Source organism: Schistosoma haematobium, chromosome 7 (assembly GCF_000699445.3).
Source record: "Schistosoma haematobium chromosome 7, whole genome shotgun sequence".
Classification (NCBI taxonomy): domain Eukaryota; kingdom Metazoa; phylum Platyhelminthes; class Trematoda; order Strigeidida; family Schistosomatidae; genus Schistosoma; species Schistosoma haematobium.
This window is the reverse complement of record NC_067202.1, coordinates 4878031-5022209: the sequence shown is the minus strand read 5'-3', so window position 1 is coordinate 5022209 and position 144179 is coordinate 4878031. Positions and strand designations below refer to the sequence as shown.

General features: G+C 34.8%; 2 protein-coding genes across 2 annotated transcripts; both read left to right on the top strand.

The window, feature by feature from the left end:
* The first annotated feature begins 12479 nt into the window (after positions 1–12479).
* On the top strand, positions 12480–29371 carry MS3_00011167 (uncharacterized protein). The gene is made up of 8 exons (XM_035730416.2): positions 12480–12557; positions 12592–12690; positions 12728–12936; positions 14474–14545; positions 16847–16933; positions 22535–22690; positions 24319–24432; positions 28974–29371. The coding sequence occupies exons 1-8, from the start codon at positions 12509–12511 to the stop codon at positions 29136–29138; spliced, it is 951 nt and encodes a 316-aa protein (XP_035589363.1). The 5' UTR covers positions 12480–12508; the 3' UTR covers positions 29139–29371.
* Positions 29372–77332: 47961 nt separating this feature from the next.
* On the top strand, positions 77333–126356 carry MS3_00011166 (uncharacterized protein; the record flags this gene model as incomplete). The annotated part of the gene is made up of 7 exons (XM_051219576.1): positions 77333–78952; positions 88112–88347; positions 103519–104338; positions 111666–112005; positions 117657–118671; positions 122822–123576; positions 126169–126356. 7 exons carry the CDS (start codon positions 77333–77335, stop codon positions 126354–126356), a joined length of 4974 nt encoding a protein of 1657 aa, XP_051064275.1.
* Between the last annotated feature and the right edge of the window lie 17823 nt (positions 126357–144179).

The window sequence follows — 144179 nt, the reverse complement described above, 5'->3', positions numbered from 1 at the left end:
TATCAGTAAACCAACTGTTAATTTTTTCCGGTGAAATGGGTTACACCTTCAGCTACTAATAAATTCAAATGGTTCAGATGGTTGTGGACGGAATGGAAGCTTTCGCTTAACGGGCTTTTGTGTCTAGTAGCAGCGGATCAACAATACCTCCAGGCAGGAACCGTGCAATAAATCACAAGAGTAAAACCGTGAATATCTCTTCAAGACTAAATATATTCCTCATCTTTCTTTTAGTGAAGTTTCCACTCAGACTGTTCGTGAGTACCCCTTCTGGACATTTGGAATATGAATCAGTAACGACTAAACAGTAATGCAAGTTTAATAATAGGCACGGCACTATGCATGAATACGTTGCCACAGATAGCTTTTGTAAACAAGTAGGACAATTTTTTACACTTTCGCTTTTTATCAACACTAAGTGTCTTCATTTCTTTTGCTCCTTTAAGATCTAGTGACATGTCTTCTCTCCTTTAGTAAAACTCAGGGAAACTACACTCGGAATGAACATTCAAATCTCTTTTCACCGCACTTATGACAGTTCTAAGGTACTTACGAGTGTCCGTTACAAGTTTTGCTCTATTGGGAGGAAATTGTTGAATCAAATTACATTCGCATTCGTTAGGTGGTCTTCTGAAATATGAATAAAATGATAGAAAATCTGCATGTTGTGTGCCTTTGGCAGCTCGTTGCTCAGTGGTGAAACCACGAGCAGTCAACCCTAAATTTCATCTCTGCGCCGTGGCAGCGAATGACCGATGAAGTGACTTAGTTGGATGACGAATGGGACGTAATGTCTAGTGATAATTTACAATATTGTACCAATAATAGGTAAGTCGTGGCCAATGACACCAGTACTTGCAATACTTGTGGGATTTGAAGGAAAATCATTGTAAATAAACAAAAATTTCCCTTATAGGTAATTGACTCTATGTTACCAGTATTAATAATAAGTAAATGGGACTTCCTTTTGTTAGTCATCAATTTTTGCATCAAGAGTGAAGTACTGCTTCAGACTTTAGAAGGCGAAAGCGAGCCCATTCTTCTATCCAACTCAGTTGATTTTGACATATAGCTATTCAGTATTTTAGTGATAAATGACTTGGAACTTTCACAAACATCTAGTATATGTCCAACCCCAAAAAAAGACTTTTCAACTATCTGATTTGCTTGTAACATGGACCTAGTAGAGACAGTGTATTCCAACTATGGGCTTTGATTAAAGCAGTATTCATACTTACCATAAACGTAAGAGAGCCTAACATCACAAAAGGAGGGAGGGTGGCGTTACTGACCAGCAAACATGATGGTGGGGAGATAAATTCAATCCACCCATGTCTGTAGGGCAGAACATTTTGTTTAATTACGGCTCCTTATGGTTTAGTGGGATGTCACGAACTTATGGTATTGAAGCTGATTTATCACGCAAAATACCTCTTTAAATCGTGTTACGAACGTTGAATTGGTTTCACTTCCTACCCAGTAATCCTATTACAAGCAAACTAGACAATTTGCTAATATACGAAGCCTACTCAAGACCCTATGATACCTGAAAAAAAATAATACAAAAAAATGAAAAGGGCTCCAATTGCTTCGATAAAAAAAGATAGCCAATTGTATATCACAATACTGTTTCTAGCACCATATTTTATTTTATAACCACACATAATCCCATACTCTCAGCTCCTTTCCGAATCGCCTCCATTTGTCAGTTGTATGTCCACTCACACCTTGTTAACACTTATTCTCTTTAACCTATTTAATACTCTTTCTTAACAAATACCTTAATAAAAGAAAATTAGACTGAGTAATCATACCTTAAACATTCCTTCATGAATATTGGCCACTCTGCCCCTCGTGTTTTCTTTTACTTGCTCCCTCTTTCAGCCCCCTTGTGATATGGAACGAAAGATTTCATCCTGCACCATCCTCAAAGCCTAAGACATTCCAAAGGGACATAAGGTTGCGACATTTAGAAGCTCCCACCTTCAATGGACTTATCCTTGACCATCAGTTGCACATTCGCAACGCAACTTTCGTGAATCGCGCCAACTGTGATACTGATTAAAACCATCTACATTCATATCTTATAAATTATCAACCCAGCTGTGTAATTTACTACAGTGGATATTGTATCATTTGTATCAATTTGATCTTGCCTGTAAACTGGCATGCCTCATGTAACAAACTGTTATTTGAGAATAAATCATTATTGTTATTATTATTTACGGCAACGTACATAACGAAACTGACACGAACTACGAAGACGCAGCTCACCACATGAAAGATAAGGTTTCATGCACAAAAACGGTTTAAAAGTGCTTTTCGAATTATTCACCTGTCTAAATGAACCCCTGTTAGAAATCTGCGTTTTCAGTTGTTTACTTACTTACGCCTGTTACTCCTAATGGACCATAGGCCGCAGACCAGCATTCTCCAACCCACTCTGTCCTGGGCCTTCTTTTCTAATTCCACCCGATTCTTGTTCATTTTTCCTATGTCTATTTCCATTTTCCGGCGGTTTTCAGTTGTACAGAAGGTTTATTGACACTCGATGGAAAGACGTCATATGGGTTCGGTTTTGTTTGTATGTACTAATGATTTCTTGGTACATGATGACTGTGTGATCTCGAATTACAAACAAATAAATAAATACATTGTGTTATTCTGGGAATTCCAAGCTTGTATAACAATTCAAATACTACTAACCACCACATTTTTGCAACGACGTCACGTAATTATTAAAATCGTTATTAAAGAAATCTTTGGTTGCCTGAAAAGTTTAGTTAGAGTTCTGTTTGAAATTCTTCTCTAATTTAGCATTCTTAGAACTAACAGTCAGGCAGTCCAAAAGATTCATGAGCAGCTGTTCACCGAAATCGCACATGGTAGCTGATTTTTGAAGCCATAGTATAATATTTCTGATAGTCTGATTTGGAGCAAGAACTAATTCACTGAACTGTCTTCCTCTAAGTGTTTCAAATGATTTTACATGAAAATAATCGGCTAGTTTATTAAACAAAAGTAGAATACGTTTTCTAGGACATGCATGGTTTCATAACAGACTATATACTTATCTACATATAGCAGTAGTAAGATGAGCTGAGATACCAACTTCCTTGAAGTTATGTGACAAACACAAGGCGTCAAAACACTCTGAATAATCTTCCGAATCCAGTGGTGATGTGTTGATAGGCAGTTTATCCAAGTTACTTGACTACATGCGGACCGCGCTGCCAAACGTGAACCTGAGATAGTCCGGAGAAATACTAATGTAACGACCGAACTTCCAGTATTCGGTCTCAATGCAATGCTAGCGAACCAAAGTTTATTCGATCTGACCGAAACACGTCCTCCTGTATAGCGAAAAAACCCATTTTGTGTGACGTGTATTAAATCATACCGAAATACAAACACTATGCAAAGTTTACAGAGCTATTGATTTGGGGGATTTATTTACCTCCTCACTATCCAGTGTACACGACACATCAAATGGTGCAGCCTGCGTTATGTGGCCGAAGGTTCTTCCAACAAAAATAAGGCGTGCTGAATAGCTAATGGAATGGTTAACAGATAAGTCTTCGGTACCTGATAATCAATAAAATCACTTCCAACAAGATTGGGTCAAATATCTATCTTCAAGGATTCGAGTAATAGTTTCAAGAATGGAATCAAAGAGGACTGAAGAACATAAAACATACTTACAAGAAATCTGAATAAAAGTTATGATTAATGGCAGGGTGAAATAACAACACCTTGGAGGAGCTTTCAGCTTGTTCTTTTGATTGTACTTACTAGTCTCAATAAGTCAAAAACTCAAGCGTAACTTGAATTCGAAGTATGCAGTATGAAATTATTTTTCGCTGAAATAGAAGATTAAAACATAATATGCTGCCATTAACTGTGCTTTAATTGTACTAGTTGTTTACCACAGTGAGTGATAGTCAGACTGCAAATGTTATTGGTTGGTATGTTGTTACTTCACAAAAACTATACAGAGTTATTTATCCCATTGACTTGAGATGCTAAGAATGTTTTGAAGATCCTAGAACACCTCACTTATCATGCCTACTTTTTTCACCGATTTGATCGTGGTTTGTAACCCTAAAGTTACATGTAGCTAAATACCCCAGATATTTCGCTATATTCTCACATATTTGGGCTTCAAATAGAGTTTGAAACTTCGGACTAATTAGTAAATCCTTTTTTATTGTGTCATTTAGTGTTTAAGATTGGTAGTGATGCTCAAGCTTCAAGTGCACGGGCTCAACTGAAGACAGGCGAGAATTTAGTCATTGTCAGATACTCTTGATCTGGAATTGTTTCGACCTGTCAACCTGCGGTTACTAACTAGCATGAGGTATCTGAAATTTCGACTGATTGAATAGATTACATAACTGAGTTCAGTATCGACTATGTCCAAACGCATCACTTATTTACTTACTTACCCACGTGACTCACAACGGAGCATGGGTCACCGACAAGCATCCTCCAACCCATTATGTCTTGGGCCTTCCTCTCCACTTCTATCCAATTCTTGTTCATTTTTCTCATGTTTATCTCCATTTCCCGACGTAATGTGTTCTTTGGTCTTCCTCTTTTCCTTTGGCCTTGAGGATTTCATGTGAGGGCTTGTCTTGTGACTCAGTTGTGTACTTTTCTCAATGTGTGTTCTATCCACTCCCAGCGCTTCTTCCTGAATCCTTCCTCCGCTGGGATCTGATTTGTTCTCTCCCACAGTAGGTTGTTGTTGGTAATGTTTGGTCAACGGATCCGAAGTATTTTGCGTAGACAACTGTTAATAAACATTTGTATCTTCTGGATGATAGTTTTGTACTTCGCCAAGTTTCCACCCCATACAGTAGAACTGTCTTGACATCTGTACTGAAAGTTCTGACCTTGGTGTTGGTTGACAGTTGCTTCGAGTTCCGGACGTTCTTCAGTTGTTGATATGCTGCTCTTGCTTTGCCGATCCGTGCCTTCATATTTGCATTAGATCTGCCGTGTTCATCAATCATGCTCCCTAGATATGTAGAGGTTTTTACATCCTCCAAATCTTCTCCGTCAAGTGTGGTTCGATTATTGCATGTTGTGTTGTATCAGAGAATTCTGCTTTTCCGTTTGTGTATGTTGAGACCTACTGTTGCTGAGGCTGCTGCCACACTGGTCGTCTTGTAGAATTATGGTCTACTATGATATTAGTACTGCGCTAATAATAGACCTAATCCTGAAATTGTAGATTTGTCATGATATAACTGCCTAATCTATAAGATCTTACGTGGAAGTCACATCATCGTCTATGCCAACTCATCGTATCGTAACAATCACCAATACATGATGTAGAACAAGCTTAGGCTAGAGATAGAACAATATATTTAATCTGAATAAAAGATATGAGGTGACATTCAGTAGGAACCACGCCTACATGGCCGAGCCACGCCATTCGATCAACTCCAAATCATTCAATTCATTCTTCACGCCTTCTCCATCGTTAGGTATTTCTCCGAGTTAAATATTGAATATCTATTTTCCGAGCAGTCTTGTGTTCAGCTTTGAAGATTGTGTGGTTATGGTCCAATGCCACTACTGTCTTCCCCAGCATTTTTGTTGCGTGTGTGATAGAAGGTCCAGATCACCCGCGAAGTCTAGATCGTCCAGCTGCATTCTAGCTGTCCACTGTATCTCGTGCTTTTCCCCAGATGTTGACGTGTTCGTCATCCGGTCGATCGTCAGGATAAAGCGGAAGGGTGAGGGTAAGCGAGTTTGACTGACACCGGCCTTTACTTCGAACGAGTCTGTGAGGTGGAGCTGGTCGATTCGAGGGTTGTTTAAATTGCTCTACCCGCCTATTACTCTGTTCTTCCATTTTGGTGATTGCCTCCTTTGCTCTTCAATGTTCGTTCTCGTTTGCAATAATTTTCTGGAGGCTTCGTTGTTGAATCATACAAATGCGTCATCTTTCCTTCCTCTTCAGCTTATTCCGCCGTCATTACAAGATCTTCCACATATTTACGTCCGTCGGTTCTAATGCTCCTCTTCACTTGCTTGTTTACTTCTGTGTGTGAGATCCATTTTCAATGTTTTGTATGTGGAAATCCCTCCATGTATGCACTTGCAGTTTGTTACTATTGATTTTTTTAGTTGCACATTTTGTTGATCTTTTTGATTCCATTTCAGCCGGTGATATTTGTATTTTATTATAGTTTTTATTTTTCTTACGCCTTCACTAAGTTTCCATGTTTCTTCCGGAACTTCATTTTTGTTGTTTTACTTGATATTTAGTCTTGGAGGCAACCGTACTGGTTTATTCATCTTTTTGGTTGTGTTGCTTGTATTGACTGGAATTTCACCCAGTCACTTTGTTTTGGTTTTAAACGGGCAAGGGCTTGTATCTTACCCGCCTAGACAGCTATTCTACAGTCCAAACCTTAGTTTGGATCTTACACTTTGTATTCAGCTTGTGTCATGGCTTTCGCTGCTCTTATTCGGCTGATATTGATTGTTGCGTTCTTGCTCCTCCGTTCTTAGATCTTATCCGGTGTATCAACAGTGATCCATTCCTTGCGATGGTGTTTCTTGTGGAGCAGAACATCATGATATGTTGAAGTGATTGCCTCCTTGATTCCCTTCCAGCTGTTCTCCATGGTAGTTCCCTCTCCATTCAGTAGATCGTGAAAGGCCTGGAATCTATCGCTGAGGGCTATTTTAATTTCATTGAGTCTGTTAGATTTCGAAGAAAGACTGCATTAAACTTTTGTGATGTTGTCCGCCCCGTTGTCCAGTGCTTCTCAAGTTTCAGTGTCATCTTGAAATCCCGTGGTGTTTTCATATTCGGTGTTGATCATTAGAATGGTAAACTCCTTTGTAGGGCATTTTTCGACGACTGACCGCAGCTTATAGAATAATTGATCTTTAAGGTCTTCAAAGGCACCATTAATTGTAATCCATTGTGTTAAATCGTTTGCCAATTATTATTTGTAACATGACCGGCTGTGAACTGTCTAGGATATTATTACTACATTTGGTTATTGGTCTATAATGGCCCCGTTGATCTAACACCAATTCGGTAGTATGATGTGTTGGGGATGCCGAATCCCCAAAAATCACTTGTTGAATATCTCAACTCTGTAGTTTAATTATGGAATGTTGAACTCATTTCCGCACTAAAATCTCTCATCGTTACATTCAGTTTGTGCTTCCTACCTGGAAGAATCTTAAACATTATTCGTTCGATTTCTATTTTAGTGCGGTATTTTGTGACGCATTCCAGCGAAATATTTGATTTGTATATACTACTAATTAATTTAATCCCCGTTATTCAATCCTTCCTCCCAGCTGCTAGTGAAATTGTGTGTTCCACTGTTGTCTCTGATCTCTCCTACGAGTTAGCTGGCTAGACCACACAGAAGCAGCCAAGCTTTGTCCTGTTATTGCGTTGTTGACTTGCGTTCCTCTTGTCGGTACCAAGGTGATATCGTAACATCTTGAACATGGTATGATTATGTTGATGAAATCTACATGCCGGCAACCCTCGTATATAATTATTGAATTAATTCTTATTAGAGAATAACAGGATTAAACGAAAGACTCATATGTGAACGCGGAATATTTTTTGTATAACTTTTCTTCAGGTTCTACAACTATATATCCAAATTAATAATGGGAATAGTTGTGAGGTTTGGGAAAAAGTGAATGGTTTAACGTTATAGCATTTGAATTTAGGATTGTTAAATAAAATAAGATTGTTAATGCTATATGATTGTTGATATATAACTATATGAGCTGAAGAGGATTTATTGAAAAGGATATTCTCTGTCTAGTTGTGATTTCCCGCCTACAAGGTTCATTAGAATCATTATATTGTTTCCAGCATGACATAGATGGTACTTGTTTTGTAGACGGCGATTATAAGAAATGTCATGTCCCTTGTACAAATGTAAAGTGTGAACACTTTTTAAGGTCTTATCACGGTTGGGTTGTTATGGTCATCGAAAATAGTACAGTGTAAATCGTTTTATCGTTTACTAACTCACAAACGTAAGTCTAGATACGCTGTAACTACGGTGAAAGTAAAATTATGCTTTCTCATTCACGGCATTTCTTCTACACCTCACATTATTTATGTTGTTAGCGACTTTTTACGGTTTAATTATTGTTCTCATCATCAAAAGTTAGCAACAGTATTTACTACAAAAACAACAGACACACGCTACTTAAATATCTCTGTGTGTCTTTTCTGGACTGTAAACCACAGGGAGTGAGAACTAAACTGTGGACGCTACTTTTCACTATATACGAAGAGTTATTTTGCATTGTAGGGCCAGTGAAACATCACTGAGCTCTGGACACATCTCTCATCATGCTGAGCAGCTTTTACGTTAGATGCTGGACTTCTGATTGTCAGGCAGTCTATCGAACCTCGTTAAGTTCAAGGATGACTAACGCGGAAAAATCTATTGTATGCCATGGACTAGCCTGTGCGACAGTGTGTGTAATATCATTCTCGTCTAACTCAGGTGGACCGCAACCATCGACATAGATCGCCTACGTTGATGGTATAGACTATCACGATAGAATTGTTTTTGACGAACAAGCATGGAGAAGGAAAGAAAAGTTGGTGATAGAGCCGAAGAATAAACTTTGCAAAGATGAACTCTGACACTTAGTCAAGCTGGGCTGTAGGATCCTAAGGAGTGATCTGATAATTGTAAATGACATACTAAGTACGCCAAATTACCCCAGTACAAACATCGTAACAGAACCTCATCGCGCTCCCCGAAGGCAGCTTCTGAAACGTTGCATATAAAAGGTTGGAAACTCAGGTGAGCTCTAATATTTTCCAATTAGGAGTTTCTCTCACTCGGAATGCTCTCCCAGCCTAAGTGAGCACAGCCTTCTCGATGGATAACTTCAAGAGGAGACTTGACAGAAATAGATTAACATTTTCTTCTGCGACTAGCTTTACCAGATGCATGTCATGTAACTTACCTTCCACTTCATTATTACATACAACTAACTCATTTCTTATGTTCGTTGCTTATCCGTTATTCTTACACTCGTTTTCATAAGTGACTAATTTGTTATTTACTTGTTTCTCCAGACAATCATTTTGTTTTAGCGCTTATGCATTCGAATTATTTTTCACACTTCACAATTTGGAACCTATCAAACTCATGCCTGTCACTATAGCAACTGCTAGTTCCATAAACCCTACTGGTCTGTGATAAACTCACTCAGGTTACTTGGTACACAGTTCCACATATAACTACCAAATTAACTGGAATTATTGCATTTGAGGAACTATACGAATCCAAAATTTCTAAGAACCTGAGACTGTATGGAAATAAGAAGTGAGGGAACACAAATCAGCCAGTTTATATGAGCTCGTCAAAAAGATGTTCAATAAGGGAATGAGACAAATAGAAGGCGCCTATTGCCAACAGGACAGGGCCTACCACCTCGGCAAACCTCACATAGGTGGGCTACCTGTCCATTCACATAAGGTTCATACAGAAAAACAGGACGAAGCTCACGCGTTCCAAATTGAAAGCATAAACTGCTTATATATGAACGCCGCGAGTCTACCAAACAAACTGGATGAACTACGTGAACTAAGCAACGCTAATAAGGCCCATCTGATAGGAATATCTGAAACATGGATATCTTCTCAGTTCTCGGACCAAGAGTTAGCATTGCCTGGGATGACTTTGTTCCGCAACGACAGAAAAACAGGAATTGGGGGCGGAGTAGCCATATACATAAGTTCTTGCTTGGAGGTGCACCAGGTTCACAACCTCGAGTTTAACAATCTTGAGGAATCCATATGGTGCTCTGTAAGATTGTCTAGTACTTCCAGGTGTCTAGTCGGAGTCATTTACAGGAAGCCAACTGCCGACACCGAGTACGATAGTCGTATGCTGGAAGGACTATCCTGCTCTATCCGTCTCGGTTTCACACACATCCTGATTCTAGGGGACTTTAATCTCCCTAGAGTCAACTTCGCGGAACACACGTACACTGGAGGCGACAACTCAATTGAAGCTCGGTTCTTCAACCTCATCGATGACTTGGGCTTATATGAAAATGTGAGGTCGGCAACTCGTTGGAGAAACAGTCAGACACCATCGCGCTTAGACTGTGTATTCACTAACGAAGAATTCCTAGTCGACAACCTCTCAATCCTGGCTCCTCTAGGAAAAAGCGATCATGCCGTCATAGCCTTCAGTTTTGTCATCAAAACTAAGCTAAGGTATCCCAACAATAATTTGCGTTGGAATTTTAAACGGCTGAATGTGCCAGCTCTACATGACTATCTACAACAGGTGGTTTGGGATGTTCACCCTCAAATCGATGTGGATGGTCATTGGGACTTCTTACTGCACACGCTCTTATGTGCTACAGACCATTCAGTTCCTCAAACGGTTCCCAAAAGCTTCAAGCCACCTACAGTAATCAAGAACCGTACCCTTCGCCTCCTAAGCCGCAAACGGCACTGTTGGGCGGAATACAAACGAACTAATAACGATGGAGCGTATAGGCAATACAAACATATCAGGAACACATGCACGAAGGCTATAAGAGAAGACAGGCTTCAGTACCAAACAAAGCTTATGGACAAATTCGCCTCTAACCCTAGAAGCCTATTCCGTTATGCAGCCTCTCTTCGTCAAGCCAAAACAGGAGTTTCTCAACTGCTAGGTCTTAACGGCCCGACCAACAACGATGGCGACGCTGCTAACCTTCTGGCGGCCCATTACTCTCAAACATTTCAACCGGCTGACATCAACTTTATTGACGACAGTCTCATCTCCAACTCCACAGGACTTTCTGAAGTGGACCTAAGCGCTGACTTGGTGTTCCGGAAATTGCAGCACTTAAGACTTGACACTTCTCCTGGCCCGGATATGGTTCATCCTGCCATACTGAGGGAGGCAGCCTCAATCCTGGCAACGCCGCTTAGCGTGATGTTTTCACACTCGCTTAGCCGAGGCAAATTACCGGAAAACTGGAAGTTGGCTCACATCACACCAATTTTCAAAGGTGGTCGACGCAATGAACCTTCAAGTTATCGGCCGGTGGCTCTTCTGTCATTACCTTCAAAACTCATGGAGTCCCTGATATGCGACGGTTTAAATGACTATCTACTGTCCTTAAATTTCTTCTCACCCCAACAGCATGGTTTCAGGAAGGGTTACTCTTGTATAACCAACCTGCTGACTGCGGTGGACAGATGGACAAGCATCCTCGATTGCAAGGGAAAGGTTGATGTCATTTACCTTGATTTCTCAAAAGCTTTTGATAAGGTTAACCACTTGTGTCTTATCAACAAGCTCAAACGACTAGGTATCAAACCACCTCTAATCGATTGGCTTACTTCATACCTAAAAAATCGACACTTTAAGGTTAGGGTTAATTTCACTTTATCTCTGGCTATGGAATGTCCTAGTGGGGTCCCCCAGGGCTCAGTACTAGGGCCTCTTCTCTTCTTGATCTACATAAATGATCTTCCTCAACAGGTAACGTCAGACTTACTACTTTTTGCCGACGACGTGAAACTTTGGAGAGAGATACGCAACCAAGACGATATGCAGGCACTTCAGGAGGATCTGACGCGACTTCAAAGTTGGGCAGACGATAACGGACTTACCTTTAACACTTCAAAGTGTAAAGTAGTCCATCTGCGACATGTCGCAAACTACAGTTACAACTTAGGAAACTCCTCTCTAGTAGTATCCCAAGTCGAAAAAGATTTAGGAGTCCTGGTGCCCCATGACTTAAAGTCTTACGCTAACTGTGACAAAAATGCCTTCCGAGCAAACCTTGCACTGGTAACGTTGAAGCGCATTTTTGGACAGTTTGACGGACGAACTTTCCATACAATCTTCAATAGTTTCATCCGTCCCCATTTAGAGTACGGAAACATAGTACTCCCCCCCTCACTCCATAAGGACAAGGTCACTTCGGAGCGTATCCAACGGCGAGCCACGAAATCAGTTCGAGGACTCAAATCTAAGCCTTACGAAGAACGCCTCCGTTCACTAGACCTTTACCCACTAGAATATAGGCGTCTTAGAGGTGATTTACTAATGGCTTATAGTATTCTTAACACTTCTGGACATCCTCTTAAACACCTACTTAAGCTTAGTTCGAATAATAATCTAAGGGGTAACACCCAGAAACTGGAAACACAACATAGCAAGACGGAATGTAGACACAACTTCTACTCCTTAAGAGTTGTCAAAAGCTGGAATTCGCTGCCGGCCGAGCTAGTCCAAGCGACTTCTCAGGAGTCCTTCAAGAGGCAACTTGACCTATTCTTAAGGACCAAGGACAGCATCACATTATGATTTACCAATTTCTTTTCCTTTTTTATTGTTAACATACCTAGGTTCCTGCCTGGAGGATTTGGTGATCCCCTGCTACTAGACACGGAAGCCTGTTAAGCGAAAGCTTCTTCTATTCCGTCCACAACCATTTGAACCATTTGAACCGTGACCTTGGTTTGAATATCATGAGCTTATTCGAGCTTCATAAACCTTCTCTCCTCGAGGTCTCATCTGGTAGTATCTTAATATCTAAGCATATGTTTCTCAGCACTTGAAAGTCATCTAAAGAATTGTTTTGAAACTGTCAAGTGCTCGATTGTTGATTGTCCTGATTTGACAAGTTCACCATATGGCCTTACCTTAAGAGGTGTTCAAGTTTTTGCATTATTCTTATAATTCTCTAGGGTTGAGTGGTAAAGCAATAATCTGTGATGTTGGCAGCTTTGATTACCTTTTGCCTGTCCCTAAAAAGGATAGGGTATGCATCGTTTTGTCCGATTTATTGGCAAAGCATTATGACCTTTTAGATGTATTTCGAAGTGCCGGGGTAGCTGCTGGTGCTGTAATCGGGGCTGGTGCTGGACCATTTTTTCTTACTGGATCGAACTCTGAGGTAATGCTAATCTTAGTATATTCCCTATTATAATGTCATGTGATACGGTATATGTTTTCATTAATCTAATTGAAATTTTTAGCTTGAGCAACCAATAAATGTCCATATATGTAACCACATGATTTTATTCCTCGTGGAAACCGACGAAATAGTGGAATTTTTAGGTTAAACAGCTCCAGGTACTAGTCGGCTTCAATATTGGTGACATTATATTTCTGGAACTATTCACTCAGAATCGTAACTCGTTCTAAGTGCACTATATTATTGAATACCTAAAATGTTGAATATAAATATGGTGCTAAAAAGCGTCTGATTCATAGAAACACAATGTTTGGCCGACGTATTCATCCTACGTTCACAACTAGTTAAACCGGTATGACCTGCTTTTTATGATGAAATTTCCCCTACTTAAGGTGGGTTAAAATAGTATATATTAAGGATTGTACTTCCTCCCTATTGACGTTATGTATTGAAGTTTTTCAGTTATTAACATTTGTTTAACCTGACCATATTAGTTTGATAATTACTTCTTAGTTTTTAGCAATATTTGTTCTATGGCTAGAAGTAGAACCCAGGATACAGATTCCGCTCAGGCTTTTGGTTGAACTTATTTGAAAATATACCGTTGGAGACAGGTTGTCTGTAATCTTTAATATCAACAGCGGTGTGATGCTTACCCTTATATTTACCTAAACATAAAGATTGGTACGGAGGGACACTAATATATTTATGTGCTATACAATAAATCATTAGATTTGCGTGTGAAACGGGACTCTGCCTGGGCGCCCAAGTTGAGGCAGGTGGTTTCTCTAGGGGCCACCCCCCTATAGTCTACAAGACAATGGAGCAACGTTAGATGTGGTCCCATGGTTTTTGGTGATCAACAATTGGTTCGTACGCCACTTATTCCCCCAGGACCTTGCAGTATGTGTCAACCACTGGTTTGGAATCAGGGTTTTTCAAATCCTCTAAGTGGATCCTTCGTGTCTATTAACCCAATTTGTGTACCGGGCATTCTTTTTTCGTCTTCTTGATTCTGTAAATTACACACGTAGTTGGAGAAAACAGCAAGTGGGACTTCTCTGGCAGTGGCTATGTACTCGTGGCCATATGAGAGCATTTCGAGAGGCAGGACGGGCCCTTCACTATCGGTTGTACAAGGACATTTGGGGGCTAACCCTTACGGTTAAACACTCTATATGTTGTTAATGTTAGTGGCCATCTGGACTCAGCAGTTTTGTACATAACGCATCGGGGTTCGAATTATCAGGTACCGGGCTAGAGTCTCAATGTGAGCATCAATGCTGGTATGCCACATCCAACTGACTAGTCCCAGACACTAAGAAACTCGTGACCTAGAATCTTGTGTTTTGTTTGTTCATAGAGTTGATGCATTTGAATACTTGTCCTTGTTTCCGTTAATTGCTAATAATTTTAGTCTTTATTTTTATTTTAAAAGTTGTTTAAGGTGACTCACTGTGGTTTAATACTTATTCGTCCCCTTTCTCTTTTGATAATTACCCTACTTATCTTTTAGATGGTTATAAATATTTCTTCTGAAAGTGGTGTTGTAAAAAATGGTTCGTTATTTGGATTATACGATAAAGAGGTAAGCGTGTTTTGTGTATTCTTACCATCTTTTTCAGTTAAAATGTCTATAATTATGTACAAGACTAAATCTAGATTGGTATTTATGTACATAAAAGGGTTAGTTTGCTATTAATAGCATATGACTACCGTTCAAGATAGACCCAAAACGGGATTGTAGGTTTGAGTTTCGTGCTTGCTAATATTGATTAATTGTTTACTGATTGGCTAAAGACGCTGGTACTTACCAACATAATTCAAATAGGTAGCTGTTAACTTCTTGGATTAAATCAGCGTCTTAATTCTTTTAACCTGTTCAAATACCACCCAGCATTACACGTCTAGGCATGTGGTAGTTAGACATAGGTAATCAATGTCACATTTTTAACTAGTTAACGCTATAATAAAGTTTAGTTAAGTTTTCAAGATTTTGGGTCAATATATACACATTTAAATATTATCATTCTTCTCAGACATAGTACTACATCCATAGTATTTCTAAGCAAAATTGTAGCTCATAGTTGTGTATATTAGACTGTCGAATAGCGAAAAAATATTTATCTGGACATAAATATTGGTTCAAATGAAGACCAGAATAAATATGTGCCATACACGTGAGTGAAATTATGAAGGTATAGACATCAAAGAGCAAATGTAATCCAAAAAAATAATTAAATGATTGAAGATAAGTGAACGATAATAGTATACAATGGGAGAACAGTTAAGAAAAATTAAATTAGGAAGAATCCCTTCAGTTAAATAAGTTCTCATTTTTATAAGAAGAATATACGAAAGTTGCGGGAGGACCTCCACTTCTTTTCTGAGCAATGCCTGATAATATTTCAAGCCACTGATTTGCACTATTCCTAGGACCTTATTATGTCTTGAAAACCGCTGATAAATATCACATGCCCAGCAAATGATCGAGATTCTGATTCCAACGCGGTCTGTTAAGCGTTTACTATTTCATTGAGAGCTTTGTCTCCAGACTAGTAAATTACACGCCCAACTAGCACTACTGACAGCTGGGTTTCTGTCAGTCCGCTGTTCGCTAGCTCCTCTCTGTTTCCAGCCTAGAGCCGAAAATTCGGCAACCAGCCTATACTATATCTATCTTTCAGACAGACGTAGTTCAGATGCAGACATACTGGACCGCATCACACCATAAAGTGGAAAATAACCGTTATACATAAACAAGCCAAAAGTGGCTGTAAATAGTGGAGACTGTAAGCAACAAACTAAAAGTAAATTAGGAATTGTAAATCGTATAACAGTAGTGAATGGGTATACCGAAAGCTTATATTAAGAGAAATACATATACATGGTAATCGAGTTACTCAGTTATTATACAACAAAATTATAATGAATGGTAATTCGAAAAACCAGTCCTAACTTTTACAATATTCGTTCCGTTATGACAGACCAACAGATGCCAGTTTTGTACTACTTTCCTTCGTACCTCGGGACTACATCATAAGCTGACCACCTATCCTCCTATTTAGCCATCGTCAACGTCGGTAAATAGTGAACAATGTGGAATTTTTCTGGATGGTATTCGTAGTACTTATCCAAATCACCGAAGCCTGTATTTTAGGGTGGGATTACCAATTAAATTGTTGTGATTATACCCCTTAAATGTTTTTAAAAACGCATCATTTATTATTGTCAATTAACTTTCCAATTGTTAGTGAATAAAGACGGAAAGTAAATCGAATTACAAGATATTGTGTTTAGTTAAGTGATTCGACCAACTTACTTTTTTAAAAGTTACCTAGTTCGTAGTAGTAGATTTGGGGAAATATTTTTTTGGGATTCATAAGAAAAATGTTCTGACTATATGTAGATTTTTTAATTTCTCAACATAAATTTATTCTTAAGGATGGTAGTTTTCATTATCTTGTTATTGATATTAAAGAGTACAGTTTGATGAATTCCTGTTGGGAGTGCTAATCATTGAAAAGGAATATTGAGGCAATTTCTTCAAGATTTACATATGCCTAATAGAGACTGATTAGTTGTAGTCCTTAACAGACTATTAAAAATAAAATTCACATTTATTGCACTATCCTAATGGCTATCTGGACTTGATAGTTGAGTGGATAATGCATCCAGTATTTGAAGCAAAAAAGATATTAGGTTCAAGTTTCATTATTGACATAAACACTGAGATGTAGGTGCATTCAACTGACGAGTTCCAGGTAGTAGAATGAAGTACGCTTTTTAAATCTCATTGTTAGCAATTATTTAACTTCAATAAAATTTTAATATATTTCAATATTTGATTATCTTTATATACCTTGACAATCTTTTATTGTTATTCTAGAATAATAAACCTTTGCTAACAAAAGCTGATAATACCAAATTTGCTTTGTTAGGTCAAATGTTCATGTGTGAAGGTAAACCTGGACCGGTAAGTGAAATGATGAATATAACGATAATTCACATTGAAATTTTAATTTCTCCCCCTTTTTGTTTTAAGTTTCTATGCATTCTACGGAAACTTAAATGAAAGAAAGAGATCAGTAGTGACTGGTTAAAGTTTACATTTCATCATTAAAATCAATAACATTTCAAATTACTTATTAATTAGTCGTCTTTCATCACGCAGTACCGTATGGATTTGAATAGGGTCACTGAAAGTAAGTGAAATAACAGTTATTTTTGGATTGGTCTATCACGAATGGAATTAATAGCAGAAAACTGTAAAGACTGCTTGATTTTGCCGCTGATATGTATGCTTCTTGTACGGGTGCCGAATCCAGCTGCTTGAATGAGAAAATCAAGACTCAGTAGGAAGCTTTTATTGGTTAACCGCATTGAGAATTTATGCACAACTCTTTCGTTGATTCAGATACATATACTTCAGAAAATAAAGTTGTATTTTCAACCGGTAGCGTGTTTATTTCCTTAGAAAATTGAGCTAAGTCCCTTCAGAATTTCTCACTCACCATTTGACCCATGTCTAATTTACTAAATGTATCAGAAAGTTTCTGTAATATAACACGGTGAAGTGAAAGATGTTTATTGGTGTGCATTATTAGAACAAAACTTGCGGGTAAATTAGTCAATTTTTACCCGTTGAGTTGCAAATTTCAATCCCAGACCATCTTTGATTTTAGTAGCCCAGTAGTAGTTACAAGTCTTCACCCATGAAAGTACGACTCCAAGCAGCTAAGCTTTGTCCTGTTATTGCGTTGTTGACTTGCGTTCCTCTTGTCGGTACCAAGGTGATATCGTAACATCTTGAACATGGTATGATTATGTTGATGAAATCTACATGCCGGCAACCCTCGTATATAATTATTGAATTAATTCTTATTAGAGAATAACAGGATTAAACGAAAGACTCATATGTGAACGCGGAATATTTTTTGTATAACTTTTCTTCAGGTTCTACAACTATATATCCAAATTAATAATGGGAATAGTTGTGAGGTTTGGGAAAAAGTGAATGGTTTAACGTTATAGCATTTGAATTTAGGATTGTTAAATAAAATAAGATTGTTAATGCTATATGATTGTTGATATATAACTATATGAGCTGAAGAGGATTTATTGAAAAGGATACTCTCTGTTCATACATTAGTCTTTTAAGATGGTGGGGACTTTTAAGGAAAATTAAGTAGGTCAAGTTGTTGGGAATGAATTTCAGATATGTGTAGTTCATACAGTCGTTGCCTCAGACAGACAATAAGGGAAACGGAGCAGACCGGAGAAGTAAAATATGTTCAATGAATACAAGCGTTAGTATAACTGAAGATGGATATTGGGTAGTATAGCAGAGACAGACATTGGACAAAAGAATATGTGATAAACATATGCACAAAAGTGCGCACAAGACGCATAAGCATCGAAATAGAAGGACATGTCAATAAGACGTGTATGTGTGCTGATGGTCACAAGTTCGTATGAGAAGAATAAAGCTATTATGAAGGTAAAAATGACTTAATAGTTACGAGTTATTGAAGTCTACTGGAAAGCTAGAATGAATTATGTGAGTGTGAGTCAGTGCTAGACAGTACAATTCTTCCGTCTTCCATGGTCCTACCACGGAAACCTTATGTATTAATCATTGTCTTATTCAATTTCTTTTTTCCTCCTTTGTAAAGTAGGCAGTTATTCTTTGTATTTACTGTGTAAATTGGTATTTTGAAATGGTGGAGAAGATTAGTAGTTCAGAACAAAACTCCACCAAAATTAAAATGAATAGTTCTGTATGTCTTCGTTACCACAGCCAGGGAAGTCCTACTCACTTCCTTCCCTCGAAGGGAGTGTTGTTTACGAAACTGAGAGGACGAAGAAAGAATGTTCGGTGCTCCAACGGATCGGTGGGTCCGGAGTACCGGACTAGGGAAGTTGGAAAACCCTGATTCCAAACCAATGGTGCACATGGGCTCCAGGAACCTCAGGGAACAAATGGCCTATCAACATATTGTTGGTCAATGGCTACCATGGGACTATATCTCCTGACGTTACTCTACTGTCTTGTAGATTAGACTCTTAGGTTAAAGGCTCGTGGAGTTGCCCCCTAAGAAAACCACCTGCTTCGGTTTGGGCTCCCGGACAGTATTTCAGCCCTCACACAAATCGAATGATTTATGTGGCGCATATCTGTTTGGTACCCTTTTGTACCATTGTTTGTGTTTAAATAAATAAATACTTCGACATTGATGCTGACCTCATTAGTTTTACTGGACACACACTTCTAACTGTAGGCACTCGATCACGCATCCGCATATGACGAGTGAGCTCATTAACGAGGCAACTATGTATAGAAGATACATGGATGATATACTAGTTATATGTGATAAAGATTTTGAGGTTTCTCGGTTATTAGTTAAACTAAATGGAGTTCAAAACGATATCGTGATGACTTATGAAGCAGAAAATGGTGGCCAATTGCCCTTTTTAGACATACCTTTGAGTCGAAGGGAGGATGGTACTATAAAACGGTCAGTTTATAGGAAACCAGCTTGCATGGAGTAATAAGTAAATTTCCAGAGTTTCTGTCCATCGCGATACAAGCTAGGCTTGATTAAGTGTCTCTTTAATAGGATTCAAAGAATTCGCACTACTGACATGGTTGAAAAAGAGGACAAATTGCTGACTGACACATTATTATCAAATGGTTATCCACTAATGTTTAATAATAGGTGCAAAAGTCAGTCAACGCCAAGACCTCTCGTTTATTCGGTCCCGAAGAAAAAAGTTTATATCCATCTACCACATAGAGGTGAATCCAATAGTATAGTTTTAAGACAGAGATTGAAAGCAACCATCGAGAAAACCTATTATGCTGCTCAATTGGTTGTGATTGAAAAGTCTAAGTTCATGATTCCAAATAGACCTAGACAATGCACAAGTGATTGTGTCACATCTCATTGTATTTACTGTTGTAACTTGTGCCCTGTGTCCTATTAATGTATAACGGGATGATACTGCCAATTAGAGAACAATGACTTATCGACCGGACCAATGACGCTGGAAACCTGTACGAGCAGTCTAGAGTCCTTACCGATCCTGCTTCTCGCCTAGCCCTGCCTGTTATTTCCAGAACACCAATCTTGGCCTCTGAGATATGAATCATTTATTTCAAACATACTGGGTTTATACACAAACCAAACAGACCACATCACACTATAAAATAGAAAATGACATTTGTACAAGATTTGGCCAAATGTAGTTGTGAATAAGGGAGATAGTAATTGATACAGGTCATAATGTAGTGAACAAGAACACCGGTAGGGACAATCGAATGCATTTGACACAAAATTATAGGACTTGCTAATAAAATCAAATAGTAAATACGTAATTTGCAAAATGTCCATCACTTGTCTCATAATGACTGAGACTTCATTGTTCTTGCATCTTCATACAAATTGCATTCTGTTTTCATTCTTTACTGTTTGATCCTCTTGTCTCTTTGCTGCCAGACATTCTGTTCACGACTAACATCATCTACTACTTATGTCATTATAAGTAGCACACACTACAATAACTCAAGAATGGTAAGTCGTATTATAATAGTCTATAGGTCAAAATAGACCTCGTGACAAGAGGAACACGCATATGAATAGTTTAGTTACTTAACAATTATACAATAAAAATATGCGTGCAGTATTAGTCCAGAAATAGATTCCAACAGTTACCATTCATTATTCTCGTCGGGATATAACATTTACCAATTTACATGTTTGTGTGGACACATACATAGGGAGGAGTAATCGAACAGTGCACTCAAGGGTCATTGAGCATGTGTTTAGATGGCTTCAAAACCAATTAGTGTCAAATTATCCGATCAACGTGAGAGGTAGAAAACCATGTTCACCGATAGAGAAACATATAATTGATACGGGGCACAAAATTGATATCAATGTAGCTTTTATGACATTGTATTGAAATTGTCAAAAACGAATTCTTAGGCTTATTGAAACATTGGTTGATCGTAAATTTGATTCCATCTTATGTGTGCAAAATCAATTTGTCGTAACTTTGGCGTATTTTAATAGAAAAAGAAATTGTGGATCAAGACAGATTGAGCACCTACTCCGTTAACACTTGAACCCACCACCATTGATTTCATATATATGGTTATACCCTCAAAATTTGTTGTTACGTCTACTGTATGACATAACTACAGTCAAGTATTTGTCTTATTAATATGGAACCTTTTAAGAGTATTCGGTAATAGAAAATTGTTGAAGCATTTTAAAACTATTCATTTGTAAGATCAAACTGTAAAGCCTGATATTTTTGTGTTAAATACCATTTTGAGGTAGGATGTTTTTAAAAGTTTTGCGGAAAAATATTTTTCAATGTTCAGTAAAAAATCAATCGATATTTGATACTTTTGATCATTTTTTCATTCATTCAGTACTACATATGAGAGTGTAATTCCCGTTGAGGATTTCGTTTTAGTTATCTAAAGCTGTTTACAAATATCTTCTGTGAACATGCTACTGTAGAACATTCCAACTTGCTGGATGATTAAAAAAACGGACAAAGCGAAGATTATAGCTTGAAATGAAGTCTTCAGTGAAAAATATGCTCTTATATACAGCATTCACTCACTAAATGAACGGAACTATACCATAAGTATTACACACATATTGAACACTGAGAAGTAGGTGTACTACAAATTCATGGATATGTATCTTATCCCTATTATGAGTTATTGATTTGATTATATCAAAACCTGTCTTTCGACATATATACACATGTATGTATGATAAGTCGGGATAAGAAGAGAGGAGTTCATGGGTTTTCTGTAACTGAGTATAACACATTCTCAGTGTAATATTTTAGTTAGTACAATATCGGGGTTTATATTCTCTAGCTTTACATTATTTCACATCAATATGTTTTGCACAAATTAAGAGTAAACTTTGTTCAGTATAACTGATGTGAACTATTTACTATGCAGTGTGGTTGATAATTATACTATTTTTATTATTCTGTATGATATTCATTTGTGTTTTACAGTGACCCTATGTATCATTTCATTTGTATAATGTTTATAAAAAACTAAACATTGATTGTGTGTAAAATCTGTATATAAATGAGTGTATTTGGGTTAACGATGACACCTTCTTGGATAACATGTTGTGTTGTTATATATTCGTACGTACTAGTCTTTGTTTTCACCTTAGGCTTAGGAATTACAATGGTTCCCAATTGTCAAGTATAAGTAAATAAGACCGTGTACACATAGATATTGATACAAAGAAGCACCAAATACATATGCGCCACACAGATCTCATTTGATATGTGTTAGGGCTGTGATACTGCCCGGGTGCCCAGACCGAAGCAGGGGGTACAACAACAGAAACCAGTCACGTACAAAATAGGGCACACACACATATATACATGTATCTATCCAAATTATTCAATGCCAATTTACAACTATATATGCTGATTAATCATTATTATTCTGATTTAAAGTTGTTTATGTTTCGTAAGTTATTAGTTGTTTAGTGTAAAGATTTATGATTTTCTTTCTTTTTAAATAAAGGTTATCGAATTAAATGTATCTGGGCGTATTCAAGATGGAAAATTCGATGCTATGATTCGTGAAGCATTACATGTAAAATATGGTCATTTAAATAATGCTGTTGGTTTGGGTGGAGTTATAGTTCAAGAAAAAGGCAAATCATTGTATCACGTTCTTGTAAGCGTTTCTTTTTTTTGTATTTTACAAAATTTCCAATTGTCATATTATTTTTCCCATGAGGATTTTGAAAAGATTGTTGAATTTAGAAGTTTTGCATCATGGTTTGACTTGGGTTGGACAACCATTAAAAGTCGTGAAACACAGTTAGGCAGCTGTTTCATTTCTAGTATATGAAGCTCAGCAGTGGCAGTGCAGTGCACATCTATGACCACATTAAAGATCTGATCTAGAACATTCAGGGCTCATGTTGAGCGCCTAAAATTCATTCAGTCGCTTACTGTAAACTAGCCGTCATTCAAATAATGTGGATTAAAGTCTGCAGTACATAAACTTAGACTTGGTAAATATATTTTACGAAATCAGTAAATATGAATCCACGTAAGTAGTTTGTGCACCACTAGTTTCGTGTGTCTATGTGTTGGAAACTTCCAAGGGTTCTTCGATAAAGTCTCTACAGGCCAGGAAAAGACTGGGAATATCTGGTTTAATCAAACCAAGAACATTTTCAAAATAAAAGGTTATGTCACACTTTAAATGGGTAGTTATATATTCTGCCACTAAATTTAGTGAGTTTTCAGAAGCGTTTAGAACGTTAAGGCCATTTGTAAATCTATAAATAACCTTGTTCTCTGTACATTAATTAACCTCAAAGTAAAGCTTTTATTCGAGGCTCAAGTGTAGGAGTATTTGAACGTTCGAACAGTAGACATCTAATGGCATAGATAAGATTCGAACTAACACAGTGAAACCCCAATGAAGACTTGTTTGGTGCATTCACTTCTACTAGTCGGCCTATCAAACTGAAGTGAGACGAAATACAGTTTTAATCAACTACCTAGTAGGTGGTTTGTATCAACTTACGGGTTTTATCATTTCTGTTCATAAGTTCTACAAGGTAACTAGGAGAAAAGGAAGAGACTATGGGAGTATTCTTCTACTGGATTAGTCTTGTCTTTCAGTGTAATTACGGCAAATAACTATATACTTTTAGTACATATATTGCTCACTTTACTAAAGATTATCTTGAAAAAGGAAATCAACAGTCAAGTCCTTAGTCTTCAAGATGCTCACGAATACCCTAGTACAACCAAGGGTGGAAGAGTCCACTCTCGTTCTGGGAATGCTCTCATATGATCCCACATATTTAGCCAGGGAAATCACGAAAAGAGAATGTTCGGCGCTTTAACAGGTCGGTGCATACTGAGGATCCACCTAGGGAAGTTGAAAAACACTGATTCCAAACCATTGGTGCACATGGGCTCCAGGATCCTGAGGGAACAAGTGGTGGTTACCATAGAACCACATCTGCACACGCTGCTTTACTGCCTTGTGGATTAGATCTCTAGATCAAAGGCTCGTAGAGTGGCCTTCTTGGGAAACCATCTACTTCGGTTTGCTTACCCGGGCAGTACCCTGTTCCACACAAATTTGATGGGAACTACATTTTGGGGTGCATATGTATTTGGGTGCCCTTTCATACCAATCTTTATGTGTTTAAATAGTAATTAATAATAAGTCTTTAGGATGAAGTTGTAGTTTACGAAGTTCCTTTCTTCATTGTTTGACTTTTGGTCTTTATTCAAACCGGCCTCCATTGACCCCGCCCGAACTTTGTTTATTTACAGCCTGAATTCTCACAAGAACCAATTGATTCAGGTGAGAAACTTCGTAATTGGATTAAAATGTTTGAAATGGAATCTCCTGTGATTTCAGTTGGAATCGCTGTATCACATGATCCTGTAAGTTGTTTGTGTTGTTCCTTTATTACATATGATGATATCCCTTTATATTTAATTAAATAAATTGTCAATTGATTTAACCTGTTAGAGATGATATTCAGTGTGGAATTTTTTCCCGATATGTTATTATCAATCAGTCAACCGTAAGAAGTATAATACTTAAAACAATTCAATAAGTCAATTCAAGTTCCTATATCCGAATTATTCTCACAGTGCAAGAACAAAACTAGAAGCAAATTTTCACAGATTCCAAATTTTATACGTTCACCGATTTATTAAATCCATTAATGAATTAGTCCTCTTTTTGTTCTGTTAGGCCCTAGTAGCCTTTACTCATCCACCAAGTTTACTGACGCGACTTGGTTCTGTCTTTAAACTGCCCATTTAAGACATGAGATCTTACAAATTAATGGTGTATATATTTTCTGACTTAAAAAAATTCATATGACCATTATATATATACATCAAATATTAATGCACAATATGCCCTCAAATGCCCTGGTACGGCCGAGAGTGGGGAGAGCCCGCTCTCCCTCTCGAAGTGCTCTCACATGGCCACACGTATATAGCCTCTGTCAGGGAAGTCCTACTCACTGCCTTGTCGTGGCGAGGGTGTTGGTTACGAAATTGAGAGAACGAAAAACGAATGTCCCGCGCTTTAACCGGATCCCAAACCAATGATGCACATGGGCTCCAGTATCCTGAAGGAACAAATGGCGTATGAACCAATCATTGGTCACCGGCTACCATGGGACTGCATCTCCTTACGATGCTCCACTGTCTTGTGGGTCAGACCTTCAGGTCGAAGGCTCGGGGAGTGGCCCCCTAAGAAAACCACCTGCCTCGGTTTGGGTACCCAGTCAGTATCACAGCCCTCACACATATCGAATGAGATCTGTGTGGTGCATATATATTTGGTGCCTCTTTGTACCAATATCTATATGTTAAAATAAATAAATAATAAAATAATGCGCAATATATCATAAATGGGAAATCACATTCTATACGTCTCTAGGTTATTTGTAGCTTAAAATTGAGCAACAAGCACGTGATTAATTAGCTGTAATTTTTCAACAGTTAATGAGTTCAATGACAAGCTTACTATTAACGTGATACAATTTATCCCATTCAAATAAATCTTTGATAAATACGCAATATGAGTAGTTTATGTAATAATCCATTATAGAACAATCTTCAATGTTCTATCTTTCTCAATTATTTTACCCTTATGCTAACACAATTGATTGAGAATAATAACACTACCATATGGTAATGATAATCTAATCAGTAACAGCGTAGTATACTGACGAACTTAAAACAGTCGGGACAAATTTCCAGCTAGTTTCTAGTCAATCAGAGAAGAGCTTTGATTAAATAGATAATTTATGGAAACGTAAACAATGATAATAATATCTTCTACAGATTACTCTGTCTGTTAATCGAGAAAATAAGATATAAACCCGTCGTAATGGACATCTTATTGAACCCTTGAAAGGATCTAAAGAGATTTTTGAGAATCACCATATTGTTTTTGGTTAGACTTAGGTATTTATGGTGTGAGGAGGCTAGCGTTTTCATCGCAAATTGACATCAGCTATAATATAAAAATGTCTAATGTCTACATGAAATAATATTACATTTTAACCCGGTCTCCTCTAGACTTCTTACTACCTCAGTTAGTCAATTACAACATAGGACCAGGCACATGTATACATCAGTCGAAGTTGCCATACCTCAATAGCAAAACAAGATGGACACCGAATTCATAGAATTAGTTTATTCCATGGTGGTAATATATAAAAGAAAGATTCCATATAAGGATATAGTACAAGAAGAAAAAATATTTGGTAGAAAGAAAGATATAAAGCAATTCTCATTACCTACTCTTATGTTAATCACCAGCATGGAGCACGCCATTATAGATGATGGGTAGATATAATGCGTAACATGTGTTTCAATCATCACAGTCGATAGATGTTCACATGTTCATCAATTTATTGATCATATCTATCTAATTTTCAACAGTTTTCAAAGTGTTAACCCCTTTCTAGTGAAACCTAAACATATATTATCAGAACTAAGTCTTTGAACTTACATTATTATTATTATCATCATCATTAGTGTTGCCATTATTATTCTTACTACTATCAATATTATTATCACTAATTACTATTATTATTGTCACTATCCGTTAAGTTCGCTACTTGATTAACACAGCATACGTTTTACGACTACGACACTCGAACGTTGGAACTTCACCGTCGCAAATCAGGAGACAGAAAAAAATAGTAGTAGTAATGATACTAATAGTAATAATAATAGTGGTCATAATAACAGTAATAGTAATAGTAATGGTGATAGTGTTCATTTCACTACTTGATTAACACAGAATACGGTTTACGACTACGACATTCGAACGTTGGAACTTCGTCGTCGCAAATCAGGAGACAGTAGAAAAGCTGCAGAAGTGTTTATTTGGTAAAAATCGAAATGTACAGAAAATCACGGGTATTTATAGATATTAGAATTTGTTAAATCAACATTATAATTCGGCCAATCCGCAGAGAGACATATGCTACTGTCCAATAATAGCATGCCACGTTAATATTCTAGGGAGCTCCACGTGTTCTGATTGGATGGAAACTCTTAGGCTCCTTTAGGGCCTCTGGAGGCTCCGTTGTAGTTCTCGGGATCCGACTCAACACCTCGGAATAAGATTTCTTCCTAGAATCAACTTGTAGCTTGACAACTGGTTTGTGGCGGCGTTCCATTATTTTTACTGTCTTCCTTGTTCAAAACTTATTTTCAGTGTTCTTGGGCGTATATAGTGTTGATGTGTCTGAGATTGACTCTAACGGAAGATTCAGCCGATTATTTTGAATACGCATCGTTCTTTTATCTTTATGGATTTGATTTGTATGTCAGATACATGTTCCAAAGGTTCTTCGGACTATGTACAAAACATTTCCCAATCTGCGTACGACTTTTCCCGGTTCCCATCGGTTCTATCCGGGGTGGGATTTAATGAACACTTTGTCACCAACCTTAAGGCTTCGGATATTAAGATTGTGACTGTGTCCATCCGCTATTTTGGGTGGCAACATGGCGTTGAAAATGGTCCGAATACGCCTTCCAAACATGGCCTGAGCGAGAGACTTACCATCTGGGACAGTTGGGTTCGGAATGGTTCTGTAGGCCGTTAAAAATTTTTGTGATGGCCTGTCCAGTTGTCCCCTCGCTTCCCCCTTTCAGTAATGCTCGTTTAAAAGTGTCCACAAAACGTTCTGCTTGTCCATTTGATTGCGGATGATAGTGCGGAGAACAAAGATGAGTTATTCCATTTGTGCTACAGAAATTATTAAACGATTCTGCAATGAATTGCGAGCCATTTTCAGTTACTAAGATCTCCGAAACTCCAAAGCAGCTAAATAAAGTAGATAATTTGTGGGCTTTCGTACATTCTCCCAATCCTTCTTTAAACATGTTGTGGCGTCTTTGTAGCACACCCCGTCGTCAGAGATCTTGTGAATACTTTCGATTGTAGAGAGAAAGTAAACTATTTGAGCTATCAGTAGGCTTTTCATTCACTTATAATTTATATCTGTGTTTAGAAGGATGACTGATTTATTGGTTAGTTTGACTGGAATAGAAATGAAAGTTATTCTCCAACAGTTAATAATCTATCTCATTTTTAGTTCTATTTGTCTCAGTTTTATCTCATTTAAAGTATCATCGAAAATCAGGGAACGTTTTTAATGCCTATTGTCTAACTTCCTAAATGATCGGACGATATTGATGCTAATGAAATATTTATGTTCTAATTGGCTTTATATGTGTTCTGCAGACTTGACACGTTTAAAGGGACGTTATATCAAATGTCAAATATGAAGATACTTTTAAATACGTATTTTTCAGACATCCACTAATGCAGACAGACGATCAGAGATGTAGATTTGTGAAGGTAAACAGGCCTACTCGATTTTATCAAAATATGACAACACTTATAGACATGAGAGATACAATGTATCATTGAGAGATGTTTTATCACACACATACTCAGGGTCACGCATACCAGTGACAGAATGTCTGAAAGATTAGGATAATGCCTCTGTCCATATCGCATAGGCGGATAACATTACTAATTGCTGCATACTGAGTGTCCGTTTTGTCCTAGCATTGTACTCCTCACTAATGTGCGTCTTTGGCCCAACTAGGAATCGAACTCAGGACCTTCAGGTCTCGTGGCTAATACTGAATAGTTCGGACCACTGATACTGTCTTCTAGTGGTATTATTTAAACTTCAATCAGTTCATGATGTAGCGTGAATGTCATCCTATGTTATTGGCGCAGAAACTGTTTTACTCTTGACATGTCACGATGAGACAACTGTCTAGTGTTCCCCGCTTTTCAATGCTATCTCAACTAGAATCTCTCTCTTTGATGGATACAACTTATCAATTGAAAATCAATTTCTACCAAACCTCTTAAACCAAACTAATTTTATGTTGTTGTTTTTGTTGTTTTGTCTCCTTTTTTCCAGCATCATCTTGGTCTACGCTTAGAACATTTTCATTGTTTTAATCAAAATCAAACAAATTGTGGACATTGTCATTTTGATACATATGGTCCAACTGTATCCTATCGTTGTTATTTTTCAATAGCTAATCATTTGTTACGTATTGATCAACCAAGTAAATCATTATGAGAAACGATTAGTTTTCTTTTTCTCCATCCCCCTCTTTCTCTTTGTTGATTTTGTTCTTGTTTGTATTATTTTTCTCAGGAAAAAAAAGTTGGTTAGTTCAATCTTTCTACTTTTATCATGTTGACTTTTCTCAATTTATTAGTAGTATTTAGTAGTATGTATTACATTAGTAATATATATATGATCTATTATTTATTTGGTGGGCAATAAAGAATAGTTATTTTTTTCCATTATCCTTTGCTTTTATTTCTCATAGATTTGAAGTTGATGTTAAGGGTGGTCTAGTTGGGTTGATTGATAAGTATAATAGTTGACAAGAAGTCTTAATTGACTTACATTTCTTACTGTAGTATCTGGGGTAATAATGTTTTTCATTAATAATCGATAACCATTGTAATTTCTATGGTATAAAGTGAGAATTACAAAAGGTTGATACAATGAAGGTTTATTAAATCTCTGAAATCATATCGTTGCTAACCCAAATACACTCATTTATATACAGATTTTACACACAATCAATGTTTAGTTTTTTATAAACATTATACAAATGAAATGATACATAGGGTCACTGTAAAACACAAATGAATATCATACAGAATAATAAAAATAGTATAATTATCAACCACACTGCATAGTAAATAGTTCACATCAGTTATACTGAACAAAGTTTACTCTTAATTTGTGCAAAACATATTGATGTGAAATAATGTAAAGCTAGAGAATATAAACCCCGATATTGTACTAACTAAAATATTACACTGAGAATGTGTTATACTCAGTTACAGAAAACCCATGAACTCCTCTCTTCTTATCCCGACTTATCATACATACATGTGTATATATGTCGAAAGACAGGTTTTGATATAATCAAATCAATAACTCATAATAGGGATAAGATACATATCCATGAATTTGTAGTACACCTACTTCTCAGTGTTCAATATGTGTGTAATACTTATGGTATAGTTCCGTTCATTTAGTGAGTGAATGCTGTATATAAGAGCATATTTTTCACTGAAGACTTCATTTCAAGCTATAATCTTCGCTTTATCCGTTTTTTTAATCATCCAGCAAGTTGGAATGTTCTGCAGTTGCGCGTTCACAGAGGATCATCATACTGAATATAAATTAATAACGTATCTAATATAATCAATTTAAGATAAATTTGATGCCACATGGGTAATAAAACTTATCTTAAATTGTTATACTAAGTTAGAGGAAATTCTTCAATTCACCTTTTTATCAAATACCAATGGGGACTCATCAATCTTAGGTACTTATTATTTCTTAAGAGCAACTGATTTACTCTCCCGTGATCACATGATTAAAAAATAGGCCTGCTTCGATGGACGATGCTTGCCGTTGTAAGTTTTCATTAGGAAGACGCTAAAAGTTTCCAATCCGCAACATTTCATCAGTTTGTGAAGTCATTGACAATTGCTCTAAGCCATGTTTGGTAGATACTGACTCTCTGGTTTTTGTCTGCTAAATAACTATGTTCACTGGTTGGAGATAGAGATACATTCACTCGATAATGTCTTCCCTTCGTTCTTGAATTTCAGTATCCACTCAATAATCACCTTTTCGCTCTATCTCTTTGAACCATATTTTGTTTCGGTATGAGGACTGCTTACTAGTGGATACTCACAAGAGATCGAATACATAATTTAATGGTTGTCTAATACTCGCTAATTTTTAATAGTTTACCAACGAAACAAATAAAAATAATCCCTTATTAGTAGCACGTGAGAACCACAGAGGCATCACTCTTCTCTCAATACTAGGAAAGGTCTTCAATAGGATGTTGTTAAGCAGAATGAAGGGCTCTGTAGACTCCCATCTTCGAGTTAAACAGACTAGATTCCGTAAGGATCGATCGTGTACAGACCGAATCGGTACACTATGGATCATTGTGGAACAATCAATTGAATGGAATTCATCGCTCTACATGAACTTCATTGACTACGAGAAGGTGTTTGATAGCGTGGATAGGACAACATTATGGAAGGTTCTTAGACACTACGGCGTGCCTGATCTGCAGGCCAGACACTATCAGCAACAACCTACTGTGGGAGAGGACAAACCAGATCCAAGCGCAATAAGAAGCTCTGGAAATGGATAGGACACCTTGAGGAAAGCATCCGACTACGTCACAAGGCAAGCCTTCACTAGGAATCCCCAAAGTCAAAAAAGAATTTGAATACCAAAGAACACATTACACCGAGTAATGGAAACAGACATGAGAAGAATGAGCAACAATTGGATAGAAGTAGAAATGAAGGCCCAGGACAGAGTGGGTTGGAGATTGCTTGTCGGCGGCCTATGGTACTTTGGGAGTAATATCCCTAGTTTTTGAAGAAATTTATTCTTTTCCCAGGATAAATAAAAAAATTTGAGTGTCTCGCGTTACTCCTTTATATATGGCTTTTCAAATATTCTTCATTATTGTTTATTAATGAATCCGCTTACCATCACCTCAAATAAATCGTCATAATGCCCTAAAAAAACTTTATACAATTTTAACTACTAATTAGTAGTTTAAAATGTATGACAGAAAATCATCTTACTAATAAAGTAGAATAACAAAAATAGATTTTCACATTTCAACTCACTAGTCGATCTAAACTAGACCACCATTAAAAACGTGGGAAGCAATTAACTACCTGTAATTTCTCCTATAAAAAAACTACTACAATCTACACATACTCATACTGAACGTTTACAAATAAAATTTTTTATAAGGGTAAAATCTCTACAGATGCTTTCTAAAAAAAAATTTGCTTTTATGTTTCGGCAAGAACTTTTTTCATGTTAAGTTATACATTTCTTTAGTTACTATGCATATATATGTATATAGATATGCCGGTAGGTAAAGATCAATGATGAATAGAACTGTAAAACAAAGAAAGGATTCATTTAGATCTTGATAAATATACTTGTAATTCATTTATTTGTCTAGTTAGATAAGATCAACTAAATAAAAAAATGTTGCTTTTGGAGGAGATACATTTATAAAAATCATTATTAAATAATGAATTTTATTAGTAAAGTGGGCGGGATTATAATTTATGAATGAACCAATCAGGTATAAGATAACAGGACTCCGGTTTTTGGCGTGAAATTCATTCATCCATTTGGTTAAAAATAGAGTTTTGACATTATAGATGATCTCAGTTCGTGATGAAAACTCTAAATCTAATGCCTAACATTGACAATCAACTTTAAATTAGAATTCGAATCCCTCACTCTGCTTTATAACCTTCATTTGGTCCTAGTTATTAGGTAGATACTCTCAAGGTCAGTCTAGCGTCACTCAAATGTCGTCCATATGTAAATGAACAAGAAGATTATAATGTGTGACTCCGTTCTTTATGTTTGTATTAAATATTTATGCATAGTTTTCTCTTGGATGACATTCTGTAAGAGGGACGAATTTGAATTGTGTAGTTTGCATGATAGTCATTAGATATTGAATTTATATTTGAAACGTGTTGATGTTGAGAATATTTTACTTACTTGCATGTGTTACTCCTCGTGGAGGAGCATAGGCCTCCCACCGGCACTCTCCATCGAACTTTGTCCTGGGAAATACTTTCCAGCTCTTTCCAGTTGTTATTCATCCTTTTCATATCTGCTTCTATTTCCCGACGTAATGTGTTCTTTGGCCTTCCAGTTTTCCGCTTCCCTTCACGATTCCAAATTAGGGCTTGCCTCATGATGCAGTTTGATGATATGTTAGGTACAAATAAATACTACTCTCTACGTTGAAACATGATGTTTGCTAGAGTAAGTACGCTAAAAACAACCAGTTATCATTGATTACTCACCAATCAATGATAAATGAATGAAAGTATCACTGCCTTATACAAGATCTGTCATGATCCGAATAACTTAGTGATAACTATAAAACTGACAATGACTCAAAGTTCAAATTTCACATGGATCAGTATTAGTTATTCTAAGAATTAGATACAGGTACACCTTGCTAATCAGGATTAACAAGTATGCAATCTTGTTCTACGATTTTCTATTGACTAATTCAAATCGATTAACAATAATTAATAGTTGAATTCATGGGTCAATTAAAGCTAGACGACCATCTCATCATGGTATGTAACTCCTCAGCAATGCTCATCCATGATCCCACCTGAGGGATTCGAACCCACAACTTACATTTAATTGATCTTAGCTTTTTTCCCTATCTCTCCCTTTCTCTCTTGCTCTCTCTCTCTCTCAAAAAGTAGAAGAGTTCATCTAAATACTAAAATCTTTTTAATTAAAACGATATTATCATATGACAAATTATTCCAATTAAAATTTATCATTAGAACTAAAAGTATTATTGATGAAGTATAGAAAGAGTAAGAGTAAGAGTGAGAATGAAAGAGAGAAAGGGAGAGTAAGAGAGACATTCAACCTTACTATGACCAATTCAAATTGATGATTATTTCAGCGTGAACATTTTATTTATTCATATGATAATTAATGCCAACAATTATGATTATCTTATTGAGGTGGAAAGTAATTTTTTTCCTTAAATACCAAAAAAGGGAACGTCCTATTACTTCATTAATATTAATTAGGTTGTTTATTTTACTATAATCTATATAGGTATACATATTATTGTGGTTGCTACTGATATCGACAGATATAAGTAGTATGTGGGGCCCTTGAATTTTGTCATCATTTAGATCGGATGATGTTGTCGAAAGGGCTCTTCACTTTAGTGGCTTGGGTTCTGATTCCAAGGAGATTGTAATGACGATTGTTGTTGAAATATATATGTTGCCTATCCTCGTATTATAATCATCGACTTAAATCGCGTTAGTCAATAACGGAATTTAATAAGTCAAATAACAAGAATGGACTTTTGAATACATATATTTTGTATATAGAGCGAATGGAATAAAACAAAGCAAAACGACGCGCAGTGGATATGGCGGGTAACCAAGCGGTAATCAATATTTATGGTTACACAAAAGTAAGTTACAGACATGTGATGAGTAATGGGATAAGAAATGTAAACACACCTACGCGCTCATATAAAAACAGTCAAGATTGATAAGCGAATAAATAATAAGGTTGGAATGCGACTCAACTAGAATGAATAGAATGGGCTATCCGAAAGCTAGAATGGGCTTAACATAATAACCGACACTGCAAGTATACAACACCAATCGAAAATGGAGAACCTGGAGGCAGAAGGTTGACAAAATCGAAGAAAAGCGAACAAGAATAGAGAGTGATTGATATAGAAATGAAGGAACGGTAAAAATCTGAGACGATTGATCGACATCTTGCAAACGAACTAATTGCTATGTGGTTCTCAAAGATTCTGTAATTTTGTACTCTGATGCATTCGGTTGTTCCTATTGGTGTTTTTGTTCACTACAATATTAATGAATGAAACAATCAATTCCTGATGTATATGAAGTAATAGGTTACTAGGATCAAATCTCTGTGTTAAATACTAACGATCCGATACTATTTTATCCGGTGACAATGTTTGGAATAGAAGGAGGCGATCATTTTACATTCTATTGTTAGCTTCAAATGAAAAATATAATAAATTCATGTGTGTTCAATGAATTTATATACTAACAATGATGTTTCATTTAAGTCATATTCATAGTTTTAGACTGTCTTGTTGAGGTTCTTTTATTTATTATGTTCAGTGGTTGAAGACATTGAATGTGGTTCATAATTGACTACAATAGTTGTATTCACTCTTAAACCTCCCGTTGGGTTTTGACTTTTCACTTTGAACTTCCCGAATTCACTCGTTAATATCGAATCGTATTGTCTATACCTTTTTCTTATGCCCATAATAATGGAATTCTAATTTATTAACAGAAAAATTATTTTTGATCGACATCATGAAACGATTGATGTTAGACCACCATGGAAAACCTGGAAGGCTGTTTCGACCTATTGTGGGACTCCTCAGCAGTGTGCATCCCCGTTCCCGCTCTCGGAATTTGAACTCAGGGTCCTCGGTCTCGTGCGCAAACGCTTAATCACTGAGCTGGCATCCAACGGTGTGAATATCTAACTTCAACTAATCCACGAAACTGCGCGACCGTCTTCCATTGTCTGAGGTAGATACCTGTCTCTACCTGACATGAATTAGCTCCACTGGTCACGGCTTCCTACCAGAACTCGGAGAATTCCCTCATGAATCCAGTCACCAATGAGCACATGATTTTTGAATTAAAATAAGATTTTCTTACTAGTTTTTGATTTTAGTGAGTTTTCACTAATTTTATCCTTGTTTTCTCAAATTCTCTCTTCGTTATTATGTTCATACTGTCCATATAAATTCGTTTTATTTCTAATAGTAAACTTTCAATAAATTCGAAAAGATGCTTCTATAATTTTTCTAGTGTTGAGTTAATTGTAACACAATTAAAGGCTTTCTTTCTAAGATCCCGAAATTCTATGGTTATAGACAATAAGATCAATTAAGTAGATACTGATGTATACGGTTTGACAATTTATTCACACGAACAACTGACCTGGTTTCAACTTCCACTAAAGAACCACCTATATGTAAGACAATGTTATTTGATATCTGACAATGATACAAGAATGATGAATTGATCTGCTTGAATGCTATTACGAGTTCACCGTACTCGGTAACGGAACGAAGGTGAAAGATACAGTGACACGATAGGCTATTTTAATCTGTTGTCCCCGGCCCTGCTAACTAGATCAAGAAGGCTTAATGAAGCGTAGAGAATGTATTCTATGAGCACCCAGAAAATACGAGGTCACTAAGTGCAAAAATCAAGCTTATTTATACACTGATAGAAACACTCTTAAGAGAGCCACAAAATAGCGTACTAAAAAAATCGGTCAACCAATGACAATCAAGGAGTTCCGAGTGGGAAATGTAATCTTTAGGTCAACTAAGCGTCTCTTGGCGCGAAAACATAAAATTCAAATTTTCAGAATAAAATGACAAAATTAGGACGTTTTCCAAGTGAGTTCTGGAGATCTAACGTACTCAACATGAATATTACTACGAAGTGTGTATTAACCAAACAGCATAAGGACACTTTAACAAAGTTATTATTATTATTATCATTATTCAGTTTTTGGTACAGTATAGAATGGTCAGCACTATTTTAACAAGCTTCCTTTTCTTATTGGTTGATTGATCCTGATGATAAATATTGAGTGATTGCCAGTTAGATGTTAACAGTTCAGTAATCGACATCTGAATAATGTGCATTCTTTCTAATGCATATTACAGTCACCACGATATCTCTGATTGGGCTTTTTTATACCTTGTAAAGTGATAGATTGTAAACTTTTCATAAACGCACCTGAATAAGTTATGCGATTAAGAGGCATAATGATGTAAATGGCATGGAACAGATAATCCAGATATTCAATCAGGCCATCAAAATAGCTTATAAGGGTTAAAAGTATACCTAGATATTTTAAAAGAAAACAAATTGATGGAAGTTGATTTTTATTCCACTAACCTGTTTTATCACATATTAACAATGGTACAAATAAATTAACTGATTCATATGCTACTTGAGATATGAGTGAGATTCTAGTTGTGAGCGAGCTATTGATACCAACCGTTTGCTGAAAGTGAAGTAAATGGATCGTTCGTTGAAACCTGTAAGTTAAAGGTTGAAAGGTGAATGGAATCCCTTAAGCATTGGACAACTACTCCACATTGCGAATAATTTCGATTGTAAAGAGAAAGTAAACTATTTGAGCCATCAGTAGGGGCGGCCAAACCAAAACATGGCATCAGTGCTTGAAGCCACTAACTTCTAGTCTGAGCCATGTTGGTAGATGCAGACTACTTGGTTGGCGTTCGCATGACTGTTCTAATGAATGGTTGGCGACTCTGTGTGATATGTCTCAAAATTGATCACAATAGTGTAGGTGTATACACTCTCTGTCTTCCCTTAAACCGTGAGATTTAAATTGCTTCATATCTTTCTTTCTACGAACTAATTCTTTCCTCGCGTACTATATCCTTATATGCAATCTTTCTTTCATATATTACCACCATTGAATTAACTAGTTTTATGAATCCGGTGTCCATCTTGTTGTGTTAATGAGGTATGACAACTTGGACCGATGCACATGTGTGCTTGGTCCTACGTTGTAGCTGACTGACTGACTCATTTACTTATAATTTATACCTGTCTTTAGAAAGATGACTGATTTATTGATTAGTTTGACTGGAATAAAAATGAAAATTATTCTCCAACAGTTAATGATCTATTCACTTTTTTTTTGTGTGTGTTCTCATGTTCATTTTTATTTATCTCAGTTTTATTTCATTTAATATACCATTAAGCCTAGATATTCAAGCAGGCCCCCCCCCCGTCCTCCATCATCACCAGGTAAGTAATACAATAATCATTAATCAATTTTTGGTATAAATTTCAGCATATCAACTGGTCAAATTGTACATCACAAAAGATGAAAAGAATATTCACGTAGTTTTTGTTTTTTGTATTTTGAAATTTTGGCAAAATCACCAATGTGACCTTGTGAAGTCGTTAAACAATAATAATCATAATAACATTGATAGAATGAAGTGGACATTACTTTTCTGCTTTTTATTATAAAGAAGAAAGTTTAAGGGAAAAACCATCCAAGATGTAAAATAGAAAGGAAAGAAAGAAAAAAAAGAGAGAAAGATGATATACTTTCGTTTGTGCGGTTCATTGCGTTCATTCAAAGGATAAAAAAACAGACATGATGTTTATGGAATATGTCGTTATAAGAACCTATGTGAATCGTTATTTCTTCTTTTTTCTTCTTTCTTTCATATTGTATTGAACGAGAATATACAAATGGGGACAATCGAATATGGAGAAGATTTATAGCTCAGGTGGATGATTTTGATGGAATTTTATTCTCTGAGCTGGATGATTTGGTTGTGGAGCTTTCATCGTTCTTCTGAACGACGTCCTCAGCACAAACTTCAGATAGTAGTGAAGCATTCGAATTTTCTATATGTGGTTCACAGCTTGTCCTGTAGACCTCGATGTTGATTGATTATTGTTGACCTTAAATTTGTCCTTGTTTACTTCTCAGAGAACGAGACTCCATCAAGATCACACACCTGAGCTACAAATCTTCTCCACCATCTCAAAATCATAGGAGTTTTGTTCTCTGAGTTGGATGGTTTGGTCGTGGAGCTTTCATCGTTCTTAACTGGAAAAATACCAGGGAATTTTTAGAAGCTTGGCACTCAGGTCAATCAGCACTCAACAAGCACATTGAAATCGATCCAATTTATCAATCAGTCGGGAAAATTATGCACAAACATAGAAACAAAAATCAAACCAGTGGGAGATACAAACCAAAACGAAGAATTAAACAATGACAAATTTAAGGTCAACAAGAATCAATCAACATCGAGGTCTACAGGACAAGCTGTGAACCACATATAGAAAATTCGAATGCTTCACTTCTATCTGAAGTTTGTGCTGATGATGTCGTTCAGAAGAACCATGAAAGCTCCATGACTAGACCATCCAGCTCAGAGAACAAAACTCCATCACAATCGAATGTGTTTGGATAGAAAGTTACAAAATCATTTGCAAAATGTCAATCAATTGTCTCAAACTTTATTGTTCCTGTATTTCCATATAAATTGCTTTCTATTTTCGTTATTTCCTCGATCGTCTTAAGCCTCTGCTGCCAGATATTCTATTCTTGACTATCGTTATATACTACTCATGTCGATATAAGTAACACACACCACAATATAAGTAATAACTGAGTTAGTATGTATGCATTTTTATATTACATATTGGTACATCTCTTAAATTTTCTAATTAACTTACTGATTAACATTGATTTGATGAGATAATGGTAAATAGTTGGTCTGTTTGTCGACTTCTATATGAATATCAGCTAGCTGTTTAACACCACTATACATTTTTGCTCATATCAACTCATACAGACAACAATAAACATGAGTTTATCTGAGAAAATGTTGAAATATTATTGGACAGAGGAAACATAACTCCGCCTATAGCTCTTCTAGAGTTATTGCCGGTCCCAAGCCTGAGTAAAGAAGGAGGGTTTAGCATGGGGTTGGCAACCCCATCCCACAGGAAAAAAATCTTACTAAGAAACGCTAACCAGATTAAACAATTTAAGCCATTTAAACTCTGTCCTAGTAGTTGTGAGAAGAATTATGATGCCTCATGAGAAAGCCAAGATTCTTCGAAAGTCACGGGATGGATTCCTCTTCTAACTACCAGAACAATTTTTATAGGTACAAGGAACGTTAGGACAATGTGAGAGACCAGGAGGACCAGTCAAATAGAAACGGAAATGAGGAGATACAACTTGGCAGTATTCGGAATCAGAGAAACCCATTGAACCCAAGATGGACAGCAAAAGCTAGATACTGGAGAGATGGTGCTATACTCCGGTCACGAAGAAGAAAATAATCCACACACTCAGGGAGTTGTTCTAATGTTGTCTAAACATACAAATAGAAGGCACACAGTTACGTATACCAATCAACCAAATTCCAGGTTAATAAAACAAACTATTAATGAATTGTAGAGTAATTATATTCACTCAATTCGTTTTGAATGCTTGATATTTATTTTTAAAAGTTGACATTCTGTTAGAATTTTTTTTATTTTTATTTTTGAAGGAAAGTTTGGTTGTTAACCCAATTACAAAATTTGGATCACTCTAGTGATGTTGGCAGGTAATAGGCGTTACTTTCAACGAGCTATGAAATTAGAAGATTGAATCAGCTAATCAATAATTCAAGTTCAGTTAGTTATATTACATACTAATCTATAACGTATCGAATAATTATAATCTTTGAATTTGCCAAAGTGACTTGAATAAAGTGGTGTAAGGAAAGTTGTCGTGATAGTTGACAGTTTGTTAGTCAACGAATTCCACTGTTGGTATATATCCCTATATGCCCTAATACGGCCAAGGGTGGAAAGAGTCAGCTCTCCCTCTCCAAATACTCCCACATGGCTACGCGTATTCAGCCATTGACACGGAAGTCCTACTTACTGCCTTTTCGTAGCGTGGGTGTCGCTTACGAAATTGAGGGGATGAAAAGCGAACGTCTAGCGCCTTAACCGGGTTGTTAGATACGGAGGGTCCACCTAGGACAGTTGGAAAACCCTGATTCCAAACCAATGGTGCACATGGGTCCCAACATTCTGAACGAACAATTGAACCTATTGTTGGTCACTGGCTACCATGGGACTGCATCTCCTGACATTGCTCTACTGCTTTGTGGATCAGACCTTTAAGTCAAAGGTTCCGGGTGTGTCCCCCTTAGAAAACTACCGGCTTTAGTCCATGCACTCGGGTAGTATGATAGCGCACATACACAAATCAAGTGACTTGTGTGACGCATATGTATTCGGTGCTCCATGTACTAATATTTATGTATTCAAATAAATAAATAATTGTTGGTACATTGTCTATTTAAACATACATCTAAGACAAAGTTTATATTGATGTATTTCACAACGATTTTACAATTATTGACAACACGAACTGACCTTGGTCAAACAACCATTAAATTCCAGGAAACGGTAGAAAAATGTTTAGTCCTAGCATGGGATTCCTCACTGGTGAAAATCTATGACCCTACCGAATTATCGAGCTCAGAACCTTTAGGTCTCGTGGCAGGCGCTTAACCACCAGACCACTGAGCTGGTATTCAGCGATTTACGTATCTAATTTCACTAATCACAATCGTGAACAGTAAAATTTAACCAGTCAATTAGCTACTGATGTCGACAGATATAAATAGTATGCATCGCCAATCGGAAGTAGAGTACCTGGATTCAGAAGGTTGAGAAAATCGAAGAAAAGAGAACTTAGACAAAGAATAATTGGTATGGAAACGAAGGAACAATGAAGTCTGAGATGATTGATGGATATTTTGCAAACGAAGAATTTACTATATGGTTCTCAGATTTTGCTAAGAGATTATGTAATTTCATATTCAAAAACACTTGGTTGCCCCTGCCTGTGTTCTGGTTCACTAAACTGCCCCTAATACCACAGGCTTCATATATCATTCTCTCTCTCTATGTGAGGAATTCCATTCTGAGAATAAATAGATGTTCAGGGCTTCTTGATTTCCATTGGTTGTCCGATTAGTATCAAACGACAGCGAAAATCACACCACAGTATAGGTGGTGCTTACTCATACGCAGTATATGATACATACACTGAGTGTCAGTCAATTTAAGATTGCAAATATGTATTATTGAATCAAATCACTTATCAAGTAAGGGTTCAGTTAGATTGTCTGCAGTCGTTTAACGTCAAGGAAACTAAACCATAATATTCAGTTAATTAGACGAGCGAAAATATCATAACCTAATCGACTAACTACGACTAACCCTACAGGCAAAGAAGTAAAGAAATTCAATCATGTTAAGATTTAGCACTGGTTTCATTAAGTAATTGTCCTTTAATGTCACGATTCGAATGTTTTTGATAATATTAACCGTTAGATTCTAAATCAGTTGCCCTATTGATGTTCTCGTTCAATACACTGTCCATAATCTTACAGGCTTCATATAGTAAAAAAAACACTGAAACATTTATAATTTCACATTTATCAGTATAGGGATTGTGGAGATTGTTCCAGGTTCTCAATGGTGGTCTAACATCAATCGGTTCATGATCTCAATCAAAACTTGACAATCTCCAGAACCCTTATACTGATAATTACCATGTGCTCACTAGTGACTAGCTTCGTGAGAATATTCTTGGAGTTCTGATGAGAAGCGGTAACCAGTGGAGCTAATCCATGATGGGTAGAAACAGATGTCTACCGCAGTACAATGGGAGATGGTTGCGCGACTTCGTGGATTAGTTGATGTTAAACAGTAACACCATTGGATGCCGGCTCAGTGGTTCAGTACGGTTGAACGTTCGCGCGCGAGACTGAAGGCACTGCTAAGGAGTCCCATAATAGGACGAAACGGCTGTCCAGTGCTTCCAAGTTTTCAATGCCGGTCTAACATCAATCGGTTCATGATCTCAATCAAAATTTCACATTTCACTTACAGTAAAAAAAAGTAAATCCGGATCAAACCAACTAGAAATAATCAAAGGTGAAATTTTACACTGAATCATAAAATTCGTTTTTCTTTTTTCTCTTTTTTCTCTTAAATTTTTCCTTTTCTTTCTTTTTTACTTTTAGTTTTACTTTAGTTTTTTATTCTGTTAAAGAAAAGAAAAAAGCAAATGAAGTTAACAACATAGATGGTTTGCTTATTGAAGTGTGTAATGATGATGATGATGATGATGATGATGATGATTGCGTAATGAGTTATAGTTTAATGAAGGCCCAATATTCAAACAAACAAACAAACGCAAATATGCACAAACATTTCTGTTTTGTTTTAGTTGAATGGAGTTTAAATTAAAATGAATAAATAACTAGAGGTTTGCTTTTTGTTTTACGGTTTTTCGTCTTGGTTTTTCTGTATACTATTGAACATTGAATAAATGAATGAATGAATAATACACTATTGAACATATGACCTCATTAAGTGATATTTAGTATGGGTGATTTATTTTTAATTCGTATGAAATATTATTATTATAGCTGAATTCATGAGCCAATTGAAGTTAGATCACCATGGAGAACCTGAAAGCACTGAATGGCCGTTTCGTCCTATTGTCGGACTCCTTAGCAGTGCACATCTACGATCTCGCTCGCAGGATCCGAACCCAGGGTCTTCAGTCTCGCGTGTGAACGCTCAACCGCACTGAATCACTGAGCTGGGATCCAATGGTGTTACTGTTTAATATCAACCAATCCACGAAGTCGCGCAACCATCTTTCATTGTACTGAGGTAGACACCTGTTTCTACCCAACATGGATTAGCTCCACTGGTCACGGCTTCTCACCATAACTCCGAGAATTCCCTCACGAAGCTAGTCACTAGTGAGCACATGTTCATTATTAATGCTGTTAATTATCCAATGCTTCCAGGTTTCCAATGGTTGTCTAATATCAATCGGTTCATGATCTCAATAAAAAAGAAATCATTTTACTTATGTTGTACATTCATTGTGGGACTCCTCAATAGTAAGCATTCATGATCCCATATCATGAGATTCGAACCCTGAACCTATAAGTCTTATTATTATCATTATTATTGAGAAATGTTGAACTGAATGATTTTGATATTGAAATGAAAGAAATAAAACACGCAGAAAACTATGGAAGATGTTTAATTTCATGATTGATATCAAGAACTGATTTTAATTTTTCTTCGTAAAAGAGAAAACTTAATTGAAACTGGCAAGCAATAGACAGTTGTTCCGTTCTATTATGGAACTTGTTAGTGAAAGTGTATATTCATCACCTAACTAAAGAGTGTGCATTAATCTAGTGGTTTAAAAAAATAAACCCTTTGAATATCTTGATCTTGATCCTTAGAACGATATCAGATATTCACTCTCTCTCTGTTAGGGATTCCATACTGAGAAGAAACAAATGTTCAGGGCTTCCTAATTTCTAATGGTTGTCCGATCAATACTATGAAATTCAGTGACCATTACAACAATCTGATATAAAGATGGTAAAGTAGATCTATTTACTTAGTCAACTTCAGTCCTCTAAATGTTGAATTCATCTCTGAATAATGTTTTATAACATTTCATTTGAATAAGAGTAATGTGTAGATTGGTGACCAAATTCATGAAAAGTATTCTTAATGTTTTTATATCAAAAGTCATAACTGATAGTGGAGAATGTGATTTGGTTTGAGACTGACATCACTAATGATACTAGTAGGTGATTGAGCTTATTTGAGGATTGGTTTGATCATATAGATCATTACGTTTTAACTCAGTGATCTTAAACTATAAACCATCAACCCTTCAAAAAAAATATTTCACTTACTTCACTTGCTAAGTACTGTTTATCATGGATTTATATTAATAAAGGAATATTTCAAGTGATGTTTAATTTTATTATGACTGTGTCCGTTATGATCGGTACCATCAACTAATCATCATGACGCATAATCAATTGAATGATGTTAAAACTATGACCCATGATATTTCGATTGAATGGTACCTTTCAGTGCTTCCAGGTTTTCCATAGTGATCTAGCTTTCATTGACTCATGATCATAACTATTGATATCGACTGTTGTAATTTATTGTCAATGCTTTCAAATATACCCTATAATTGTACTGAAATCACCTTGATCTACACTAATCTTCTTCAAAGTTAGAAACTTTGAATGATTTCTCTGAAAAGGAGAAAGAAATCTCATTCCTAGAAAATATTCAAGAAAGTACATCATACTAAAGTCACGAAATACTTTCGAACAATACATTCAACTTTTGATGGAGTTTTGTTCTCTGAGCTGGATGGTTTGGTCGTGGAGCATTCATCCACCTGAGCTACAAATCTTCTCCACCATCTCAAAATACATTCAACTACTTATAAGTAGACTAACAGCCCATCTATTTATTTTTCTATCGCATTTCTATCACAAAATGTACACCGTTTTTATCATTATAAGTTTGGGTTTGAATTATCTTGTTATTGATATTCAGGATTGAAATCTGGTCAGCATTTGTTGACATATGTGCCTACTTTATAGACTGCCTAAATATAAACCTTTTGTCATTAGTTTTATAGAATAGAAAGGCTATGGATAACATTTAATTGGATTTATTACTAATCAATTGGATGTACCTGCAACATTCCTGTGTTGGTATCCATATTAAATCTTGAATAGAATACATTTAATTTCATGTATGTCAGGTTCTTGTTAGTGCAGATCGAATCTTATTGACTAAGTCGCAATGTGGTCACTAGTCTAGGTGAACTCAATATTTGAGTACACTTTGTTGAGATAAGATGGTTGTTGGAGGCAGACAACAGGAAATTCTGAATCTAGTTTTCGTTCTATCTGGTATCCGTCAGTAAGGTATACCTGTAATCTTGAAGGAAATTATACTCCCAGACAGATTCGATTCCATATCACCCAGTTTCACAATCAGAAATGCTAACATATTACGACTGACCTCCTGTCAGACTGAAATCTATTTACAATTGATTAATCACTGGGTGATAGTAATCCATGTCATATGTACCAGTTACTTCTTAGTATATATCGAATCCTATCGATCAAGTTGTAATATACATATATAGTACATTTGATTGTTTCATGATAACCAATCTATTCTATCATTATTCATTCATATTTAATAGTATCAATGACGAAAGAAGGTAAACTTTGACTTAAAAGAAGAAAATTTAACTGATAAACATTCTTTTTCTTTTGAATAGAAATAGATCTAATAGAAGTTTCTTTGTTAGTTTATATCATGTTGCTTTATATTTCATGCTGTTATTATTATTATTATTATTATGAATATGAATAGTATTATTGAACTTATCCAACCGTGTAACTTACTACCTTTTAAGAGATTTCTTGTTGCCGCCATTGATTAGTTAACCAGTTAAATGTTAAAAGACTAGGAGTTGTGTATGTGTGTGTGTGTTTGTGTGTATTTTCTTTTATTAGTTATTTCTCTTGACTATCAAATATGTAAAGATGTGAATACCGGGTGGAATAAGTTAATTACATTCTATTTTATAATGAAAAAGTATACAGTTGTGTAATAATAGTAACAATATATATATATATATATATATATATATATATATATATATGTCTCATTTATCTGGAACAGATTGAATAACCTTCTAAGGACATACACATATATACGTAATACTATTAATATGGGCTTAAATGAAAGGTCATATCTTATTACTATTATTATTATTGAATGATTGAGAACAGAAACTTGAAATCTGTTTTACCATTGTATGTGAGTGAGCAACAGAGAGAGAGAGAGAGAGAGGGAGACGGAGAAAGGGGGAGAGTTTTAAACCGTTGACTATATTGTTCCCGTTGTTGTTTCTGGCTAATTTTCGGATTGTTTTTCTTTTCTTTTTTTTCTTTTTTTTTTGCTTAAGACGATGTGACTTATTTATTTAAGAATGATGTTGTTGCTTTTTTGTTTGTTTGTTTGTTTGTAATGATTACTGGCCTTAATATGTAACTTTCATTTACATGTTCAACGAAAGTGAATAAGGGTATTTGGTAATTTTACATTCATTTAACTGAATGATTTAAATTATGTAGCTTTTTATCATGATTCTAGGCATTCAGAATTGAAGTTTCTAATTATTACACAATAGGACGAAACGGCCATCCAGTGCTTCCAGGTTTTCCATGATGGTCTAACTTCAATTGACTCATGATCTCAACTATTGAAATTATTCCAAATGTATTTAGTTAGTTGTTACTGATGGGAATATTTCTGTTTGGCCTCTTTTAAATTCTATATGTTGTTTTGTTATAGTTATAGTTTTAGTTTCACTGAGGTGTACACGTACACTTTACTGACATGGGCAAACTAGAATGAACGTTTTATTCAAAATTTCTTACCAACTATGTCTTTAAGACTAGAAACCACAAGACAATTTGATCAGCACTGAAGGACCAAACAAGTATGATATAGATTATTATTCAGTGATTAATCGATTGTAAAAATATCTCAGTTCTACAATGGGTCAATCGGGTCTCGAATAATGACCAAATCTCAAACTGTGATACTCAGTGATTCGGGTTCGAATCCTACGTGAAAAATTAGTTTTCTGAAGATTGTGTGCATTCTTGGCGAGACTAATTTATGGACAACCTTTGAGCGAATCTTGAGCGACCTAGAGAAAGATTAGCCAATCAACAAACAGTCAGTATGGAGTAAAAATATGTTATGCAAAACCAAGGATACACTTATTATACGTGGTTCAGAAACTTGTCAAGATTAGAAAGAGGTTCAGATGTTCTAAAATCGGAATGCATACAGTAGAGGAAATCATCCATACGGCTACAGAATAGTCGGCCTCTGGATCCATGATAAAGTCTCAAAAACTATTTCAACCTCGACCACATAGCTTCAATATTGTTTATGTGCACTCCGGTTGATGAGTGCACAAAATGCTACTTGTGGATAACGACACGATGCACATAACCAAGCTTATGTAGGAATCAATGCGCTCTCCAGTCATCCGTGTATACTGTAGTACCTGGCTGAAGCCAGTGTTATTGGTGCTTTTATTATCCAGTTCGCAATAATTGTCGTAATTTGCCTTAGTTAGGAGTTATATATGGGGTTTTCATCACGAACTGACATAAGCTATAATGCCAGAAATCTATTTAGCCAAATGGATGAAAGGCTTTCACGTTAAAATCCGAGATCTATTATCTTATGCCTGATTGATTCGTCCACAAATTATAGTCCCGCCGTTTTATTTGTTATAGCCGTTTTGTACAAAATTCCTTGTGAACCGATCGTACGTTAGCATTAAGCACTGAAGTTGTTGCCGTAACCTTGAAATTTCTAAGACGCCTCTGATTGGCTCGTCCATAAATTAAAGTCTCGCTGCATTCTTTCCTAACGACCTTCAACTAACATGATCAACAAGTTGAAAAGATTTTTCTACTGCCTAGCTCCAATCACCTAATGTCGCCTTGACAACAAAGAAAATTTCATAGTTAAACCAACTATCTAGGAGAATGTAGCAATGCCAAGAGTTTACACATAAATTTTTGTTAAAAATATAGTTGAATGATTCAACAAATTTCTTTTACATAATCTAAAACCACAACTAATCAAAATCAATAGAGTTGCAATACTTTATCAACAATTGATTAGATTCTTTATCAGTATAAGCTTGTGAAGATTGTTGAGTTTTGATTGAGATCATGAATGGAATAATATTAAATCACCATTCAAACCTTGGAAGTACTAGAAAGCCATTTTATCCTGGCTGAGGAGTCCTATACTAGGACGAAACGGTAGTTCAGTGGTTCCAGATTTTCATTGATGGTCTAACATTGTCTTTATTTATGGGTATAAATGAGATTTAACAACAAATACCAATTCAGGGACATACTCTGTGGTGATCATACTTTTATTGTCTTCGTTTTAAAGAATATAATGAACAACAGTATATTGTATTATTATGAAGTTATTATTTTATAAAATCATAGACTGATCTTTGTAAGCCTAGAAACACTGAACAACTGTTTTGTCCAAGTATGAGACTTCATAATGGCAGTGCGCCTTCATGAATCCATTGGAAACAGAATCCAGAACTTTAGGTTTCTGCATTAGGCGCTTTATCACTAGGTCACTAAGTCGAAGTTAAATGCTTCACATATCTAACTTCCGATAATCCCTGATTTCCAATAGTTGTCTAGCTAGGATTAAACTGTGTTGGAAACTGTAACTATTATTGTTACATAGAAGTTTAATTTTTTCTAACATTAAGAGTTTATTAGAGCTTACAGATGAATAGATACACTAATAAAACTCAAGTTACATCATATCTCTTCAGATTATGTAATCTGAAATGTGAGAGGGGTTTTGTGGTTATTATAGTATTTTTTAAAAGTTGAGTTCATGAGTTAGTCGAATCTATACCACCATGGGAGACCTAGAAGCACCTACTATGGAACTCCTTAGCAGTGAACATCAACGATCCAATCTCGCAAGATTTGAACCCTGCACCTATCAGTCTTCCGTGAGAACGCTTAACCTCTACACCAGTGAGTCAGCTGATATCCAACGGTGTTAATAACTAACTTGAATCAATCCACGAAATTGAGCCACCGTCCACCATTGTCATCAGTGAGTTACTATCTCACAACAGACCCGGTTCGGATCTAGCGGGGTGAGATCTTGGATGTACACTGCTGAGGGGTCCCATATTGGAACGAAATGGCCGTCTAGTGCTTCCAGATTTCCCATGGTGACCTAGCTTCGAATGACTCATGAATTCAACTATTAAATTAATCTGTAATGGCATAAATAAGTTATCCACTATCCTTATGTCCAGATTGGAGTCAATTTATCCTCCTGTATATTGATTCATCGTTCATTAGTATATATAGAGAGTCATTACCTATTTTGGAAATGTTGTACGGGTTATTTTATTCATTTTTCTAATAAAGCTTACTTAGCTTTGTCTAGTTTACATTAGTTTAAATCACAAACTGATTTTAGCCAGACCACTAGCGAAAACCAGGGAATACTGGACAGTTTTTTTCATTCTAGTATGAAGCTCCTCAGCGACAGTGCACATAAATGATTCCACGACTGGGGGTCGGACCTATGGCCTCCAGACCACTGAGGCAACATTCACTCATTTACATGAATAAATTCCATCAATTTGCGATATTCTGATCATTAAGTATAAGTGAATTGCGGCCGTCAACTATTTTCTGGCTTTCAGTGGTAGTCTAGCTAAGATCGGTTTGTGATTTTAACTGTAAATACTCTACGATCTCTTTAAACCCCTCCCTACAATTGATTCTCTGATTATATTCTGTTATTGATACTTATGTTTGTTTAATACGTGCGAATAGTTGCTTATGATATAAACTTAATTTTAAGTAATATATATGCAAAGGTTTGGTTTGCCTCATTGTTGATAGTAGAAACTGTTTGACCGATCTTTTCAATGAAAAGCGCAAATCTTTATCTTATTGGTTCGATAGTATCTTTTAGTAACAAGATATTTGTTAAAGTTGAATTGTAACTATTGATAGATTTAATGACTCACGTTTTGACCCGTTCAGAACTCGTCAGCTGGATGTATCTGCATTCTATAGTTGTTGTGCGCACTGAGATGAAAGTACATTCATATTACGAGTCTTAGATGGGACGAAATGTACTTTCTGGATTTTATCGTGGGTAAAGTTTTAATATGTATATATGTTCAGTCACTCATGTATAACCGACATACAATCTACCATAGATATGCATCGTGTTGAAGTTGGGAATATAGAAAATAAACGAATTCACTCAATTGGGACCTATTTTATGCCATATTCCTTTAGTTCTCCATTGACGATGACTATCGTTAGGACTTAAAAATATATTCTATACCTGGCAACGCATTTCACACCAGTGGTAACAAAACTGATATTACTTCTTTGAATCTACTCCAAAGCAATGCAACATTCAGTATTGATGTAGACAATGATCGGGGATATATGTCACATCTCGTTGGCAACTCAGTTGATGAAGATTTAAAAGTCCGTTCACTCATTCGGTATCTACCAAGAATTTTAAATCTAACCTCATAATTATCTACAGTACTCGAAAAATTCATCGATAACATTTATGTCCAAATATAAGTGATATAAGGAATTTCTGTCATTATAAATTTCATATTTAGATCATTATCAAGAATTCTCCATTCATCATCTCACTTAGGTTAATAATACTTATGAGTAACTTCGATTAAACAAGATGATACTCAATTTCTTGTGTTGATATGTCAAATGTTCTCACTTTGTTAAATGAAAAGTAGATTTGGTTAAACTATAATTTATGGATCAACCAATCAGATTTAAGATACCAGGTCTTGGATTTTGGCACGAGATTCACTCACCCATTCGTCCAAATAAAGTCTTGACATTTTAACTAATGTCAGTTCGTGATGAAAACCATAAATTTAAATCCTAATTCTTACCATCAACTGTAAATCATTGTCTGTTTTATAACCTTTCTTTTAGCCTTATTAAGTAGGTAGACACTCTCAAAGGTCGTCCATAAATTATAGTCTAACTGTAGATTTTGATGGAGTTTCATCATCTCCATCTCATAGAATAAAATGATTTATTCAAACTACAAATCTGTTCCACAATCTCACAGGGCAGATTATACGCTGTGATGTATCAGAAATCGTTTTATGAACAGTAATACTATCCAAATGATCATTTTGTACAAAGAAAATGACTGTGCTGAAAACAATGATTGTAAGCTTTAAGGTTATATCCCTGAATATCGTCATAGCAACATACATCGTATTTCGTTTTGATAAAAATCAATAAATTGGTTTTGCCTTTGTAAGGACGGTCCATGACTGAACTCTAGGAAGCCTTAAGAGACTCAGAAAGAGCCGAAGATATTCTATCCAATCATCTTTTGGAAGAATATTCCAGAATACTTATATGTACGTTCCCTATTAAACAAATGTTAATAATCCCCTGTATGTAGATTGAAGGATTATAATGATGATTTCTTTTTCAATAAAATCTATAAATACCTGGTAGTTCTTTACCATATTTGACATTATTTGTAATAGCATTCCTTTCACTTGTCTTATGTCATATTTGAAACTTGGAGGGTTCTAGTGTTACGTAATAAACTATTTGAAGAGATGATCAATTGATCATTAATCATTTAGGTTCATTCCCCCAAATGCCTTGGCACGACCAAGAGTGAGGAGAGTTCGCTCTCCCTCTCCAAATGCTCTCACATGGCCTCTGCCAGAAAAGTCCTACTCACTGCCTTCTCACACCACGGGTGTTGTTTACGAAATTGAGGGGACGAAAAGCGAATGTCTAGCGCCTTAACCGGGTTGGTGGACATGGAGAGCCCACCTAGGGGAGTTGGAAAACCCTGATTCCAAACCAATGGTGCGCATGGGCTCCAGTATCCTGAAGGAACAAATGGCGTGTGAACCAGTCGTTGGTCACCAGCCACCATGGGACCGCATCTCCTTCAGGTCGAAGGCTCCGAGTGTGTCCCCCTAAGAAAACCACCTGCCTCGGTTTGGGTACCCAGTCAGTATCACAGCCCTCACACATATCAAATGAGATCTGTATGACGTATATGTATTTGGTGCCTCCTTGTACCAATATCTCTGTGTTCAAATAAACAAATAGATAAATTTCCTGATTGAAGAGTCCTATACTAGGACCAAACACTTATCTGATTCTTCTAAATTCTTAATGGTTGTCTAACTTGTATCGATCCGTGGTTTCAATGATACCAGTGTATATTCCTATACATTTCCTATTGATCATATTGATTCATGTATAGATTTGTTTATTCACTGTTTACATGCAGTTAAATAAATCAGTAAAGATCTGTGTTCTACTTCATGTACTTATATTCTTCATGTAATTTGAATTAATACTGTTTTTTTATCTCTTTACATAAGCTTATCGATATTAATCTGATTATGGCTTTAATTATGTAAATTAACTATGTAATCACTTATTTGTTTCATTATGATTATGCAATTCATTATTATTATTATTATCACTATTATTATTATTATTATTATTATTAGTAGTAGTAGTAGTAGTAGTAATAGTAGTAGTAGTAGTAGTAGTAGTAGCAGTAGTAGTAGTAGTAGTAGTAGTAGTAGTAGTAGTAGTAGTAGTAGTAGTAGTAGTAGTGGTATTGTGGTGTGTGCTACTTATATTGACATAAGTAGTAGAACAGAAGGTCTGGCAGCAGAGAAACAAGAGGAACAAACAGTAAAGAACGGGAACAGAATGCAATTTGTATGAAAATGCAAGAACAATGAAGTCTGAGTCATTATGAGCCAACTGATGAATATTTTGCTAATTAAGCACTTACTTTATGGTTGTTAGATTTTATTAACAAGTTTTGTAACTTTGTGTTAAACACGTTCGATTGTCTTCACCCGTGTTCTGTTCAGTACAGTAGTAGTAGTAGTAGTAGTAGTAGTAGTAGTAGTACTAACTATGACCTCATCTTCTGCACTTCTGAATGATTTCGTGCATAAACATTATCAATACATATCAGCCATAACGTGATTGATTCATACATTTTGTATTCTATTCCTTTTTATTATGAAATTCAGTTATGTTTTTTTAGAAATATCCATCTCCAATTCATTAGCTTTACTCTATAATCACATTAATCCTTGTGATATTTAGCTGTTTGTAGATAATCAAATGTATTGAAACTGAATGGATTGTATTGTTTAAACTTAACAAGGGAACTAAATATATGAATTACTATTAATGAATACGAATTTTATGGTTGAATTCATGAGTCATTTGAAAGTAAACCACCATAGAAAACCTAGAAGCATTGAATGGTCGTTTAGTCCTAGTATGAAACTCCTCAGCAGTGCGCATCCATAATCCCGCTCAGCTGGATTCGAACCAGGTCTGTTATGACATAGTAATTGACTGATGACAATCATGAACGTTAGTGAAATTCCGTGGATTGGTTGAAGTTAGACATTAACACTGTTGGATGCCGGCCGACTCAGTGGTCTCGAGGTTAGGCGTTCTCACACAACCACATTTTAATCTTTCCATTCAAGTAAATCTGAGGGAGGGGGTGTAAGGGTTAATATAATATTTGATCAGTTTCATACGGATTTTCATTCATTTACAAGTACTTGTATAGTCCACTTTACTTAAAAGGATGAATTGTTGAGTTTTGCTAAGGTGAAAAAAGAAAAGAAAAGGAAAAGAAAAAACTATAAGAGATTGATATTCATTTAGTTAAACGGGTTCGTTTCTTTTTTTCTTCTTTTTCTTCTTCTTTAGATAAAAAGAAAAGAAAAACACACACACACACACACCCGTTTTTTTCTTTTTTTCCCTCCCAAATTAATGAAAGACAATTTCATGAAAATACATAATTATCATTCAATATTTGTAATTGAAAAGTAAAAGACAAGTTAAGATATACAGGAAATGTCTGATTATCTAGTTAAGAAAATGTGTAAATGAATGGATTAAATAGATAGATGAGTGGATGGATAGATAGATAGATAGATAGATAGATAGATAGATAGATAGGTAATTGGATAGGTAGATGGGTAGATGGATAGATAGATAGGTAGATGGGTAGATGGATAGGTAGATGGGTACATGGATAGATAGATAGGTAGATGGATAGATAGATAGGTAGATGGGTAGATGGATAGGTAGATGGGTACATGGATAGATAGATAGGTAGATGGGTAGATGGATAGGTAGATGGGTACATGGATGGATAGATAGGTACATGGATAGTTTGAATGTGAATTTTCAAAACAAACACAAAAAAATGAAAAATCTAATTTGTTAAAAGTTTGAATGAGAAATCACTATTCAAGAGTTTACAATTCAGAGTTGATATTTTCAGAGACTAAATAGAATATTCAGTACAGAAGAGTTACAGTTGAGACCCGGGTAGTATCACAGCCCTCACACATATCAAATGAGATCTGTGTGACGCATATGTATTTGGTGCCTCCTTGTATCAATATCTATGTGTTAAAATAAATAAATAAATAACAGTTGAGACTATAATTTATAGATGACCTTTAAGTGACGTTAAACTGACCATGAGAGTGCTCACTTAATAACTGGGAACAAATGAAAGTTATAAACCAGTGTAAGGAATAAGAATTATGATTTACAGTTGATGGTTAAAGTTAGGCATTACATTGAGAGTTTTCATCACGAGCTGACATCAGCTATAATGTCAAAACTCTATTTATCTAAATGGATGAATGAATTTCGCGCCAAAATCCGACAGCTGTTTTCTTATACCTGATTGGTTCATTCACAAATTATAGCCTCTCCGAGTTACAAATAATGTTTGTCATCCATTTGATGTTGACACTGAGATTAAAAGATGAATTACATAACCTACCTACATAATTTTATATTTAATAATTTGATTGTTCCTCTAGAGAGCAAGTTACATCGGTTGATACTTCAGACATTTAAATTCTTATGGTTATAAGTACACTTTAGTGTGATTAAGAAAAAATAGTTACATACAAGACAGTTAGTAGCTCAATACTTCTCTGTTTAGTTCAAGCTAGTCATGAAGCAAGCCTTTTCAATAGACTGTCAGGTCAATAATAGTTTGGTGCCCCATTGGTCAGACTACGATTTTAAAAAAACAAAAACAAATGAGTATGCGATGAATGTAAATCTTCCACTTTGTATTTCACATCTAGCCTAGTCCCGTTTGTACGACGGCGGAACTAACAAGCCAAATACGGATTAAGTTGGATAAATTTATTTCAGATAGACATTGAGAATGAGAAGAGGGCAAGAAAAGTGGAGAAACAAACCAGAGGAGGAAAGTGTACCAACTGCATTTGATAGAGCTTAATCCACTATTTATAGCCAGATAAAAGTTAGCTATCAATATATGGTGAATAGAATAAACGATAGACACACATACGTTTATATAAAAACATTCAATGCTAAGAAGGGAAGACTTGACAAGGTCATCACTTTTGGCCTCACATGCATACGCTTCATCTCTAGACCACTGAGTCAGGATTTAATGGCGTTAGTGTCTAATAGTACTTCCCTAACATTTTCACATTCAAAATATTGACATACGGATGAAGAATATTCGTTTCGATACATTCTCGACTAGGTCTACAGTTATTTATCCATATGTAATCTCATGTGAATAATTGATTAGTATAGTCGGTTGGTGAACTTAACAACATTCAGCCATCTCTAAGACCACTATACTGATAGTCATCATGTGCTTACTAGTGATGACTTAGCAGTTAGGGCCTTTAGGTTACGGGTTCAAAACCTACTCCATCTAATTCAGCTTGGGCAACAGCATAGTATCATTAGCTTTCAGGCATTAAGCTCACCCCAATGCACGTGATGGATGATTTAATGATGTTACCATCATTATTAGTGAAAAGCTCCAGGAGGAAATTATTAGAGTTTTATTGAGAAACTATGACTAGTAGAATTCAGCTGTGTCACATATGAGAAAGCTATTAACCGAAGATAATAGATGGCAGAGTAATATCACTAACTGATCAATGTAGGACATGTACATCATTAGAAATCAAGAGCTTAGGAGCGAAACTCTTTGAAGTGAGGTCGTAGAACTGCACTAATGAAGAGTCCTATACTACAATGAGATGATTGTCCTGTGCTAACAGGTTTTCAATGATTCACTAACCTAGTGAAATTCATGATTTCAACAAAAATATATTGTCACAAGGGTTTTTGTGTATATTACAGTAACTTCAATGGTTGAGATCATGAGTCAATTGAAAGCAGACCACTATGAAAAACCTGGAAAACTGGACGGTCGTCTCTTCCTATTGTGGAACTCCTCAGCAGTGCATATCAACGATCTCATCTCGCGAGTTTGAAACCCAGGACCTATCAGTCTTGTGCTCGAGCGCTTAACCACTAGACCACTGAGTTAGCCAATATCCAGTAGTGTTAATGTCTAACTTCAATCAATCCACAAAATTGAGCGACCGTCCAATGCTTCTGGGGTTTTCCATGGTCGTATACCTTCAATTGACTCATCATCTCAACCATAGAAATATATATGAATTCAATATTATTGTTTCAGTATTCTGTTTTTAGTTTTGTGTATCAACATTTCGCTTCTTTTTCATAATTTCACATGTTTAAACTTCGTTTATTTTCATTGACCGGAAAATATAAAATTCTCTTTAAATTATTTAATTGGAACTAATGACAATGATTATTGGTCATATTCTCTATGATTCATTTCTGCTTCTTCTAATAGAAAAACACTCATTTATACATCAATGAATGCTATGAATGTGTTGAAGTATTTCAATTATAAAGTTTAAAACTCTTCTTTTAAATATTTTAGATAATTATCAGTTAGTCAATTAGTTGGTCAGTCAGGTACAATGTAGGACCAGGTACATATGACCATCGGTTCAAGTTGTCATACCTCATTAGCACAGACAAGATGAACACCCAATTCATAGAAGTAGTTACTTCAGTGATAGTAATACATAAAAAGGAAGATTGCATGTAGGGATATAGTACAGGAAGAAAGAATTAGTTCGTGGAAAGAAAGATATGCAGCGATTTGAATCTCACGGGTTAAGGGAAGACATAGAGTATTGTATACACCTACGCCACTATGATCGATTCTCAGCCATGTCACCCAGAGTCTGCATCTGCCAACATGGCTCAAACTAGAAGTTAGTGACTTCAAGCACTGATACCATGTTTTGGTATGGCTACCCCTAACTTTCTTTCAGCTGTTTCCAACACCAGTCAGCATTGCGTAACGTGGTAGTCGGTGTTCAGGCATACGTAACACGTGGCCCAACCATCTTAGTCGGTGGAGATTCACAACCTCATCCATTGATTTACCATCATTCTCTAATACCCTACGTCTAACCTCACTATTACGTACCCGGTGATCCCAGCAGATACGAGCAATATTTCTAACATATCTGTGATCGAATACTACTAATTTACGAGTATCGTTAACTCTTAATGGCCACGTTTTGCAGTCGTAAAGTAGAACAGAACGAACTGCCGCGCAGTATACTTGTCCCTTAATTGATAGATGGATATCTCGCTTTCGCTATATGTGACATTTGAACTGATCTTTATTATTTTTCGGATTACATTCAAATGATCCGATCAGTGTGTGAGGTAGAAAACCAGATTCATCGATAGCGAAACATATAATTGAGACGGGGCACAAAATTGACATTAATAGAGCATTTAGAACGTTGTATAGAAATTGTCAAGGACTAATTCTTAAGTTTATTGAAGCCTTGGCTATTCGTAAATTTACCCCCCACTTATTTGTACAAAAACAATTTGTCGTAACCTTGAATTTACCTTGGTAGTCCTTAAGTCATTCTATGGCCTAGGATAACGCGACAATTTCTTTCTCTCCCTTTTATTACTTTTCTACTTCAACTTTCATTTAATTGACCTCTATTAATTTTCGTATAAAATGCCATGACAAGTATACATGTGTGACTAGATTGTTCGAAATGTATAACGCAAATACACCACCGATTTTCAGATTAACTCCGTCTTATTGTTCTAGAGAAATTTATAAAAGGGACTAATTGCTTTAAATTATTGGAAACTTCTAAGTGCTGAATGCCTGTTTCATCCTATAATGAAACACCTCAACAGTATGCATCCACAAATTCGCAATCGCTAATCGAACCCAAAGCCTTTAGTCCTGTGTGCAAACGCTTGAGTTTAGATTAATGATTTTATTCTAAAACGATTCGATAATTTAATAGTTGAATTTATGAGTCAGTTGAAGCTAGACCAACATGGAAAACCTACAAGTACTGGAAGACCGTTTCATCCTAGTATGGGACTCTTTAGTAGCATGTATCAACGACTCCACCTCACGAAATCCGAACCCATCACTTATCAGTCTCGCGTGAGAACGCTTAACCTCTAGACCACTGAGCCGACCGGTATCCAACGGTGTTGATATCTAACTTCAACTAATCCACGAAGTTGAGCCACCGTCCGTCATTTTCATCAGTGAGTTACTATCTTACAACAGACCCGGTTGTACTCCACTACTCATTGGCTTCTCACAAGAATTCTAGGAAATACCTCTTGAACCCAGTCACGATAATTGTTCTATTCATATGTAAAATCAATGAATGGATAAAAGTTTCTAGTTGAAACATATTGTCTTATATTAGGGGAATATTTAGAGTGAAAAAACAATGATATGTAATCAATTTTTTTCGATTTACAACATAATAACAAGATATTTATTAAGGTAACTATGCCATTTAAACAATGAAAACTATTTAAACATACAAAAATATTCACTCTTGACTAATTTTCCCTACAGATATGATTGATTATGTTTGATTTACAATAAATTGTGTTGAATTAAATGTATAAAGGTAGAATGAAAGAGAGTTGGTTGATTGGGGGGGGCAATATGCATTTTGAATATTGTTAAGAAATACATTTTATTCAGAAATTTGTTGTGGTTACACAAATACTTTCGGATCCTTCTGGTCAGACAATATCAGCAACAACTTACTATGGGAGAGAACAAACCAGATTCGAGAGGAGGAAGAAATCAGGAAGAAGTGTTGGAAATGGATAGGAAACATATTGAAGAAATTACCCAACTGCATCACAAGGCAAGCTCTCATATGGAATCCTCAAGACCCAAGGAAAAGAGAAAGACCAAAGAACACGTTATGCCGAGAAATGGAGATAGACGAATGAACAAAAATTGGATAGAACTAGAAAGGAAGGCCCAGGACAGAGTTGGTTGTAGGATGCTGGTCGACGGCCCATGCTCCATTAGGAGTAACAGGCGTAAGTAAGTAAGTACACGAATATGTGTGCTGATGAATACATGCGCTTGATGTTTCCTATATACATGTATGTATATATACTAAACAACAATACGATAATATGATTGGTTGATTATATATTTAGTCGAAATTATGTAACTGACCAATCAGAATTGTCTCAACCAGAAAGTATATTTCCTTCTTAAAATTGTTTTTTTTTCTTTTTTTTTTATTATTAGTTAACATGACAACTAATTGGTGGTATTTCCTATGTGATAAACTGAATAAACTACTACTATTTTTTCCCCTCTTCTCAGAATAAATAATTGTTGAATTGTAATTTGGATTATATTATATGGAACTTTGACTATTACATTGTAATATACTTTATTTATAAAACATTATACACTTGAAAAGAAATAACTATTCCTGAGTTATAATTCAGTAAGTTTATATCATTAAATGTGTATTAAACCTAATTCATTGATATTACTGAATTAAGTAGTGAGTTGAATACATTCCATATATATGCGGTATCAAGTATTTCTGAACACATAATAATTTCAAATGGGGGTTTTGTGGATATTACAGTAATTTTAATAGATGTGATCATGGGTCAGTTGAAACTAGACCACCATGGAAAACCTGGAAGCAATGAGCCGTTGTTTCGTCCTATTGTGGGACTTTTCAGCAGTGCACATCCACGATCCTGGGTTCAAATCTTGCGAGGTGGGATCGTGGATGTGTACTGTTGAGGAGTCTTATATTAGGATGAAACGACTATCTAGTGCTTTCAGGTTTTCCATGTTGGTCTAGCTCCAAATGACTCATGATCATAGATGGGCTACAGTGTCACGTTCATAAAAGATATATGAAACCTCCAGTAATAATCACAGTGTTATATACATCAGTAAATAAACGGAAAAATGCTTAAAAGTACCACATACCACATACCTATTGAATGTCGAATGATGGATGTATAATGCTACTTGATGATATTTATGTAGTATTATGAACACCGCCCATAGATTCTTTTAGCTTATTGATTTGATACTCAGTAACAGATCGATGTTTATTTCAATTCAAGATGAGTTCTGTTAGTTTGTTCTCATTTCTTTTTTTTTTTTGAATTCGTTTTAAATCAGTACTTGGTTTAAAACCAAAACATTCCATATTATATTTGTAGAGTATAATTTAATGGATAGAATCTGAATAACCCTAAGGATTAGACAAACATGTTAGTGTTTATTGCTCAGTTATTAATCATTTGGCAATACCTCTGTCCTACAGTTGGTCATTTAATGTCTCATTAGGTAACTGATAATCTATCTGAATACATAAACGAATGTTTAAGGTTAGAATCGCATATAGACAATATGAATTACTAAGACAATTATGAATGAATATGATACTGAGGTTGAATGCTATTTAACCATTGTTTTTAACAGAAATATTTTGTAGATTACATTATCAACAGATCATAGTTAGATAACTAGTGGAACTAGAAAACACTGAATGACTATTTCACTTTAGAATAGGACTGTTCATCAAGAGATCGAATCCAGGGTTTTCATGTTAGAAATAAGATGTTATTCTTAATATTTTCGATTTACGTTTGGGTTCAATATCTTATGATATCAATGACTATAAGTATCTACTGATTTTTGTACACGTGTGGAGTAAATGTTATAACTTGTGACCTGTGTACCCTGTTAATGTATACGTAATCATACCGCCAATTAGAGAACAACGACTTATCGACCGGACCAATGACACTGAAAACCTGTATGAGCAGTCTAGAGTCCTTTTTGGTCCTGCTTCCCACCTAGTCCAGCCAGTTATGTCCAGAACACCAATATCAGCCTCTGTGATATAAATCATATATTTGAAACATACTGGGTTTATATACCAACCAGACAGATCATATCGTATCATAAAATGGAAAACAACATTTGTACAAGAATTAGCCAAATGTGGTTGTGAATGTGGGAGGTAGTAATTGATAGATTGGACATAACTTAAGAATGGTAAATTGTATCATAATAATCCATAGGTCAAAATATACCTTGTGACAAGAGGGACACGAATATGAATAGTTTAGTTACTTAATAGTTATACGATAAAAATATAAGCATAGTATTGGTCCATCGATGGATCCCAAAAGTTACGATTCATTATGCTTATTGAGCCATAAGAGTAAGACACATTTATTGTACTCAATATTTATTTTCTAAGTTCATTCTTAAGTACGTTCATTATTCCATGGAAGTTATAATTATAATGTTTATTTAAATCGTATAAGATACAGAATTGATTGGTTTGATTCCTTGATTTTCGGTGAATGTAACTACTAGTACCAAAAAAAACTCCATTGACCTAAATATCAATAGGAAGATTCATATAAACAATACAAGATGAATTTAATCTTCACCTCATACCACAAGCTAATGGTTATTACGACTAAGTAGCTAAGTAGATAATGTAATGGCATTTGAATTGAACGGTAATGGGTTCGAATCAAGAAGTGAGCATCAACTATGGAATACAGATATATTCAGTTGACGAGTCCCAAATAGAACGAAACACACTTCTTAGATTCTACTTCTAGCCTACTATCCATCTTTGTTTATGATAACAGTTAATGAGAACAAACAATGGGATAAATATGTTATTTTAATTAAAGAAATAAATAATCATTTTCTTTTTGAGAGCTTGAATATTCATCATGAAGATAGGTAGATAGATAAATTATAATTAAGAAAGGATGGCTCAAAATGACGAATTTAAATGTTGAAATTAAAATGAATTGTGATCAAGTGGTTCATAGAAACGGAAACAAATAAGTTGGGAAGGTGGAGGGGAGTGAAACGACTATGAACAGAAGAAGATAAAAAGGAAACAAATAGCCGTGAAAAAGAACAAAACAGGAAAGAATGAAGAAGAAGAAGAAAGAAAACGAATTACGAAAGATGAATAGCATGATAGAAGAAGAGATTGTACCAGATTGATTTATTCTTAGTTTTACTGGTTAACTTTAAAAAAATTGATCAAATACCTTCCTGGAATGTTTTATTATCTTGGTGATAAATACATTAACATTCTCTTAAAGGATAAACTTAACTCACAAATGGTTATCTGAACTCAGTAACTCAGCAGATAGAACATTAAGCATCCAAATTGAACTATGCTAAGTTACAGTTTAGGAGAATAATACATCAATACTTGAATAAGGGAGGTATATTTAACCGACATGTCTAAAATGAGATGAAATATGAATCTTAGATTTTACTGCCAGTTACAATCCATCTATTCAATTGAATATTAATTTTTGTATGTTTCCATAATATTCAGTAAATAATAGTATGACATTATCTTTATAGATGATTGAAAGTAACTATCTGGAAGCTTTAAAATTAGATTTACCCCCCCCCTCCTACCTAGCTGGAACGTTTTAGTAATATATTAGGTAATTTATAAGTTAAACTATAGTTGAATTATGTCCACGGTGAACAATTGGATATATACTTTTATTCTAAATATCGATGAGGATACAAAGAGCTAAGTTCATGAAACTATTCATATGTTCCATGTGTATGATGTTTATTCTTAAGAGTTTTGTATGAATGATAATGATGAAGTATTTAAGATAAGTATAGTATAGTTAATAAAGCGTATGTTGAAGGCTCCAATGTGTAATTTAGAGCGAGATTTCAAATCTTTCTTTCTACCAACTAATTCTTTCTTCCTGTACTATATCCTTATATGCAATCTTTCTTTTATATATTGCCACCTTTGATTTAACTACTCTTATAAATCCGGTGTTCATCTTGCTGTGCTAATGAGTATGGCAACTTGGATCGATGAATATATGTGCCTGGTCCTACGCTGTAATTGACTGACTGACTGAATTAATTGGTAGTAGTAGTATTTATTTAATTACTATTCCCCCAAATTGTCATGATGATTAGCATAAGATTGAGAATTGGTTGTTTGTTTATTACTCATTTTGATGAAAATAAGTTCTACTTAAAACGAAAATTTTTGTTTTAGTGGAACACCAGTTATGCAGTACTACAAGAAACTCCTGTCTTACTTTCAAGTATTCTGGCTAGTATATTTTTTTTATGGCATAGTTGTTTTCTATGGGGTAAGGTTGCTAACCCCATACCTAACCCTCCCCATTTACCCGGGCCTGAAACCGGCAGCAACCCTATATATATATATATATATATATATATATACTTACTAATCATTATATACTACTGATATCTAAAGTCACAACAGTACTTTCGTTTCATTCAGTCAATATAAGTTACATGAATTCCAATGAATTCAATACTCCTATCTCTTCAAAAAGATAAACAAGGTTTAAAAAAAGTGTACCAGTAACTATGTTGTTTGCATTTGAGTTTTATAGTGTATAACATCATCGGAATAGTTTGTAGTTAATTTTGTAATAACAAATGAATGTATATTGTTAGCACTGAGTTGTTATACAGTTCAGGAAAAAAAACATCGAAAACGGCCAAGGGTAAGTCAAATATTTTGAGCATACAACTGTCTGATTATACTGATGCAAAGCCTGGTACACTTGAAATCATATCAAAGCTTTTTGAGTTAGATCTGGAAAGGTTTATGTTAACTTGTGAAAATGATCACATTTATATTAATCCAGAGCGGATTATCTCTATATTTTGATTTAGCTACAAGTTATTATTCTCTTAACATTTAGATAGGGACTAGTTGTGTAGTCCAATATGTGTATATTATCTTGTGTAGGACTCATCAACTCAATCTGCCCATACCAAAATTTTTGTTTTAAACATACTGAAATTCAAACCCAGTACCTTTCACTTCAAGTGTCATTAAATTCTGCTTACTAGTATGAGGATTTGTAGAGATTGTAGTATTTTAACAGTTAAATTCATAAGTCAATCTAAACTAGACCATCATTGAAAACCTGGAAGAATTCGACGATCGTTTCGTCCTAGTATGGGATTGCTCAACGATCCTACACATGGGACTCAAACACAGGACCTTCGATCGCACGCATTAACGCTTAACCTCTACATCACTGAGCTGGCATCTAACGATATTAATATCTAACTTCAAACAACACATTATCTTGTGCAAGCCATCATCTATTGTCTGAGGTGGACAACTGTCTAACACTCCACACGGATTAGACTCCACTGGTCATAACTTCTCACTAGAACGTGAAGGAATTCAGTCACTAGTGAGCACATGATTACTATCAGAATAGGTATTTGTGAAGATTGTAGTTTTTTCACATGTTTCGAATGGTTATCTAGCTTGGATCAGCTTATGAATCTAACATTTTACCTATCAACTCCTACTTTCTATTCTTTTCTTACGGTAAATATGTTGATTAATTTGACCCTAAACCAAATGTATATGAGTATAGTTTTTGTATATAGAAATGATTAAATAATAATTATGTGCCTAGTTTTAAATAGAAAAGGAATAGAGGTCATCTGATCAGTTTTAACGTTGATTACAACTAGTATGTTTCGTTGCTATGACTGTATTTGTCCATTTTTTTTGCATTTCTGAAAACTGAATTGATTAATAAGGATTGAAGGGTTTTATTTTGTCTTAGTAATAATGTTATTATTTCAATAGGTGAGATCATGAGTCAATTGAAGCTAGATCACTATGGATAACCTACAAGCACTGTACGATCGTTTCGTCCTATCGTGGAACTCCTCAGTAGTGCACCTCCGCGACCCCGCCTCGCGGAGTTCGAACTCAGGACCTATTAGTCTCGAGCGCGAGTGCTTAATCACTGGACCAATGAGCCGGCCGGTACCCAATGATATTAATGTCTAACTTCAACTAATCCACGAAATTGAGCGATACATGCACCAGTGTCTTCAGTGAGTTACTATCTCACAACAGATTTTCCACCATATTCTCACCAGGTTTTCTATGGTGGTCTAGCTTCAAATGACTCATGATCTCAATTACCTAAATTACTACAACCTCCATAAAACCCCTTCTGATACCAATGTTATTATTATTATTATTAAATGAGGGAAAATGATGAAGACCGTAGAGCATTACCATGAACTGATTGAATTAACATGTTATTACCATTGATTGGTAACTCAGTTTTCTAAATGTTAAAATTGATTCATGGAACTTCCTGAGTTCGATCTCTGATGGCTTGTTTATGAATACGCGCCGTTGAAGAACTCCATACTACAACCAGATAGTTGTATGGTTTTCCTTGATTTTCAATGACAATCTAGTGAAGATCAGTTTGTGATTTAAAACTTACACAAATTTAATAATCTAAGCAAAAGCCTTGTACTAATTATGTATATTACATATAGCCATTAAATATTTAGGTCAACGGAAGTGACAGGTTAGTACTTAACAATACAAAGTGGATAGTAAAACTGTTACTTATTTCAAGATAAACTATAAAACACTTAAAATTGTTTTCCCAAACCATTACAATTAAAGGATTTACAGTAGGAGAATATAAACAAACAATACTGTGTTTAATTAGATCCTCATTAGGCTTTACTCTAATTTAGTAACATTTATATGGTTATATGAATATAGTAAACTAATCAAGGCAATTTATAAGTCAATGACTACAATGAAAAAAGATTACATAACTAGATATATATTCAGTATGAAGTAAAGATTGATCGTGTGATGTCGGGTATAATAGTTGTGATAAGAACAAGATGATTTATTTCTATCTACTACATGAACTTTGTTGACCAAGTGTAAAAGAGTAGAGCCAATTATTGTTTTATTGGTACCCTTATACGGGCTACCAAATGCTCTGGTACGGTCGAGGGTGGGGAGAGTTAGCTTTCCCTCTCGAAATACTCTCACATAGCCACATGTATACAGACACTTACAGGGAAGTCTTACTCACTGCTTTCTCGAGGCGTGGGTGTTGCTTACGAAATTGAGGGGACAAAAAGCGAATGTCTAGCGCCTTAACCGGGTTGGTAGATACGGAGGGTCCACCTAGGACAGTTGAAAAATCCTGATTCCAAACAAATGGTGCACATAAACTCCAATATCCTGAAGGAATAAATGGCGTATGAACCCATTGTTGATCACCAGCTACCATGGGACTGCCTTGTGGATTAGACCTTTAGGTCAAGGGCTCCGGGTGTGGCTCTCTAAGAAAACCACCTACGTCGGTTTGGACACCGGGGTAGTATCACAGCCCACATAAAAATCAACTGACTTGTGTGGCGTAAATGTATTCGGTGCCCCTTTGTACCAATATTTATATGTTCAAATAAATAAATAATAAATACTTTCGGCAGTGAAGATAGATGTTGACTAACTCGTTGATTAGGTCGTCTATTTCTACCACAGAACTATTAAAACAATGATCTACATTAAGATTAATACATTAATAACACTTAATTATAGCTCTATCAAATTGTAATAAGATTCAATTAACTCTAAAGACAACACAATTTGCTTACTTACGCCTGTTACCCCAATGGAGCATATGCCGCCGATCAGTATTCTCCTAGACAGCACGACAAAAAAAGGCATTATAAACAACTATACGAAGAACGTCACACAGTCAGAACACAGATAACCATGCCTAATTTTTATAACCGTTTAGGTTAAAAGTTAAATGAAGTGAAACATAGTGATTAATCATATAATAAAGGATATAATAAAAGAATACTGAGAGTAATATTAAGATACTTGTAATGAATAAAGGACAATAATGATTGTCAGTAAAGAAGAAAAAAATGGAATGATAATGAGATACAAAATCACTAAGAGAATAAGCGGTAGAGAATAGTTAACATTCATATTAGTATGAAATTTCAAAATAAAAAAACTTGAATTTATCAAGTTGAAAAATATACTAATTGACAGTTGATAATTTTTAGCCAGTTAAGTAGTTTCTATGGGTGTTTTTCATGAGCTAATCAATTGGAGAGATGTATTTAATTAGTTAGCAACAATAGTTGTAAATACTGACACAAATCACTCTCTCTCTATATATATACTTACTTACTTACGCCTGTTACTCCCAATGGAGCATGGGCCGCCGACCAGCATTCTTCAACCCACTCTGTCCTGGGCCTTCTTTTCTAGTTCCATCCAATTCTTGTTCATTTTTCTCATGTCTATTTCCATTTCTCGGCGTAATGTGTTCTTTGGTCTTCCTCTTCTCCTTTGCCTTGAGGATTCCATGTGAGGGCTTGTCTTGTGATGCAGTTGGGTGATTTCCTCAATGTATGTCCTATCCACTTCCAGCGCTTCTTCCTGATTTCTTCCTCCACTGGGATCTGGTTTGTTCTCTCCCATAGTAGGTTGTTGCTAATTGTGTCCGACCAACGGATCTGAAGTATTTTGCGTAGACAACTGTTAGTAAACACCTGTATTTTCTGGATGATGGCTTTCGTAGTTCTCCAGGTTTCTGCCCTATACAGTAGAACTGTCTTAACATTTGTATTGAAAGTCCTGAATTTGGCATTGGTTGACAGTTGCTTTGAGTTCCAGATGTTCCTCAGTTGTAAATATGCTGCTCTTGTTTTGCCGATCCGCGCCTTCACATCTGCATCAGATCCACCCTGTTCATCAATGATGCTGCCCAAATACGTAAAGGTTTTTACATCTTCCAAATCTTCTCCGTCAATTGTGATTGGATTGTGTATATTGAGACCTACTGCTGCTGAAGCTTCTGCTACACTGTTCGTCTTCTCCTGCATTTGTTGTTGCGTTCGGGATAGAAGGGCCAGATCATCATATATATATATATATATATATATATATATATATATATATATATATATATATATATATGGTTCGAATTATTCTTTCCTAGTTAGCGTTTTTTCTGATGAGTTAGTTTTCTACGGGACGGGGTCGCTAACCCCATACCCAACCCTGCTCCTTTGTCTGGGTTTGGGATCGGCAGTGGCCCCAGAGACGCTCTAGGAAGAGTTATATATATGTGTGTGCCTGGGTGCTGAAAACTTCGAATCCAACGGCACGTACTGTAAGCATCAAGGCTAATGATATAGATTTGACCACCGAAAATAAATTGATCTGATGTGCGAATACATCACTTTTTAAATGATTTATTTACAGTCATAATTGTATAGTTTAGATTGAATACATTCACAATATTATACAATTGAACATATATAACCAACAGATATGACTAATTGGCTAAATTAAAATAACCCATTATGTCATTGAATGAAAATCGAGAGAATTCTTTTCAATGAAATCATTTTATCAGTATAGGGGTTGTAAAGATTATTAAGTTTTTGATTGAGAACATGAACCGATCGATGTTAGACCACTGTTGGAAATCTGGAAGCACTGGACGGCCGTTTTGTCCTGTTGTGGGATTCCTCAGCTGTGCTCATCCACGATCCCGCTCTCGGGATTCGAACTCAGGGCTCAACCAACTGGACCACTGAGCCGACATCCGATGCTGTTACTGTCTAACATCAACCGATCCACGAAATTGCGCGATCATTTTTCATTGTACTGAGATAGATACCTGTTTCTACCAGACATGGAATAACTCCACTGGTCACGGCTTCTCACTAGAACTCCGAGAATTCCCTCACGAAGATAATCACAAGTAAGCACATGTTCATTATTAATGCTGTTAATTATCCAATGCTTCTAGCTTTCCAACGGTGGTCTAACATCAATCAGTTCATGATCTCAATCAAAATGAAATCATTTTACTTAAGTTGTACATTCATATTTATAGTTGGTTGGTGAGTATATAAGTTTACAGAAGAATAGAACAAATTGCCTCACAAAGTGATTCGAGATATTAAATATCTAAAAGAGATTACGTAATCATCAGTAGGGTACGAGAAGAATAGGTAGATGAAAATAATTTACGGGTCAGAGTGATGAAGGATAATTGTCCGCTTGATATATATAAACCAGAATATAAAACATAAAGGTCATTGCAACATGATCGATAGCATTCGATCTGCACTAATAGGGACTAGACAAGCATGAGATTGATCACCACCCAGTGATCAATCAATTGTGACATAAAGGTCATAATTATAACTGAATAATAATTATAAAAAAAAATTATTAAAGGATAATAATAATAATAATAACTGATCACGAAATAATAATAAAAACAAACCAAGGTCAGCATATATTGTAGAAGGGAATTAGGGTCAAGGAAGGATGAATGATTAGACGTATCATTTTGCACTCAGAGTACGGGTTTAAGTTTTTAACTCGACTTATTTTCCCTTGATTGTGTAGATCATTTTAAAGAAAAACTTTTTCAGAATGGCATGTCCAGAGTTGATTAGATGTTCCTATATTGAATGGATAACTGTTTTGTATTCTCCTTTTAAAATTCATATCGTCAGCTGAATGTACCTGCATCCCAGAGTTGATGTTTACTCCGGGACTCCGGGATATAAGTAGAATAACATTTAGTGAATTCGAACTTCACTCCATTGGATAAACAGGTACGATGCATTAGACAGATGTTTCGTCCTAATATGAGACTTCTCAGTAGCGTGTATTCACCATTCCATTCGTAATTGAACCCAAGACATTCATACAACTGAGTTGGTTTCAAGTGTTTTTCACTTCTAGCTTCAATCAGTTTGAGATATTACACAACCATCGTTGATCTACTCTGTTAATGACTTACATACTATGATGAAATAAGTATCCAGTGCTTCCTCGTTTTTCGGGATTAAATAACTAAAATAAGTCTATGATGTATATCGTAAAAACTCAAAAATCTCCACAACACGCTACATTAATACTATTATTTCATTTATTGGTTAATTATTACATTCACCTGTAGCTTTTCTAGGGTTACTACAGGTCCAAAGCCAACACAAAAGAAAGTGGGTTAGACATAGGATCAACAACCCCATCCCATAAAAAACAACCTTGCTAAAAAAACGCTGATCAGTATTTCCTTAAATACTTTATTATTGTTATCTAACACATCCTCTCATGACTGATATTAATATCAAAAAATTATTACGGGACACGTGTATTGATTTCATCGAATATATGGATTACGCCTAGTAATGGAATCAAAAACAAGCGTTTCAGTCTACTTGAATTCGATAATTCGAATGAACCTGTGTTAATGTTCACTTTGAAACTCAATCCTAATGTACATTGTTTTAAATGCTAAATCCTTTATCCACTAAACTATCATGACCAGATAACTGATAAATTACTCAGTGAGTATGGTTTTCATACTATGAACAACTGTAGTGAACAACTGTAGTGAACAACCGTGGTGAACAACCGTAGTAAAGTGAATGTATCAGAATATTACAGAATCTCTTACTAAAATCTAAGATCTATACAGTAAGTCGTTAATTTGCAAAAATTTCAATCATTTGTCTCAAACTTGACTATTCCTTTTACAAATCTCAGCCAATCGTCTCAGATTTTACTGTTCATGCGTTTTCATACAAATTGCTTTCCATTCCCATTCTTTCTTTTTCGATCTTCTCCTGAAATACATTTTATTCTTGACTATTGTTGTATACTACTTATGTGGATATAAGTAATTCACACAACATTCCTATTATAGGTTTGAAAATATCAGCTACAAGTTATCAAAATTTAGTCTTCAATATTAACAATAGAGTAATTCAAATCTTATCAATATGTCTATAAGTGTACAATCAGTGATGTGTAACTAATAGGAAAAAACGAAATTTCTCTACTGAATTCATTCAATATTGAATATGATTAGTCAATATTGATTATTTTCAGTTAGTTGTTGTGGAAATTGTTGAATTTCATTGAAATCATTAAGATTAAATGTTTTGGTTTCGATTCCAGCGTGCAACATGGTAGATTCACATTGCTGAGGAGTCCTACATTGTTATGAAACGACCAATCATTACTCCCAGCTTTTCAATGGTTGTCTAACATTGAACAGTCCATCACACGGTGGCTAGTGTCGAGATACATAATCTGATGTTATAAGTTCTTACTATGAATTTTAGAAAGTATAATCACTTGAAAATGAAACTTCGTTCAAATGTTATACTTGAAACAAATAATCAGTAATATGTTTGAACATTATTCTACAAAACTAAATATTTCAATAATTGAGATCATGGATCAATTGAAGCTACACCAGCTTGGAAAACCTGCAAACACTAGACGGTCGTTTCGTCCTATTGTGGAACTGTTCAGCAGTGCACATCTACTAGTGACTGGCTTCATAATGTATATACTGGAGTTCTAGTGAGAAGAAGTGATCAGTGGAGTTCAACCGGGTCTTTTGTGAGATAGTAACTCATTGAAAACAATAGTGGACGTATCGCTCAATTTCGTGAATTAGTTGAAGTTAGACATTAACACCATTGGATATCGGTCGGTTCAGTGGTCTAGTAGTTAAGCGCTCGTGCGCAAGACCAATGGGTCCTGGTTTCGAATCTCGCGAGACTGGATCGTTCATGCGCACTGTTGAGGAATCCCACAAAAAATTCTTCTTATAAAAATGAATATATTATTATTACAACTGGTGCTTTTCTTTGAAAATATCATTCATATTCCTTATTACATAATTTGATGGATTAGTTATATATTGTTAATGGGAATCTGTATAGTCATAAAACAAGCATTTAGCCTTGTCTTAAACCAAATTTATGTATACATAACTGATATTGATTGTTTCTACAAATTATTTCATTATTGAAATTAATTGTGACACATTGAACATTGAATTAGATTTCTACATGTCTTCTTATGTTATATCATATATACATATGAAGAAAATTTGGGGAGACTTTAACTTATGAATGACCTTTGAACGACCTTGTGAAATATTAACCAATCAGAAAAGAGTTAGTAAAAAACTAAAGAATTAAAATGGATACACGTCTTTTACATGGTTCAAAAACTTATCAACGTTTTTAATAGGTTCAGAGGTTCTAAAATCGTAATGCATGTGGTAGAGGGAATCATTCATTTGTCTCCATGATAGTCGGCTTATGGAGTTGTGATATGGTTACAAAAAATCTCTTTCAGACTCGAACACATAGCTTCAATGCTGTTTGTATGCACTTTCAATGTTGGGTTCACTTGTGAACAACAACGCGATGCACATAACCAAGTCTACGTAGGAATCTGTACGCTCTCCAATGATCCGTATATATTGTAGTATCCGGCTGCAGTCAGCGTTACGGATGTTTTTATTATCCGTTTCTTCGAAAATTTTTATAATTTGCCTTAGTTTCAATCTGGATTGAGCAAAAAAAATCCTATTTTATCAGACTTCCTACTCTAACAGATATTGCATTAAAAGACAATATCGTCATGGTAGTCTGCACAAAGTCCACAAGTAGTAGTCAATTATTACGTTTTCTCTAAAATCCGCTATGAACCGATCGTACATGCGCATCAGACACTGAAATTAGCACCGCGATCGCTTAAACGCTTCGGATTGACTCATCCATAAATTATAGTCTTGCCGAAAATGTTTACAATAAAGTTGGTTTCAATTATTATGTAAATTATACCGGAGATGTTTACCTATATTGACTACTTACTAAATATGGATCATATGTATTTTCACAGATTGAAATCATGAGTCATTTGAAGCTAGACCACCATAGGAAACCTGGAAGCACTGGACGGCCGTTTCGTTCTAGTATGGGACTCCTCAGCAGTGCGCATCCGCGATCTCGCACCCCACGGGATCTGAACCCAGGACCTACTGGCTTCGCGCGCGAGCACTTAACCATTAGACCACTGAGCCGGCATCCAATGGTGTTAATGTCTAACTTCAACCAATCCACGAAGTTGCGCCATCATATACCATTGTCTTCAGTGAGCTGATATCTCACAACGGACCTGGTTGAACTCCACTGGTAACGGCTTCTTGAAGTCAGTCAATAGTGAGCAGATGATTATTATCAGAAGGGGTTTGTGGAGATTTTAGAAATTTTCACAGATTGAAATCATGAAACGGCCGTCCAGTGCTTCCAGGTTTTCAATGGTGATCTAGCTTCAACTGACTCATGATTTCAATCTGTGAAGATTTCTAAAATCTCCACAAACCCCTTCTGATCATATGTATTTGTTTTGATGAGACAAGTGCTCATTGAGGCAAAAAGAATATTAATAAAAATTAATGAGTAACTTGTAAAAGTATAACAGAAGTGAATTCGAATTGTTATTAACCATGACAAATTGAATTTATACGGTTTTTTGTTCAAACTACAAGACCTTTAATTCATTTTTGTATTGGTTGGTTGAATCGTCTCATTGATAGTTAAGGTAACGACTGATCTGTCTCTTATTGTCACATGTACATCATGTATGAATTGCCTCTATATTGCCTTAAATCACAAGCATTATAAGCAGAGATAAATGGTGGCTATTTGTGGAATTGAGGATGTGCGTTTCATTCTATTTGGGAATGATCAAATGGATGTACATATAAGCGTCATCACAGTTAAAGCGAAGAGTACTGAGTTCGAATCACAGAGTGAACACCAACTGTGTGATATGAGTATATTCAGGTGACAAATCTCAAATAGGAAGAAATGAGTGTTTTTTATTCCGCTGCTAGTCACCATCCATCTCTGAGTACATGACCTTTCATTCAATCAAATATTTCATAGATGTTCCATACACTGCTATTATACAAACTGACTCAAAGTATATTTGAATATGTTTCCCCTTAGTTTTATTGGTTCAGGAGGTTTAGGCTTATGCTTTTATAGGTTGGTCATTTGACTGCGAAACATGATTGATGATTGACATGAGATACAGAACTTATTAATATATCAAATTTTTGAGGTAAATCAAAGCACAAAATTACAGAGTTACTTGGTAAAATAGAAAAACCATACTATAATACTGCTGAGTGGCGGCCTGCTTGAGCATCTGGGCTACCTGTTCATGCCATCTAGACATTTCATCAAGTTATCTATTTTTGTTTGTTTTAATATATCATTATGTCTATTAATCGCATAAGCTATCCTGGTGCATTTCTGAAAAGTGTACAACCTTTCGTTGTCAAAGATACAAAAAGCTCAATAAGAGATAATGTAGTTGCTGGCTATATACAACGAAAAGAATGTACATCATTCAGATGTTCATTTACTGGACTGCTAACATCTAACTGGCGATCACTCAATATTTATCGCCAGGACCGACCAAGAAGAAAGAAACGGAAACTTGTTGAAATACTTTGCGCTGAGCATTCTATATTGTATCAAAAATATAATACTGAATAAAGCTAATAATAATAATAATAATAATTTGCAAAATGTTCAGTTGTCTCGAACTTCATTGTTCTTGCATTTCCACACTAATTGCTTTCTACTCCCGCTCTTCCTTTCTTGATCTTCCCCATCTTCTGTTGCCAGACATTACATTCCTGACTCGTGTCATATACTACTTATATCAACATAAGTAGCACACACCACAGTAGTAGTGATCAGAATAATAAAAGATGTCTAGTCAACAGTTCAGTATAGGAAGTAGATCAGTTAGGACTCAATAGGCATAACAATGATAATGATAAGTTTAATGGTTAAATTCATGAGTCAATGTAGGCTGAACAGCCATTGAAGAACGCGACAGTCGTTTCGTCCTGTTGTGGGACTACTCAGTAGTGCACGCGGGATTCGAACTCAGGGTCTCCAGTCTGGCTCATGGACACTTGATATCTAGACTACTGATCTGGCATTCAACGGTGTTAATGTTTGACTTCAATCGATTCATGATCTTGCACAACCACTCATCCATTGTCTGAGTTAGATACATGTCTCAACCCGACACTGATTGGTATCCATTAGTTCCGCGTGCGGAGTCGTAGACAAAACGGCTGTCGAGTGCTTTCAGGTTTTTAGTGGTGGTCTAACTTATATTGAATCATGAATTCAACTATTTAAATTGCTACAAACTCCACAAACCCCATTCTGATCATAATAACAATAATCACAAAACCTCATTAAATTATGTAACAAGGAATGTGCAATTTTGTGAAGAATGTAAACGAGAAGAGGTGAAAATGATAAATAAATACAGGATATCATATTCAGTCAAGGAAGGTATAGGTATGTCACGAGTTCCTTCTAAACACATTAACAAAAGGCTATAGATCAGGTCCCCTATGACTTATGCTATATGCAGGAGACAAAATCGATCACTCTATATGATTTAGTTTTATTTATCATATGATCACTGCCAACCAGGTGTGCCAAGATAGTGCTGTGTCTATCCATTTCCAAACCAAGCCGGGAAATGCTCGTTCATTCGTTGTTTAAGTTACCTGGTAGTATGCCTAATATAGCTTTCTCTACAACAGCAACTGAATTTGTAGATGCACATCGGAGAGACAAACTCAGACCTACTAGAAAATGTCAATGCAATATCCTCGCTAATCTGTTCTATAGAAGATTGTTGGCCATGTGCGTGTTAGCTTGTAGTGTAGTGAACAAGAACTTGAGTGAAGACAGTTGAATGTATTTGAGCACAAAATTACAGAGCATCTCAATTAAATCTGAGAACCATATAGTAAATAGTTAATTTGCAAAATATCAATCCATCGTCTCAAATTTGACTGTTCCTTTGCAAATATTAGTTCATTGTCTCAGATTTTATCGTTCATACCTTTTCATACTAATTGCGTTCCGTTCCCAATGTTTAATTACCGATCTTCCACTGAAATACGCTATATGCCTGACCTCCGTTCTATACTAATTATGTGGATATAAGTAACCCACACCACAGTAGTTTTATGAATAAATTTGATCGGTAAGAATTATCATAAAAATAGATATATTTTTATGTGTTATATCTGAATGAGTAGAAAATTTGTATTTGTGACATTTTGTGACTTAATGTAAGCCTTTTCTTCAAAGTAAACAAATGGTCATCAATTTATTTAGTCTAAAGAAGTGGCTTACATGAAGTTACGAAACGTCAGAAATACAATGTCCTACTCAGTAGAATATACAAAAATGTATTTATTACTAACTTTCTACCTAATGCTCTACTTATTTGAAACGATCAATTTCAACCTTGGTATGGATACTTATAAATTGTATGTGTCGTCAGAATGAATGCATATGGAAAAAGTCATATAATGGTATAACTTGTAGTCTGTTTACCCTGTTGATGTGTAGCGTAATGATACCGCCAATTGGAGAACAGTGAACTGTCGATTAGAGCAATGACGCATAAAACCTGTACGAGCAGTCTAGAGTCCTTATTGGTCCTGCTTCCCGCCTAGCCCAGCCAGTTATGTCCAGAACATCAATATCAGCCTTTGTGATAATAGTCATATATTTCAAGCATACAGGGTTCATATACCAACCAAACAGACTACACCGTACCATAAAATAGGGAACGAAATTTGTACAAGAATTAGTTAAATCTGACTGTGAATATGGGAGGTAGTAATTAATAGACTGGGGCATAAGTCAAAAATGGTAAATCGTGTAATAATAGTTCATAGGTCAAAATAGAGCTTATGATAAGAGGAACACGAGTATGAATAGTTTAGTTACTTAGCAATCATACAATGGAAATATACTCATAGTATTGGTCCATCGATGGATCCCAAAAGTTATCATTCATTATACTTATCGAGATATAAGATATAACTATTACAATAATATGTAGAGCTTATTCATGACAGATACCTATCTCACTACAATGAATGATGGTCGCGCCATTTCGTGGATTGGTTGAACTTAAACATTAACACCATTGGATATGAGTTTAATGGTATAGATATTAAACGCTGTGCTTGAATCCCTCAAGCGGGATTGTGTACATACACAATGTTGAGTAGTCTCATAATAGAATGAAACAGTCATTCAATCCTTTCAGATTTTCAATAATGATCTAACAACATTCATAAACTCCATCATCTCATGCATGAATCATGTCCATAAATAGTTTTTTTTAAAATTATTATTTCTAATCATAATTATCATAATATAGAAACAATGTGAATTGTGTATTGCTTCTTTTTTTCTATTCTACCGTACAATATACTTTCCATACTACTGATTTCCATTGAAGACAATAGTGAAATTTATACTTTATCAAAACAAAAAAGACAAAGAGAAGTACAAGAAAAAAGAAAAAAGGAAGAAAAGAAAAAAGAGATAAAGAGGAAAGAAAAAAGAAGTAGAAGTAGAAGAAGAAGAAGAAGAAACGAAAACATGACAAAACATAATAAGATCATACAATTCTTTCTATTGTAATTATTTAATATCTAGATGAGATCATGTAAATTTGTACAATTTATTATGTTATTGTTATATATAAGATTAGATATATTTAATTCAACAATTTATTCATCATTATCATTGAATTGTATTTCATCTACATTATTATTATTATGCTCATCATCATCATCATCATCATCCTCATCATCCTCATCATCTTCATCATCTTCGAATGTATTCGATCCAACCAAGTATAAAGCTTTACCATCTATATCATCGAATACTTCCAAAGACTTGTCATATCAATCATCAATCAACAAAATCAATAATAATAATAGTAATAATGATAACAAGAAGAAGAAGACGAACAATAAAACGAATCATCAAGATGGATCATTGAAATCATTCAATAAACAAATCACTTATAGACTTATTGAAGAATCTAATATACCACAATTTATTGGTAATTTAATTAATGATTTTCAATTAACGAATTATTTATTAAATTATATATTCAATAATAATTCATCATCATGGAATAATAATCATAATAATAATCTAAAAATGAATACAATCAATCAAAGTAAACCATTATTAAGTATTGATTTAATCGCTAATCAATATCAAATAATCAATAATCATCATAATAATACTGATCATCATCATCATCATAATGAATTACCACGTTTATATTTATTTCCATCCAATCAATGGAGTTCAAAATATTTTCATATAAATTATTATAATTTATTTAAACAAGAATTAATACAAATTAAAAAATTAGATCGGGATCAATTATGTCATTGGGATCATAATCATCATCGTCATCATAATAATAATAATCAATTTTTTAAAGAAATCAATACATGTTTATGTTCGATCAATACATGTTCAATCATTAATAATCAATCAAATCTAATCAATGATTCATTTGATTTACCTTATTGTCAATTTACAATTACAATTGCTATGAATTTATTATCGATTGGTATAGAATTAATGACTATTCATATACAATTAATTGATCTAAATGATAATTATCCAATATTTCAATTATTTAATAAATATGAATTACATTTTATGGAAGATGCATTAATCGGTACAAAATATCAATTACCAATAGCCATTGATCATGATATGTGTTTATATTCAAATATCACTTATCAATTACAATCGATTCCTTATCATGGAATCAATTCAATAATCAATAATAATAATAATCAATTGAATCAATCAATCAATTATTTTAGTTTAATATTCAATCAATTAGATGATCATAATAGATTAGAAATACAATTAGATCATAATTTAGATCGTGAACAAATGGATAAATATGAATTGAATTTATTAGCTATAGATAATCATTATCAATTGAATGAAATCAAACATACAACTACGCTACCATTGATTATCTATATACATGATGTGAATGATTGTAAACCTGAATTTACTATAATGAAATCAATAATCAATAATAATAATAATCATAGTAATAATAGTAATAGTAATGAAGTATTATATCAATCCAATGAACCTTTATTAATAGAAGTATGTGAAGATGTACCAATTGGTTATATTGTAACAAAATTTCATGCAATTGATAAAGATATTGGAAAAAATGCTGAAATACAATATAGAATAAGTCAGTATACACATTCTTTAACAAAATCGGTAAGTCTCTTTTTTTATCAGAATGGGTTTTGTGGTTAAGTGCTCACGCGCCAAACCAGTAGGTCCTGGGTTCGAATCCCGTGGGGTGTGGGATTGTGGATGAGCACTGCCACTGAGGAGTCCAATACTAGGACGAAATGGCCGTTCAGTGCTTCCAGGTTTTCTTTCTATGGTGGTCTAGCTTCAATTGACTCATGATTTCAACCTGTGAAAGTCTTTTTTTGTTTAAATTTTCCCGAAATCCCTGTCGTCAGTTGAATGCTACTTGTTATATATATCTATATATCGTCATCGTTGCTTGTTATGTCAGGAATGTTTGTAGTGGACCAAATAATATATGAACTCAAAAATGATAACAGAGTTATTCAGTACAAATAGTAATGTTAATATATATGTCAGTTAAATGTTATAAACACAACAAAAATTAGAGACGTTACTTAATTCAGCAAAGTTTGTGCGTGTTCCGATTGAGTCTGGTACAAGAATTCATAATTATAGATGATTAAAGATTCCAGTAAGATTGATATCCTCCCAGTGGTTTTACCAAACGTAGAATATGATATATATATTATTTATTTATTTCAACACATAAATATTGGTACAAGAGGGCACCAAATATATATGCGCCACACCATATTTGTGTGTGTGTGGGCTGTGATACTGCCCGGGTGCCCAGATCGAAAAAGGTGGTTCTCTTAGGAGACCACACCCCGAGCCTTTGACCTAAAGGTCTGACCCACAAGGCAGTGGAGCATCGTGAGGAGATGCATTCCCATGATGGCTGGTGATCAAAGATTGGTTCATACGCCATTTGTTCCTTCAGGATACTGGAGCCCATGTGCAGCATTGTTTTAGTATCCGATTAAAGCGTCAGACATTCGCTTTTCGTAAACAACACCCCTGCCACGAGAAGGCAGAGGCTGTATACGCGTGGCCGTGTGAGAGCATTTCGAGAGGGAGGGCGGGCCCGCCCCACTCTCGGCCATACCAAGGAATTTGGGGGCATAAATGTAGACGGTATTTAATCTAGAGTTCAGTCAACAGAATCACGAGCGAATTAAGAACAAGAGGTATGTATGTAACAGTGTATTTATTAGTAAGTGACAGCGTGTGTCATGCTATGAGAGTAACACGACGGAAGAAAGGGTGTTCAAGGTCATACACTTAAACAACTCGTAAAATCCTTTAATGATAAATGTACATGCAGTGAAAAATTGACAGAATAAATACAAATAACATCAAAAACTATTTACAAAATAAACTTATCAGGCCTATCTCCACACGCTTATCACTTATACTTGAAACGAAGGACCTCTGTAATTCTTACGATATGAAAGTAAAAACATAATGTTTGGTATAAGTGAAGATTTATTGATCCCGAAACACGACGACGACGAAGACGATCCTAGTTGAAAGTACACTCATTTATATATTGATTCATACATCCATTTGTGATTAATAATTAGGATGAGATCACATATATTGAGCATAGTTCATATCAATGGAATATAAGAGTATCGTATATCATAAAAGAAAACAAATACTATATAGAGTAATCATTATATTGAATTAGAACGGAAGTAATATTGAACAAAACTCATAATTGGTAAATCAATCGAAAATGGACTTTTCTTTCCATTATCTCAGATAGCGAATAAGAGAGAGTGACCTAAGACACGTAATAGAATGTGATTGTATTTTATTATAAAAAGATTAAAGTTTGGATACAATTAGAGGTTGACTCAATGGTCTAAAGGTTAAGGGTTAGTTCATTAAACCAATGATATTGTTGTTTTTAAACTGCAGTTCATCAGATACTTGTTGGTATATGTGCATCTTATGCGGATTGTCTCGGTATAGCTTTAAATCATAAGATTTTTAAACAAAGTGAATTTAAACTTCACTCCATTGCACAAGCTAATGGCTATCAGGACTGAGTAGCTAAGTGGATAACACGATGGCGTTTGAAGTAAACGGTACTGGATTCGATTCACAGAGTGAATATCAATTCTGAGATGCAGGTACATTGGACTGACGACTTCTAAATAGGTCAAAACGCGCGTCCTCGATTCCACTGCTAACCACTATCCATCTATGCTTAACAAAGATATTGTGTTTAATTTTGTGTAGAGGAATGTTGGATGAGAACTTTTTGAGGGATTTTTCACTAGGATTAAACAGATATTCAATACTTCTTTTTTTCAGTAGTATTTTAATTATAATTAGTTCATCATTAAAATTATGAATGTCGGCACTTTAGTTTGTTAAATATTATTTAATCTTGTTGTATACAATTGAAATTTGGATTGTACTCAATCTTAGCTGGAATATGTGCATCCTGTGTGTATTGCCTTGAAGTAATCATGGTACTTGACTAATAATGGGATTTAGGATGCTCAAAGTTTTGTTCTATTTTGGACGCGTGCATCTCAGAGTTGATGTTCATTGAACTCATAACCTTAAAACGTTATTACTTTATTCACTTAGCTACCGAATTTACATACCCATTTACTTGTGCAATGGGTATAAGGTTTGCTTTAAATTGGAATGGATTAAGTTATCCTGTTATTGATATTTCTACTGAAATTCAATCGGCTTTAGTTGGTAAATATGCGTCTTGTTCGGACTGTTTTGACTGACCTTCTAGACTCAGTAGCTAAATGGGAAACGAGTTGATGTTGTGGGTTCAAAGTACTGGATTTGAATCTCAGCATCAACATCAACTCCGGGATACAGGTGTATCCAGATGACAAGTCCCTAATAGGACGAAATGTTACATGTCCTGCATTCGATTGTTATCCACATTACACCTATTCTACGTAAATATATCATTCATGTTTTCCCTAATATTACCAATCGAAATATAGTAAAATAATTGAAAAATATAGTTTTCGAAACAGACTACTTTTGAATAGATTAATATTAAGACTCCACAGTTTTCCGCATCTATGAACCCGAAACAAACGGAGTCCAACACAGAAACCTCAGTCTCATGAGTGAACGCTTAATCTCTACACCACTGAGTCGTTATTCAACAGTGTTAATGTCTAACTTCAATCGATTCATGATCTTACACAATCATTCATTCATTGTTTGAGTTGCTTGACTGTCTCACACTCAACACGAACTGGACTCCACTTGACACGATTTCTCGCTAGAACTCGATGAAATCCATCTTGAATCTAGTCATTATTGGGAAGATGATAATTATTATTAGAATGGGGACTTATTATTCATTTTCATTATTTCTTACAAGTACTGGTACAACCGAGTATCAAAATAAATATGCGCCACATAATTAAGAAAGTGAAATTGTGAAGAGATATGCCAAATAGAAAAGACACATTTAACAGATAATTTAACAAGTAAAAATAAGTGACTTAATTACTTACGCCTGTTTCTTCTCGTGGAGGAACATAGGCCGCCGACAAGCACTCTCAATTCAATCCTGTCCTGAACAGTCCTTTCCAGTTCTTTCCAGTTGCGACTCATCCTTTTCATATCTCCTTCCAACTCATGACTTAGTGTGTTCTTGTTATATTTGGTCGTCGCTGATTGCTGTGCTGAGGAAACGTTGATCACTTATACTCGTAACGAGGGACCTCGGCAATTCCCACGATGCGAAAGTAAGAACACAAGACTGGTATAAGTGAAGATTTGTTAGCCCCAAAACACCACGACGAACGATGATCAAGTAGTCTAAAATACACTGATTTATATATTGATTGCACACCCATTTTGATTAATAATTAGGATGAAATCACATATTCAGTTATAACAAATCACTTACTGAGCATAGTTCATGTCAATGGGATACAAGAATATCTCGTATATTCTACAGAAGAAAATATCATACTGGGAAAACAAATCAAATACTACACTGAATGATCCTCATGTTGAATGAAAACGGATGTTGAATGTTGAATAAAACTCATAATGAGTAAATCAATCGAAAATTGATTTTTCTTCCCATCATATCACAATTATGCAATAAAAATATACGTTTAGTATTGGTCCATAAAAGGATCCCAAAGTTACCATTCATTATGTTTATCGGGTCCTAACACACCTCCCCTTTTTTTGAAGATCCAGAGTTGATATCCGGATTCCACATTTTCCGGGTTCATCATCCCTACCCCTCTCCTCACAACAGACCCGGTTGAACTCCACTGGTCACGGTTTCTCACTAGAACTTCAGGATATACCCCTTGAAGCCAGTCACTAGTTAGCATATGTTGATTAATATGAGAAGAGGTTTTTTGTGGATATCATAGTAATTTCATTAGTTGAGATCATGAATGTGTTGCTCAATTAGTTGAAGTTAGACATTAACATTGTTGGATACCGTCAGGCTCAGTGGTCTAGAGATTAGGCGTTTGCCCGCAACACCAATAATTTCTGGGTACGAATCTCGCGAAATGGGATCGTGGATTCGCACATTCATCTATGTATATATATATATATATATATTAATAGTATCATTACAGCCTTTCTCAATAATCTTACACATTTTAAATATCATGGAATAGTGTTGGAACAAACAACAGCCATAGATATAATATTAAGTCTAACCTTAAAAGTTCTTTAATCCTAATTAATTCTAACACGGTTTAACCTTGTTAAATACAGGAAGAAAACCATTCATCAATCTTACTTAAGTTCATAATTATCAATGTAAGTTGATATTAAACTATCCCTATACATGAAAATATGTTTCCATTCACCTCTAATTATTATTTCCTGTCTCAAGAACATACATTAGTGCTAAAAAGAAAGATTGATTAATTGAGGCACCTGTAGAAAACATTCAAAGATCTTTCATATAATGTTCATTGATTTAAATAACATTTATGTGAGTTGTTAACGGTAATTTTGATATAACATTTATTAATATCAATAATCAAAATAGTTACTTTCTTACTTACGTCTGTTAGTCCTCGTGAAGGAACATAGGCCGCTCACCGGCACTTGCCATCCAACCCTATCCTGGGCAATGCTTTTCAGCTCTTTCCACTTGTTATCCATCCATTTCATATCTGATTCTATTTGCTGACGTAATGTGTTCTTTGGCCTTCCACTTTTTCGCATCCCTTCACCATTCCGAGTTAAGGCTTGCCTCGTGATGCAGTTTGATGATTTGCCTAATGTATGTCCTATTCATTTCTATCATCTTTTCCTAATTTCCTCATCAGCTAGAAGCTAGTTTGTCCACTTCCACAGTAGGCTGTTACCGATGATATCCGGCCAATGGATGTTGAGTATCTTACGTACACAACTATTTATAAATACTTGTACCTTCTTAATGATGGTTGTAGTAGTTCTGGAAGATTCAGCTGCATACTGTAGAATTGTCTTGACTTTCGTATTGAAGATTCTGACTTTGATATTGATTGAAATAAAAATAGTAGTCGTTATTATTATTATTAGAATGGGGGTTTGTGGATTTATCTAATAAAATGACTATAATCTCTACAAATCCCCATTCTAATAATAATTATCATGTGCTCACTACTCACTAGATTCAAGATGGATTTTTTCCAGTTCTAGTGAGACGTAGTGACAAATGGAGTCCAGTTCGTGTTGAGTGTGAGACAGTCAAGCAACTCAAACAATGAATGAATGATTGTGTAAGATCATGAATCGATTGAAGTTAGACATTAACACTGTTGAATGACGGCTCAGTGGTGTAGAGATTAAGCGTTCACTCATGAGACTGAGGTTTCTGTGTTGGACTCCGTTTGTTTCGAGATCGTGGATGCGCACTACGGGGGAGTCTCGCACTACGATGAAACAGTGATGCATTCCTTCCAGGTTTTCCTTGGATGTCTAGTTTACATGGACTCATGAATTCAACTGTTACTATTGCCTTTGTCATCAACATTACCATTATCATCTCATGACTGATTGAAAACCAAATGTTATTGAGTATGGAATTTTAAAGAAAATCCTTTATGGTGATTGTACTGAAACAGACGAATGAATATACAAACAAATTGAGTAAATCTATTTAGTTAATCAAAATAATGTTTAGATTGATATAATGAATGGATCAATGTTAGACCACCATTGAAAACGTTGAATTACTCGATGACCGTTTCGTCCTAGTATGGGACTGCTCAGTAGTGCGCATCCGCGATTACACAATAAATGGAGTCTAACACAGAAACCCAATCCTCATCAGCGAACGCCTAACCTTTATACCAGTGAGCCAGTATCCAACGATGTTATTGCCTAACTTTAACCAATCTACGATATTGCTCGACCGTCCACTATAATATAAATGAATACATTCACTTATCCTTTCATTTTGTACAGTTGTGGTGTAATTCATAACATAAACACTTATAGATAAACTATTGGATATACATGAATAAACGAATATGATGAAAATCTGTATTGAATAAATGATTAGTAGAGTCAGTCCCTAGTAAACCTAGAATCTGTGTTTCATGTTATTTGAGAGTCATCAACAAAATGTATCTGAAATCTTGTAAAAATTAACATTCCCTATGAGATTTGATTCTTTTTCATCGTTTATTCTGGATTGAACACTCTTTGTTTTAAGTTTGTCGATGTGTACTATTGAGAAGTCTTATATTAGGATTAAATGATCACTAAATACTTCTAGGTTTTCAATCGTTGTCTAGTTTACATCAACTGATGAATCCATTTATTATTATTATCAGAATGGGTTTTGTAGAGATTTTCAACCAGGTCTGTTGTGAGATAGGAACTTGCTGAAGACAATGGTGTACGGTGGCGCAACTTCATGGATTGATTGAAGTTAGACATTAACACCGTTGGATACCAGCCGGCTGAGTGGTCTAGTTGGTTAAGCGCCTGGCGCGAGACTGATAAGTCCTGGGTTCGAATCTCGCGGAGGGGCGGGACCATGGACGCACACTGCTAAGGAATCCCACAGTAAGACGAGACGACCGTCCAGTGCTTTCAGGTTTTCCATAGTGGTCTAGCTTCAATTGACTCATGATCACAACCAGTCAACCAGTGAAGTTTCAATTGTTGTTATTATTATTATTACTAAAAATGATTTATATTCACTTCTAAATTATATATCCATATAGTCTGCCAGATGATAAATAGTTGTCGGGGAAACCCTTATATATATATATATATAATTTATTAAATTGTATCATTCTTTTCCTTTCAACATTCCAATATCCCTTAGTAACAAATGGCTTATATTTTAAAAGTTTACAATAATTTGTTAAATTAAAAAAACAACAAACAAACAAACATAGAAGTTGAGTTTTACGACTAATAAATACTTTTTTTTCATAATTTTCTTTTTGTTCTCTTTTTTTGTTTTTCTTTCTGTTTTCATTGTTTTCTATCAATTATATTCAATTGTATTGTATGTTATGATTATTTTTCATAATCAATTGTTTATGTGTATTTTTCTCTTTTCTCCTTTTTTGATTTGATAAGTAGTATTTATCAGTAGTGTAATAGTAATATTACTAGTAGTAGTAGTAGTAGTAGTAGTAGTAGTAGTAGTAGTAGAAATAGTAGTAAAAAACAAAATAACCTGAATATTTCGTTACATTGTCACTATTTTGTTTGTTTATTTTCAATGTTTAATATCGAAATGGTGATTTGTTTTGATGTTTGAATATTTCCAACTGTTGTCACTTCTCATTTTTCTCCTTTTTCTTCATTTAAAAGTGTACAAGTAGTAAGATTTTTCTTTTGATTGTTTATTTTTGTTTTTTCAAAGTTGGAACTGCGTTAGTATGGTGTAGAATGTTTGTAGTTCAGGTGGATGATTTTGTTAGAGTTTTGTTCTCTGAGCTGGATAGTTTGATCGTGGAGCTTTTATCATTCTTTTCAATGATATTATCAGCATAAACTTCAAGTAGAAGTGAGGTGTTCATATTTTTCCATATATGACTTGCAGCTTATTTCTTCAGTCCTTAACGTATATTGAATTCCATAGATCAAGTGTTGTAATCGGATCACATATATATGTAACTGAATATTATATGCTCTATGTTTTGATATTAGAAGGTTCAGGGAATCTATCAGGGTTTCTTAAAACATACTTCCTACATACTAACAGTTGGGTCAAAATACATATATTGATAGGCCATAACATAATGTTACAGTATGTAAAATGTGAACTGTGGATTATATATTTCATTATTATCCATGTATAACAGGGAATTAAAAGATGTTGAGATAGTGAAGAAGATTTGTAGCTCAGATAGATGATTTTGGTGGAGTTTTGTTCTCTGAGCTCGATGATTTGATCATAGAGATTTCGTCGTTATTCTGGACGACATCAATTGGATAGACTTCAAGTAGAAGTGAAGTGTTCGACAGGAAAAGCTGTGAACCGTGTATGGAGGAATTCGAATACTTCACTTCTCTTTGAAGTTTGTGCTGATGATATCATTCAGAAGAGTAATTAATGCTCCACAATCGAACCATCCAGGTCAAAAAACAGAACTCTACCAAAAGTGTGTTAGTATATTCAAAAAATACACAGTAGTAATAATTTTATATTTAATAAAGAAAAATAAACTGATGTTCAAAAGGTATCCGATTATTTTAGAATACTTTCTTTCTTTGAGCTAGGCGTAACCACTTACCTGTTACTAGCACTCTCAATCCAACTCTGTCCTGGGCAGATGTTTCCTGTTGTTTCAAGTTGCTATTCATCTTTTTTTCTTCCATCTTTTCGTTTCCTTACAGCATTTGAAGTTAGGGATTATCCCATGATACATTTTGATGATTTCCGTAATGTATGTTCTATCCACTTCCAACGTCGTCTCCTAATTGCTTTTCCGCCTGCAGCTCTCTTCGGGTTACTGCCAGTGCCAAAGCCGGGTAAAAAAAGGGTTGGGTATGGGATCGACAACCCCATCCTGTAGAAAAAAACCTAGCTAAAATATACCAAATAGATTAAACAAATTAAACCATTATCTACAGTGAAATAACTATAATAACAGTTAGAAATAATCAAATTCATGAAATGATTCCTGGAGTTTTATTGGTGATTTGAAGAGTTTATCTCATGTCCTAAAGTTTTTCCAACTTTAATCCCTGTAAGAGTTAAGAATATCAACTGTCTAGAAAATCAATACTAGAACGAAATAAATATCCAATTCTTCTAAATTCCCAATAGTTGCTTAATGAAAGTTAGTCTATATTGTTATCTTTCAAATTCAATCAATCTCCATAACACATGACAATTCTACTACTACTACTACTACTACTACTACTACTACTACTACTACTACTACTACTACTACTACTACTACTACTACTACTACTACTACTACTACTACTACTACTACTACTACTACTACTACTACTACTGCTACTACTACTACTACTACTACTGCTACTACTACTACTACTACTACTTATTATAAGTAATACTACGTTTCCACCAAACATTTAACAATACAATATTGCTTAACATAAACTGTTCTTGATAATTGATCTTGTCAATTTTGAAACGTTATAATAAGAATAAAATACATAAAACAAAGAAAAAAGGAAATAAAAACAACAAAGATAAATGAAAATAGCCATAAGCTATCAAAAAAAGTTTTCTTTTTTTTTAAAGAAAGAATTCTATGTAACCGCATAATTGTTTTTCTTAATTATTTGTTAATTAATTAACTCCCTTCAAGTCCATTCTTTCTGTTTTTACTCTTTTCTTTTTTTCTTTATTTTCTTTCTCTTTTTTTCTTCTATTTTGACTTCCATTATCAACGCAATTAATGAGTGATTGAATTTTCATTAAACTATATTAATTATTCATAATGTACATAGATACATAATGAAATCTCTTGAGAACAATTCATAACGATACAAAATATGGATATCACCATGAACCCCCCCCCGAAAAAGGAAAACAGAAAAAAACGAGAAAAGAAAAAAAAACTAAAAAAACGAATGATGTGAGTTTCTATTGAAGAAGGCTAGAATGATCTATGTTTCTTCATTTCTAAAATCCTTATACAAATGGTTAGAATGAAAGAAACCATTCTTGTTTTCTTTCTTTTATGGAATAAACAACATGATCATTGTGTATAATGGTTATCATTTCACGCTTAGTCTAATATCATATTGTATAGTAAGATTAATATTAAAGGTTAATAGAAATTATTGACTTTAATTAAATAACTAATGAAAACCTGGAAACAATCGACAGATATTTTGCTTTCATATAGAACTCATCAAAGGTACACCATTATGAATTGATTCAAGTTAGAAATACAAATTAAAGTAAAACAACACCAAGTGAATTTAAACTTCATTCTATTACACAAGCTAGTGGCTATCAGGACTCAGTAGCTAAGTAGATAATAATATGGTGGTTGAGGCGAACGGTATTGGGTTCGAGTCCCGGAATGAATATCAAATGTGAAATGTAGGTACATCCAACTGACGAGCCCGTAATAAGATGAAACGCGCGTCCAGGATATAATTCTCAGCACTAGCTTCTTAGTCGATACTGACGATAAATATTGAGTGGTCGCCAGTTAGAAGTTAGCAGTCCAGAGATCGACATCTAAATAATGTACATTGTTTTTGTTATAACGTGTTCCTTGTGTCCTAATAATGTATAACGTTATGATACCGCCAATTAGAGAACAATGACTAATCGACCGGACCAGTGACGCTTGAAACTTGTACGAGCAGTCTAGAGACCTTATCGATCCTGCTTCCTGTCTAGCCCAGCCAGTTAAGTCCAGAACACCGATCTCAGACTCTGTTATGTGATTTGTTTATTTCAAACAGACTGGGTTCATATACCAATCAAACAGACCACATCGTACCATAAAATGGGAATTAACATTTGTACAAGAATTAGTCAAATGTGGCTGTGAATGTGAGAGATAGTAATTGATGGACTGGGCATAACTGAGGAATGGTAAATCGTATAATAATAGTTCATTGGTCAAAATAAAGCTCATAATAAAAGGGACACGAGTATGAATAGTTTAGTCATTTAACAATTATACAATAAAAATATTCGTATAGTATTATTCCAGAAATACATTCCAACAGTTACCACTCATTATTCTCATCGGGATATAACAATTTTCAATGCATATTACCAGCAATCCCGATGTCTCTGATTGAGCATTTTTGTAACTTGTACAGTGAAATGTCGTAAACTTTGCATAAATGCACCTGAATAAATTATGCGACTAATCGATATAATGATGTGTTAAAACAAACAAATAAACAAACAAACAAAAACGGGTAACCTGATGAAATAACTAGATGACACGAACAGGTAGCCTTGATATTCAAGAAGGTCGCCATTGGAGTTAGAGCACTTACGAATAACTGAATACTACTACTACTACTACGACCACTATTACTACTACTACTACTACAACCACTACCACTACTACTACTGATATTACTATTAATACTACTACTACTACTACTACAACCACTACCACTACTACTACTGATATTACTATTAATACTACTACTACTACTACTACTACAACCACTACCACTACTACTACTGATATTACTATTAATACTACTACTACTACTACAACCACTACCACTACTACTACTGATATTACTATTAATACTACTACTACTACTACAACCACTACCACTACTACTACTAATATTACTATTAATACTACTACTATTACTACAACCACTACCACTACTACTACTAATATTACTATTAATACTACTACTACTACTACTACTACTACTACTGCAACCACTGCCACTACTACTACTACTACTAATAATAATAATAATAATGTTTCAGAAGGGGTTTTGTGGAGATTTCAAAAATTCCGCTGATTGAAATCATGAGTTAATTGAAGGCAGACCACCATGGAAAACCTGGAAGCATTGGACGGCCGTTTCGTCCTAGTATGGGACTCTTCAGCAGTGCGCATCCACGATCCCGCACCCTGCAACCCGTCCAGTGCTTCCAGGTTTTCCATGGTGGTCTAGCTTCAATTAACTCATGATTTCAATCAGTGAAATAATGTTTCAGTCCAAAAAATTCATTCATCAGTAGTCTAGAGAAAAAATCACACTACTACTACTACTGACCATTCTCTTTTATTAAAGTGTCTGACATTCAATAAATTTCGGAACAATGTCATATTCCCTTCGTATTATGTAATCATATTGATATATTTTTTTATATTTTTTATGTTTTTGTAAAGGAAAGAATAGTTAAATGTCATTAGTAGTCTATTTGAACAAGTGAAAAAAAATCATAACTGAATTGTCGACATTTAGTAAATCACCTATGATGCTGAATTAAAATAAATAAATAAGTTTCATCTATTTTTTTCGCTAATTTGTTGCTTAGATACAAAAATACAAAAAAATTGTTCAATGTTTCAATGGATTATGAATTGGAGCGGGAGTTTGATTTTGTTTTTTTTGTTTTTTTTTGGTACAGACTGTGTAATTTAAAGATAGTTGACATTATGATTATGATCAGCATAGTGACAATTTAGATGAATATTGAACTGTTGTGTAATATACATTTGAGATTTGGCTCTTGATTGGAATGTTTTAATCTTTATGTAATACGGATCTTCTTGTTGTCACGAGCGGCATTGCCAGCCAATTCAAGAACTTTAGCCGCCAGGTACTCGAGGACTGCATACCAGCACGGGCTGATCGCGTTTTGGCCTTAGCACGAGACTTTCCACCTTAACTGCGTCCACTCATTATCTGTCAGAGCCGAGGATATAAAGATATATATCTTTAATTATCTAATAATCTTTGGTGGTGTTTTTATTCTATGAGCTGGATCATTTGATCGTGGAGCTTCTTTTGTAGGACATTATCAGCATAAAATTTAAGTAGGAGTAAAGTGTTCATATTTTTCCACATATAGCTCTCAGCTTGTCCTGTAGACCTTGATCTTGATTGATTATTATTGACCTTTAACCTGTCATTGATTACTTCTTTATTTTGATTGTATCTTCCATTGATTTGATTCTTGGTATTATAATTGTCCATAATTTCTTTGATTGGTTGGTAGATTGAATCAATTTCAATATGTTTATTGATTGCTGACTGACCTGAGTGCCAAGCTTCTAAAAATTCTCTAGTGTTGTAAAAACTCCCTCTATCCAAGATCACAACATTTTTCCAGTTGAGTGTATGTTCACAGTTGCCCATATGCATTGATATAAGCGAAGATTTGTCATGGCGTTTGACCACTAATTGATGTTAGTTCAGACGAAGATAAAGTGGACGTCCACTTTTCGCAGTTGGAACAATTTATTTTATAGATGATATTAGATTTTTCATTGAGTGATACAATCAAAATAAAAAAAGTAAACAATGACAAGTTTAAGGTTAACAATAACTAACCAAGATCGAGCTTCAAAGGAGGAGCTGTAAACCATATGTGATGAAATTCGAACACTTCACTTCTAGTTGAAGTCTATCCAATTGATGTCGTCCAGAATAACGACGAAAGCTCTATGATCAAATCATCGAGCTCAGAGAACAAAACTCCACCAAAATCATCTATCTGAGCTACAAATCTTCTTCACTATCTCAACATCTTTTAATTCCCTGTTATACATGGATAATAATGAAATATATAATCCACAGTTCACATTTTACATACTGTAACATTATGTTATGGCCTATCAATATATGTATTTTGACCCAACTGTTAGTATGTAGGAAGTATGTTTTAAGAAACCCTGATAGATTCCCTGAACCTTCTAATATCAAAACATAGAGCATATAATATTCAGTTACATATATATGTGATCCGATTACAACACTTGATCTATGGAATTCAATATACGTTAAGGACTGAAGAAATAAGCTGCAAGTCATATATGGAAAAATATGAACACCTCACTTCTACTTGAAGTTTATGCTGATAATATCATTGAAAAGAATGATAAAAGCTCCACGATCAAACTATCCAGCTCAGAGAACAAAACTCTAACAAAATCATCCACCTGAACTACAAACTTTAACGGATAAAACGTGTATATTAGTATCGTTAGTGACAATTATACTGATAACCATATACGAGAATATGTAATTTAACCATATCTATCGTTGTAATTCACTCAAAATGTACCTATATCATCACAATAGTAACTAATCCATTCCAACTTGTTGCTATCGACTTTACTCAACAACGTATTAATAATAATGATTGATTGATTAAAGATTCGATTATGTAATCAGTGATCTAGAAAAACGAATATAGAATCATAATTCTGGGAAATGTTTTTATTTACTTCATTTAAACATATTAAATATTTTGTCTGCTGTTAGTTAATCATCCCATATCTATCCCCTCACCACACACATACACACACATAGACATACTTTGGTTAATTTGATGTTTGTTTCGTACTATATATGTAAACTATCTTCGTCAGTCGATCTAAAGTGGAACAAATTATTGAGGATAAATATTTTTGGTTGTATACAGAAGAATTTTCTTTTTAATTCAATCAAATTTACCTAATATGAACATGGAATAACTCTGTTTGTAGCTCTTCTAAAGCTACTGCCGGTTCTAAGCCTATACAAAAAAGGGAAGGGCTGGATATAGAGTCGGTAACTCTATATTGTCGAAAACAAACCTGATACAAATTACACTGACCAGATTAAACAAAAAATAAACCACTTAAACTCTGCCCAGGATGTTGAAGGAAGAATTATGATGCTTCATGATGAAAGCTGACGTTATTCGGAAGTCAAGAGACCGATGCCCCTTCTAATAACCGGAGCCGCAATTTTTATAGGTACATGGAACGTCCGGACGATGTGGGAGACCAGGAAGATTAGTCAAATAGTAGCGGAAATGAGGAGATACAACTTGACAGTTCTCCAAATCAGCGAAACTCATTGAATTGAAGCTGGACAACGAAGGTTAAGTGCAGGCGAGATGCCGCTGTACTCCGATCACAAAGAGAAAAGTGCTCCACACACGCAGAGATTTGCTCTGATGCTGTCTGAAGAAGCACAAAATGAACTTACAGAATGGGAATCCCATGAGTACCGATAGCCACCTGTTTGTGCAATGGCGTGGAGTTCAAATTCAGGACTTAGTAATTAGTTAGATAATACGATGACGTTTATTGTAACGAGTCCAAAATAAGACGAAGGGCACGTCCTGGATTACACTGCTAGTCGATATCCATATTAGCTTATAATTCTTATAATCCGTTTAACTTTACCAAAACAAAGAACGAAATACAACTATTCGAACACACAAATTGAGTTACATTGGTTAAATAGGTCTATATCGTAGACAGATTCATAAAATTATAATTCCATTGTTTACCATATCATCTCGAGATAATTCTAATAAGTAATCTTCATGATGCCTTCTGTTAAACAGCAGGTTTGAAGGAACATCAAACAGAAAGTTTCTCTTTTTCATATAACTGAACACGTTTTAGAATGTATCTCATGGAACTAAACATAAACACCTTTATTCTATAATTGAATTCATGAGTCAAGTGAAGCTAGACCATCATGGAAAACCCAGAAGCACTGAATAGCCGTTTAATTCTAGTATGAGACTCCTCAGCAGCGCTCATTCACGATCTTGCCCAAAAGGATTCTAACCTTGAACCCATCACTCACGCATGCTTACGCTTAACCACTAGACCATTGAGGCCGCCGGTATCCAACGGTGTTAATATCTAACTTTGACCAATCCACGAAACTGCGCTACTTTTCCACTATTGTCGTCAGTGAGTTACTATCTTACAACAGATTCGGTTGAACTCCACTAGTCACTGCTTCTCACTAGAACTCAAGGAAATACCTTGTGGAGACCGTCACTACTGACCAAACGATGATTATTATCGGAAGGAGTAGGCTCGTGGGGCGGTATAGTGGATATTCGCTGCTGAGGAGTCTCGTACTAGGACGAAACGACCATCTAGTGCTTCCAGGTTTTCTGTGAAGATCTAGCTTCAATTGACTCATGAATTCAACTATAAAATTACTTAAATCTGCACCAAACCTTTTGTGCTAATGACCTTTTTTGACCTGTTAAATTGATTTTCAAGTATAAAATACCAATGTATTCACTTATTTTCCTGAGTTTATCTGGAAAAAAACCTCAAATGGTTTTTATATAAATAAAGAAGCATAATATCTGATCATCATTTAAATAATTGTATGTTATACTACGAAATATGTATGTATTTTGATCCGAATCATGAATCGATCAATGTTAGACCACCATTGAAAACTTGGAAGCAGTCGACGACCGTTTTGTCCTGGTCTAGGACTTTTGTAGTGCGCATCCAAGATCCTACATCGGAGGGACTCACACTCAGGACATTCGATCCTACACACGGACTTTGAAACTCTACACCATTGAGCTGTCATCCGACGGTCTTAATGTGTAATTTCAATAGATTCATGATCTCGAGACACGATCTTCCACGATCATCGTTTGGTAACTGTCTCACATCTGACACGATTTGGTCTACAATGGTCACAACTTGTTACTAAAATTTCCAGAATTATCTCCCCAAGCCAGTCACTAGTGAGCACATGATAATGATCAGAATGGGTTGTAGAGATTGTTGAGTTTATATGTATTTATACATAGACGTGGTTAATTATCGTTCAATGTTATCTCAGATGATATTGAAGAAAATATAAAAAAATAGGATATGTAGATTATGGGTAGCAAATATGGAAGCAAAGATGTGAAGTTCGTTGAATTTGGATCTTGTCAATTAGATGTACCAGTATTTTAGGGTCAATGTTCACAATAAAATTCGAGTGAAATATCTTTCACTTTCACGTCAGAAAACGTACCATTTGTAATACTAATTAATTTCCATCACTGACTGTAATATGACAACTTGATTAAAGAAATCGATATTGTTGGCGTTTTTCTTTGGGGTGATTTCTTGGAAGTAGATTCACCGTATATTGATCGATTTCTCTTGATAATTTCATTTCCCTATGCTACTAAGGTACTGCAACTAAAACCGATAAATATGTAAAGCATATGGTATGTTACAGTTAACGAACTGAGGATAATTTTATAATTCATTCATATCTACTATAGTTATTATAATAACTCCTTTAAATACGATGTAAAATATATACATTGGATTGTATATCCTTACTTCTCTACTACTACTACTACTACTACTACTACTACTACTACTACTACTACTACTACTATCACTACTACTACTGCTACTACTACTATCACTACTACTACTACTAATACTACTACGACTACTATTTCTAGATTGCTTCTAACCCTCAAATGCTCTAGTATATGCGAGAGTGGGGAGATTCTGTTCTCCCCCACCAAATGCTCTGACATGGACACGCATGTTCAGCCACTGACAGGGATATCCTATTCACTGCCTTATCGTGGCAGGGGTGTTGTTTACGAAATTGAGAGAATGAAATGAAAATATCTGGCGCTTTAACCAAGCTGATGGATACGGAGGAATCACCTTAGAGAGTTAGAAAATCCTGATTCCAAACCAATGATCACATGTACTCCAGGATCCTGAGGAAATAAATTGCGTATAAACCAATTGTTGGTCATTGACTACCATGGAACTATATCTTCTGATCTTGCTCCACTGCCTTGTAGGTCAAGTGTTTATGTCGTAGGCTCAGAGTATAGTCCTCTAAGAAAACCACCTGTTTTAGTTTGAGCAAATGGACAGTATCATAACGCACATACAAATCAAATGACTTATGTGTTGTATATCTTTTCGGTGCCTCTTTGTATGAATATTTATGTGTAACTATAAAATAGAAATGAAATTTCTACTATTCTGTTACTTTTTTTAGTTCATTCAAGAAAATTTAAGGAAAATCTCTTTCTTTCTTTCTTTCTGTTTTTCTCTCTTTTTTTTGGTCAATATAAATATTTATATCTTTAGGTCAATCATATCATAATAACAATAACGACATTATCCTCTTTAGTTAAACCTTAATATCATCATATTACCCATATCTCTATGCATTAATTTACAATTGTCTATTGTTATGACTCCTGATATTCGACAAAACAGAACAACAAGAAGAAAAAGAAAATAAAATAAAAGAGAAAACAAACATAATCGTAATAAAATTTGAACTATTCAATATAAAATAATCAACGAGTCAAGGTCATATTTGTGATATTCACCTTGAGATTGTTTTTTTTATTGTGCAGAGTTTATTTATTACTTTACGTTACAAAATTTGTTTTCTGGTCTTTCTTTTTTTTCTTTTTCTTCTTCTTCGACGACGACGAATCTAATTTCAAATAATGTTGATGATTGTGATGAATAAATAAATAAGAAAAGGGTAAAAAAGAACAACAGAAAATCATTGTTTTATGGTTTATTTCACTGAAATACAAAATTATCTTTAATATACTTGTAAGTTCAGGTGGGTTTGGTGGATATTATAGTCATTTCAATGGTCAAGATCATGAGTCAGTTGAAGCTAGACTATCATGGAAAACCTGAAAGCACTAGATGGCCGTTTCGTCCTATTGTGGGACTCCTCAGAAGTCGTGACCGGTTGAGTTTAAACAGGTCTGTTGTGAGATATTAACTCAGTGAAGACAATGGTGGATGTGTCACTCAATTTTGTGGATTAATTGAAGTTAGACATTAACACCGTTGAATGCCGGCTCAGTGGTCTAGTGGTTAAGTGCTCGTGCGCGAACCAGTAGGTCCTGAGTTCGAATCTCGCAAGGGGGGGTCGTGGATAACTGTAATTATTACGAAATACGATCCCATAATAGCAGGTGACTAACAACAAGTTCATACACTATTTATTAACTTAAGATATTGGAGTCTATGTTGATTATTGGTTTGAAACCAGGGTTTATCAACTTTCTTAGGTGAATCCTCCGTATCCACCAGTCTGGTCAAATGATCGGATATTCGTTTTTTATCCTTTCAATTTCGTAAATAACACGCTCACCGAGTGAAGGCTGTGAATAGGGTTTTCCTATCAGTGGTTGTATGTACGTAGCCATGTGAGAGTATTTGAAGAGAGTGAGAGGAACCTCGTCACTCTCGATTGTACCAGGGCATTTAGAGGTTAATTGAAACGACGGACATATAAATGATTTCAATGGTCAAGATCATGATTCAGTTGAAGCTAGACCACAATGGGGAACCTGGAAACACTGGACGGCCGTTTCGTTCTATTGTGGGATTCCTCACTAGTGCGCATGCACGATCCAGTCTCGCGAGATTTGAAACCAGGACCCATTGGTCTTGCGCACGAGCGCTTAACTACTAGACCACTGAACTGACCGGTATCCAATGGTGTTAATGTCTAACTTCAACTAATCCACGAAATTGAGCAATACGTCCACTATTGTCTTCAGTTAGTTACCATCTCACAACATACCCGGTTGAAATCCACTGATCACTGCTTCTCACTAGCACTCCAAGATTTACATCATGAAGCCAGTCACTAGTAGATGTGCACTGCTGAACAGTTCCACAATAGAACGAAACTACCGTCTAGTGTTTGCAAGTTTTCCAAGCTGGTGTAGCTTCAATTGATCCATGATCTCAATTATTGAAATATTTAGTTTTGTAGAATAATGTTCAAACATATTACTGATTATTTGTTTCAAGTATAACATTTGAACGAAGTTTCATTTTCAAGTGATTATACTTTCTAAAATTCATAGTAAGAACTTATAACATCAGATTATGTATCTAGACACTAGCCACCGTGTGATGGACTGTTCAATGTTAGACAACCATTGAAAAGCTGGGGGTAATGATTGGTCGTTTCATAACAATGTAGGACTCCTCAGCAATGTGAATCTACCATGTTGCACGCTGGAATCGAAACCAAAACATTTAATCTTAATGATTTCAATGAAATTCAACAATTCCCACAACAACTAACTGAAAATAATCAATATTGACTAATCATATTCAATATTGAATGAATTCAGTAGAGAAATTCTTGTTTTTCTCCAATTAGTTACACATCACTGATCGTGGATACACACCGCTAAGGAGTCCCACAATAGAACGAAACGGCCGTCAAGTACTTCCAGATTCCTTATGGTGGTCTAGCTTCAACTGACTCATGATCTCAACCATTGAAATTACTATAATATCCACAAAACCCATCTGATCTAAATGGTTTGTTGTACGCTATATATGACTAACTTACTAAATCAATAGGTCAACAGCTGGTGAAGTGATCAACGTTTTAACATAACAATAAACAGTACAGTAAAATATATACTCACTCTTATATATCGTTGTTTTACCCTGTTCAAGATCATTGGTGAATATAACAATGGTTGATTACTGATCAAATCATTTATTAAGAATGAGATGTTATTCATGAACCTGCTTATTAAATAACAGTGATTTGTTGATTTATGAATTAACAACATGTTCACCACTTAACACTAAGTAATTACATCGTCAAATTATTTTCAGTTTTCTTCATTTTCCTCCCCTGTCTGTAAGAACCTGCAGTGTCGGTTGCTATGTCAAGCTCACATAGATTTTCCTAGCTTCTGGACAGGTTAATTTAGTCAACCTTCTTGAGTCACATTTATGCCTTGTCATAGATTCGTTTATAAAATTTGACTTTTTATGTAAGCATATGTGTGTATATATATCTTATCTTACTCAGTATATGTCTAACTTATTTTTGTCTGACCATAAGGAAGAATTCGCGTTTGGTTAAATCGAGTAGGCTCAGTTACCTTCTCCAGTCCGCTTCTCTTTGCTCTCTTCACTTCATTTAATTTCTCTGATCGTCTGTTCTCATCAAAGAGACGTGTTCAAAATCCATTCTCGTTATTTGACTTATTTCATTCCGTTATTCACTAAAGTGATTTAAGTCAATGATTAGATACGGGGATTGATGATATGTAATATTATGATAACAAGCGACAAACGATCTAACTGGAGTATGATCAACGGATCACTAATAAGTCACTAACATTTATAAAACATTGTCACCATTTTATTATTAAATTGTTATCAGTTTGACTTGTTGACGTGATTAATTTCTCTCGGTTGTCAACGAATGTTTATACTATGATTTATAACAATCTATTCATTGAAGTGGCGCCATGAATGAAATTTCATAGTTGGAGACTAAATGATATTTTTTTTTAAAAAAAAAGAACAAACTAGATAAGATTGATAAAACAAACAACAATTTCAATTACTGATGTTAATCAAGATAGTGAATGTGTTGTATATTAGACTTAACAGTTGAATGTACTTGTCCGCACGATGTTCATTCTGAGACTTTAAATCGATAGATGTCATCTTCAAATGATGAACTATTATGCTTGTTGGATAAGTCGGTGCTAATTTTGATAACATTTTACTTGTTTTTTTTTGAGCTGGATGGTTTGGTCGTGAAATCTTTATCGTTCTTCTGAACGATATCATCAGCACAAACTCCAGCTCAGAGAAGAAAACTTCATCAAAATCATTCACTTGAGCTACAAATATTATCCGCCATCTCTAGTTGGTGTTAATCTAAACTTGATAGTTTAATGAATAACGTGTTATACAAAATTTTACGAGGGTATTTACAGAACAACTGAATTAGACGGTTTTCAAAAAACTTGTCTGAAAATCTATTACGCTTGAATTGTTATTTAATATGACAGCTTGTGTACATTTCGAAAGTAATTTCACCTATAAACTGTAATGAATTAGTAACCAAAGGATAAACTAAACTAGAGATTAAGCGTTCTCCCGCTAGACTTAAGGCCCTGGGTTCGAATCCCGCGAGTGAGATCATGGATGAGCACTACGAAGGAGTGCCACAATAGGATGAAATGGCCATCCAGTGCTTTCAGGTTTTCCATAATCGTCTAGCTTCAATTGACTCATGAGTTAAACTTTTAAATAAACATTTTATTTGTCTACATTATGAATTAATATCATTTAGACAACCATTGGAAATCAAGAGAGATTGAACAGTTGTTTTGTTTTAGTATTGAAACTCTTCAATAGTGCATTTCTATGAGTGTCAGTAAGACCAAAACTCAGAATATTTAGATCACTCAATGAGTGTATATATTTTCAGATCATTCAATCGGGATCCACTAGAATACATTTCTAACTTCAATCATTCCAATATATTCCAATGCTAATGATTGTTTACTAAACGAACATGTTTCGGAGGTTCAGGGTTCAATTCACGGTTGGATAATGATTGCATAATCCTCATAAGTCTTGTACTAAGACAAAAATCAATCCAGTACTTTCTAGTTTAAGATGTTTGTCTAACTAAGGCCAGTCCGTAATGTAGACTTGATCTTACTTATTGTTTGTTGTTCTGAAATGATGGAACTGAAAAAAAAAATCTAAGGCAACCGTGGTTTTATTTACACGGAAGGAAGATAATCAGAAAATAAATGATCATTAGTCTACCAAATAGTAGGAAAGATTTAAAAAAAAGCAAAACAGCTTAAATTGATTACCTTTTTCTTAGTTTGCATGTTAACGAATAATAAGAAAAACCATATGAGAACGATTTAGTTTTACAGTACTTTCACTGGTTTATTAAATAAAGACAATCTGTGATACGAACTATGAAATCAATAATCTTTATAACTGGGAATAGCTAAGTACTCACTAATGAAGTACTTCGAAGGTTTTTAACATCATGATTGATCTATGGGGATTAGAAAGTATCCTATATACCTTGGTATTGTTTGGCTTGTATCTTCCCATTGAGGTTTAACATTGCAATTGATCAGTCTGTTATTGGTATATGTGCATACTGTGCGTATGCCTTGATATTACTTTAATTCACAAGCTATTTGTAAGCAATGATGGATAGTGGCTAGCAGTGGAATCCAGTTTGACGTGCGTTTCGTCCTATTTGGGACTCGTCAGCTGGATGTACCTGCATGTCAGAAAATTGATGTGATACGAACTATGAAATCAATAATCTTTATAGATGGGAATAGTTAAGTACTCACTGATGAAGTACTTCGAAGGTCTTTAACATCATGATTGATCTATGGGGATTAGAAAGTATCCTATATACCATTGGTATTAGTTGTTTAAAAGTTAAGAGCTCATTGTGAAGTCTAGATGATTTGTGAATGAGTGTTACTTAAACGTTTCATATACGAACGAAATAGTCGTACATTACTTCATGATATATATTAATGATTGTACAATTATAGTTAACTTATGATATGAACAATAAAAACCTTTCATTAATCGATATCAGTTATTTAACTAATGAGGAGTCCCATACCAGGAGAAACGGCCGTCCAGTGCTTCCGGGTATTCCATAGTGGTCTAGCTTCAATTGACTCATGATTTCAACTTGTGTAATGATAATAGTGTTAGGACCCGAGTTGTACCCAGTAGATTAATTATTGCTTGATATGATGGAAAGAAAAGTCAATTTTCGATTGATTTACTCATTATGAGTTTTATTCAACATTCAACATCCGTTTTCATTCAATATGAGGATCATTCAGTGTAGTATTTGATTTGTTTTCCCAGTATGATATTTTCTTCTGTAGAATATACGAGATATTCTTGTATCCCATTGACATGAACTATGCTCAGTAAGTGATTTGTTATAACTGAGTATGTGATTTCATCCTAATTATTAATCAAAATGGGTGTACAATCAATATATAAACCAGCCTATTTTAGACTATTTTGATTCATCGTCGTCATAGTGTTTTGGGGTTAATAAATCATCAATTAAAGCAGTCTTTTTGTTCTTACTTTCGCATCGTGGGAATTGCCGAGGTCCTTCATTCCGAGTATAAGTGATCAGTGTTTTTTCCGGCACAACAATTGCGACGACCGAACACAACAAATAGTTGATTTATTCTGACAAAGACTATCGACATCTTTAATCATGTACAAGTTTATTTGTCTTGAATAAGGTCAAATAGTTTTGTTAAGCCTCATTATATAAAATACATAATAATTTCATGTAATAATTCTCTCTTATTACAACCCGTCTATTCCTATTGCTAGGTATACTCGGACACCAGTGTACTCGATAAGTCCCCAAATCAGAACACGGTTGAACAGGAAAACGCTACATTTCAAATAACAAGGTGATATGGAAGTATGAAACACAATAGGAAAAAAACATTAACATATTTTTAGTTTTGACATAAGAAGTTTCGAAAGTGTTTTCCAAGTATCGACTAACGTGAATGGGATAAGAATTAGCCAATCAGCGTACACCAGTGCAATTCAATCTATATCCTGCTAACATTTCATGATGTAATCTTTTAAGATTTCATTATTATCACATTCATATTGTTCATTTTGTATTCTGTATTACATCATTGAAAAATAGAACAGTTACCATGTGTACTAGAAGATATTTGATTTTATGAGCTTGTGAACACTTTTAATATGGTTGACTTGAGAATATAGTTATGAATGTCCTATATATATTAGTTAAACTAACTCATTACAATAAGTCATGCTTTAAAACGTTCTCCAATTTCATAGACTTAATAATTCAATAGTCATAGGATTATGAACACTTCATACACTTCATACAACCAACCAACCACCCCTCTTTTCTTTTGTTTCTTAGTTTTTTAGACTTAATTCTACAACTGGTGAATTAATAATAAAAGAATCATTAGATCGTGAAAAATCACCTTTATCAAATGGTTTACATCAATTAATGATTACAGCATATGATCAAGGTATACCACAACGTAGTTCTAATTTATTTATTAGAATAAAAATATTAGATATTAATGATAATTATCCAATGATACATTTAATTGATGAAACAAAAACATTTCAACAATCTAAATTCAAACAATCACCATGGTATCCGATTAACCAATCCAATAATCATAATCATAATAATCATATGATTAAAATCAATAATCAATTAATCAATAAAATTTGGCAATTTATCGATGATGATAATCAATCAATCAATATGAGTTCTATTATTAATCAATTAAATAATTATTCTATTCATACTAAAATGATTGGTAATCAACCTATAAATACAATTATTAATATTTTAATAATAAATGATCCAGATTTAAATGAAAATGGTACAGTTCAGTGTTTAATTAAAAATCAATTATTGATTTATTCAAAAATATATCAGCATAGCAACAATTATATTGATCGTAATTATTATAGAAATGATAAACAATCATTTATTTTATTGGAGCCATTTCATTTCATGAATCCATTTAATGATGATCAACAAGAATATAAAGAAAATAAGAAAAAAATTCAATTTAATTCATTATTGAATGAAAAAATTATAAAAAAATCAATAGAAGAAAGTAAAACAGGAAGGAAACAAGATGGAATACCGGTTACTACGACTACTAATAATAGTAATATAGATTCATTTTCAAATCACAATAATTATCAATTAAGAACTAATATGGTAAGTTTAAATGGTTGGTAACTAGGTAGTGATTTTTCATGTTGTTTTTGATTAAAAAAAAACATAAAAATTGAAACGGTTGCTTAAGTTCTACTCATAACACCCAAGCTAACTTTACATGACAACTTGAATATGAGGGTAAAGATGTGAAATATGGCAAGAATGCTTTACTCTAAATGAAAGTTATGTACAGAATATTGAGGGTATTTGTTGCATTTCAAATGATCTTAGGTTTCTAGATGTTTCTTGAACGCTTTCAGACATAATGTATTGTTACAATTGAAGAACATATGGAACTCAAAACAACTGTCTGTCAACCAATATCAAAGTGAGAATCTTTAATACGAACGTCAATACAGTCTTACTGTACGGAGCTGAAACTTGGAGAACTACAACAATCATCATCAAGAAGGTACAAGTATTTATAAATAGTTGTCTACACAAGATACCCAACATCTATTGACCGGATACTATCAGCAACAGCCTTCTGTGGGAGAGAATAAACCAGCTTGGATCTAAGAAGGAAATTAAGAAAAGACATACATTGCGGAAATCATCAAACTGCATCACGAAGCAAGCGCTAACTTGGAATCCTGAAAGGAAACGGAAAACAGGAAGGTCAAACAACATATTACATCGGGAAATAGAATCAGATATGAAAAGGGTGAATAACAACTGGAAAGAGCTGGAAAGGATTGCTCAAGACAGGGTTGGATGGTGAGTTGTGGTGGGTGGCCTATGCTCCTCTACGAGAAGTAACAGGCGTATGTAAGTAAGTTTTAAACGTAGTAGTAGGGTAGGTAATCATTCGTTCAAAAATGTGACACGTGATTCTTGACTTTCTAGATGTATTTGAGATAGTTATCAGTATAGGGGTTGTGGAGATCATCAAGTTTTTGATTGAGATCATGAACCGATTGATGTTAGACGACCATTCAATAACTTGAAGCACGAGACGGCATTTTCGTCCTATTGTGGGACTCAGTGGTTTAGAGCTTAAGTGTTCGCGCGCTAGATCGAATGCTCTGGGTTCGAATCCCGCGAGCGAGATCATGGATGCGCAATGCCAAGCAGTCCCACAATGGGACAAAACGGCCGTCCAGTGCTTCCAGGTTCTCAATGGAAGTAACTTAGATACTTCTATTCAATGCTGATTAGACAAAAATATTTCACAGCGTTTTGAGATTACTTTTGGGCATTTTTCGAACAATTTTCTTGGTCTCCTAAATATAATATGATGATAAGATATAGCCGAGTGATATTTATAGACGAGATTGAATTGTTGTTGTTAGATCTAATCTACCCAGTTGCAATGAAGTTAGAAGCTTAGACAGCTGATCAATAGAATAGGTCTTTTTCCTAGTAAAAATGATAAAATATAATAAAATAGTTCAATAGTTCAATATCCGTCTTTACCGGAATTTCAATAGTTTTACCCAATCAATTACGAGAAAGAGTTGGTCAAAGCACTAGTTTTACACAACAGAAAGAATATGTACCACAGTCAAACTGGAAGAAGAATTGATAAACGTCGAAAAATGTCTAAGAGACAATTGCTACTCATAGAAATTGATTGACAAATATCGAAAATCTAAAGAAAAAAAAAAGACTGGCGTGATTGCAGACCATGGAAACCAGTAACTGTGAATCTAAATTTCAATAGTTGATAACGTCAAAAGCACAATCAGTTGGGGAGGGGGCTTAACACCACATTAGTCAGAACGTATCTGGTGACCAAAATATGAATACTGAGTAAAATAGCATCTATTTGTGTCAATTCAATACATTTACATACAACTTAAATTCTGTGTGTTATATTGATCACTCAATTAATTATAAACCATAATAATACATAAAGAACAGATTATTCTCACAAAAGACTGAATAGTTAACGATAATTGATTAGTAATCTTGAACCTTGTTTTGTTGCTATGCTGATGCTCCCTGAAAGAATTAAATACATGTATCACATTATCTGACAACAATTCACCTTGCCATAAAACTACTCACACTGAGATCATAGTCTTTGAGCAATGAAAGATTTGTACTTGATAAACATCAACGAGTAATCAATGTTGTATTATCGTTCATCATTTTTGAAACCAACTAAATAGAATAACAGTGTAGCCAACATATTCATAGCCTGTCAAACACTTGCTTGTAAGATTGTATTTAATCACAATCGCTTGCATTACAAAACGCAACATACGAAACAATGAGTCTTGAATATGTCGACTAGAACTGTTTTATTTCATGTAATTGACTGGTAAATTCAAATATATGTATTGTTATCAATGATAGCATTACACAGTGATACAATAAGTTAACATTAGTAGTTTACATATTATATAACCAAGTTATTGCACAAGCTAGTGGCTACTTGAACTCAGTAACTTACTGGATGATATAGTGGCATTTAAAACAAATGGCATTGGGTTCGAGTCCCCGAGTGAATATTAACTATGGGATGTAGGTATATCCAATTGACAAGTCCCAAATAGGGCAAAGTGGAGTGTATCCTAGATTGCACTATTAGCCACCATCCATTTTTCGTCATATTTTTTACACTTTACTTAGTTGAAAAGTGAATACAATTAACTGTATGTATGAGCTGTATTACAAAGATACAAGTTTCTTTGTTGAAGTTCTCCGCTTTAACTAAATCAATGTTCGAAAGATCTCTACTATATAGAACAACATTAGTAATAGTCAGATTAATATATTTCTTTTAGTAACTCATTCATCTAGTATGTTGCTAGTTATGTGAAATATATACCTTTACATGAATATTTGTCTGTTTCATTTGAGTTTATCTGTGACATTTTTCGAGACTTTTTTTTAACATAAGTAATGGATTTAAAATATAGTTTTAACTGAGCTTCATTAAACCGAACGAAGGTACAAAACCTGTAGTGAATAAGAACACGAGTGTGGACAATCGAATGTATTTGAGCACAAAATTACAGAGTATCTCAATAAAATCTGAGAACCATATAGTAAATCATTAATTTGTGAATTATCAATCCATCGTCTCAAACTTCACTGTTCCTTTGTAAATATCGATACATTGTCTCAGATTTGACCGTTCATGCCTTTTCATACAAATTACGTCCCGTTTCCGTTGTTTCTTTATCGATCTTCTACTGAAATACATTTTATGCCTGACCACCGTTGTGCACTACCTATATGGATATAAGTAACCCATACCACACTCGTCTCCCCTTTAAAGCATGCGTTCTTGCGGTGGTTCTGTTTGCCCTGCCAATATCTTCTTCTCTGCAGTCTGTGTCACTCTCTCCGTCAAAACGTCGAGTCTGTGGCGCGATGACGTCCATAGCTCCGTCGACCTGCCGGGGCATCAGCATCCGACATCCTCCCGGCACCTGGGGCGTTCAACGCCCATGCTCCAGCGACTTCACGAGCCATCCGCATCCGACATCCGCCCAGCATCCTCACGTCCCACCGCTTCTCTCCGTCGACAGCACCCGCTACAGCGGACGCCGCCCAACCAGAAAACGTCGCCCGTCACCAGACTGTCCCAACCGGCACCTCAGCCCTAGCCCCTCAACGGCGTTCACAGAACAGCAGTCTCCACATTCCTGGTTGGCAGCGATGTCAAATGTAGTATACGACAATACGAGTGCGGACAATCGACTGTATTTGAGCACAAAATTATAGAGCATCTCAATAAAATCTGAGAACCATATGGTAAATAGTTAATTTGCAAAATATCAATCCATTGTCTCAAACTTCACTGTTCCTTTTGAGAATGTCAGTCCATTGTCTCAGATTTTACCGTTCATACCTTTTCATACAAATTGCGTTCCGTTTCCGCTGTTTCCTCATCGATCTTCTATTGAAATACGTTATATGCCTGACCTCCGTTATGTACTACTTATACGGATATAAGTAACTCACACCACAAAACTACTTACAAACTAGAGTTTAGTTATTTTTATCAACTAGTTGATCTTAAATACACCATTTTAATCTTGAACAGTATTGTGTTAGTATTGAAACATTCACCGTCATTCATATTTTGATCTTCTCTATTGTTTTTTTCTTCTTTTTACAAGACTACTCGACCAATCAATTGATAGATGACAGCTTGTTAAAACTGATTCCCAATGCATATAAAAAATAGAATCGTAAACTTTTGATTGCTTTAGGAAATGGAATAAATATATCTTTCTAACTATACTTTTACTTACTTACTTTACTTACGCCTGTTACTCCTTGTGAAGGAGCATAGGCGGCTCACCAGCATTCTCCATCCAACCCTGTCCTGGGCAATCCTTTCCAGCTCCTTCCAGTTCCTATTCATCCTTTTCATATCTGATTCTATTTCCCGACGTAATATGTTCTTTGACCTTCCTGTTTTCCGCTTCTCTTCAGGATTCCAAGTTAGGGCTTGCCTCGTGATGCAGTTTGGTGATTTCCTTAATGTATGTCCTAACCATTTCTATCGTCTTTTCCTAATTTCCTTATCAGCTGGAAACTGGTCTGTTCTCTCCCACAGTAGGCTGTTACTGATGATATCCGGCGAATGGATGTTGAGTATCTTGCGTAGACAGCTATTTATAAATACTTGTACATTCTTGGTGATGGTTGTAGTAGTTCTGGAAGATTCAGCTGAATACAGTAGAACTGTTTTGACGTTCGTATTGAAGATTGTAAGCTTGATATTGGTTGAAAGTCGTTTTGAGTTCCATATGTTCTTCAATTGTAGGAATGCAACCCTTGCTTTGCCAATCCTCGCCTTTACGTCTACATCTGAACCTCCTTGTTCATCGATGATGCTTCCCAGATTTGTGAAGGATTCTACATCTTCCAGAGTTTCACTATCAAGAGTGATTGGATTGCTGTTCTCCATGTTGTATTTGAGGACCTTGGTTTTCCCTTGTGTATGATGAGGCCTAATTCATATAATTAGTGTTCCTTTTATACAAACTAATAACTATGTTTAACAAAAAAACTACATCACTGTAAACCAACTATATTTCCTGTTTTGATATTGTTATTATGTAACAAGTCGGACAGCTTGAATATTTGGGTTACCTATTCATGGTTAATGACTGTCATTGATCCATTTCTATTTAAATATACGGTTACTGTGTGAGTGGATTACTTTGACATCACTATTTATTCTAAGTATATATCTGTTACATAAAGCACTGATGACTTTGACTTGGTAAATCAGTCGTTATGTGTGTTGAGTATTTGTCAAGATAGGTGTCATGTTTACGTTTATGTATAAATATCAAAACTGGTTGCAGATATATCTGGTGGATTAGTGCTATTTAGGATAGAATACATATCTTTGATTTCACCGATAGTAAATGTCTAACTTTGAAAAATTATAATCTATTGATTGTTTGTTAGTTTCTAAGTGTTTCCTAAGCTGTTTGTTTATATTTTACAACATGAGTGCATGTGTGGAGATTTGAAGAAGATGAGTTAGTCAGAACGGTACATACGGATAAACGACACTTATCAGTGGTTCGATGAAACATAATAAACACGTACTCTTACTTAATGTCTAACTAACATGGTATATATCTGTAAGATTAAATCATTCTTGATTTTAATGTTATTTAACGCGGTTACTGAGATTTAATTCAACTATTTTCATAGTAAATACTGTATATTACATTATAAGCAAAGGTGGATGGTGGATAGCAGTGGAATACAGGACGTACGTTTCATCCTATACGGGACTCGTCAGTTGAATGTACATGCACCTCGAAGTTGGTATTCACTCCGAGGCTCGAACCCAATACCATTTGCTTCAAATCCCATCACGTTATAGACTTAGATACCGAGTCCTGATAACCACCTGCTTGTGCAATTCATATACTACAATTATTGGTAACTTGTGATTTGTTAGAGTATATCAACTTTTCTAATCGTTTTATAAATCGATTGATTTCCTTACATTAAATGCCTGATTTTAGCAATCTGAGATCATATATGAAATCGAAAATACTTAGAAACTTTATACCTAAGCATTTATTTCTCATTAATCTGTATTAATAATAAATAGAGGTTGGAGAAATTAAATGGTTACAGAATAATATCAGTGGTATTTTAGTGTTAATGCCATTTACTTTATAGATGAACACTACTGAAGAGTTCCATTATAGAGCTCAATGACCATCCAGTGATTCCAGATTTTCAATAGTGTTCTAATATCAATCGATTCATGACCTCAATCAAAAAGACGAAAAAAAAGACCAAGTTTCAATCATCTCTATAAAGATTTCAGCTTATCCAACTTTTCAATAGTTGAGATCATGAGTCAATTAAAGCTAGACCACCATGGAAAATCTGGAAGCACTGGACGGCCGTTTCGTCCTATTGTGGGACTCTTCAGCAGTGCGCATCTGCGAACCTGCCTCACGGGATCCGAACCCAGGACCTATCAGTCTCGAGTCAGGTGCTTAACCAACTAGATCACTTAGCCGGCATCCAGCGCTTCCAGGTTTTCCATGGTGGTCTAGCTTTAATTGACTCATGATCTCAACTATTGAAATTACTACAATCTCCACAAAACCCCTTCTGATACTATCCAAATTTTGTTAAGAAATAACATAATTCCATGATGATCTTTGATGTTATTTGATAGTGTGTGTTTATATTTATGTGTTCTAGGGTACTTGTCGACTGTTATAGTACACTTAGTTACTTGATTACCATTTTCTTATTTCTTATCAAGTGTTTCTCGATCTCCTAATTACTGTCATCCATCGTTAGTTACAGTGTTCTGTATATCAGTTGTTGAATCAATCAGTCACTCAATCTTTAATCTATTCTCCGATTGGTTGTAACACACAGACAATCAATAATTTATCCACAACCCATTAACACTCATAAATATATATGGATTCTAACATTCTCTCTCTCTCACACACACTCTCTCTCACTTGGTTTCCCTGTGTGTTTGCTTCCTGTACGCTTGCGGATTTTACTAATCTTTATTAATAAACTATCTCTATAACTGGTGTTCAGGCTCTTAAATAATCTCAAATAAATTCTTAATCCTACTAAGAGATTTAGCCTGCATTAAATACTCAATTAACATTCGTTAAAATTAGATATAAAGGAAATTAACCTCTCCACCCTCACTAACTGCACTCAAAACCAGGATCAATCAGTCTCATACACTACTGAGTTAACATTTATCGATTGAGCATTCGTGTACGAGATCGACAGATCCTCTGTTCGAATCTCATACTAAAACGAAACGGTTGTCCAAGTAATTCCATTTGGTTATTCCTTTAACAAAACAATAAATCTCTCTTTTTTTTGTTTTTAATTTACATCATAGATATTTGATCCTGATAAAATCACTGATTTATATTTACTTATTGAATGTTCCGATTATGGTTTACCATCATTAACAACAATACAAACTATACATTTTGAAATTATTCATACATTCAATGATCTACATTCCTTATTGAATATTTCTCATATACAAATAATAAATCAATTCATTATCCATGATATAAATTGTAATTATTTTAATGATATACAAAAAAATTCTAATAAAAAATCAATATTTAGTTACTATGATCATTTATCACTATCGAAACTAATTTATCCAATTATATTGAATCCTGTATATATGGAAGCTAAATCAAGTATTTGTTTAATTTTAATGAAAGGTATACAAATTCATCAACAATTATTTAGTATTATAGTAAAAACAAATTATGAAACAAATGAAAATTATCAAATTATATATGAATTAATTAAAGAGATACCTAATGGTGAGTTGTAGTTTACTGTGTACATCTATTATTTACTCACTTACTTACGCCTGTTATTCCCAATGGAGCATAGGCCGCTAACCAACATTCTCCAACTCACTCTGCCCTATGCCTTCCTTTCCGGGTCTATCTGATTCTTGTTCATTCTTCTAATATCTGTATCCATTTCTCAGTGTAATGTGTTCTTACGTCTTCCTCTTCTCGTTTGACCTTGAGCATTCCAAATAAGGGCTTGGTTTGTGACACACTTGGATGCTTTCATCACTGTGTGTTCTATCCACTTCCATCGCTTCTTTCTGATTTCTCCCTCCACTGGAATTTGATTTGTTCTCTCCTACATTAGGTTGTTGCTGATAATGTCTGACCAATGGATCCGAAGTATTCTTCATAGACAACTGTTAGCAAACACTTGTATGTTCTGGATAGTGGCTTTCGTAGTTCTCCAAGTTTCCATCCCATACAATAGGACTGTTTTGATATTTGTATTGGAAATTCTGAATTTGGTGTTGGTTGACAAACCGTTGTGTTTAGTTCCAGATGTTCTTCATTTATAGATATACAGTTCTCGGTTTGCTGGTCTGCGCCTTCACATCTACATCGGATCCACCGTGTTCATAAATCATGCCCCCTAGTTATGTAAGGGTTTTCACACCTTTCAAGTCCTCTTCGTCAAGTGTAATTCGATTGTTGCATGCTGTGTTGTATGGGAGAATCTTGCTTTTCTCTTTGTGTATGTTGAGACCTACTGTTGCTGAGGCTGTTGCTATACTGGTCGTCTTCTCCCCACATTTGTTGTTTCGTTTGCGATAGAAGGGCCAGGTCATCTGAGAGATCTAGGTCGTCCAGCTGCATCATAGCTGTCCAATGTATCTCATGCTTCCCCTCGGATGTTGACGTCTTGATGATCCAGTCGATCACCGGGAGAAAGAGAAAGGGTCAAAGTAAGCAACCTTGCCTAACACCGGTCTTTACCTTGAACGAGTCTGTCAATTGTTCTCCATGTGAGATTTTGCAGTTTAATCCATCATAGGAATTCCGTATGATATATATATATATATATATATATATATATATATATATATATATATATATATATATACTTTCTTTCGTACTAAATATATTTAGTATAAGATATGAGATGATGACGACTAATAGTGGAATCTAGGAAGTGCGTTTCGTGTTATTTGAGGCTCATCAGTTGGATGTACTCACATCACAGAGTTGATGCCCACTTCAGGATTTAAAAACAGTACCGTTCGTTTCAAATTCCATTTCACTATTTACAAAGCTATTGAGTCTGAGTAACCACCGGTTTATGCAATAGGGTGAAATTTATTTCATTTTTGTATTGGTTGATGCTTAGGATTTCAACTGATCAGTTGTAGAAACATAATCATTGAATTCTAGAATCTAGTCTCAAAGTGGACTATTTATTTAGATCAGTATATAAGAAATATAAAGGAATTTCTTTTCAATCTACATAGCAGTTAAGAAGGAAAACTATTAAAACCAGATATTGTTTGCTTTAATCTTTCCATTGTTGTTTAGCACTACCATTGATTGGTCTCTTGTTAGAATATTTGCATCCTGTGCGGATTACCTTGATATTGCCTTAAGTCACATACATTATGACGGGTGGTGTTTGAAACGAAAGGTACTGGATTCGAGTCCTAGAGTGATCATCAACTCTGGAATGTACGTGCATCCAGCTGACGAGTCTCAAATAGGACATAACGCGCGTTCAACTGGATTCCACTGCTAACCACTATCCATATTTGCTTATAATCCCTGCGACTTAAGTTAGTACTGAAGCGACCCAGATTGGATGCACATATAGTAATAAGAGACTAATCGATTGCAGCCTTAAACATCAATTGGAGGAATCAATCCACTAATACAAAAATGAAATATATTTAGTATAATATGAAGAACTCTCATTTACATTAAAGTAATTTCTATGTTCACGTTTTGGCGAGACTATAATTTATGGACGACCTTTGAACGAATTCCAAGTGATCTTTGGAAATATTAACCAATCAGAAAACAGTTAGTAAAAATATATTATACCAAACCAAAGAATTACAGTGGATACGTTTCGTTTACATGGTTCAAGAATTTGTCAAGTTTAGAAATAGGTTCAGAGGTTCTAAAATTGTAATGCATACGGCAGAGGAAATCATCCATATGGCTCCATAATAGTAGGTCTTTGGGGCCATGATAAGTTCGCGAAAACCCTTTCAGCCTCGATCCCATAGCTTCAATATTGTTTGTGTACACTCCGGTTATGTAAGGTTGTTATTTTACTGCGCATATTGTCTCTGCAATGATCGGTATGGGGTTAACAGGCGAGGTTCCAGTAACATCTGCGAATGTTTCTTTTATTATACAGTTCGCAACAATGATTATACTTTCATTTATTCTCAATCTAGATCTAGACAAAAATGTCACTATTTTAAAAAAGATATTCCTCCAAGTTACGTGATTACTACAATTACAAATAAAGGAACTTCTAAGTAGACTTATTTGTTGCAGCCGTTCAATTATCACATTTTCTCTAAAATCCGCTATGAACTGATCGTACGTGAGTATCGAGTACTGAAATTGGCACTGTGACCTTGAGATCACTGAAACACTTCTGATTGGCTCGTTCATAAATTATAGCCTCGCTGAGCATCAGTTGACTTTCATTGTCAGATAATCAATAAGTGACATGTTTTGAATATAATTACTGTCCTGTATTGACTAAAGTTTGTTCATTATCTTCAAGATTTCAGAAAGAAAAGGTGTTACTTAAATATTTTTCATCAAAATTGTATCTTATAGATCTGGCAGTGAGTGATGGGGATTGGTCATGTACAAGAATGTACAAATCCTATGATAATGCAATAAACAAAGATTTGTTTCTATGGCAAGTAAAATCAAACACATGAAACTTTACAGATATCAGGTGTAGTAAGGACCGTGAGATAAATATCACTATAGATTATCATTGAAAGCTAATATACATTGGATATCTGTTTCGTTCTTTTTTGATAGAGATTTAGCTAAGATCACTTGATGATTTGAATAACTAAGGAAAATTGTACAACCTTCAAAAATCCCATTAGATTAATTTTCATAGAATCGATAGTATCAGTGTAGTTGTAAGGGTTTTGGCATCTGTTAAAACCTATTATCATATGTTAAGCTCAAATGAAGAGTTTGAAATTTAGAAGGATTAAGTGACATATTATTCACTATGGATCATTGTGCAATGTATACTATTCGTTTCATAGAGATTGAAGAAATAGAAAACCTAGCGGTTTATCATTACATAATCATAATTTCATACAATATTAAACAATGACGTTTTAAGCCTAAAGTAATCAGTGATACGCTTTAATCACTTAGTATATATTACACAGCTAAAATGTACTATACCAATCAATTTGTCATATCACAGAGTTACAACTTACAATTACTCAACTTATAAGGCTAGATATAAGTATGTAAAACTGGAGAGCCTGGGTTCGATCCCTGACTGAGGTCATGAGGAAATGCAATTCTCACTAGTGAATGCCATAATAGAAAGAAGAGGCTATCTAGTACATCCAGGTTTGAATGATTGTCTAAACTATACTGGTTCAGGTTTTAAATGACATTCAAACATCACTATAACCCGCTACTTATAAAGTATGACTAAATGTGAATATGAATAGATGAATGTTCGCTGATATAATTTATAGCATTTAACATATTAGATTCGTCAGAAATGGGTTTTGTAGAGATTGTAGTATTTTAATAATTGGATTCATGAGTCAATTAAATCTAGACCATCATGAAAAAATTAAAAGAACTGAACAACTATTTCATCATAATATGGAACTTTTCACCAATGTACATTGAAGGTCCTGTTCACAGGCTTCAAACCTAAGATCATCGAATACTGGCTCAAGTATCTACAAGCTAAGCATTCATGAATTAGATCGAAAGCCTTGGGTTTGAATCCGGTGAACAGGATTTTGGATGTATACTGCTAAAGAGTTCAATATTAGAATGAAATGGTCGTTTAAAACTTTTAATTAAATTAATAATTAAATTTCAACAGTTGAGATCATGAGTCAATTGAACCTAGACAACCATGGGAAATCTGGAATCACCAGACAGACGTTTCGTCCTATTGTGGGACTCCTTAGCAGTGCGCATTCATAACCCCGCCTTGCGAGATTCAAACCTAGGACCTATCAGTCTCACGCCAGGCGCTTAACCAACTAGACCACATATCCGGTCGGCATCCAACGATGTTAATTTATAACTTCAACTAATTCGCGAAATTAAACAACACATCCACCATTGTTTTGACGTAACCTTTTCCTAACCACGAAGGGAGGTGTTCACTAACTCGTTGGTTCAGTTGCCTGGTAGTGCACCAATATAGCTTTCCCCACAGGAGCAGCTGAATTCGTAGATACACATAGAAGTGGCATAACCAGGTAACTTATCCTTCAATTGCGGAATCACCATCAATCGGGTCGAATACGAACTATTTAATAACAAACATCCTGCTATTAAATTTACATGTGAGGAGGAAATAGATAACAAACTAAATTTTCTGGACGTTTTGTTAAATAGAAAAGAAAATGGTTCTATCAGCCGGGGTGTGTATAGAAAAAGTTCTTCGCCAAGCCAATACACACATTTTTTTAAGCTTTGTGCCTCTTCATTATAAGAGAAACTTAGTCAAATGTCTTGCAAATAGAGCTCTTAATATATGCTCAGTCGACACTATTGATAGAGAATTACAACACATTCATAATATTTTGATTGAATTGGGATATCCACTGGGTTTCCTGAAGAAACACTTGCGCGTAAAAAACAGGAAAATAGTGACCCTGACGTCTAATAAGAAACCGCTTTTCTTGAAACTGCAATTCAATGGTGATTTGGCTAGCGATGTATTACGGGATAGATTGACTAGAGCAGTAAAGAGAACGTTTAATGCTGTCAACCTCTGCCTATCGTATTCGACCCGATCGATGGTGATTCCGCAATTGAAGGATAAGTTACCTGGTTATGCCACTTCTATGTGTATCTACGAATTCAGCTGCTCCTGTGGAGAAAGCTGTATTGGGCGCACTACCAGACAACTGAACCAACGAGTTAGTGAACACCTCCCTTCGTGGTTAGGAAAAGGTTACGTCAAAACAATACGCAGCTCGGTTCTATCACACATCCATCATTGTCATCACTGTCCTGTGTTCGAATCTCGTGAGGCGGGTTCGTGGATGCCCACTACTGAGGAGTCCCACAGTGGGATGAAACGATCGTCCAGTGCTTTCAGGTTTCCCATGATAATCTAGCTTCAATCGACTCATGATCTCAACTATTGTGTAATTAGTACAATCTCCACAAAATCCCTTCTAATACTAATAATTGATTATCATTTTTTTCCTTAAAAATTGATTTTCTAGAAAATTATTTTACTATTAATTCAACATCCGGTATAGTCAGTTTAATGAAAGAATTGAATCCATCTAGAAAATTAATTACAAAACAATTATTGATAGAAGCATCAAAAATTGGTACATTATATGATTATTCAAAAGATCTTAATTATAAAATACAAATATTGATTAATTTGACATTGAATTTCAATAAGGATTATTCTATGGAAATGTTATTATCGAATGATCTAATAAAAGATCCTGATCCTGATTCTGATCTTGTTCATGATGATCATGATCAAATAATAATCTATTTACAAATGAATCAATCGAATTCATACATCAAGACATATACTAATGATACATATCAATTTTATATAACAGATTCCATTTATTCAAATGATTCAATATTATCAAAGATGATTGTTTATTGTATTCAATATTCTTCATCACATAGTCATAATGATCATTTTAATCATCATTGTGAATTAACATTAAAAGTATATGATTCATTGATAACAATGAATGAACAAGATCCAAAAGACTTTATTTTAAAACCGATCCAATTTTTATGTAATCCTAATCGATCAAATTCAATATGTCATGGTTATCAAATCAATATTAATCATTTTATTCAACATTCATTAAAAAATCAATATCTTCTAATGATCACACCAACTTTAATATCATCAAAACATTCTTTTAAATCCATTAAAATTATTCTATATAATATTAAAAATCAATATCCAAATAATCAATGGATTGATAAATCATTTAAATTAATTCAATCAATCAATGAACCATTCAATACAATATTGAATCAAATTGGTTTAAAATCCCCCTATTGTATAACCAATATATCTATATCTTATAAAGTGATCAAAGATTATAAAATTATTCCATTAAATCAACAAAATGAGAATATGATACCACATAGAAACAAATTGATTTATATATTACGTCATATTTGGTTACTACCCAAATTATATTGGATGGATAATAATAGTAATAATAATAATATTGAAAAAGAAATGAAAGATAATTTAAAACTATGGAATGGTAAACCATTTCTTTCATTAAATCCATATACTGGTATATTAAGTGTCAGTAGACAATTAGTGTTGATGGATGTAGGAGAGTAAGTTATCATTGGTATATTGTATATCTGTAACCATATAAATATGAGTTTCTTATATGAATGTTAGTAATATTGTGATGTTACTTATATTAATATAAGTAGTATATAATGCGAGTCAGGAATGTAATGTCTAGCAGTAGAAGATTGGGAAGATCAAGAAAGGAAGAACGGGAATAGAAAACAATTAGTATAGAAATGCAAGAACAATGAAGTCTGAGACAATTATTGAATATTTTGCAAATTGGGTATTATAGAATGGTTTTTCTATTTTAACAAGTAACTCTGTAAGCGTGTACTAAGTATAGTTCGGTTATCCTCACTTGTGTTCTCCTTCACTACAATACTATTTAACTATAGAGAAGCCAGGTTTAAATCACTCGAATCATGATGAATAAATGATGTGTTGATTTAATACTCCGTTCGTACTGTTAGTGGTAGACAACAGGAAATTCTGAACCTAGGTGTCGTGCTACCTGGCACTTGTCAGCAAAGTGTATTTGTAATCTTAAGGAAATTGAGGCTCCCTGACGGATTCCACTCTTTGTTACTCAGCTTCACAGTTAGAGACAGTATCATTGGACTATCCGAATACTACAACAGGTCAATCACGGCTCGGATCCGTCATGGAACATTAGTTCCAAAAAAGAATACAGATGCACCTTAATGACGAGTGCCAAGTAGCACGAAATCTGGATCCAGGGTTTCCTATTGTCTACCTGTCAACATGTAGCACGCAATTTCGAGTCACCTAGACTAGTAGCCACATTGCAACTTGGTCGATAAGATTCGATCTGTACTAAGAAGGATCTGACACACACATAACATTGATCACCACACAGTGATCAATCAATTATAAATTACAATTTTTTAGCAACAAATATGATATTTTAATTTAACAATAAGTTCTTGTTAAATTATAATGGTTGTTGGTCGACTTTTATTGACCAAGTTGCAACAATGCTCCAGTTGAGGAATGACAAATAACGGCCGTTCGGTACTTCCAGATTTTCAGTGATGGTCTAACTTAGATCGATTCATGAATTCAACTGTTAAATTCAATACAATCTCCACAAATCTTCATTATGAAAATAATATAAAACCTAGTGCAATGACCGAAATGTCAATATTCAGTTTGAACGCAGAACTAACGATCTGACCAGAATACGTTCGTTTGTATAGTGTACGAAGCATTTTTGTATCAAAACCATATGTTCAATTTAAATGGCTCTAATCTGAGAAAGAGATTAAATTAGATCAAAAGTACAAAACACTTTAAAAGGTTCAGCTTATGTTATACAGTTAAGAGTTTTGCTAACACAAATTAACGTGCTAAACTACAAAAGGAATAGCGAATAAGTAATAGTTCGATACTTAAGAATCAATAAAAATATTCCCAACAAGATGGGATTAGATGTTTATATGCAAAGATTCCGGCGGCCTTTCCAAGTAGATTCTCAGAGGTTAACAGTCGTACACTGAACCATGGTGTGACCTTAAGTTTATTCAAACTCGACCTTATTGTCAAAAGTTAGGCGACATGGAACAATAAAATTAAATAACAAAAAGTAAGTCTTCAACCAAGGTCATATAATAAAAGCTCAAACGAAGAAGACTGAAGAGACATGAATAAAGGTTCAAATAAAAGAAAGGGAGAAAGAACAAATAAATGATGATACAGTCCAACGAAATGGTGTGAAGGGATTTTCAGTGTTTTTTTCCCGTTACACCTAGGGGTGAGACTATAATTTATAGACGATTCTTGATCGACGCTAAAGTGACCTCAAGAATGTCCATCTACTGACTACAGGCTAAATGAGGGTTTTAAACCCGTGTGAAGGATAAGAATTATGATTTACAGTTGTTGGTTAAGAATATGGATTAAATTTAAGGTTTTATCACAAAATGATATCAGTTAAAATGTCAAGACACTATCTAGCCAAATATATGAATGAATTTCGCACCCAAAATCTCGAGATCTTTTATCGTAAATCTGATTGGTTCGTCCATAGTCAAACCCACTTAGGTTCTAAATTTCTAGCTATTGATAACCAATCAGCTAATATTCCAATATAGTATCAGTCAGTCAGCTACAACGTAAGACCAGGCACATATATGCGCATCAGTCCAAGTTGCCATACCTCATTAACACAACAAGATGAACACTGGATTCATAAAAGTAGTTAATTCACTGATGGTAACATATAAAAGAACGATTGCATATAAGGATATAATAATACAGGAAGAAAGAATTAGTTCGTAGAAAGAATGATATGAAGCGATTTTAATCTCATAGTTTAAGGAAAGACCGAGAGTGTATACACCGACGCGATTGTGGTAGATTCTGAGCCATGTCACCAAGAGTCTCCAACCACTGGTTACGATAGTCACGTGGACCCCAACCAAGTCGTCTGCATCTACCAACATGGCGCAGACGAGAAGTTAGTGTCTTCAAGCACTGATGTCACGTTTTGGTTTGGCCGTCTTCAATATGGTATATCTAATATCTAATCACTTAGACTAGTTTCCCAACTGTAATTATTAATCATAGAATCTAATCAACATAACAAAGGATTGAATAAACATGATATTCATTATTGATTATGGTATTGTAAATGTAAATCTGATAAATAACTTCAAAATTATGTTTTCTTCTTTCATTGAACTGATTAATTCCTTGTTAAATTAGATTACTTCATGATTGAAATACAAGTTATTAACTAGATTCATAACATTTAGACATGAGTATTTCATTGATATCTGATAGTCGTTTATCAATATTATGAACAGTGAAATGGGTATATCAACAAATACTTGATTGTTGTTTGATATTACAGTGATAAGAATATAAATTTTTAGTTATCATAATAGACATTTCCGTCTTTGAACAAACTGTTTTGTGATGTGTAATGACATTCAAAATACCAAGTTCCTGTTTTGTTTTTGGTTATTTTTTTGGAATGACAACTAATTTGACATAGATTTTAGAAAAAAAAAGTATAAACTGATAAGAATTCATGTTATTCAATTGAAGCTAGACCACCATGAAAAACCTTCAAGCACTAAACCGCCGTTTCGTCCACGGCGAGATTCGAACCCAGGACTTATCAGTCTCGCGCGCGAGCGCTTAACCATCAGACCACTGAGCTAGTATCCAACCAATCCACAAAATCTCATCATCGTACACCATTGTCTTCAGTGAGTTGATATCTTACAACAGACCTGGTTGAACTTCACTGGTAACGGCTTCTCATTAGAACTCTAGGAAATGCCTCTTGAAGTGGTGCCCCCTGGTGCTTCTGCCTGCTCCAAGCCCGGATAAATAGGGAAGGTTGGGCATGTGGTTAGCGACTCCATCCCATAGAAAACTAACTGGCTAAAAAAGCGATAAACAGATAAATAAATAATTCAAACCATTTAAACTCTGGGTGTTAGAAGAGATATGACGCCTCATGATGAAATCCAAGTTCCTTCGGAAATCACGAGGCTGATGCTCCTTCTGACAACCAGAGCAACCATTAATTGAGGTAGATTGAATGCTCGTACAATGTAGGAGACTGGGAGAGTCTTCCAAATCGCTACATTGCTTGGACTGTAAAAAATCATTAATATATGAATGGATTCTTTGAGTGGAAATACAATTTATTTTTGAAAAAGTACTAAGATACGTTAGTCTATTTGAATAGTTTCCTTTCTTGTTTTTGATTGAGATCATTAACCGATTGCTGTTATACCACCATTGAATACCTGGAAGCACTGGATGGCTGTTTCGTCGTTATGTGGAACGCCTTAAGAACGCGCGTTCACGATCCTGCACACGGGATCTAAACCCACGACCTTCAGTTTCGCTCACGGACGCTTGAACTCTAGATCACTGGACCGTCATTCAATGATGTTTATGTCTAACCTCAATCAATCCATGAAATCACGTGACCATCTTCCATTGTACTGACGTAGATACTTTTCTTTACCCGACAAGGATTAACTCCACTGTCTACGGCTTTTTACTAGAATTCCGAGGATTCTCTCACAAAGCTAATCGCTAGTAAGTATTGGATTGTAGATATTCTGAAGTTTTTTTGATTAAGATCATAAATCGCTTATTGTTACTCAAATGATCATAAAGATTCTCTTTTTTTCCTTTTTTTTTTAGATACATTTTATACATAGATATACAAGATTATAGTCAACCTGAATTATTTAATACAACATGTATCATATTTCTTAATATATTACCAACAGAACTTCATCAAAGACCAATTAATGATTTACCTGATTCTATATCATATAATCCTATATCTAGGTCTTCTCCTTATTCAACAACATCATCATCATCATCATTATCATCAAGTTCATCTGTACATTCTCCTCTGAATCCATCCATATCTATTGACCCTCATAATGGTAATAATAATAATAATGTATATAATTTACCGGAACAAAATATCAACTTTCCCATTGGAAACAATCAATTCATGAAAACAAATAAACATTTATTATTATCTATTATACTTATTACTATAGTAATTATATTCATTATAATAATAATTATGATTATTATAATTATTATTTATCGTAATAAATGTAAATCAAAATTAATTAATCAATATAAATCAAATGTAAATATCATTATTGATGAACAAAATCAATTATTATGTTTAACATCAAATCATAATGAAGAGATACTACTTAAATCAATTAATAGTAGTAGTAGTAATAATAATAATAGTAATCATAGTAGTAGTAGTATCAATATGAATATAAATAGTATATATAGTCATAATGAAATCAATCATCATTATCATTCAACTGATATCATTCAATTCAATAATGATCTACCTATCACAACAAATTTATATTATACAAATGGATCATATCATGAAAATATGGGAAATTCAGCAAGTTCACGTAAGTTCTTTTTTAATATTTGTATTATAATTGTATGAGACTAGTAATAATTATTGATAGATTATTGATCCGTTTTCCTTTTCTGATCGATGAGATCATGAAGATATTAACATTTTGGTGGGGTGGGGAAACATAGGATACAATAGACAACTAGAATACAGCTAAACGACCCAGACATCGTAAATGATTTGGTTATTCTATGAAACATACGCAAAAACAAATGTAGAAGAAGACGACCAGTGTAGCAACAGCCTCAGCAGCAGTAGGTCTCAATATACAGAAAAGTAAAAGCAAGATTCTCCGATACAACACGGTATGCAACAATCGAATTATACTTGTCGCAGAAGATTTGGAAGATGTGAAAATCCTTACATATCTAGGGAGCATCATTGATAAACACGGTGGATCAGATGTAGATGTGAAGGCGCAAATTGGCAAACCGAGAGCTATGCATCCATAAATGACGAACATCTGGAACTCAAAACAACTGTCTGTCAACCAACATCAAATTCACAATTTTCAATACAAATGTTAAAACAGTTCTACTGTATGGAGTGGAAACTTGGTGAACTACGAAAGTCATTATCCAGAACATACAAGTGTTTACTAACAATTGTCTATGCAAAATACTTTGGGTCTGTTGGCCAGACATTATCAGTAACAACCTACTGTTGGAGAGAACAAATCAAATTCCAGTGGAGGAAGAAATTAAGAAGAAGCGATGGAAGTGGATAGCACACATTGAGGAAAGAATCCAACTGTGTTACAAAGCAAGCCCTCACATGGAAAGCTCAATGCCAAATGAGAAGAGGAAGACGTAAGAACACATTACACCGAGAAATGGATACAGATATGAGAAGGATGAACAAGAATTGGATAGAACTAGAAAGGAAGGCGTAGGACAGGGTGAATTGTTCACCTTTGATGTTGCAGGTCGCAGACGAGACCCTGAAAACACCCGAGCCATATAATTGATGCCCATTTCTGCCAATGTCTCTGACTTCCGATCATTTCGAGGATTAGTCAGTTACTGTTCAGCTTTCGTCCCGTCGAACAACGACATACATGCCCTACCAAAATATCTTCTGACTAAGAATACTAGTTGGAACTGGACAAAAGAGTGTGAATCTACGTTTTGCAAGCTGAAAATAATCATAAGCTCTGAGTTATTATTAAAGAACTACGAACCATCTATGACAATCATTGTAGCTGCAGACACTTCAACAGAGAATGGTGTCATGCATACGTTTCGTACATTAACTCCATCAGAAAGGAAGTACAGCTAAATAGAGAAAGAGGCTCTCGCCCTTGTGTTTGTAATACGCCGTTTCCACAAATTCCTGTACGGTCGAAGATTTACTCTTCTCACTGATCACAAGCCTCTTCTTACAATTTTCCGTTCGAAATTTGTTGTTACAGCCCACTCTGCAAACCGTCTCCAGCAATGAGTTTTGATACTTTTGGGTTACGATTTTAACATTCACTATCGGCGCACCCAACAGTTTGGTCAGGCAGACGCCCCGTCACGACTTATCAACAAACACCTTAAGGCCGATGAAGGTGCAGTTATTGCCGTCAATTGAACTTGATGGTGACATGAAGCAGCTTTACCACTGTCGGGACTCATTATGTGTCGTGAATGAATGCTTGGTGTTTGGAGATGGAGTGGTGGTGAATATTTAGGGAGTAGTTGACTTTCTTAGATAATTACACTAATTATTCATTCGGTAGATTAAATTGGGTGAACAAAATAGCATTTACATTATCACGGTCAACTTCTTTCTTATCAAAGTAGCATAACCATTATGAAGTGAATATTAAGAATAATATATACACTTAGCAACTGAGTCCTGATAACTACCACTTGTACAAGATTCATGAATTTAAATCTGTCTTTTAATGGTTGAACAAGTCGGTAACTATCTAGACTCACTATCCATATGGAAAACAAAGCTGAGTGTTCGATGTATAAGGTGCTGAGTTTAAGTTAGAGAAAGGGCATCAACTCTGAAAGTCAGATACATCAAGCGACAGACAAATTTAATATGGGAAGAAAGATGTGTCAAAGGTTCTACTCCTAGTCACATCTCATCTTTTCTACAGAACGTATGACATGATGACTATATTTAGACAAACGACAAGATAAATTCACTTGGTATTAATTGCTTATATCTTCTCATTGTTGTTTAGGACTGCGGTTGATCAGTCTCTTCATTGGCATATGTGCATGGTGTACAGATCGCCTCGATATTGCCTTAATTCAAAAGCATTACAAACAAAGATGGATAATGGCTATTAGTGGAATTCAGGATGCGTGTTTCGTCTTGCTTGTATGAGCAGGTGACTATCAGAACTCAATAGTTAAGTGGATAACATGATGGATTTTGAAGCGAACCTGTACTAGTTTCGATACTCAGAGTGAATATCAACAAATCTGAGATGCAGGTACATCCAATTGACGAATGCCAAATAGGATGAAACACATATCCCAGATTCCACTTCTAACCATTATCCATCGATATTTCATTCACAAGTTAATTTAAAACATTGTAAGTTTTCATTCTCTTGTTGTTTTCTTGTTGTTGTTCACAGAGGTTGGATACAATATGATTCATGGAAATGAACCTATTTACAATTGGATGAATATCATTGAAGATGATCAACATTTATCAAATATTCATTATACATTTACTAATCATTCTATTGTAAATAATTTTTACAAAAATTATGAAGATGAAAATCAACAGATGACTCTAACAGAAACAACATCAAATATGTAACAGAGAAAAGATTATCATTCTTATCATTATTATTACTTCATTGTTATTATATGTAATGGTTATATTACGGATTAAATGAGCTTTTATTCGTTTGTCTAAACTAGATCACACTGTAGTGGCTTTGTTATGCTAACCTATTACCATTGTAACCGTTATTATATATAAATCCTAACGGTATTTGAAATCAAAGGGCAATAAGAAGCGGTAATTAAACTTTATTAGCTAATAGCACGGACAACAAAGTGATAAGCACATCGAGCGAATTTGAAGCAAAGAGGTGAATGTGTGTGTTTATACGAGCAAATTAAAAGGCAAATTTATAGTCAAATCGAATAAGGCGCAGCCGGACAAGGCAATGGCTAGTTATGGCATTCCTTACTTACTTATTAACTTACACACATCTGTTACTCCCAGTGGAGCATAAGCCACCGAAAAGCATTCTACAACTCACTCTGTCCTACATCTTCCTTTCTAGTTCTATCCAATTTTTTTTTCATTTTTCTCATGTCTGTTTCCATTTCTCGGTGTAATGTGTCCATACATCTTTCTCTTCTCATTTGGTCTTGAGCACTCCAAGTAAGGACTTGATTTGTGACACAGCTGGATGCTTTCTTGAATGTGTGTTCTATTCACTTCCACCGCTTCTTCCTGATTTCTTCCTCTACTGGAATCTGGTTTGTTCTCTCCCACAGTAGGTTGTCAATGCATATTAATAATAACTATAGAGACACGTTCAGCTAAGAAAATCTTGAAATTTTGAATAGAGAAAGTACTAAGAATACGAGAGAGTTTTTAGTAGCTTAATCAGTAATCAATAAACATACCGAAGGCGATCCGATTTATCAAATAATTAGAAAAATCATGAGCAAGTTTGGGATCAAGAAACAATTCGAAGTTGGAGATGGAAAAAATAAATAAACAGTATGAGGTTATGATTATTGTTGAATTTCATTCAAATTATGAACCGATTTAAGTTAAACCTCTAGTGAAAACCAGGAAACACTGTACGACTGTTTCATCCTACTATAAGACTCTTCAATAATACGCATTCATATACCAACAGATTAAAGGCCAATAACAACTAATCAAACAAAAAACCGACAAGATAAACGGTCAGTCATATGTGTAGAAATTCAAATATCTCACTTCTATCAGAAGTTTTTGCTGATGTTGTTCAATGAAAACTTTACAATTGAACAGTTCAGTTCACAACGAAATTCCTATAGAATAATCTAAATAACATTTATCTCGCTCAATTCATAATATAAACATTAGAAGCCATTCAGAATTCATTGTGTAAAAACAGAGTATTCGGCGAAACTGTAATTTATGGACGAACCAATCAGATATAAGATAACGAGTCATAAGTTTTGGCGCGTAATTCATCCATCCAATTCTTAATCTTAACCATCAACTGCAAATCAGAATTCTAACTAATTTATAACCATCATTTAGTTCTAATCAGTAGGTTTCCACTCTTAAAGTCACTTTGTGGTGTGTGCTACTTATATTGACATAAGTAGTAGATGATGTTAGTCGTGATCAGAATGTCTGGCAGCAGAGAGACAAGAGGATTGAACAGTAAAGAATGGAAACAGAATGCAATTTGTATGAAGATGCAAGAACAATGAAGTCTCAGTCATTATGAGACAATTGATGGACATTTTGCAAACTACGCATTTACAATTTGATTGTTGGATTTTATTAACAAGTCCTATAAGTTTGCATCAAATATATTCGATTGTCCCCACCCGTGTTCTGTTCACTACAACTTTAGCATCACTCAAAGGTCGTTCATAAATTATAGTCTCATCGAGTATTCTATTAACTGAACATGTTTATATCATCTGTATGAAGGGGAATGTGACACATGGGAACAAGTATAAAACTAATAATTTCTAAGCTTATATTAGCATTATGCATGGTAACTACCAAATAATATGATTTAAATTCTCCAATGTCTCTCTCCAACCTGAGCGAATTGCTTCGATGTTGCTATTAGTCACAATCTATTTAAGATGAATATATGCTAAAAAACGATACATCAATAACAACAGTAAACACTGACAATAGAAAGTTCAGTCCCCCATAATCGAATTAAAATTCTTCCATTTTGCACAAGTCACTGACCATCTGTACTCAGTAACTCAGTGAATATTGCTTAAGTACTTAAAGCGAAAGTTACAGAGTTTCAGTCTCGGAGTAAACACCAATCTGGCTGTATCGAGTACCTTTAAATGATGAGTCTCAAACAGAACAGAACACACATCCTACATTCCACTGTTGGCCCCAATCCAACGACGCTTAAGAGCACTTGTAGTGATACTTATAAAGTATTATTAATATACTTTTATCGCGTAACGCAATGAAACATATAACAGGTATAAGAAATAAAAACAAAAGTGAATTAAGCTCATAAAATTACGAGTAAAATTAATTCAAGAAAGAAACAAGGAGAAACTGTCGCTTTGAATAAAAAAAAACTTGAGGCCTAACTACTGACACATGTTAAATACAAAAAAAGACACAGGCTTAAGCGTTTTAATTACTATGGCTGCTGCAAATCTTATTTAGGCAGATTTAATCTCTTTATTTATAATTTAGAACGCATTCAATGTACTCAGATTGTATCGTGACTTCTAAATACGGCATTCTATCAAACTACGAAATCTTTTTTTTCGTCAAAGACGGAATGTTTTTGGGAATATAATCAATAAAGTGTGTAGAAACACACCTTATTGTTTTACCAGTTCAAATGTGTTTTTTTTGGTGTATACTCTCGAACTGAACTATGTGGTCGACCTTGAGAGTGATGGAAACAGCTAATCATAATGAAGACAGTAGATGTTGAATTGATACACGATTATAAAACGGAATCACGAATAGACTGACATTGAATATCATGATTTGATTAGATTTTATATTTTAGCTAATTTTGATTATATGATCGTAGATGACTGAGAGATTATGAATAATGAGAAAAGGCGAACGAGATGCGGGAAAAGTACAATATATAGAGACGAGGTTGTTCGACGGTACACTACATGTTTCTGATTAAAAAAAGGTTTGACAGTCCCACATTTTGGATAACGAAGAGAGGATGATAACGTTTCAAAACTTTACACTCATCGAACTTTTGCTGTATTCCACAACATTTCTTTACAAAGTATATATATTCTAATTTATGAATACCTGATTGGTTAATCTCAAGGATATACTTGGAATTTCACTAGGACATCGTTAAGGTTTAGTTTAACATCATGTACATGTATATAATTCTTTGAATTTGAAAATGATATGCAACGGGTATTTTTTCTATCTTTGTATTCATGACGATCGCACTATGTTTAATGGGAGTTTTTAAAGCTGTCTTTAGAGTAAGACTTATTTTATTCCTGATTTCATTACCTTTGAATTCCAGTTATACAGAAGTATGCTTCGTTTTGGTAGAGTTTCATTCTCTGAAATAGATGGCTTGGCCGTGTAGGTTTCATTGTTTCTCTAGACAACATTATCAGAACAAACTTCAGGTCTATTACCTTGCAGTTTAATACTGTAATACATACTGTGTTTCTTTATAAAAGTTTGGGGGTAACTTTTTAATAGAATATACTGATCTATACAAGTACATTCTTCGTCAAGATTTTCTGGTAATAATTAAAATATATTAATTGAAAAGCTGTCCTATAATAATTAGGGTAAGTTGATGAGTCGATCTTTTCTAATTTTAATAGATGAATTCATGATTCGATGTAAGCTGGACCACCATAGAAAACTCACAGGCTCTGAACGACCGTTTCGTTCTAGTATGAAACACCTTCACAACGTACCTCCGCAATCCCGCACGCGAGATTCGAATCCATGACGTTCGGTCTAGTGCGTGAACGCTTAATCTCTAAACCATTGAGTCAACACCGTGGATGCGCACTGCTGAGGAGCCCCATACGAAGATGAAGAAACTGTTAAGTGCTTACAGGTTTTCAGTGGTGGTCTAAAATCGATCATTTCATGAACTCAATCAATAATTACTTAGACCATGTTAAAGACTCTTAAACAGTGATTGAATGTTTTCAGTCATTTTGATAAATTAAATTTGGATTGTCAAGTAATAAACTGTAACGAATTTCGTTGATGATCACACAATGTAAAGTTATTTTGATAATTTCCATGGAAGATCAAGAAAACGACCAACAGTGTGGATATATGTAACCAGTTCGTTATATGAAAGAGTAAAACATTACAAGGTTAGTAATAGTTTTGAAATTTACAAAATCAAAAATACATAAAACATAGAAATTTATGGTTAATACTCTTCGAAAAAGCATTTCAGTTCATGTAGTAAGGGAGAATTATCTCTAGGGTATCTGTCCATGAATTCGTAGCCTATCTATATCTCATTGTTTATTATCTATTCACTAGATAACTCCTTTCCATTCATTTACTCGATGAATGTTTCCTATGACAGAATAGTTTAAACTGAGGATGTTACCCATAGTATTTTGACCGAACACTGAAAACAAAAACGATGTTGATCCTTATAAATAATGTTAGGAGCATTAAAATTAAAAATAAACAAAATATTGATACATTTAGAGAAAAAGAAACAAATTTTGTATGGGTAAATTCAATTGATGTTGTTGTTGTTTTACTTGTATCTTCCCATTGTTATATAGGACTGCAATTGATCAGTCTCATATTGGCTGGCATATGTGTATCCTGTGTGGATTGCCTCGATATAACCTTAAGTCACAAGCTTTTTAAGCAAAGATAGATAGTGGCTAGCAGTGGAATCTGTTGTTGTGACTTTATGTAAGGCTAGTTATCACGTGATTAATCCACCAATCTTAGCACTGTGCCAAACCAATGACGTTCGACCGGTATGGGCAGTCTAGCGTCCTTATTGGGTTTATGTCCGCCTAGCCCGTCCACTTGAGTTCAGAACGCCGATACCAGTTCATTTATTTCAGACATACTGGATTTATATATCAAACAAACAGACCGCAACGCACCATAAAATAGGAAATAACATTTATACACAATAAAGCCAAAAAGTGGCTGTGAACGTGGGAGGCAATAGTCAGTAAACTGAACATAGCTTAAGAACAGTAAATCGTACAATAATAATATATAGGTCAAAATAAAGCTTATAATAAGAGTCAGTCAGTCAGTCAGTTATAACGTAGGATCAGGCACATATATGCGCATCAGTCCAAGTTGCCATACCTCATTAACACAACAAGATGAACACTGGATTCATAAAAGTAGTTAATTCACTGATGGTAACATATAAAAGAACGATTGCATATAAGGATATAATAATACAGGAAGAAAGAATTAGTTCGTAGAAAGAATGATATGAAGCGATTTTAATCTCATAGTTTAAGGAAAGACCGAGAGTGTATACACCGACGCGATTGTGGTAGATTCTGAGCCATGTCACCAAGAGTCTCCAACCACTGGTTACGATAGTCACGTGGACCCCAACCAAGTCGTCTGCATCTACCAACATGGCGCAGACGAGAAGTTAGTGTCTTCAAGCACTGATGCCACGTTCTGGTTTGGCCTCCACTAACTTTCTTCCAACCATCTTCAACACTGGAATATAAATATACATAATCTAATTATTGAATAGTTATACCATAAGAATGCATAGATAATATTAATCAGTTAATAGGTCTCAGACGTTACTCGTGATTTAATCTTCGCTCGGATATAACAGAATCCAGTATAAGTTGTAAAAAATTATCACCAGTTATAAGTTATCAGTCCAGTCAATCGACATTTAAATAATGTACATTCTTTTCGCTGCATATTACCAGCAACCACGATGTCTTCGACTGTACATTTTTGTAATTTGTACAGCGAAAGGTTGTAAACATTTCACAAACGTACCTGAATAGATTGTACAACTCAATAGACATAATGATGAGTTAAAACAAACAAAATTAAATAACTTATTGAAATATCTAGACGACAGGAACAAGTAGCTCAGATATTCAAGATGGCCGCCATCAATACAAAAAGATGATTTCACTTTTTGAAAAAGAAGTATTTGCTCATCAGTCAATTGGTTTATTTACGATATGAGATATGCATTACAGTTTGTTATAGTCACGCGGGAAAAAGGACAATAATCCATATTTATGACATATAAAGTAAACTTGAACATAATTATATTCAATCACAATTCCATACAGGAATTGAGTAATGCATATATATGCTCTTTGTTATAAATAAATGAATGAATCAATTGAGTAAGGTCACCACCCATATGTCACATGTTTAGATTAACCAGGCTATTCTTATAGTAACTAGAATACATTCAATGTAGTTTGCTTTTTTTCACTTCTGTTTACAATCCTAGTTACTGAATAAAGTAGTACTATGTTATTACGTTAATCCCTTCTATTCATGTCCATATCACCGCCCAAAATAATTCATAAATATTGCAATGATTATATTTCTCTACAGTTTGCTTACTTTTGTATACATATTCATAGCATTCGGTGAGATGATAATTGATGGACAACATTTGAGAGACACTAATGTGATCTTTATAAGGTTTACCTAATATCTAAGATCAAATGATGATTGTAAACCAGTGTGAAGAATTGGAATTATGATTTACAATTGATGAAAAGGGGTAAGAATTACAATTATAACATCTCAGAATGGGTTTTGTGGAGATTTTTTTGGAATTTCACAAGTTGAAATCATGAGTCAATTGAAGCTAGACCACCATAGAAAACCTGGAAGCACTGGGAGGCCGTTTCGTTCTAGTATGGGACTTCTCAGCAGTGCGCATCCACGATCACGCCTCAGCCCGTGAGATTCGAACCAAGGACCTATCGACCTCGCGCCAGGTGCTTAACCAACTGGACCACTGAGCCGGCATCCAACGGTGCTAATGTCTGACTTCAACCAATCCACGAAGTTGCGCCACCGTACACCATTGTTTTCGGTGAGTTGATATCTCACAACAGACCTGGTTGAACTCTATTGGTAACGGCTTCTCATTAGAACTCCAAGAGTATCTCCTAAAGTTAGTCACTAGTGAGCAGGTAATTATTATCAGAAAAGGTTTTGTGGAGATTTTTAGAAATTTCACTAGTTGAAATCATCGATGCGCACTGCTGAAGAGTCCCATACTATGACGAAACGGCCATCCAGTGCTTCCAGGAATTATAGTTTTCATTGTCAACTAACATCAGCTAAAATACTGACAAGTGGTCTGAGTCATGTCGGTAGGTGTAGACTACCTGGTTGAAGACCGCGAGATGATAGCAACCGATGGTGAGAGACCCTGAATGACATGGCTCAAAATCGTTTGCAATGGCGCAGGTGCATCCACTCTTTGTGTTCTCCCAAATTCTAATCTTCTGAATTCTCCATGTCTTTTTTTCACCTTTCAAATTTATTTCATTGCATTATACTCATTGAATAACATCTCCAAACCATAATCTTCCCGAATACTGCTCATACTCTTACTACCTCTACCACTACGGGATTTGAATCGACAACTGCATCTCTGTGCTAATGTGGTGTGGCAACTCGAACTGATGTACGTACGTACGAAGTTCTACGTTGTTACTGACTGACTGACTGACTGAAAATACTAAAAACGGTATTTTAGACAAGTAAGTGAATGAATTTCGCATCGAAATCCAAGACCTATTATCTTATATCTGATTGTGAAGCTAATCATTCATTTCTAATGTCCTATAAATGGTGTAATGTTTAACAGTTTTGAACATTATCTCTTTTCATTCACTGTATATACATTCATGATATTGACTGGAAATTTCATTTACATATATATCTTCTTTGGATGGGGCAATGTAGTTCAACACAGATAAAGTGAACTCATCAAGCAAAACAATGGAAAAGTGCTAGATATTGAATACATATGGGAAATTGAAAGGAATATGTGAAACATTACAAATTGACTTCCATTTGATAATCAGTAAAAGTCGGTGAACATTAGTTCAATGTTCATAGAAAGAAACTAAGCCTAATAGGGTTCAGTCAGAAGGAAAATTTAAACATTTAATATCAACCTAAATGTGAATCCTGAAGGGTCAAGTTTCAATCTCTGGTAAATATGTGTATGTGTGTATGGTTGAAGAGATTGAGGCGATGTAACTATTCATTCGAACTCATGATCTTCAATCACACACGCGAATGCTTAACGTTTAGCCCACGGTGTTAATGTCAAACTTCAATTGATCTATAATTTTGTGCAATTCTCTATTCATTACTAGAAATTATTTAACATTTTTACATATTTAAACGTAATACAGTGAAGAATCTTCTGACTTGCTAAGTTTCACTTAAGCCATTCTTCCTTATGAATAGTTTATGTACCCGAATTGTTTATTCCGTAAGATAAAGCTGTATATCGAGATTTAGATGGTGGTTGGAGGTAGTCAACAGGAAACCCTGGACCCGGGTTTCGTGCTACTTGGCACTCGTCAGCAAGGTGTACCTGTAATCTTGAGGGAACTGGTGCTCCCTGGCGGATTCGATCTCGTATCACCCAGCTTCACAGTCAGAGACGTTACCACTGAGCTATCCGAGCCGTGACGAGTACCAAGTAGCATGAAACCCGGGTCCAGGGTTTCCTGTTGACTACCTCCAACCACCATCTAAATCTCAATACATAGTGCCCGCTGTGTCGAGTCACCTAGACTGGTGGCCACATTGCAACATGATCGATAGCATTCGATCTGCACTAATAAGGACTAGATAAGCATGACATTGATCACCACCCAGTGATCAATCAATTGTGAAAGCTGTATATCTTATCCTACCTTGACAACTTCCGTTTTTCATCACATAATCTATGTCAGGTAGAGACAGGCATCTACCTCAGTACAATGGAAGATGGTCGCTCAATTTCATGAATTAGTTCAGGGTTAGACATTAACACCGTTGGTGTGGGTTTAGAAGTTAAGCGTTTGCACACGAGACCGAATACTCTGAGTTTCAATCCCTGGAACAGGATCATGGATGAACACTGTTGAAGAGTTCCACGATAGGACAAAACGGCCCTCTAATGTTTTCAGGTTTTCAATGGTGGTCTAACATCAATCAAAAAACTGAATCATATCCACTTTATACTTGATTGCATGTTTTACATTACAAAAACTTCATTTCCATCATTTTTGTTTCATTTTTTTTTATTTCTGAGCTTCATTTATTTTAATCCATCAATCTGTTCAATCTGTTCAATGGTTGTTATTACGTCATAATTCATGTTGAGTTCTATGTTCAAATTTTCTTATATTTTTCTTTTATTATTCTACAGATTCTTTATTCCCATGACATAATGTAAATTATAATCCTTAGTGTTCTTAGGTTGTTTTAAGTAGTTGAAGAAAAACAATGAAAAGAAGTGATGTGAACAGAGAAACAGAAAGCCTTGACAAAGTATGAAAACTATTATTCGGAACGTTACTTCATTGAATTCAAAGCTTGTAAAACATTGACATTGTCCATAGTTTATTCTACAAATCATAAGCTTTCGTTTAATGTATGATTCACTGCTACAACCCTTTTTGTTCCAAAGCTATTGTAATTTGAACTCAATTTTCTACGCTAATCTCCAGTTTTGGACATCATTATATTTTCCCTAATTGTTGTGCGTTGTGATCGGGTTAGTCATCTATTTATTCATGTATCTTTTTACACTGATCCGAAATCGGCAAACAGGTGGGAATCGGGAATAAATCGAGTAGTGTTCCAGTTGACTCGTCTTCCATCACTTGCGTGGTTGTCAGCCAATCAGGTGATAGAATGGTTTTCTACTTTCAACACTACTCTGAACTCAAGTATACTAGCCTCAAGATTAGGCTAGTCAGCCTATGGCGTCTAGGTTTTAATCTAGACTAGACAAGTATCTTCAGCTACGAAAGTGGGTAGACAGATCAAAGACGTAACAAAAAGGACTTCTTTCTATCTTGGTATTTTTTTTTTAGTATTTCTACTTGAGGTAAATTTATCGATGAGAAAAAATCGTCTTTAATTACGAATGCTCTTGCAATACATGAACCTATCGAGAATCCAACCAATGATATTCAGTCTGATAATTCATTGAAGCATCATCCAAAAATTTTACATGCGTAGCTTTAATCAATTCAGTGTATTAATATTCTTGTATTTCTCTATCGTTTTATATTAATAGGACTGTTTGTTTCATCAGCAATTCTTAACTCATGTGTTGTAATTTTGAATATCACCTAGGTATTCTGTTGATTTCTTAGTTTAAACTTACATTTGTGGAATTGCATCGAAATTTGTTCAAATATTGATACTCTTTGTTCATGCATTTACGTTTAAACAACCTACCTAGTTACTTACGCTTGTTACCCTTCGTTTAGGAGTATAGGCCGCCCATCATCTGTCTTGTTATAACATATTCCCTGTATCTTATTTAATGTATAACATAATGATACCGCCAGGATGCACTGGATAGCTATTTCGTCTTATTATGAGACTGAAGCAACTTCTTTTTTCATTACATATCAATGTGATTGAGCAGAACGTGTAGTTCTACACTATTTGAAATAGCACTTTGGTGGAGTTACTATTCAAAAGTTATCGCTAAACGAGTGAACAATGTTGTTTCAAGTTCAGCAGTAAACGATAACTAGCGTATATATTTATATAATATTGATATGTGGTCTTATAAGTAGTTATAAACAACAAATGGAAGTCAAGGAACAGTGGACGGCTATTCTATCTTAGAATAGGACTCTTTCTCTATGACTGTCTACGGCTTATTTGGAAATAGTAAGAAAGTATGACCAATAGAGTTCAAGTATGTCGAGTGTACAGAGATTACCGACTAAGCACATTAAATGATGGTTACGTAATATTACAAATTGATTAAAATTAACTTTGTAAACCATTGGATTCATCTCCTACCATTAGGTTTATTTATTTACGGTTAATTATTTCTAGCCCTTCAATTAACCTACTTAACAAACAGTGTTATTAGAACAGTAACAGTATATATCTCTTCATTACTATTATTATTATTTTTGTACAAACATGTAGGCTTGATCACATATGATAGCCTACACACACATCCCTTCCTAGCTCAAATGTTAGTTGCTTAAATATCTCTCAATCAATGGATCATTAGCTTTCCCATATATTTGTGCTTGAATCTTACTAATTGTTTCAATTGTAAATTCGTCTCTGTATTCGCCTGCTCGAGTGCATTAGATTTGCTGCTGAAATTCGCCTGTTGTGCTTGTAACTTTGTGATCTGCACTGTCCAATGATACACTTTAGTCGATGCTTTGTGTTACCTCGTGAATTCATACACCGTTATGATTTATTTAATAACGGTTCTTTGAATGATTGATATACGTTTCGTTCTAGCATGGGACACTTCAACAGTACGCGTCCACTATCCCACACCAAAGTGAGTTGGATGCAGTGACTTCGGTCTCGCTTGCCAACGCAACACTCAAACTATAAACCACTGAGCCAATATCCAACAGTGTTAATATCTAACTTCAACCAATCCATGATATTGCGTGACCGTCCAACATTGTTTTCAGTGGGTAACTGCTGAGGTGTGCTGTACTAGGACGAAATGGCCGTCCAGTACTTCCAGCTTTTCAATAGTTCTCTAACATTGATATATGCATTGATATCAATCTAAAATCAGACTATTGTTAGAACGTTTTTCGACTTCTTCAGAATGTTGTGGAAATTTATTCTTGAATATTTAAAATCTGACAACATCTCTGAACTAATGGTAATGCATCTAGTTGTGTGCTCTCAATGTCGAGAAATTACCATACTGGAATACTGTATGATGCACAAACACTAAAATGAGTTTCATGGTGAATATGTTTTTCTAATGTTTCGATGATGTCTTGTTTTTCTGTGGAATAATTTCAAATGATCCATCTCATTTCACTGAAGTCACGGTATTCATCGATGGTTGATAGTGCTGTAATACATATAATAGACGGTGTGTTTTTCATGTCGTAACTTGTGTGTTTGTGTCCCTATCAATAATATAACGTAATGATGCCGCCAATCAGAGAACAGTGAATCATCGATTGGACCAACGATGCATAAAACCCGTACGAGTAATCTACAGTATTTATCAGTCCTGCTTTCTACCTAGATCTGCTTGTTAGGTCCAGAACATCACTCTCAGACTTTGTGATATGAATCATGTATTTCAAGCATACTGGGTTTACATACAAATCAAACAGACCACATCGTACCATAAAATAGGAAACAACATTTGTACAAGATTTGGCCAAATGTGGCTGCAAATGTGTGAGATAGCAATTGATAGTTCTTTTCATGGCTGTTTCCGATTCCCGACATAGTGTGTTCTTTTGTCTTCCTCTTTTCTACTTCCCTTCACGATTCCAAGTTAGCGCTTGCCTCGTGATGCAGTTTGATGATTTCCGTAATGTATGTCCTATCCATTTTTAACATCTTTTCTCCTCAGTTAGAAGCTGGTTTGTTCTCGCTCACAGTAGGTTGTTGCTGAGGATTTCTGGCTAACAGATATTGAGTAACTTGAGTAGACAACTGTTTATAAATACTTCTACATTTTGATGATGGCAATAGTAGTTGTCCAAGTTTCAACTACGTACAGTAAAACTATCTTGACGTTTGTATTGAAGATTGTGTCTTTCATAATTAGTTGAGAGTTGTTTTGAGTTTCATATGTTGTTCAACTGTCGAAACGCTGTCCTTGTTTTTCCAGTCTTCACGTTTTCGTCTGCATTGCGTGCTTCTTGTTCACCGATTATGCTTCTTAAGTATGTGAAAGGTTCCACATCTTCTAGAGCTTTATTATCAAGTGTGATTGGGTTGGTGTTGTTTGTGTTGTATTTGAGAATCTTGTTTTTTCCCTTGTGTATGCTAAAGCCTAATGATGCAGATTCTGATGCTAAAATAGTTGTCTTCATCTGCATTTATTGGTATGTATGGGATAAAATGGCTAAGTAATCTGTGAAGTCCAAATCGTCTATTTTATGACTAGCTGTCCATTGTATTCCGTGCTTTCCCTCATTTGGCCACCAGAAGAAAGAGATAGGGTGAGAATAAGAAGCTTTGTCTGACTCCGGTCCTTGCTTGGAATGCATCTGTCAGCTGTCCTGCATGCACGATTTTGCACTGTAGTCCAACGTATGAATTCTGGATCATGTGGACGATTTTCTCAGGTACACTAATGTTTGTAAAAAAGGTTACTAATTTTGTTACAGAACTTCTCTATTTTTAAAAAAAATATTATTGAATAATTTTCAAAGTTATCTTCAATAGGAACAATGTTTTTCAATTGTCAATATTTGATATCTGTGAGGACATTCCACGGGTGAACTCAAGGAAGCTCTAAGAAGCTCAGAAAGAGTCGATATAATACAAAACTAAGCTCTAGATATAACAATATCGAAATATCGGTTATTACAAGAAGAAACTGATTATTCATTACAATTCTATAAATGAAATCACAACTGAAGAAGTTCGACGAAATGCCGATTGTGATCGTTAGTATCAATAACATATAAGGATGATGATATAAAATTCTGCACTGACTAAGAAGTGTGCACTACTGAATGACTGTTCTACGTTATAAACATTTTGTTTATTGTGAAAAACAAATTTTCTTTAATTATTTTATTGAGATCACAGATCAATCGAAATTAGATTATCATTAACAACCTGGAAACGTTGAACAGAAAAGATCAGACGTGTTGTGTGTGTGGAGAAGCAACCCACAACAGAAAGTAGTGGGAAATGACAGTGCACTAGTGCGGATTCATTGAAGTTAGAATTGAACATGTTAAATGACATCATGTATAACCGATATTCATGGTTCCTGTCTCTGGTGGTACGGTCGTAAGTATATACTACTGAGGAGTCTCGTTGTAGGGCGAAACAACTTTGAAGTGCTTCCAGGTTTTTAGCGATCTGGTAATTAGTGATCAAAGTAAAAAAAATATTCAGCAAACTTCACAACAATGATGTTTATTAGATAAAGAAAGTGATCAGTAACTCCTTCAATTATGTTCAACACATTCTAATGTCAATAAGGGTTATCATTTATAAACTAGAGAAGATTGGACAGTTGTTTTATCCAAGTATAGAACTCCTTGAATGTATTTAAATGCACGATCCGAAATAGAAGTGGATAAGCTAGAATTGAATTAGTGGTTAGACTATAATTTATGGATGATCATTGAGCGACGTTAAAGTGATCTTGAGAGTGTCCACCATATAACTATAAGCAAATGAGGGTTATAAACCAGTGTGAGGAATTAGAATTATGATCTACAGTTGATGCTTAAGGTTAGGAATTAGATTTAGGGTTTTCATCACGAACTGATATCAGCTAGAATACGAAAACGCTATTTAGTCAAATGAATGAATGAATGAATGTCGCCCCGAAATCCAAGACTCGTACACACAAATCTGAATGGTCTGTCAAAAAATTAAAGTCTCATCGAATTAATCCCACTGTAATAATAAATCTTTGACTTAAATAAATAAACTGTTGTAATAAACAATAGATTTTATATTATATTTGTGAAGCATAATATATACACAAACATTACTGTGAAACTTTAATGGAAGATACAAGTGTTTATTAACAGTTGTCCACGTAAAACATTTGGAATCCGCTGGTAAGATACTATCAGTAGCAACCTACTGTGAGATAGAACAATCGAGATCCCAGCGGAGGAAGAAATCAGGAAGAAGCGCTGGAATTGGATAGGACACATATTAATAAAAGCACTAAACTGCGTCATAAGGCAATCTCTTAACTGGAACCCTCTAGGATAAATGAGAAAAAGAAGACCAAAGAATACATTAATCCGAGAAGTGGAGACAGATATGAGAAAAATGAATGACAATTGAATAGACCTAGAAAGGAAGGTTCAGGAAATAGTGGATCAGAGAATGCTGGTTTGCGGCCTATGCTCCATTGGGAGTAAAAGGCGTAAATAAGTAAGTAAGTAAGTAAGTACATAAGTAAGTAACTAAGTATGTAACGTTTTTCTAACCATTTACAATTTAGACATAATATGATAACTGGTCATTTCAAAGAAGAAATGATAAAATGCATGACATTTGACTATGTAATACATATGTCTGACTATAGTTTATTTTGTAAACCATTGTTATTACATAAATATAGTATGATCTCTATGCTTAAAAGAATAAAACTTTATCAATATCATTCATCTAAGTTACAAATTATCTCCATTATCAATAGTGAATAATCAAATGGATTGAATTTTATCATTTGAAATGTGAAGTAAAAACAAAAACAAAACAAAAAAAGGATTTTGTTTAAGTTCAGTATCACTAAGTCAACGAATTACGTAATCAAATAGAATTTTTTGTTGTTGGTAGGATTTTTGTGTATATCATATAAAAAATTGGATATATTGAAATCTATGCATGACAGATTAACATAGAAACAAAATTTCATTAAATCATAGATAAATAGCTGAGATCATGAATCAATTGAAGCTAGATCATTATGGAAATCTTCGATGCACTGAATAGCCGTTTTGTCTTATTGTGAGACTTTTCAACAGTACGCATCTACTAACGTCATTCACGAGATTCGAACCCAGAACCTATCAGTCTCGCGTCAGGCACTTAACCAACTAGATTACTGAGCCGGCCTCCAATGATGTTAATGTCTAACTGCAAACGATCCACGAAGTTGCGCCACCGTTCACCACTGTTTTCTGTGAGTTGATATCTCACAACAGACCTGGTTGAACTCCACTGGTAACGGCTTCTCACTAGAACTCCAGGAGTAACGCCATTGGATGTCAGCTCAGTGGTCTAGTTGGTTAAGCGTCTGGCGCGAGACTGTTAGGTCCCGCGTTCAAATCTCGCGGGATGGGGCGTGATCGTGGTTGCGCACTGCTGAGGAGTTCCATACCAGGACGAAACGGCCATCCAGTGCTTCCAGGTTTTCCATGATGGTCTAACTTCAATTGACTCATGATTTCAACTAGTGAAATTTCTAAAAATCTTCACAAACCCCTTCTGAAAATTGGATTGTTGTTACAAAACACATAAATGACACACAGAAATAATAAACGATTCATCAATCATAACAATAAGAATACTAATAATACAATCTTACGTCAATGTTATAACCCTATCCATTCAGTCAATTCTAACACCCTTAATTCTATTTGACGCCTTAATTCATTTCTTTTTTCTTTTTTTTGTAATTTTTTTATAAAAAGTTTACAAATTTGTTGTTAAGGGATTATTTTCTTAAATTGGTAATAATCAGCAAACAAAAACAAGAGAGAGAAGAAATAGACAGTTTCGTTTGTTTGTTTGTTTATTTATTAACATGCAAAATATTGAAAAAGTTGCGTGTGAATTAATCTTTTCCATGAATTCATTTCATTTAAATGTGTGATTTTCGCGCCAATCTAGTTTAAATGAATTCACTTAAAAAATAATCTTAATAAAGAACCAGATTCATGCTAATACTAGTAATATCAATACTAATATGAACGGATTAATTGTTTGAGGTCTGTATGACTGTCATAACCAATGGTTGGAGACTCTTGGTGATATAGCTCAGATTTGATCATAATGGTGTAGGTGTATGGACTGATTGTCTTCCCTTAAACTATCAGATTAAAATGGCTTCATTCCTTTCTTTCTACGAACTAATTCTTTCTTCCTGTATTATTATATCCTTATATGGAATCTTTCTTTTATATATTACCACCATGGAATAAACTAATTCTATGAATTCGGTGTTCATCTTGTTGTGCTAATGAGGTATGGCAACTTGGACCGATGCATATATGTGCCTGGTCCTATGTTGTAGCTGACTGACTGAGGTAGTAAGAAGTCTAGAGGAGACCGGGTTAAAATGTAATATTATTTCATGAAGACATTGGACTTTTTCCGACCAGAACATTTTTACATTATAGCTTATGTCAATTTGCGACGAAAACGCTAGCCTCCTCACACCATAAATACCTAAGTCTAACCAAAAACAATATGGTGATTCTCAAAAATCTCTTTAGATCCTTTCAAGGGTTCAATAAGATGTCCATTAGGACGGGTTTATATCTTATTTTCTCGATTAACAGACAGAGTAATCTGTAGAAGATATTATTATCATTGTTTACGTTTCCATAAATTATCTATTTAATCAAAGCTCTTCTCTGATTGACTAGAAACTAGCTGGAAATTTGTCCCGACTGTTTTAAGTTCGTCAGTATACTACGCTGTTACTGATTAGATTATCATTACCATATGGTAGTGTTATTATTCTCAATCAATTGTGTTAGCATAAGGGTAAAATAATTGAGAAAGATAGAACATTGAAGATTATTCTATAATGGATTATTACATAAACTACTCATATTGCGTATTTATCAAAGATTTATTTGAATGGGATAAATTGTATCACGTTAATAATAATAGTAATATTAATATCAATAATAGTAAGCAACGAAGGATAGCGGCTAGCAGTGGAATTTTGAACGCGCGTTTCGTCCTATTTGGGACTCGTCAACTGGATATACCTTTATCTTAAAGTTGATGTTCACTTCACAACTCAAGCTCACTGTAATTGATCGGTTTCAGTCCTAAACATCAATGAGAAGATTCAAACAAACAATACATGATGAATTTATACTTCATCCGATTGCACAAGCTAGTGAATATCAGGACTCAATAAATAAGTGAATAACGTAATGGCGTTTGAAGCGAATGATATTGGGTTCAAGTCTCAGAGTGAACATCAACCCTGAGATGCAGGTACATCTATCTGATGAGTCCTAA

Coding starts and splice junctions, on each gene's coding strand:
- MS3_00011167 (XM_035730416.2), top strand. CDS start 12,509: ATGAGCTTATTCGAGCTTCATAAACCTTCTCTCCTCGAGGTCTCATCT. Junction 12,558..12,591: donor TCTCCTCGAGGTCTCATCTG/GTAGTATCTTAA, acceptor TATGTTTCTCAG/CACTTGAAAGTCATCTAAAG. Junction 24,433..28,973: donor TCGCTGTATCACATGATCCT/GTAAGTTGTTTG, acceptor CCTTTTTTCCAG/CATCATCTTGGTCTACGCTT.